At 40.8% G+C, this 144,179-nt stretch overlaps 5 protein-coding genes and 1 long non-coding RNA gene across 20 annotated transcripts in view; 3 read left to right on the forward strand and 3 right to left on the reverse strand.

Annotated features, from left to right (window-relative positions):
- The window catches only part of chdh (choline dehydrogenase), a 22,515-nt gene extending 7,226 nt beyond the window's left edge, over positions 1–15,289 (reverse strand). Inside the window, 5 exon segments of the mRNA XM_034209114.1 lie at positions 4,396–4,547; positions 4,636–4,802; positions 10,791–11,021; positions 12,890–13,325; positions 15,134–15,289. Coding sequence (XP_034065005.1) covers positions 4,396–4,547; positions 4,636–4,802; positions 10,791–11,021; positions 12,890–13,296 — 957 coding nt within the window. The 5' untranslated portion in view covers positions 13,297–13,325; positions 15,134–15,289.
- On the forward strand, positions 15,219–25,132 carry LOC117541857. 2 transcript variants are annotated; one of them, XM_034209115.1, is made up of 9 exons: positions 15,219–15,449; positions 15,555–15,585; positions 15,888–16,001; positions 21,550–21,656; positions 21,778–21,907; positions 22,453–22,497; positions 22,880–22,990; positions 23,646–23,920; positions 24,511–25,132. In XM_034209115.1, the coding sequence occupies exons 1-9, from the start codon at positions 15,384–15,386 to the stop codon at positions 24,940–24,942; spliced, it is 1,311 nt and encodes a 436-aa protein (XP_034065006.1). In that variant the 5' UTR covers positions 15,219–15,383; the 3' UTR covers positions 24,943–25,132. The 2 variants fall into 2 exon arrangements, with proteins under 2 accessions (XP_034065006.1, XP_034065007.1); XM_034209116.1 differs by lacking the exons at positions 21,550–21,656; positions 21,778–21,907.
- A 13,872-nt stretch (positions 25,133–39,004) lies between these two features.
- actr8 (actin related protein 8) lies at positions 39,005–44,665 on the forward strand. The gene is made up of 13 exons (XM_034209589.1): positions 39,005–39,497; positions 40,089–40,259; positions 40,385–40,495; positions 41,115–41,219; positions 41,348–41,521; positions 41,661–41,754; positions 41,898–42,030; positions 42,240–42,393; positions 42,566–42,661; positions 42,820–42,960; positions 43,054–43,366; positions 43,837–44,000; positions 44,161–44,665. Exons 1-13 carry the CDS (start codon positions 39,363–39,365, stop codon positions 44,302–44,304), a joined length of 1,935 nt encoding a protein of 644 aa, XP_034065480.1. The 5' UTR covers positions 39,005–39,362; the 3' UTR covers positions 44,305–44,665.
- Positions 44,666–44,859: 194 nt separating this feature from the next.
- On the reverse strand, positions 44,860–47,322 carry selenok (selenoprotein K). The gene is made up of 5 exons (XM_034209590.1): positions 47,201–47,322; positions 46,608–46,698; positions 45,907–45,981; positions 45,377–45,472; positions 44,860–45,214 (listed from the first exon to the last, which is right to left on the reverse strand). The coding sequence occupies exons 1-4, from the start codon at positions 47,217–47,219 to the stop codon at positions 45,382–45,384; spliced, it is 276 nt and encodes a 91-aa protein (XP_034065481.1). The 5' UTR covers positions 47,220–47,322; the 3' UTR covers positions 44,860–45,214; positions 45,377–45,381.
- A 1,449-nt stretch (positions 47,323–48,771) lies between these two features.
- Positions 48,772–50,187, reverse strand: LOC117542018. The gene is made up of 2 exons (XR_004568364.1): positions 50,122–50,187; positions 48,772–49,708 (listed from the first exon to the last, which is right to left on the reverse strand). It is a non-coding gene; the product is annotated as an uncharacterized LOC117542018 (long non-coding RNA).
- An 18,741-nt stretch (positions 50,188–68,928) lies between these two features.
- On the forward strand, positions 68,929–98,905 carry LOC117541890. Of its 14 annotated transcripts, none has more exons than XM_034209176.1 (23): positions 68,929–69,053; positions 79,114–79,407; positions 79,711–79,806; positions 79,968–80,072; positions 80,237–80,341; positions 80,503–80,607; positions 80,772–80,876; positions 81,042–81,146; positions 81,311–81,415; positions 81,575–81,679; positions 81,843–81,947; positions 82,113–82,226; positions 82,382–82,486; positions 82,646–82,750; positions 82,914–82,997; positions 83,815–83,861; positions 84,063–84,683; positions 84,779–85,456; positions 87,184–89,008; positions 89,320–89,496; positions 89,976–90,149; positions 95,752–95,798; positions 96,086–98,905. In XM_034209176.1, exons 2-23 carry the CDS (start codon positions 79,376–79,378, stop codon positions 98,149–98,151), a joined length of 7,011 nt encoding a protein of 2,336 aa, XP_034065067.1. In that variant the 5' UTR covers positions 68,929–69,053; positions 79,114–79,375; the 3' UTR covers positions 98,152–98,905. The 14 variants fall into 14 exon arrangements, with proteins under 14 accessions (XP_034065067.1, XP_034065073.1, XP_034065074.1 ...); XM_034209182.1 differs by having other exon boundaries at positions 83,818–83,861; XM_034209183.1 differs by having other exon boundaries at positions 82,113–82,217.
- The last annotated feature ends 45,274 nt before the right edge of the window (positions 98,906–144,179 follow it).

The following is a 144,179-nucleotide window of genomic DNA, read 5'->3' on the forward strand; positions in this document are numbered from 1 at the left end:
CAGGGGCGATCTAGACAAATATTCTGGTCTTGGTGGCAAGAGAGTGGCAGGAGATTTTGAGGGGTGGCATCCCCTGGCAGAAGTATGTGCTGATTTAAATCACAGTCATATCAACCAATTAGGGGTGTAACGGTACACGTACCCGTACCGAAATTATTCGGTACGGGCCCATCGGTTCGGTACACGTGATGTACCGAAGTGTACCGAAGTGTACCAAATGAATATAGCGTTAAACGTAAAAAATTGAGAACATGAACAACTTTCTAGAAGTAATCTCAGGTGCTGCGTCGCAGCATTCAGAGTAATTTGCTCAACATTGGGTTTCAACGCGTCATAGAGACGACCAAGTCATTTAATTGGACGAGAGGCATACTATGAGAACTGGTCAGAGGGATGTGTTCAAATGTAGTCAGTAATTTGAGGAACTGTCGAAATGGCGAACGCAGATAAAAGTTGAGCTCGAAAATCCTCCAGCATCATTGAAGTCTCCGGTTTGGGAACATTTTGGTTTCGCAGTTACGTACAAGGATTTTCAGTTTCAGTTTTTTATGATTAGTTGGTTGGGGGCGGGGGAGACCTTAGAGAAGGTTCTGACTGGACTGACTGGTTGCTACGTCTGGTTGCTTGGAGCTGAGTTGGTATAACCCTGAATTAGATTAGAACATTTTTAGAAATATGAGGAATAACCTCTTGGTTTTATAAACCGTTTTGTAATTACTTCTTCATCCATTTTTGGATCTCTGCTGGGTTTCTTTAAAACCCTAAACCCCCCCCTTGGGCTTGGTCCCTCCCCTCTCCCCTCTGCGGATCTAAGGTCCAGTAGAGGGGATGGGGCACAGAGTCGCTTATCCAGGCGGGGGAGTGCATCTGACGAAGAGATAGGTTGTTGTGCTCTCTATCTCTGTTTCTTATCCTACATTTTCACCCTGGACTAGAGGGAAAGCGTTCTTGGAGGCCTTTTCAGCTCTGTTTCTTACTGTATTCTTCCTACCCCGTTTACCTTGAACTATTCTAGGAGAGTGTGTTGACATTGACTCGTTGGGCCTTTCCTCCTGTACTTGTTTGTTCCCCAGTTCTTTCCTTTAACTGAATCTAGGATAGGGCATTTAGGCCTCTCTACTTCCTTCTTTTGATTAGTTTAGTTTTTCACCACCCTTTCCCTTGAACTAATTTACACGGGAGAGTGCATTTACGTAGTCACGTTGTGCCTCTCGGCGTATACTTTGACTTTCTGTCTCTTTGGAGAGTGCTAGTACGTTGGATACGTTGGGCCTTTTCACTGTTGTCCCTCTTCACTAGTATCCCATGTCCCCTCTTAATAATTTGGGTCTTCATAATTTCCACCCTATTCTAAGGGGAAGCACGATGGTGCCTTTTCATTTCAATTTCTGGCTTTGTGTTTCTTCACCTCTTACTCATTTAATATTTAGGAGAGTGCATTTACGTAGTCACGTTCTGCCTCTCTTCCTCTGTTTCTGGCTGTTCTTTTCATACCCTTGTTTCTCTGAGAAGAGAAGAAATACTATTCTAAAAAGGAGCTGACACATGGTGTCTCTTCACTTGTACACTTGAGGGGTCAGAGTTCATATGGTGAGGGATTCCATGAGCGGTATGCGCCGGCCTGTGCCTTACCTTGGACTTCTAATAGAACTGCTCGGGTCTTGATAGATTGAGTGGGGAAGTTCATGAGATCTTTCTAGAGGGTTATCAAGAATAACTTTTATCCAATGACCTTTTCCCTCTCTGTCTGTGTCCGTGTATTCTCTTGTTCCGATTAACCCAGCCAAATCTTTTTTTCTTTTTTTCTTGTTTTGTATCTATATCTACGCCGGGATCCGGAGTCGAGGCTGATCCTCTTGCTGTAGTCCTGTGTCTTGGATCCTCTATCCGAGTTCTGGATTAAGTCGTGGACTTCGGGTCGTGCTGAAACCTGTCTCTGCGGTCCAGCCTTGGGTCTCGTCATGCTGCTTCCCTGATGGCTTCCACAGGATTGTAGCTGACATCCTCGTGGATTCATGTTCTTATTACAGACACATGCATTTCCTAACATTCGGTCTATATGCTATAAATGTATTATCTCTTCGATTTACACACGGCATCTATTGCACATCTGTCCGTCCTGGGAGAGGGATCCCTCCTCTGTTGCTCTCCCTGAGGTTTCTCCCATTTTTCCCCTTTAAACTGTGGGGTTTTTTCTGGAAGTTTTTCCTTGTACGATGTGAGGGTCTAAGGATAGAGGGTGTCGTTTTTTCTCATACTGATATTCTGAACAATCTGTGCTGTTTGTATTTGCTGTAAAGTGTCCTACTGTAGGCTAATTTTATTATATGTACAGCACTTGCACTGGCACTGGCTTGACCAAAAATCGTTTATCAATGTGCTATATAAATAAAACTTGATTTGATTTGATTTGATGGATGACGGACAAAGACAGGTGTGACCAAACCAAAGCTGTTTGTCGGCATTGTTCAACTAAAATGGGTTACGCGGGCTGGCAATATATCAAACTTGTACACTCATTTGAAAAGGCATCACCCAAATGTGAATATCACCGGTACCAAAAGAAAAAAGACTGAAGTGCAAACCCACACTCCCACTAGCATTTAAGCCTCCACCACTCGCAAAAAGTTTAGACCGAGCCAAAGCTATTACAAACGCCAAATATCCTTATGGTTGCCGTGTTAGCAACCTAGCTGTATACCTGGCTGTATCTGCTACCTCTGTCTCTAGAGAGAGGGTGTTTCTCCACAGCAGGAGACATTGTTAGTGCCAGCAGATCTGCCCTTTGGGCAAGCAATGTGGACAAGGTTAATTTTTTCTTTAAAAAAAAAACCATGAAAATACAATGACAAGCAAGTCATAATGTCAAACTGGGTGCTTAGGTACTAGTACAGTACAGTACAGTTAAAATACAGATTATTTCAGTTCATCGAAATGCTGCACCTTAATGTTCATTTTATTATATTTTGTATTTATTTGAGTGAATATTCACAGTTTAATAATAATTAAAAACCCAAAAATAATAGTTTATGTTTTGTGAGTACTAATACAGTAAAGTTCAAATACAGATTATTTCAGTTCATCGAAAATGCTGCACCTTAATGTTTATTTTATTATTTTGTATTTATTTGAATACATTATTCACAGTTTAATAATAATAAAAAAATATATATATATATTTTATGTTTTGTGAAAAAAAATTCTGCTGTACCGAAAACGTACCGAACCGTGACCTAAAAACCGAGGTACGTACAATCACTGTTATGATTCACATATTAATTTATTATTGAATAAACTATATTTTTTGGAGGAGTTAATGATGAATGTTCCTCAAGATGCTTGCTCACCCTCCTTCAAATTTGAAAAACAAGTAATTATATCATTATTGATATACAGTTACAACCTTGACTTTACATCAGAAAGAACAAACATTAAAGAAGTGACTAACTGCATCAGTTAGGGTTAAAAAACGTGTATTCAGCTAAAACATATACATCGCTGCAATAAGTTATTATTCCAGTGGAAAGTTTCTTACCTACTGGCCTAGTTAAATCAAAGTGGTTACTTTTTTTGGCTGGGCAGTGTAGTTTTACCACACCGTCCTTATTTTACTTTCTCAGGACTTAAAACTGTTTTTTGGGGGCAGACCCCCACAAAGAAACATATATATACCACCATACAAGGTCATCATCTAACAGTTTTGTATGCTCATCAGTGAGCAGAGCATCAAGTTGGCATGTCTATTACAGCTGAATGCGGCGATTACTATTTTGTTCAGCAAAACGCCTCACAAACTTATTAAGATCAACAGCTGTAGTGCGTTTTGATTCAATGCTGAGTACAGCCAAACTTGACATTCTATTCTCTGTCATTGTAGACCGCAACTACCTAATTCCTTCCGTCTACTTGAGTCCGAAATGCTTCTCGTTTTGCGCCGTCCCCCCCGTTCAATTGAATTCACCGCCAATCATATTTCCACGCTCGCGCCAGGGCCGGGGGAGGGGTTACAAGACTCGCGTCTTGTGCTGCATTCAGTGCACTCGGACATTAGAGATTTTCTCTCATAAATGTCCGATGAGCCACAAACTTTTCTTTCAAAACAAAGATGCCAACTGGGGGTGGCAGCTGGGGGTGGCAAGGCTATTGTTTAGGGTGGCAGTGGCCACCCCATGCCACCCCGGTAAATCCGCCCCTGTCAAAGAGTCAAAGTGATGAGATTATCTCTCTGGGGAACATGAGGGTTTGAACAATGAATAACTGGATGAGTGAGTGCAAGCTGAAAAGTCAGGAGATAATTGAAGCCATTATGAGGCATCCAATGGGCAACGCAGAAATCTGTGCCAATTGTTCCAAAAATGGTTCTTTATGAATGATTTGTAATTGTATCGATCGTACCCTTTTCTTTTGTCCATCCTGTGTGTACTCCACGCCAACGGCTCGGTTGCCATCAAACAGGATCTTGGTGGTCAGGCAGCAAACCTCTGTCGTCAGGTTGGGCCGACCCAGGGCGGGCCTCAGGTAGGCGCTGGCTGTGCTCCATCTCTTTCCTGGACAGATTTGGGCAGTGAGATGTAGGCAATATTTAAGTGTTGGTTTATTAAAGATGTATAAATACAAGTTCCTTTTCCCTCTAACCTTTATGAACGGTCATGTCCATCCAGCCCAGGCCCTCCTGTTGCTCTCCGTTCAAGTCGTCAGTGAAGGGGTATCCTGCCTGCTGCCCCGCCTCAATAAAGGCTTTATGCAGGGGGTGGTCGGTCTTCCCTCTTGACACGTGAAGAGGTCCACTGCCTCCCCGGTACCTACAGTACAGGGTCACATAAGAAACACAAATGTTATGATGATAAAAGTTACTGTTCAAAATGAAATCCATTGATTTGGTCTGTCAGGTGTTTTATCTTCATTACTTTTAATTAAAATAGATTATATTAGGTGCTTTTCATGCCGTATTCTGTTTGTGAGGTAGAATGCTTTTTAGATATGTAGAAACCAAAATCATTAGTTATGATACAGGTTTTTTTCATTTTAAAAATACAATGAAATAGATGCTTTTGGCCCGTGGAACAACATTAATTTATAGTTGTATCCCTCTTAGAAAAAGGTATGTGCCTCCTGATGTATGGCAATAGTTTTGAGATTTGACACATAAAAGTAGAATAATGTCAAAATGTGCACGACCTGAACTTCCAATTCCTGCATGTGAATAAGAATACGATGCAAGGAAATGTACCAAAAATAAATATCTTTGGACATCAAGGCTTAAGTAATCTAATGCCAGACGAATGATGGAAAAAGTTAAGCCATTACATTTATAGATTTTTTTAATACAATTTAAAGTGTTTTGAATTAGTGGTAATTAAAGTTTAAAAGTCTCAAAAATGCTACAACTACTGTCACAAACTGGATGAATGTGAAGTATTTTGTTAAAGGAGGATGAAGGCGTAATTAAGGAGCACTATTGGAGTGACTTTGATGGTTATTGGACTCAGGATTAATTCATTTGGATTCCCGCTTATTAAAGGACGGCGCGTGTGGGAAAGTGGAAACAATTCACAAAGGGATTAAACTGTTTAAAACACATGCTCAAAGTAAGCCGGATTTTGCCGATGTGTTTATGTGGATTCAAAAGTCGTAAATAATCTACAAAATGGAGGAGACCGATCTGATCGGAGCAACTGTGACAAATAATCCAACTGAAACCGGCATGGACAATATGTTTTAAAAATGCGCTTATCCAGACAAGCCTGGTTTGGACACTTTATGGGCAGAAGAAACATTTATATTAAAGAAAGAATTATACATTTCTGTCTTTTTATGCCTTTAATAGCGACTAACTTGAATTTTATTAAAATTAATTAATCAATTTTTTAAATTTTTTTATTGTAATGTAGAGACAAGGCTTTTAGTGACAATCATATGATATTTGGCCTCAAATCATTTGAGGCCGGGGGCCCTTCTCACTTCGGTTAAATTAATTCCTTGCGTCCCTCACTTGTGTCGTTTCCCTGTGACTAGTCCCTCTCACCAGGGAAGCAAGGAGAGACGCAAGGAAACCACGAGAAGCAGGGAAATGAGTTTTAAGAGCAATGGGACGTCCTTTCCTCCGGAGCGTCACGTGAAGCGATGTCCGTTTGTGATGACGCCACACAGCTGATCGTCTGACAGCAGCTCTGTCCCCGTTATTTCCACACTCACCCCCGCCTCTGTTCGCACACATTTACTGACACAAACATTTGTATCATCTGTTGTAGACCCAAATAAATAAAATAAAATAAGAACTCATTCTCAAAAAAGATAAACGCCATTCTTAAAATGTATAAACGAACATTAGTTGGATTAATATTGATTAGAGTGCACAATAGAAATACAATAATTGAGAGAAGAAAAAGAGATATGTTATCTATCAAAACCCAGTTAGATTAACATTCATTGGATTGCACACTTTGTGTGTTTGTGTGGATATGTAGCACATTAACATTTTAATAGTACTTAATGACTGACTGAATGGAAATGACAATAAATGAAAATGTAAAACGAAAAAAGCGATCATGAAAATGTTTCCAAAAAATGAATAAAATGATTTTTGACCACTTTGTTGATCAGATATATCACATATTTGTAACTAAATGAAACATTAATTGAAACAAAACACGGTATAAACTGAGGAGTGACTCCCGTGAGGTTCATGTATTTTCTTCACTCCGCTGGGAAACTGCTCTCATGTCAAGAAGCATCAGATCAGTGCATGCACTGCATCGTCCAATCAGTGAGCGATACACAGTAAGCGGGCAGGGCGAGTGTCTGAGGATTTCATCGAAGGATGGTCTGGTGGTTCCTCGGTTATAGCTCCTCCATTATCGCTCCTCGCTCCTCCGGCAAAAATAAGGCCATTGGGACGCTACTCAAGATGGCGCAGACAAATCAACTTCCGGTGAGACCGAGACCAAGGAGCGAGGAAATGAAAAATAAAAGAAGTGAGAAGGGCCCCTGGGCCAGGTTGGGATTTATTTTTAAATATTGAAGTTAAAAGCATCAATCTGGTGCACTTTGAGAGCAAAATGAAGAGATCTATGGATACATCTCTGATCACCCATATGAAACAGAACTGTAAGCAGATTTTATTTTTCTTTATGGATATTTTACAACTCACTTTTAAACTGTATTCTTGTTTTACTGTCATATAGTATTTCATAACTGTTTTATTACTATAATGATCATATGAAGGTGTGCCAATAATCTTTTACATAATAATTGCATTCACTGAACACGGGAAATTACAATCCTGCCGTCCTCTAGTGTCATGATGAGGTTCAGGTAAAGCACGGTTAATGTATTATTCAGGGTGATTCAGAAATTATCACATGACTTGAAGTCATATCTGATTTCAGATGTGGGAAGTTACCAAGTACACGTATTCAAGTAGGCTACTGTACTTAAAGGTGGGGTAGGTCATTTTGGAGAAACCGGCTCGAGATACACTTTTTGTTATATTCCATGGAATGCTCTTAACATCCCGATAGCAATGAATATCTTAAGTGCTTTGACAATAAATCCATAAACAAATGTCATCTGTGGAATGTAGTAGTACTGTAAAAAGCACGACCAATCATTTTAGCCGGGCCGGCTAAAATAACTGGATGGCCTACCTGCCTGTCAGCCTTCCATCTGTGCACAAACTTATCTTGTGCCCTCATTGGTCATGTGCGCGTTTGTGTGTGTTGGAGGAGGGGCTCTGTAAGGAAGTGGCAGATTTTTTCCGGCTGTGTATTTTCAAATTCAAACGCACTCGAGCTGGTTTCTCCAAAATTACCTACCCACCTTTAAGTACCATTTTGAGATATTTGTACTTTACTTGACTTTGATCTACTTTGTAAAATTAGCTGCACCTTTACCAGCTCTGATAACACTTTAATGATCAATCATTACAAAACATATCATATATACTATTCTGAAATGGACCAATCTGCACAATGACTACTTTAACTATATTTTGATGATAATACTTTTCTAATTTTACTTGAGTAACATTTTGAATGCTGGACTTTTACTGTAACAGAGTATTCTACGGAGCACCCTAGGGGACATGGAGAAGAAAAAAAAAATGTTTGGAAAAAATGACACCGTGCTGGGCAGAGATGGGGTCGTTACTAAAAAAAAGTAATATATTACATATTACTTTAAAAAAAAGTAATATATTACACTACTTCGTTACTCTCTACATAAAGTAACTCGTTACTTTACTCACAGGGCCGGCCCGCCCCTACCTACAGGCAGATCACACAGACGGCTGCGCACCTACAGTGTGCGCGCGCCACAGTTTTGCCTCTACTAAAAATAAAACTTCAAACATCGCAAAATAAACTGGTCAGACTACTGCTTGACCTTTCATCTAGAACCCACCTCACCTCTGCCCACTTTGACAACCTAGGATGGCTTAGAGTAGACGACAGAGTACAGCTACTTGCAATGGGCCTGGTCTACAAGATCCACTACACCTCTATGGTACCCATGTACATGTCAAAATTCTTCCCAAAGGTCAAGGAATACCATGATCATAACACCAGAGGGAGCTCCACAAATCATGTGAAACCCAGATTTGGCACAAAAAAGGGGGAATACACGTTTCGCAATTATGCCACATCAAGGTGGAACGCTCTTCCCACAACTGTAAAGGAAAGTAAAACTATACTTACCTTCAAAACCTCTCTTAAAGAGCACCTTCGGGGGAGAGCATTGCAAAACTGGCCCCGGTAATGGTACAAATCTCAACCTGTCGTTCAATGGACAGCTTCCCCCCCCCCCCCCCCCCCCCCCCCCCCCCATCTATGTATATACTCGCATTTTATACTCTGTTACTAACTGTATATCTGTAGACTTGGTATGTCTTAAATGTCCGGTTAGGATGTATTAGAACGAAATCTAAAATGAAAATTGTAAATAAGCAATCTGTATGTAAAAAACCACCTGTATGTAAATTGTAAATAAGCCATCTGTATGTCAAATATGTCTTATATGTCTTAAATGACATGATGAATTGGAAATGGGGGACCCTGATGTAAACAAGACGAAAGTCTTTCTCTGGTCTGCATCCCCTTAACAATTGTATGTTTTGAGCTGTACTGTACTGTACCCAATATACAAGCTGTTAATAAACTTTTCAATCAATCAATCAATCAATCTGCGAGACTCCACTTGCACCCCCAATTACTATTGCATTAAGGAAGACATAACACAAGTCTTTCTTTTTATATGCTCTAAAATAGGCTACCAGCCACACAACAAGCTAACAGTCTGTGAAACGTCAAGACACTAATTAATTAAACCAGTTAAAGACGCATTATTCTTATCATTCTTTATGAGCGCATAACGGTAAGGTATCTAATTACTTATTTATTTAGTATTCCATAACTTAGTAACAGAGATGGTCAAACTAAAGTGGTAGAGACATGGCAGAATTCCTACAATGAAGCGGGGCATTGAACTGTTCACCCGTGAGAGGGCGATCAACAAAAGAGAGCGAGCGGCCCCATTGAGGGAGTTTACAGATGAAAAGACTCAGCCATGTTTATGCAGCACTGCACGTGGAGATGTGGTCTCGCAAATCGCGCAGATTACATTGGCCTACATGTATATAAACCTGCGGCGGAAACCCCTCTTGTCTGTCAGTGAGTGTGATTATTTTATAAAAGTAACGAAGTAACGCGTGTCGGGGCAATGTTAGTAACTGTAGTGTGATTATTGAATTATAAAAGTAACGCGTTACACTACTCCGTTGCCGTCACAAGTAATATTGTAACGCGTTACTCCCAACTCTGGTGCTGGGGATGAAACTCTCCAATTGGCTCCGCAAAACTTTTTAGTTTTTTTGTGTCAGTTTTACGTCGTCACTTCTATTCACATATTTCATCATTGTTCCACAATGTTTATCATCATGAAATTAATATCTATATATTTTATACTATACTTGCACTGCTTACCGTTTTCATACTTTATATATCTTAGCATATTCATACACACTGTTCATACTGCTCACAGGCTACTGTGTATATCTAGTGTATTCATACCCCTCACTGTTTATCCATCAATTCATTATATATTTTATTCTGTAGATTGTGTACATTACTTTTCACTTTACTGCTTTTTGCACTCCTGGTTAGAAGCTAAACTGCATTTCGTTGTCTCAGTACCTGTAATATGTGCAATAACAATAAAGTTGAATCTAATCTTGAGCAGGAACAAATGTATTTACTTAGTACATATCTGACATTAACGATTAAACACATTTGTGCATTCTTTATAAATGAAAACCGAGTCAAGCCGATTCCGAGCTGTCCGACTTCAGACGAGCCTTTTGAGACCTCCCCCGGCTGCAATCGGCTATTCTCGTCTACTTTCGAGGCGAGCTGCAGCTCATCTCAAACAAGCCTAGTTACCGTCACACGTAAACCAAACTACAGACAACCTAATTATCTTTTACAATAACACCTGGAAAAATGCATGGCTTTTCTGATATCTACTTCCCTGTTCTATTTGTTTCCAGACCACACAAGTCTTTATTATTCATTTGCATGTGCCAAAGTTAGATCTGACGCATTAAATGTAACCTTTGAAACTCATGCGACCAGGTTCTGCTTGACGAGGGATCTTTGTGCCTCTGCACATTTCCTTTAAATGAGTCTGTGGGACTGAAGCATTAGCACTGCCAGAGTTAGGGCTCCCTACTATCCATGTTTATACATCAAAAAAATAAAATGTGTACGGGCGGAGGGACGGGCGAGGGAGTTTTGTACCTGTTTTCTCCCAGCTCATGACACTGAGCTTTCCTAAAGTAAGGCAGACAGTGTTCGTAGTCCCAGCCCTCGGCCCCCTCCCTCTGCCAGCGGTTGTAGTCTTCAGCGTGTCCGCGGATGTACACCATGGCGTTAAGTGAAGAGGACCCGCCCCAGACGCGGCCCCTCGGCCAGTACAACACCCGGTTGTCCATGTTAGCCTGATGTTCAGTGTGGTAGTACCAGTTATACCTGAGGAGAAACGTGAAGAAATAAAGAATGCCATCAAAATGGAACCAGTTTAATAACATGTTACTATATTGAGAAAGTTATCAAAATGCTGCATTGATCACCAATGTGACACCTAGATGATTTGTTAAAATTACTTGTCCATTTTTTATTTATTCAAGCAATGTTATAAATGCATATTTGCCTTATTGTGCATTTTTTTTTTTTATTCAGTAATAACTTTTTTTCTTCTGGAATGGACCGATTTTCCGCTTTCATATTTACTAAACTGTTAGTTGAGAAAACTGTATAACATAATTTTGCAAAAAAGTATTTTAAAGGACTGATGTTTTGGTTAAAAAGGAAATCATATCAAGTCAAAAAGTGGCATGTTTTCTACCTTTGTGTTGAATTTACTCATGTTTGCACACGCTTAAAAAGAAAAAAAAGAGTGTAGTAATTAGGGATGTAACGATACCAAAAACTCACGGTGCGATAATATCGCAATAACAAGTCCACGGTACGGTATTTATCGCGATATTGAATAATAAAGAAGAAACAAAAAAAAAAATTTTTTCAATACAATTTTTTCATTATTACATAATAAATCTGATTTGTACAGCATTTTAGTAGGATAGCAGTATTTTAAAGTGTCAAAAACAAAGTGACAGTAACAGACTGGAACAAGAAAACCAGTGTTTTTGTACCTATAGTAGGCCTACTACCAAACAAAGTAGGCATTTTCTTTGTGCCACTGCATCTCACAAATAAACAAGGACATTTAATAATCAGACCCTGCAATAAAATAAATCAAGTTTCACTTTAGTTTTTCAAGTAACTCAACTCAAACTCACTAGTCACTCACTCAGCATCACCAGACAGGTTTTTAGGAATATGAGAATGTCCACATTTCCAGGTATTTATAAGCTGGGATGTTTGGGCATTTACATATCCCCTGCTCTGGAAAAAACTCTCTCGCTTGGTACTGATGTTGCTGGGACAGCAGTTAACCGAATATTTTATTTAACAATGACGGAAAAATCTGAAAGCAGTCTGTCATTTTGACAGATTATAACAAACTCGGAACAGCACCAACGTTTCCCCGCAGCGAGGCTCTGGTGTTATGCCGTGTTATGCATGCCCTCCAAAAGGAAATGATATAGTTTCCAAACCGTACTTTGCCGTACAGATCAATACATGTCTGGGAGGTTTTGCTTTACGCTGTGTGTACTCCCGCGAGGTGCATGCACACACGGCATAACACCGCCCCCCCCCCCCCCCCCCCCCCCCGTTGACAGTTCACGAGTGTGCTCTCTCTCTCTGTTCAGACCCGACGGGTAATAAGGGATTATGACGGATATTTTCCGATCCTGTCTGTCAAAATGACGGACAGTGAAAAAGTCTAAAGCCACCTCAGTGGGACGGAGAGATATGCTTTGGCCATGGGTGACAGCAGTGGGTCAAACTGTGCATTGTCTCTCCACCACTTCAAAAACAATACAGTTTTTGCCAAGAAGGTGAGGCTTATTGACAGAGATATAAATATACTGTTGGTACTTGTCAATGTCTCTAGGTATGTACATGTAGTCCTGTAAATACGATGTCCTTTTGTGTTCTGTTGTTTTATGTTCATGTTGTAACCTACTTGCTGCCATGTTGGACAGATCTCTCTTGAAAAAGAGATCGATGATCTCAATGGGACCACCTGGTTAAATAAAGTGTTTAAAATTAAAATTAAATTTTTTTTATTTTAAATCGCGGTAGATTTTGTCAGTCTCACGACGGTATTGGGACGTTTATTTACCACGATATTCGGTATATCGTTACATCCCTAGTAGTAATAATAAATCAGTTTTATAGATTAGTCCATGTGAAATAATTAACTACTGTACTTGTCATCGCAGAGGTTGTAGGTCAGTGCAGCTGGCATGTGGATCTTCCATGAGAGTCTTTTGATGCCAAGCAGCATGTCCTTAGGCCCAGCCTCCAGCTGCAGCACGGACTCATGGGCGTCCTCACTGAGACGGTTGGCGAGGACGCAGCCCGCTGACCCTGCCCCAACAACGATATAACTGTAGGACGGGGTTTTCTGATTGGCTGTTGGTGATGATGAAGCGTTCCAGTGAGCAACTGTGGTATTTAAACATCTGTGATGGTTGGACGAGTACTGGTTACTATTCCTGTAAACAAGTTCTGGCCAACATGTAAACAGGCACCTGCCATCCTTCGTAAATCTCCCTCGGGCCGCAGTCACAACTCGTCGGGCACCAGTTTGGCCTGTCATGGCCAAGAACAACATCCTGGTTGTGGGAGGGATTTCTTCATTCACTGTAAATCAGAAGAACAGACATTAAAGGATTCACTTGAGGGGGAAAGCTGGAACAGGGTGAAATACATCTGGCGTTGAGATGTGGATAAATGTGCTCATTTGTTTACTGGCTTTCTAAGTATGCAAATTGTGGGTTACAGATATGCGTTTGGCTGACATTTCTTCTCCAGCCACACCTTGACCTTTTTTTTAATCTCAACTCAACTAGAAATACTTCACTTGGAGACAGTTACTTTTGATAATTTGCTGTTTTTGAGGAGAGATGTTAAAGTTTCTCTCCTTAATGTACCAAATGCTGGTCTATAATAGAGACACTTTACTGAGTAAAAAATCATAAAAACATAATTAAAACAACACACTTCAAAATATATAAAACAACATTAATTACAGATTAAAAACATACTCTATAGATACAGTATATATTTTTGGTATGTACAACTGTCGGGCTGGGCTAAGCCGATGTTACTAGATCCAAGCAACACCCCTGTCTGGATCTTTAAAACGGTGTAGTGTGTATATGCTTCTTTTGCATTTGTGCTGTTAATAATGTATTTTTATAGAGAGTAGGGCTGTCATTTTTACAGTGATTTAAAGGTCACCTATTATGACAAATCCACTTGTTCCTGTCTTTTACATAAACATGTGTCCCCTCTTTGTAAAGAGATTCTGAACGGTTCAGGAAAAAAGCTTCGCTCCTTTTTTGTCCTGATCCATTTCTATAGAAACCTGTCTGAAAATGAGCTGATCAGATTTTGGACACTTTATGATGTCATAACGATTTTTTTTGGCTTGTGTAACCATTAGCCAATAACCAACCAAGGTAAACCCCCCACCGTATCACCTGAATCTCCTCCTAGAGCAACTTTGTGTTCTTTTTAACCAAATATCTCTCAGAGGGGCGTGGGGAGGGGCTCCTTATTTTCATCTAAAGTAAAAGACAGAGAATCACCACTTTTGAAACAGGGCTAAAACAGAGGGGATTATGGGATGCTATAATGCATGATCTGTTTGGTATTTGGAGCCAAACACTTCAGAGACATGTTTTGTATCTGAGACCTATAATATATTGATGAGGAGACCTTTAAATATGCCACCTTGCTCTGAGTCTGTGCCCCAGATTGGCCACCCCACCAAAACATGTGATCCGCCCCTGTTACAAAGCAAAGGCTGCAATAAACGTTATGTTCTTGCAAATCTTTTATTGGAAGGCTATTCCATAGTGCGTTTAGTTCAAAGAGAGAGTGTTAGGTCTTCTCATTCAGGACAATGCAGATAAGTAGGTCAGGAGGACTGTCAGAGCAATAAACCAGCAACCACTCACTAGCAGTTTTAGTGACTGCAGCAAAGTCAACAACACTTCTAAGTCGATAAACAGCCAAAATAAATATACACTAAAACATTGACAACATGTGGAAAAAACACAATGTCCCCAAGTTTGAGTAACTTGTTTTTGGCTTGTCTGAATCAGCCTAAATGTTTAGGATGAAGGACATTTCGCAACCGTTAGCTTATCAGTTTAACAGTCAAAGGTCTACAGATCTTTTTAGACACATGTGCTTGATATAAAGACGTTTCAAACACTTGAAAATGCATTTGAAGTGTTTTGGAAATCTTCAGAGGCACTTAGTAGATGTTGACAGAAATGTTGAGGCTTTCTGCAGGACTTAAAACCGTTACATTAGGTCGTGTGCAGTTTAACTTTAAGGTGTTGCAGAGAAAACTGAATGTACATTTACAGAATAACGAGTAGGGGAATGTCAACACAGACGCGAATAACTGAATGGAGGAGTAGAAAAGAAAACCTTACCTCGATGAATCAGGAGACTGGAACCGATTTAACTCCAGCCAAAAAAACAAAACTGGCGGTAGGCGGGGCTTGCGGGCTGTATTTATAACCCGCGTGTCACTGACGGGATCACCCAGCAACGCACGGCAGCTTGACAGTCAGATGCTGAGCACTTTACTAGTGTAATATCACCCATTTTTTCCATTTATTTATTTTAATTCAAATCTCCTCCTTTTTTTATTGATTGTTTTTAAGGTCCAACCTGCTGTTGATGATGTGGGGAGCCACAATGATTTGTTTCTTCTTTGTGGCGGCACAGGTGACATCACAAGAAATTGTAAGTTATCGACTTCTAATGGCTAATGCATAAATCGTTCATGAGTTTATCTTTATGTGTAGCTACATGTAATTTAAGTGGTCTATATCTGGAATTTCTTTGCAGAAAGTCGAATGCCGTAAACACGAAAGTCATGGTATGGTTTATACATTTTTTTCATGGATGAGGATTCTGACCTCAAATGTTAATAATATAATGTTGGTTTTCAAGCCACTATAGTGGATGATATCAAAAACAGTGCTAGTTGTATGCCACTGCAGTCTTTGAAGCTTTGACTGTTAATTTAATTTGACTCTCCAAAGCTTACAACTCTTTTGGGACATCATGAGTCAGGATCACACAAAAGGAATGTTAACCCACCAAATTGGGACGTATAAAGACTAATGAATGAATACATTGTAAAAAAAGGAGGGTAATCACAATGGTTTCTTGTTCTAGTGCCACCTCCAGGAAGTAATGTCTCTCCATCATCCCTGAAGGAGCTGAGAGGGGAGTTGGTGACAGATGGAGCAAATTATATGATAAACATAAGCTGGGCAATCAGTGTTGATGGTAGGAGACAATTCTGATTATTTTTTCTAAACGCAAACTTGTAAAATCCCTTGACGTTGTTGACGTTGTAATGTAGACAGTTTCCCCAATGTATCTAACACTAGGAAGTTCTCTGGCTTCCATCTTATAGTTGATTATAAAGTATTTGTTGTACAAAAGTTAGTAGCCAACTGATTTTTACTGGTTTTCTGTGAGAATAATGCAAGGTACTCCCACTTTGGTTTATATATGATATAGATTTATCAGAAACTCATTTAGTCTGCTATCATGCTACAGGCAGATGGTAAAAACGTGTTTACCGAATATTTAAGCTGGTACAGACAGGGAAAATAAAATACAGTAACCCTAATCAATGATTTAAGGCAGTGCACACTAGACATATTTCAATATGGGCTTTAAGTGTCAAATATCCTATGATCAGTTTGAATAAAAAACAGATATATTGTATTTGTTCTCTCATCTTTTCAATTTTTTTAACATAACATTAACCCTTAAGCTTATGAAGTTATTGTTGTTGTATGTGTGTTGTATACAGGGTTGGGTTGTAACGGAATACATGTAACGGCGTTACGTAATCAGAATACAAAAATCAAGTAACTGTATTCAGCTCGCGTTACATTTGAAAAACGAGTAGGCCTAATCTGATTACAGTTACTTTCGTAAACCTGAAGTGAATACATTTTGGATTACTTATTGGAATTATTGGTGGAAAGATTTCCTCACAACATTTAATATTCATTACTAAAGGTATACAGCCGAATCATCACAGCCCACAAAACCTATTACCGCCGCAGATGGACCAAAAAAGCGTTTGAAAAAAAATCGCGGGTCCGCTCAGTGAAACAATAACAACGAAACATGGAGGAACACAAGTCTGCGTTTAAATCGCGTGTGTGTGGTTAAAACACATCAGCCTGCGGTCGCTCTTTCTTTAGCCTTACTAATGATTATTTCTGAAGGTAAACACGGTGAAGGCGGTGCGTGAAAGGCACTGCGTGCTCGTCTTCTCAGAGGCTGAGTTAACCCTCCCGCTGCCTCCTGGTGCTGCAGAGATTTCATGAAGTGAAGGAGGTTTTCCTTCTATAAAACAGCTGCGGGCAGCAGATACTGTGAGAGTCACGGACATTAATTCATAGATCAAGGCAGACTGGTGCACACACTCTCCTGTTTTGCCAATCCGGTGCTTAAACAAATATAGCTCTACACCCCTGGCCGTAATGTCCTTAAAATGAAGTCCGAGTTTGACATTTTAATTCATGTCCTGCTAACACTGGCAGGACAGAAGGCGACACGCTCGTTCTAAGCCGTGTCTCTCACTCCTCACATCCCAAACTGCATCCCCAAAAAGTTAATTATGTTGTTACATCGTTTCAGATGTTGTGTTTCAGTTGTGCTCTTGATAAGCCATTAAAACAGTAAAAACACATTCCTTTTGCTTTTTGTGTCTCCTGTACACCAAAACATACCCATCAGTGATGGAAAAAGAAAGTAATCCAAAAGTAATCTGATTATGTTACTTTTTTAAGACACGTAACTGTAACTGTATTCGGATTACTTTCAGAGCCATGTAATCAGTAATCAGTAACTGATTACATTTACAAAGTAACCCTCCCAACCCTGGTTGTATATACATGCCACTGTTTATGCATTAGTTGTGTAGAGCAGTAGCGTAGGCAGAAATGTACTTTAGGGTGGGCCTGTAAAAAATAGGGTGGGCCAGATTTTTCTTCTGCGCATCAGAAGCTAACAACAATCCCCGCCGGTACCGGTGGCAGATTACTTTTAGAATACTTTCTTTTTCCATAACAGATGGGTATGTTTTGGTGAACAGGAGACACGTATTTTACTGTTTTAATGGCTTATCAAGAGCACAAACACAACATCTTGGTGTCATTCTGAACAGCTCTCTCATCTGCACCACACATAAAAAACATCACCCAGACTGCATTCTTTGTACTGTCTTAAAACCTTTCCTTAGAATATGTTATGAATTGTAAGGTGTCCTTGGGTGCTTTGAAAGGCGCCCCTAAATAGAATGAATTATCATTATTATTATTATTATTATCTGAAACGATGTAATAACTTTTTTAACTGTTTCCAGTCACTTGCCCCATGCATTCAGCAGCAGCAGGCCATTCACTTTGATTTTATCCCGTTATAAATGTCATCATTTCGACAATAAAGAAATGCTACATAAACGTTATCTTGCACATTTTTATCTAACCATCTCCGTTTCTAACTTTCATTATATTTTAAAAGAGATCTCTCTTTCTCATCTGCGTGCGGGGGCGGGGCCTCACAGACACGCTGCATCTCTCTCTCGCTCACAGACATGCTGCAGCGCTGTGCAGTGTGCACACAGTTCTGCCCGGGCCCGGCGCCACAAGGGGGCAAAAGGGGGCATTGCCCCCTCAGTTGTATTCTTTGCCCCCTCACTTTGAGCATCATTCATCCATCGAAAAGTAAAATAAATGTCACAATTATTAAATAACTTTAAATAATGATTTCCCCCAACACACGTTACTATGTTTAGATCAGATATGTGGGCAGGCAGCATGGGCGGTGCCAGGATTTTTTTGCTGCAGTAGCTTAGCAGTTGCTATATGACAGCACGGCGTTGCTAGTTAATTTTCAAAATAAATAAACAAACAATACCAGTGGGCCAAGCACGAGCCTGTTCATATTGTAGCTATTCAAAATCACAGATCACGAGCCTTCAATGTCGAAAATGTTCTCTTTATTTTCTGGTAGGCCTATTGACGGCCACAGCCACACCTTACAGAACCAATCAATAACACTCATTATGACTTTTCCCCACACTCGAACACAACTCCTACCGTCTCATACTCCCTCCACACACACCGGAAAACGCACACACACACCTGGAAGGGGCGGTCTCTCACTAACTCCCACAAACAACATTGCCTAAATAACTTTACAAATGTACTAAACTGTGCACATCTGATAACTGACATAACTATTAACTTGGACACGCTACAATAATATCATTAATATTTACATTAAAACATTCCTTTGACACTTATAACATTACTTTGCAAGGTAAGCACAACCAACATAAGTTGGTAAAAGCAAAATTTGAACACTGTTTCTGTGCTCCTACAATATTCGTGTATAATAGGCGTGTGGTGCAGTGGGTTGAGTGTTGGTGTTCGGATCAAGGGGTCACAGGTTCAAACCCCACTGCAGTCAGCATGTCGTTGTGTCCCTCGGCAAAACACTTCACCCCAAATTGCTCCTGTGGGGATTTCTCACAGTATTGAGTATGTAAGTCGCTTTGGATAAAAGTGTTTAACAAGTGACATGTAATGTAATACCATTACACCCTAAGCTTACAAGTACACAATCGCAATCGTACACTGTTTCAACTGGCATGCTGTGGCATTTAACCACACCGCAAACATACAGACACACCCACACACGGATGTCCGGCTCCGTTGGAGATCGCGGTCGTTTACACTGACTTGTGAGAAATCTTTCCATTTTCGATCTGTGTTCACATACTGAGAATTATAACAACATTAGCCAAGTAACAGTTCACGCTTTAACTTACAACGACCCCTGATAGATCTCGCGAGAATGTGTATAAATATATATAGATGCATTTTCATAACAAAACAATGGGGTTGCTAGCCGTTGCTAGGCCAATTGTTGGAGTTGCTATAGCAATTACATTTCCATTCAACTCTCTGGTTGGTCTGGTGGTGTCTTGCCTTTGAATTCACTGAACACGGGAAATTACAATCCTGCCGTCAGTCCTGCCGTCGTCATGATGAGGTTCAGCTAAAGCACGGTTAATGAATTATATGATTGACTCAATAATATAATACATGACTTTGAGAGTAGGCATATTAACACAATTAATTAAACACACTTATCACGGCGACGGTGTACTGAGATTATTATTATTTTTTCATTTTTTTGCTAGGGGGGCCTTAGTGGCTGCGGGGCCCTAAGCGGCCGCTTATGTCGCTTAATGGGTCGGGCCGGCTCTGACCGTATCGGGACAATGAGCGATATCTAGTGACGGATTTTGGAACATTGATCTGATTTTTCTCATGGCAGTTATAGACAAACCAGGGGACTGTCCATTTGGTGTAGTATTTGATCTAACATTACATTTGGTTTATATATTAGTCACTTTGTTATGAAATGCCAGGTTTTAGGCCTTGATTTGAACATTCAATCCTGGAAATAAAAATTCCCAGATTATTTGTTTTTTAATCCTGATATAGAGTAGATAGTAAATCTGATAAGAAGACGAGTTAAGGGATAGAGGAGAAACGGTTATGGTATAATTACAGAGCCTGTCAATTTATACATTGAGGAAATCAATGTTAGTCTGTTAACCAAAGTGCAGCCATCTGATAATGTACTATCTATCGTTAAAGATCAGAGGAAAATAACAGAATGAGAGGGGTCAATCCAGAACAGCAGTGAGAAGGAAAAACGCTTGGTGTGTCAATTCATTACATTGCTAGGATTTTTCGTTGTTGTGAAAAAAAAATCGCCCCCTCGTATTTTTTATCAGCCCCCTCAGTCATTTCGTCCTGGAGCCGGGCCTGGTTCTGCCGGCAATGAATATTACATTTTCTGAGGAAACTTTTCCACCAATAATTCCAATAAGTATTCCAAAATGTATTCACTTCAGGTTTACGAAAGTGTAATCAGATTACTCATTTTTCAAATGTAACGCCAGCTGAATACACTTGATTTTTGTATTCTGATTACGTAACGCCGTTACATGTATTCCGTTACAACCCAACCCTGTGTATATCTCTCCGGACTGTCCACCAGCAAATGAAAAACACCCACCTCTCCACCTTTTCCAAGGGACGAGGGAACCGTGCAGCAGAGTTTCCGTTAACATTGTTTTTCTTCTGACAGCCCAGCAGCAGGAGAGGTGGGGAGAGGGAGACGTGGGGAGAGGGAGACGTGGGGAGAGGGAGACGTGGGGAGAGGGACGCGGAGCTATTTCATCGTTATCAGAAAATGATCGTATAGATGCTAGATGAGGGCAGTGGGGGCTCTTCTTGGAGTCTGGCTTTTTTTTAAAAACCAAAGTTCATTAGTGAACTTTGAGCCATCATTTATTTTTCAGGCAGCTCTCTGCCTCTCTCACGTTATTATGGCGCGCGCCGGAACCAACAATCAGTTTTTACTGTAAATGAGTTCGGTTCAGAGGATAAAACACATACAACATTAATTAAACTCAATATTTGTTCACTTGAATTTCACTTTGAATTCTTGGATATTCTCAATGGGTGAATACTTTTTTTTATAATAATAATAATTAAATAATTAAAAAAAAAAAAAAAACTTTTTTTTTTTTAAATGACACCGAAGCTTTCTCAGGGTGGGCCAATGAGTAAATAGGCCCACCCTGGCCCTATGGTGGCTACGCCACTGGTGTAGAGTAAGTCTTTGTTATGTTTGATCAATTAAATAATGTTTCATACATGAATAAGAGATTTTTTATAATGACATTTATTTTGGTAATTTAATTCATGGCATTAATGTCTCTTTGCAGCCAGTCTGAAATATCTGACAGGCACTCGAATAATGAATGAGGGTTCACCAACGTACCATTGTCAATACAACCCAATTTTGGCCAAGGCAAACCTCACAGGATCAAAGGTATCATGGATGGAATCTTGACTAATATATTTCTGGGTGTTTAATCAATGATTGTCTGCACTGCATAAGATTAAAATGATACTCCTAGTAAAGATTATTGTTTACATCTCTTCAAATCTAGGTTTGGTTTAATTATTTATTCAACGCAAGTTATGGCCATAACTTAATCCAAGTTGCCAATCTCCCACTGCCACCGCTGAACAGCGGCATCAATTACAAGACGACCTACATCAGAGTACCTCGTTCAAAGCGTACGTTTAATTTTTATGTTCCTCACTTCTTAGATACTTTATCAGAGGTAGCAGTTTTATATTTTTCACTTTTACAAGATATTTGAGACAAGGACTTGTTTTGGTTATCAGGAGTCATTTTAAACTTAAACTTAAAGTCATTTAAAACTTTTTTAAACGTTATTGTTTATACAGGACACACTGAAGATTATTAAAATGTTCAAATGTTATTTTCTGTTTTCTTTAGGTGTTACACCTAATGTATGTGCATATAATTATACTACCTTACAAATGATATACCTTAAGCAATACTTAACACAATTACCTACATTTAAATGAGGAAAGGTTTTTGGGTGTCTTTGTTTGTGCCGACCCAATGCAAGAAACAGTTCCTCTTCTTTGATACCTGTAGCAGTTTTATATTTTTCTCTTTTACAAGATATTTGAGAGAATGACTTGTTTTGGTTATGAGGAGCTAATGATGCTACGTTGTCTTTACAGTCAAGACAAACTGAATATTATTTAAATGTTTAAACCTTGTTTTCTGTGTTCTTCGGATGCTATAGCGCCTACAGATGAGCCAGAATCAGAATCAACGAGTGTATTACCAGGTTGGTTGACACGTACAAGGAATTTGACTTGGTTTCGTGGTGCATACATAAAATCAAAAATAAAATAAAAACACAGATAGCGAACTATATTAAGAACACTATTATAACATTACAAAAACAAATAAGAACAAATATAGTAAAATAGAAAATAAAATAAAGCAGTAATTTACATTGAAATAGAATGTAATCAAATATAAAATATGTGCAGTAAGCAAACCAGATATTGTCAACATTGTGTGCATTAATGTATGTGCATATCATTTATACTACTTTACAATTAATAATTCTACCCAAAAAATACTTTAAAAAAGATTTCTCTTCAATGTAATGACATAAAGTTAAATGAGGAATGGGTTTTATGTGTATGTCTTTGTTTGGGCAGACCCACCAACAAGCACCAACATCCCTGGTATTGTCAACTACACCAGCATAAGGGTGGCCATTATTGGAGGAATGGCTGGTTTGATGATCCTGATTACCTGCTACATAATCTGTAAGTATATCACTTTTGAAATATATATAAGAAACTAGGTACCAAATGTGCAGATAATGATTGGATTTGACTTCAGGTACTAGCTACTGGACCAAATCATTAAAAACTTGAAAAATCCTGACCTGACCCATTTAAAGTGACCTTTCTGTAACATTGTAAATAAGCTCAGCTTAACGTCTTGTTATCTTGCAAAGAAAAAATGCTGACCTTTCTAGATTTGAAGGTTGGATGACGGAAGTACTGAAATGTATCAAACCAGGGCTCACCACAAACAAATCAGAAATCCCCTCTAGGTTATATAAAATTGTAAAACTGCTGCCTGGTGCAGTACATATCGTAGCTCACCTTTACAAATAAATAATAAGAATTGTAAATTAAAAAACATAAAGATATCTAACAAACCCACTTTTTATCCGATTAAAATGTCTACAAAAATATTTGGTTGACTCCTAAACTGTTCAAATGGCGAAAATCCATACCCCATAGGGTGGAAAAGTACATGTGTGAGACTCAGCCTGATCGGAGAGGAATCTGTAAGAAGTCAGGACTAATGTTAAATACCAATTTATCACAGTCAAATGCGTTGATTTATGGAACAACTTCAAGGAGTACACTAATGTTTTCTTTTCCCAATCAATTATTTCTTGCTCTCCAGATAAATACTTTGGAGCCAACTTTGCCAACTCATTGGTTTTCAAAAGGTTGCCCACAGCTCCCATTGTTCCTGTCCCTGTCCTGGTGGTGTACCCTGCTGTGAATTCAGCCTTCCAGCAGGCCGTGGTGGCCCTAGCAGAGTTCCTGCACGGGCACGGCGGCTGCAGCGTGGCTGTCGACATGTGGCAGCAGGGGAAGATCGCAGAGCTGGGGCCCATGCGCTGGCTGGCAGAAAAGGTCATGACTGCAAAGAGAGTGCTCATCGTCTGCCCACAGGTACGGATTTGAAGTTGAATGTAATATTTACAGCATCCTCCTCAAATCAAATCAAATCAAGTTTTATTTATATAGCACATTTATAAACGATTTTTGGTCGAGCCAAAGTGCTGTACATATAATAAAAATAGCCTACAGTAGAGACACTTTACAGCAAATACAACAGCACAGATTGTTTAGAATATCAGTATGGCAATACGACACCCTCTGTCCTTAGACCCTCACATCGTACAAGGAAAAACTTCCAGAGAAAACCCACAGTTTAAAGGGGAACATGGGAGAAACCTCAGGGAGAGCAACAGAGGAGGGATCCCTCTCCCAGGACGGACAGACGTGCAATAGATGCCGTGTGTAAAACCTCATACCTTAATAATAGAACAGGTCTGCCATGACAGTTTCCCTTCACTAACTTTGTTGCTTTTTATAATACTATACCTGACTTACTTGACTACTGTTGTTCATGTGGGTTGTACTTAGCCAATTGCACAGAAAACTAAACGGCTGCTTTTTGGGGTCGTTTCTGCTAGAATAATATCTGTTTTCCTGTCCTTGTCCGAAGACAAATACTAAAATCTATTTTCTTTTCTCAGCCCCATTTACAGACCAGGGCCTCTACACCCAACGTAACTCTTCAGGAACCCTCAATCCCAGCTGCAGCTCAGGACCTCTACCCCCTGATTCTCAACATGGTGGCGAGCCATGCCAAAAGCCCCGGCGACTTGGCTAAGTTCTGGGTGGTGCAGCTGGGAAAGCAGCAGGACAAAAAGCTTGGCAATCTTCCACTCGAACTGAGAACCTGCAAGACTTTTAGTTTGATGAAGGACTTAAACAAGCTGTGCAGGAGGCTGCATACCAAGAGTAAAGATGAGAAGACGATTTCCGATCTGATCTTCAGACCAGGGGTTGCCTACATTGAAAAGTGTACAGGGAAGTTAAGGGAAGCTGTGGAAAAGCTAGGTGGACAGCAGCCAAGCATTTTCAGTGAGGAGAAACCATTGACATCTGAGGATGCTATTGTTTGAACAACTGCAATAAAATGTTGATTTATTTATAGAGAGGATGGGTCGGGATAGGTCATTGGTGAATAGCTGAGTATTTTAATTTGTTGTCATCTTCATCATCATGTAACCTTATGAACACAAGCACAAAGAAAGAAATGCATCGTAGATAACTTCTCTTCTTATTTTGTATAATAAACATAACAAAAAAACATATTTGTATTATGTTTGTTTCATCTGAAATCCTTCAAAATCAATTCAACAGAAACAGTGTGAGCAGTGTGAGCTTGAATAGGATTTACGGGTATAAAAGTTGATGATCAAATGTTCCACTTCAAAAAGTAGTTGATATTTTTTTTCAATAAGGTATTATTAAAATGTAAGATTCACATTCACAAAAAAATATGGAGACCACTTAAGTCCACCAGAGAAGTCAGCTGCTAATGTTAGCACACTACTGAAAGATTACGTTTACAAATGCTGTTGCGTTGAGCCAGTTTGTCAACTGTTTGAGTCTTCTCTGCTTGTATGCATGCATTACATTATTACACTGTCTACTTGTGTGCCTTGCCGCCACAGTGGCTGGTAAGTTTACATGCTTGATTTTATTATTTAGTATCTAAGTTGAGTAAGATTATATGTTGTTCTTCTCCTCACAATATGTACTTAAAATGACATGCAAATTAGCAAGGTTTTTCAAATATGTTTGACACATAGGTTGCGTTCCAATCAGTGACGTGCGGTGAGGTTCATGGCTGGTGAGGCACTGACTCTTTCAGAGTCAGATTTACAAATATTATATTTTGACCTTAATCGAAATATTCGGTTATTTTCAAAAGCTTTTTTAGTCTGATGCTTCAATTCATTTTAAACAGACCGTTCAACAAAAGGATAGGCCTAAACACAATTTAAATATTGGATTGTTCTTTCTTAGTAAGATGCCATTTGCATTACAATTGTGGTCTTACCTTGACTTGAAGATTAAGTCCATGCTATCCTTCTGGACAACAATCTCTATTACTTTTTTGTAAAAGTCCTCCTTATCTTCCTGTAGTTTCAAAAGTCTAGTTTGTTGTTCGCGTCTACCGCTACCGTCCCTGCGTAGAATAACAGTAGCAACAAGAACCTGTGGCCTCACTTGCGCCACCATCAGTGCGGCAGAGGTTATGGCTGCCTCCCCTGGTGCTTTTTTCATTGCCGTTGTATGATGAGACCAGCGAGCCTAAATATCATACGTGAAATAAGTTATTTAGAGACTATCAGGGTCGGCGTCATGGGGGGTCATTCGCGGGCCATGCCCCCCCCAAATGAGTCACTGTGCCCCCCCAACGCAGGGTGGGCAAGCCTTACCACTTTGCCGTTTTTTTTTTTTTTTTAATCATAAGTGAAAACGTTTCCACTAAAGGTTGTTTGTCTGAAATACATCAGAAATAAAGAATACAAATATAAAACACAGCCTGAGGTGTGCTCACTGCTGCTCTCTGATTGGTGTGTTGCTTGACCAATGACCCCCGACTTTTGTTTTGTTATCATTACGTGGCAGTGTGTTTAGATGAAAGCCCAGTGGCGATCTGTTAAACTGATTATACAGTAAAGCCATCGAAAATAATATGATATACAGTACAGTACAAGTAGCCTACTTCTGGGTCTCTGTGTTTCATTCAAGCTCGGCTCTGTGTGTGTGGCACGAGCGCATTTTGTGAGAGCGCGAGCGGTAACGTGGAATGTTGTTGTTCACATCTGGTTATGCTAACGGATATAAAGAGCTGTTTCTACACCAAGGTGGAGGAGAGTCCTCTCCTGTCAGACTGAGAAGATCGTATAACCTCAGCCAGAGGTAAGGACTCTCTCAGTGTTTAGATAGTTCACTTTAGTGTAAGTTATTTCAGTGGGTCTCAAACGGTTTGGTCACCATTTATGTAAACAAGTATTTGCGAGGAACACCTTTATATGATCATTATAGTTATTTAAAAAATAAGAGAATAAGTGAAAAACGGGTATGAAATACTATAGGACAGTAACACAAGAATACAGTTTAAAGGGGAGTGATTAGTAAAATATCCATAAAGAAAAAGCAAATCTGTTTACAGTTCTGTTTCATATGGGTGCTGCTGAGAGATGTAGGCTATCCATAGATCTCTTCATTTTTGCTCTCAAAGTGCACCAGATTGATGCATTTAACTTCAATATTTTAAAAATAATCTTCCCGGGGGAGCATGCCCCCAGACCCTCCTAGAGGAGGTTAGGTCCACCCCCACCTAAAACATGTTCACATGGATAGGATACTAAATACATTTGCACACTTTTTATATGGTGGCCTATGTCCATATGTTTCTGTTTTGGTGGTCGTGCCACAACCGTGCATGTATGCACACGTTGTTAGGGAAATAATTGTCCTAGACTCCTAGATATGACGTGCATGACCAACCCTGACGTCTGTTATCTCCTTTAAGGAGATAGGCTGCTTCAGCCATGATGTTGTTGTTCCCATTCTATGACCGGGCAACCCTAGGTCACAGATGGTGTATTGTTGTGGGTACACTGGGACACTTCCTTCTCTGTGTTTGTGGACTCCAAGGTGTCTTCGAGGCCATAAGTGTCAGACGCAAGTAACTCAGTGTTCCCAACTGTTTAGGCTATCTTCTCAAATATGTTGATTACTCTCTGTGAAACCAGTTAAATGGGCTAACGAGAGAGAGGCGCTCCAGAATTGACGTGGCAACTCTACCATGCAGTCAGATCGTGGCTGCTGTGACTTGTGATGTGAATCCTCCGGCCAAAGCTCCAAATAAACCATCAGTGTTTGACATCAAAGCTCCTGCTCTTCCCGTGTCTCCTTCATGAGTCGGTGACTCCCACTGCATTGCTACACAGAAATTTCCCCCACACAAAATAGCACTACACCCCTGCAATGTGTGTGAAAGACAATAGACTTTACAGCATGTTTTTTTAAATTGAAGTTGCGTTGGTGTTTGTGTGTTGGTTGTTGACGGCAGTGTGTGCCCCCCCTTGGTAAATGATTTCCCCCCCATTCGATTTGTTCTAGAGCCGACCCTGGAGACTATGGATGGCGAGGATACATGTAATAAAGGGATCTACAAATATTACATTGGTGACCTACAGTGAGATGGTAACAGGCATGCGCTTAGGGCCCGCTTTCCAGCCAGTTTCTGTGGGGTAACGCATTCTGAGGTGAGGCAGAGCTCATCTGTGCCTCACCTTACCTCACAGTAACTGGCTTGAGCGCGCTCACAAAATAAGTGCCCGCGCTAAATTAGTGCCCGCGCTCCAGCCAGTTACTGTGGGCTTACGAGAGGCAGAGCTCGTCCCTGCCTCACTCCTCATCGCTACCCGTAGTTGTAGCGGAGCTCGGCAAATTTGCTGATTTTGACTATAAAAAGCGATTGGAATCATACATCAATCACATTTACAAAACAGATCAGTGGAGACATTTTATTATTATTACTATTTAGTTTTTCTTTAGTTGTTTTTCCGTTACATTGGAGTATGACAGGTGAGGCTCTGCCTCCCCTGCCACCCCTGACTGCACGTCGCTGGTTCCAATAGTCCATTTAGTTTAGGAACCTTCCTAACCAAGTGAAATTACCCGGAAGTACATCACTGGCAGCCATGATAAGTGCCGTTCCAATTCTCTACAAATGAAAGGAAAGGAGGTTTCAAACTTCCTTTATAACCCCCTTTAGCTTAGGAACCACTGGACCTCCCTAACCGAAAGGAGAGGAGAAAATGCTGCCCCACAATGCATTGCAGCCGCAGCATTTGCCGTCACTCAACAGTCGGCCGTTCACGGAAACAAACGATTATGACGGAGAAATTATATCATGAAAGTTACGGTGCTTATTAAGCATTTTAAAACGTAGGCCTATGTGGTAAGTTGTCAAAGTGCTTTGTTTTGAACGTTCATCAGTATTGTAATCAAAAAGAGAAATATGAACGTTAGTTTTTACTGAAATTATCAAATAAAGTCAACATTTCACTGAGCTGTGTGGGATTTGTTCAACTTATAAAAGATGTTTGAATGGTGATATACACAGTGATAGGTGTTAAGGACTAACGTTAAGATATTTTCATAGTTCATACCAGGGGCGTCGCCTGGACCTGGAAACATTTGGGGCTTAGCCCACAGTGGCGGCGCTACAGTCTAGAGATGGGCGAGTCATGATTCATCCGGATCATTAACCCGGATCCTAGTAATGAGCCGGTCGTGACGAGTCTCCCTCTCGATTAACCCGAGTCCTTTGAGTCCTACACCTGATGTGACGTAACAATTAAAACCATAAATTGCGTCACTCTTTACTCTCTTTATAACGTGTACAATCACATTACAACGTTGTTGTATCCAGAGATCCAGCAGACTCGTCGCCATGCACGAATCAACAGCAAATTCAGCCCCTCCTCCGGCTCCCGCGAGAGTCCCGTGAGCCGTGAGTGAGCCGTGAGTCGTTGGACTCGCGGGAGCCGTGAGTGAGCCGTGAGCCGTGAGTGAGCCGTGAGTCGTTGGACTCGCGGGAGCCGTGAGTGAGCCGTGAGCCGTGAGTGAGCCGTGAGTCCGCAAATCTCTGAGTCTGCTGCGACTCGTCGAGGGAGCCGTGGGACTCGCGGGAGCCGTGGGACTCGCGGGAGCCGTGCGAGCCGGAGGAGGGGCTGAGTCTGCTGTAGATTCGTGCATGGGGACGAGTCTGCTGGATCTCTGGATCTGCTGCCTGCTATATGTTACGGCTCTGAGTCCTCGTAGGCTACTGGTCTCTCTCGATCATTGACCTGGATTCACGGATCCCGCGATTTTTCCGGCTCTAAATTAAGTTTCAGTGTAGACTTCTAACAAAATGGTCATGTTGTGCAACAGTCTCCTGTAATAATATCTGCATTTCCAATAAGGATCTTACTTGGAAACTCGTTTATTTTGAACATGGCACACAAAAAGAAACAAATGATAGAAAATTGCAAAACAGTTAGAATATATAAAATGTAATTATACAATTATTATTATTATTATTATTATTATTATTATTATTATTATTAAATGAAAACACAATTGTGCAAAATTAGCTTAAGTACAGGAACATATTAAAATAACTATATACATATAATGCAAAACACTTATTTTTTAAAATGCACACACACACACATGTTTTATTAAAGCAAAAGACACTGTGTAGCGGAGGTTAATGTAACGTTAGTTTAATATGCTGGTTAAATGCAACAACTTTTCGGTTTCACCGGTAGGATTTCTACGGTCTTGGTCATGCTGACTCATATGACTCAAATGACTCAAATGACTCGTATGATCCGGATCTCTTCAATGATTGACTCAGAAGACTCCGAGTCCATAAAATGATCCGGATTTGCCATCTCTACTACAGTCGAATGTTCTACTGCAAGACTCCCCACACGCACATACACAATTGCGCCATCTGGTGTCACAAACGTGTGCCTGCATTAGCTTTGTTACGGCAACGGATTGTGGGAGATTCTCATAGCACGTGAGGATCTCTTGAGGGTAAGGTGCTTGTATTATCTCGGTGGACAAAATGTATGTTTTTATTTTATAAGGACAATAACGTACTGTTGTGTTTGTTTAGTTTAATGTTAATTGTTTAATGCTCACAGTCACAGCAGCATGTTATTTGTGTGATTGGCTATTTGTTTTATATGATTTATCAACGTGATCATCAATAATCTGAGCACCAGAACCCAGCTCACATGTCCTTGTATGCTGTCCATTGAAATGCAGGTATGTGAGTTTTGTACACCAGTTTATTTATGTTTAATATTTCACATTGCTCCACATGATGCCTCAACTATGTCTTCCATGTTTCTACGGTTCTTCCTCTGTGTCACAGTTTCGGGAATATCAAGATCATTGCACAGGGCCTTGGTCTTGTCATGTTACATGTTACATTGCATTTAGCTGACGCTTTTATCCAAAGCGACTTACAATAAGTGAGTTCGACCAACAAAATACAAACTTGAAGAAAACAGAATCATATAAGTACATCAGGTCTCATAGAGCTAAAACATTTCAAGTGATACTCAACTGGCTTTAGATAAACCAGTCTTTTATTAGTATATAAGTGCTTTGTTAATAATTATATCGCTAAAAGTGGAGTCGAAAGAGATGAGTTTTCAGTCTGTATCTGCATCTTGTATCTTCTTGTGTGTCCCTTTCTCCTGTTCTCCTTTCTTCATCCTCCACTCTGTTTGGCTCATCTGTGATGACTGTGTAGGTAAACACAAACAAGTGTGTAAGTCAATCAGTTTCCAGCTCTGTCAAATAAATGAATTTCAAGATACACACATTTGTCTTCATTAAAATGAGTGTCACCACACTGTCACAAAATGTAATACTAACCAATTGAAAATAGTTAAATTTACATTGGAAACCTCTTGTAGATATCACTGTTAAGAGTAGTTATCTGCCAATAGGACATAATCATTCCTATACAAATGCAGTTTGAGTAATTCACTTAATATATTCACTTAACACTTTAATATAGTCATTTTCACTTAATATTACATTACATTACATTGCATTTAGCTGACGCTTTTATCCAAAGCGACTTACAATAAGTGTGTTCGACCAACAAAATACAAACTTGAAGAAAACAGAATCATATAAGTACATCAGGTTTCATAGAGCAAAAACATTTCAAGTGCTACTCAACTGGCTTTAGGTAAGCCAGTCCTTTATGAGTATATAAGTGCTTTGTTAATAGTTCTATCGCTCGAAGTGGAGTCGAAAGAGATGAGTATTCAGTCTGCACCGGAAGGTGTGTAAGCTATCTGCTGTCCTGATTTCAATGGGGAGCTCATTCCACCATTTTGGAGCCAGGATAGCAAACCCACGTGTTTTTGCTGATGGGAACTTGGGTCCCCTTCGCAGCGAGGGTGCAGCGAGCCGTTTGGTTGATGCAGAGCGGAGTGCACGTGCTGGGGTATACGGTTTAACCATGTCCTAGATGTAGGAAGGGCCAGATCCATTCGCAGCATGGTACGCAAGTACCATTGTCTTGAAGTGGATTCTAGCAGTTACCGGAAGCCAGTGGAGGGAGCGGAGGAGCGGCGTGGTGTGGGAAAATTTAGGAAGGTTGAAGACCAGGCGAGCAGCTGCATTCTGGATGAGCTGCAGAGGTCGGATGGCACATGCAGGTAGACTAGCCAGGAGGGAGTTGCAGTAGTCTAGGCGTGAGATGACGAGAGCCTGGACCAGAACCTGCGTCGCTTTCTGGGTCAGCTGGGGACGCATCCTCCTGATGTTGTAGAGCGTGTATCTGCAGCAGCGGGTTGTAGCAGCTATGTTTGCAGTGAAGGACAGGTTGTTTTCTAGGATCACACCCAGATTCCTTGCAGTCTGAGTCGGGGAAACAACAGAGGTGCCGATGTTGATTGTTAGGTCAAGAGTGGGACAATATTTTCCCGGAAGGAAAAGCAGTTCAGTCTTGTCAAGGTTGAGCTTGAGGTGATGAGCAGACATCCACTGAGAGATGTCCGCTAGACAAGCAGAGATGCGTGCGACGACCTGGGTCTCTGAGCGGGGAAAAGACAGAATTAATTGGGTGTCGTCAGCGTAGCAGTGGTATGAAAAACCATGCGGGCTAATGACAGATCCGAGCGAGTTTGTGTACAAGGAGAATAGGAGGGGACCAAGAACAGAGCCCTGAGGGACCCCTGTAGTTAATTGACAAGGGTCGGACTCGGACCCTCTCCAAGTAACCCTGTAGGTGCGGTCTTTGAGGTATGAGGTGAGGAGGGAAAGTGCAGAACCTGAAACTCCAAGTTCTTGGAGAGTGCGAAGGAGGATCTGATGATTCACCGTGTCGAATGCAGCAGACAGGTCCAAAAGGATGATGACAGAGGAGAGGGAGGCTGCTTTAGCAGTGTGCAGTTCCTCAGTGACAGCAAGGAGTCATCTTTACAGTCATCTTTCTGCATTCAAAACTAAGGAAAGCTGTACAATTTGACATGATAATGAGGAAAAAAGGCCTCCGACAATGCAGATAATTTTTTTATCATATCAATTTTAAGATGGGGGTCAAGGCTTAATATTTGGGAGCATAGTGTCCCTTGCCCCCTTTCAGGAGCCCCACTGGATTAGCTTTGATCTGAAATATTTGTATAAAAAGCTTGTTAGCTGGCTGACCATCTCATAATGTTCAAATAGAAACTAGCTGTCAATAGGAAATATCAATCAGAAGAATTATAATTTCATGCAAAAATCTGTCACAAAAAGAGGTTGCACATTTAAATTCAGGTGTTGTTATGGCAACATCACTGGTCAAACAGCCACATGTACTGCTGCAAATACGTTCAAACATGCTGTCGACACGTACAACAGTGGCAACTATGCCACCATTTCAGCTGACTTTTTCTCAGAAATGTCAGATAACATCCATATATTTCAGTGCTAGGTTGATGCTTAGCTAAGATAACTATGAAACACTTTAACTGACAGGACTCAGGATCAACTGTGTACTGTAAGGTAGATTGATTGATTGATTGAAAAGTTTATTAACAGCTTGTATATTGGGTACAGTACAGTACAGCTCAAAACATACAATTGTTAAGGGGATGCAGACCAGAGAAAGACTTTCGTCTTGTTTACATCAGGGTCCCCCATTTCCAATTCATCATGTCATTTAAGACATATAAGACATATTTGACATACAGATGGCTTATTTACAATTTACATACAGGTGTTTTTTTACATACAGATTGCTTATTTACAATTTTCATTTTAGATTTCGTTCTAATACATCCTAACCGGACATTTAAGACATACCAAGTCTACAGATATACAGTTAGTAACAGAGTCTAAAATGCGAGTATATACATAGATGGGGGGGGGAGCTGTCCATTGAACGACAGGTTGAGATTTGTACCAATACCGGGGCCAGTTTTGCAATGCTCTCCACCGTAGCTTCTAGCTTCATGTCGAACACTAACAGACAGTAAGTCAACATTTCTCAGAGAGCTTTCTTTGAAATCACCAGGTAACGCTAAAAAACACAACATTTAGATTGTATGACAAAGTGTTTATTTAATATATCTGGCTAGCTATAGCTACTTGCTAACGGTTTAGCTTACCCACGCGATTCAAAAGAGGCTTCTCAATACTCAAATGTCCCCTCCTCGACTCCTCGGTCCTCGGTCCTCCGGTAGTGACCCGGAAATGAATTTCAGCGCGCCATTTTGAAGGATGTCTCATTTCTCTAAATGCACACCGAGGACCGAGCATCGAGCGTCGGGGAGGCTCTCTGGAGGAGCTATAACCGAGGATACACTGATGGTTCCTCCACGGCTCCTCCACGGATGCATTTCCGGGAACGGTGGAGGTGTGACGCACGGCCAGACTTATCTCAGCCAATGACAGCTATGCATGCATCCCCTGGATATTATTTTAGAAACTGCTTTCATCGCGTCGCGATGTTTCCAGAGAGAACAGCTGTGAGGTCCATGCAGAAAGCAGAGCAGTGTGTACAGGGCCGCCCCTCCCTACAGGCCAATCACGCAGGCTGCATGGGGCCCCGCCTTGCGCAGGGGGCCCCGCCCAGAGGGCCTCAGCTGCTGTGCGCAGTTCTCCAGTTCTCCGCGAGAGTGAGAGTGAGAGTGAGAGGTGACAAGAGGAGCACGTCTGTAACCCGACACCGTTGCAATGAATCGACATCTGACCAATCACGGCTTTGATACGGCCAGTGCAGGTGAAGAGATGTCGGTGAAAAGACAGTTTCAGTCCGGCGCAAAAAACAAAACATGAAGAAACTAGAGCATCACTCGAAGGTGGGTTATTGTATGAGTCAAATGTACAACTTGCGAATGTTGTATAAGTCAAATTGCCAATTGCCATCTTAAAACATCAGCTGCAATTCACGACATGAAGAAGGCAGTCTCTGCAGAGCATATGGCTAATGGAGATGCAGTTATTTCCAGCATTCTTTATTTACCATTCATTCATTCATTATGTTATGCCTTTTATCTGCCAATATACAGGAGGAAGAGTGATTGTCTGTCTGTCTAGTTAGCTTACATAACAGTTCAAGTTTACAGCCTAAAAAACATGGAGCATTATTTCCCCTTTTATTCATTTTTATGTCAATTTGCACATTTCATGGTGATGCTCAGCCTCTCCCCTTAACTCCTAACAGTCATCATCATGTCAACCACAACACAGAGAAATACTGATAGAAATGTGTGTGTAGTTGTTGATACATTGCTGACAGAGGGAACTACATTTGAATACAGATTTAAGAAATATCAGTTTTTGAGCATGTCATAAGCATGTTTTGTCTTGACTATATTACAACTGTATTATAATAAAACAATATAGTATTTTTATTATTGAATTGATTATGATTATCATTATTAGTAGAAGTAGTTTATTTGCATTAATTATATTTTTATCTTTTTGAGGCTAGTATTTGGCAGGAAATGCAAAATTCACCTGTAAACCCATACTGAACGACATACATGCACATTTACCATTTACCTCACTGTATAAAAAAGTAAACGTTGATAATAATAATAAACAGGAATTATATTTGCAAAGTAGCCTACTTTGTTTCCACAAAAAAAAGTTCACTCCTGTCGGTTGGGGGGGGGGGGGGGGGGGGCCTCATCTCACAATGTCGCTTGGGGCCCCAAGTTGGCCAGGGGCGGCCCTGAGTGTGTATAATATATATCACTCAGTATAACAGGCCTACTCTCTTTATTTGCTTTAGTTTAGTAGATATCTACAAACAAAGAGTCGATATTTTTCTAAGACCATTGCTTCACATAATAAAATACACAACGGCTTATGCTTTAGGACAGGGGTAGGCAAGTAAGTTTGGCCGTGGGCCAATTTTTTGCTGAGCCGCAAGATGGCGGGCCAGAACATAATCAAAGCCTAATTCAAGGAATTGATTTTGGTAAGAGGGCGCAGCGCCCCTGTTCCCCGGTTCAGAACAAACTCTATCGCTGATAACCCTCCCCATCAACACTCTGATGCGCAGTCAGATCCGCTGATTGGTTCACTGATGATATAGGCGCCCAATCCAGAGCCTCTGGCTAGACCCGCCCAAAGGGAGGCTCGTCCTCTCTAGCCCCATTTCAGTCCCAAAGCCAGGGCTATTATCTGTATTTTAACAGACTTATCTTTTAAATTGAGGTGTATTTATTGTTCTCTTCAAAGTTTATTTTTCTCTGAAATTGTAGGGAGGATGGTCCTCCCTTTCCTCAATGGACGAGCCTCCACTGAGTAAAGTAGAGTTATTAACTAGGTAGCAGTGTTATTTAACATACTTTTATTCTGATAAGTATTGTCAAGTTCTCTGGGTTTTTGGCATTTATTTGAGTGTTTGCCCATTTGAGAGGCTTGAGGGACAACTGGAATCCTTTTTCCTTTTCTTTATTTCAACTTTTCAAGGACACATTAGGATTCTTTCAGGTTGAAAACCTTTAAAAAATACCAAAGGACAACATAAATCAATTACAGCAGTTTTGCTTTGCAATTTCATATATTATAACCTAAATTAATCAGTAACCAAGTATTTTACTCAAACTCAATGTATTTAATAGTTAAAAAACTTATAAGTACTTGAATTGACCTGGTTCCCCCCAACCACACATTTGCCATATGTGACCCGCTCTATCGAAATCAGTCGAAAGTCGCAACGGCTCATTTAAAAAATAAACGTGGATTTGCGTAAAAAAATAGTTTTTCGGGGATCGGGTGTTTTGTTTGATTTTAAATAAACAAAGTCTTGGCTTTCAGAATATGACATTTTTATTTCCAAAATCACACGATAAATACATGTTTGAAGCTTATAAAGGGAAGATGACAGCTATCCCTCGCCACTCTGCTCTTCCACAGCGCCGCTTCCCCTGCTGACATTATGAATGTAAGCGGATATGTCGGGACAGAATTTATTTTACCGGACAAATTTGAAACTTACCGGTCATGTTTCAATAATAATAATAATAATGGTGTAGCAGAGTTTCCGTTAGCAGGTAATCACCGGACTAGGACCGGATGCTGATGTTTGAAACTCAGTCATTTTTATATTGCTTCAGTTTATAATCGTTACAGATCAAAAAATTCAGATTCATTTTTCAATAAATGATTCCACAAACAACAAACAACATAATTATTACATTCAAACAAACTACTTGTAGTAGATGAAGTACATTATTCAAAAGTTTACATTAACTTTGAATAATAACACGGGAGAAACGGATGCTCTCTTTTCCCCTCTCCCTTTTTCTCTCTCCTGACAGCCTGTCAGTTTCTCATGCAGCTCGCTAAACAGTGGGCGGGGCTTCAGGTGATCATGCAGAGCTGCGTGTCTCCATCAGACTCAGCAGCTGATCTGATCTCTCTCTCGGGTCCGGTTACACTTCACTCGCGTTTATGTCCATATCGATCAGATCCAGCTCTTCTGATCGGCCTTTATAGAGAGCACCGATCAAACTATTAAGAGTGAATATCGGCCGATAATGACCGGCGGCCGATCGATCGGCGGCTAACGGAAACCCTGATGTGTCGGTCCAATGTTGTAAAAAAAAAAAAAAAAAAAAAGTTAAACATTTATTTTTAATTCTCAAAATTACGGGCCAAATATTATTGCTGGCGGGCCAACAATGGCCCGCGGGCCGCCTGTTGCCGACCCATGCTTTAGGAGCTGTAGGTGTGTGTGGTACAGTGTGTAGGTGTGTGTTGTACAGTGCGTAAATGCGGTCTCAGTTGGTTTGGTGTCCTCTGCTTCTTTTAATAGGCCTACTTGTAAATACAACTTTTGGCCCGTAATTTCAATTCCCCATTTCAGCGACCAGAGAGAGGGGGGGATATATCCAGTCTCTGATTGTGTTACGTTATTATGAGAGTGCTCTCATACTTTAAATTGTATATATTTATATAAATATATTTGTGTGTGCGTGTCCGCATCTGTAGCCTGTTATTGTCTCACTCTCATTATACCGCACTCTCAATTAATTCAAAGTAAATATGTGGGGGAACAATGTTCAGCTGATCTAACAGAGATACAGCGCTATGACAAAACACTCGACAGCTGATGTAGCTGTTGCCACGTAATAATGAACGGACGTCTCTTTAAAATGACCGCTCAGAGGAGAGGAGTTCTCATTTCTTTAAACGTCTGCTGCTTCCCCTCCTCTCTCCTCGGTTCCCCTCCTCGGTCCTCCGCTCGCATCTCCTGTGGGCGGGTCTAAGTCTCGAGGAGGGGAACCGAGGAGGGGTTCGAGGAGGGGAAATTTGAGTATTGAGAAGCCTCTAAAGTAACGTCAACGTAGCTATAATGTATGCTTTGCTTACATGTTCGCATAACTTGTAAGTTTACTGACATTTACATACCTTGTTCACCTGGCTCAAGTGGTGGCTCTGGGGTTGTTGTGTGAGCCACCACTTGAGAAATGCCGTCTTTTTTATTAAAAAAATGTCTATTGTCCATCTTCAGAAACTCAGCGTCCGCGGCTGACAGTTTAAAGTGTAAACACTGTCACAGAGGAGAGGTACGTACCTGTCAGCCAATAAAACACGTTTATTTCCATGCAACTCTCTGATTGGTCTGGTGGTGTCTTGCCTCTGTTGCATTCACTGAACACGGGAAATTACAATTCTACCGTCCTCTATGTAAAGTACGGTTAATGTATTATATTATTGAGGGAGAATTTGTCCGGGGCTAAAGAAAAAACATCCGGGGCTTTACTACGCCAGGCGACGCCCATGGTTCATACAATCATACGTATTGGGATCATTTGTATTAATGTGGACCGGAGGGAGAGCATACATTTCACATGAAGAATATGTTTCTCTGTTGTCCACGTCCATAAAGCAAAGCAACAGCATCAGAGCACGGTGCAGAGTCTCTAGATGAGTCCGTCGTTCTTATTATACATCCATGTTGTAGTCCGCTCACTCCGCTGTATAGAAACCTGTAGTTTCCATCGTTTCCCCACAGCAGCAGACGCACAAAATGACGTCCGCTGGCGCATCATAAACACGTCGGATAGTGAAAGTGCATTCGGATTCTCTAAAGTACCGCAGTCTCTAAGTCCTTTTGAATTCTCCTATCGACTATCCCTTAACCCCGTGACGTTTCACTCAGAAGTCAAGGAATAGGAGATAGGGTTAGAATTAGGAGCTGATTTTTGGATTATCGGAACGCAACCATAGACAGTATGGTTTGACAGCGGAGCGCTTTGCAGCTGGCACAGACAAGAGGCAGGGTCAAGTAAACACATCTTTCCACAAATAGAAATCGTTAGTTTGTACCACGTGATCAAACACGGAAGTGAAATCTACTGCTGCATCAATTTACTATTCAGAGGAAGATCCACGCTTGGGGTCGCATTGTAAAGCATATCACGAGCACAGGGTGGTTGCTACTCACCATTTCTGACTTTTTAGTCGACTTAACTTATCAGAAACCATGACTCAGGCTGAGAAAGAGCAGGACAACGGGAAGGAGAAAGAAAAAGAACGAGACAAGGAGAAAGAGAAGGAGCAACAACGCGGGGTGAAAAGACCCATCGCTCCTCCGGCCATCCCGGACCCCCTTCAGGAGGTAAGAGGGGGAATCCTGTGTCTTATTAATACTTCTTATTCCTATAAAGTATCCGAATATCCTGCTCTCAATCTCTAAAACTCACTATAGCTTTAACGTGCATATACAGGGGCTTAATATCAGTTAGCCTACTTGAACTCAACAATACAACATACTCAAGACAGAATGTACAATTTAATTATGCACAGTTGAATATTTATATTTTAATATGTGGTCTATAAACATATGCATGTGCTATAAACATGTGTAAGTGATGACACTTACCAGAGCTCAGGAGTGTAACGCTTATATGCAATGTTTCAGATACATTTTTTTACTTGGTTCCTGCCTTTTGGTTTGGAAGAAGTTTTCAGTACTGCACAAATCCCTTACTCAAACCATGCATTTAGGATGAAGTGGACGGCTGACTGTGAGCCAGGCTTCTTTCACCCAACATCAGTGTTGGGCCTACTATATTGCTCTGTGGGCCCATTAGAGGCCCACAGAGCAATAGCTCTGTTATTATATGATAATATCAATGCCGATGCTTTGTGCAAGACATGCATATGTGTTTATACTCCTGATTTTCTCTCCGTCTTTCTTTTTTTACAGCAAATTCAGAGCAATTTCATCATTGTCATTCACCCTGGTTCAAGGACACTCCGCATTGGGCGAGCTACGGACACTCTTCCCATTATACTTCCTCATGTGATCGCTCGCAGACACAAGCAAACTGGACAGCCCAAATATGAAGATGCCTGGCTGTTGAGAGATGGTCTAAATGTTAGTCACTCATGATCACATACACCCACGATTCAGTCTTTTAATCTGTATCTTACTCTGTTGTACTCATATTCAATTTCACATCTGTTAATGTACCATCATCGCTTCTACTTCCTGTGCGACAGAAAACAGAGAGTAATGAGCAGAGGCAGAATGGGCTTAAAATGGTCGAACAGGCCATCTGGTCCAAGAAGATGTCCAATGGAGTGCGGAGGACACCGGTGTCCGCTGAACAGGTGTGTGTTATAAAAGATAGAGAACTGTTACAGATACTGTATATAATAGTGCGATATTCAACAACAACAGGATACAACAACATAGTGCAGGTGTAAGTGATGTTTCTCCTATTTGGAAGAAATGTGAAGCACCTTTGGCTGCATGGCTTGCATGTAGAGTTTGAGAGTAAATAAAGCGGTCGATTTAAGGGAATCATTTTAAATGGGTTTGTAGGAGTTACTTATCCATATCAGTGTACAGTAGATTGAGCACACCCCAGTTTAGAGAAACAGACTGAAGTACCGTCACTAAAGCAATGTACTGCTGTGGACAGGGGAAGCAGCAAAACGTATGTGTCCTACCTAAATTATATCAGTTTAAGTGTACGCTACATTCTATATCTTCACCACTCTTAACTTGCAGTTAGACAACCTTTTCCGAAGCAAAACTGAAGCCGTTTTTACACTCTTGCCAAAGCTACCAGACTCCATTTAAGGAAAAAGTTGTTTTACTTCGCGGATGTTTCTAGCCTTTTTGGAATTTGTAGTCAGAATGAACAATTTTAGGTATAATGAATAATCCTTGCGTAGGTCTAGTGTCTAACGCTGATTAAATAATAATTGTTTTGTGTGTGTTAAGGCCAGGTCTTATAACTGTCAGATCCGTCCAGCAGTACTGGACAGCAGCTACAGGGTGAAGTGGACCAACACCGCCCACCAGCCTCCACATCTGGTGGGAGAGGAGGTGAGTGCATGTGACTGATCGCTCCTTTAAAACAAAACATTTACAACTTTATTTCCCTAAACGTCTTGTCTGTTTATGCCATTTTCTCCTTGTTTTCTCTGGCCATACCCCACCCTTCCATCATGTAGGCTGTTTATGTGAATCCTTCTGACTGTTACAACATCCACTGGCCTATAGTCAGAGGTCAGCTTAACGTTCACGCCGGTCCCGGAGGCTCACTGACCGCCGTCCTGGCTGACCTCGAGACGATCTGGAGTCACGTTATTCAGAAGCAACTGGAGATCCCCCTCAAAGACCTAAAGGTAGAACAAAGCTCCTCCCCACTTCATAATATCACCTGCTTCTGAGGAGCAAAGTTGATAGATGGTAGACAATAATGAAAATGTTAACAGACTATGCTGATAGTGGAATACGTTTATTTCTTACATGACTGGTTTCCAGTATTACAGATGCATCCTGCTGGTCCCCGACATCTACAACAGACCGCACATCAAAGAAGTTGTCAACATGCTGCTGCTTAATATGGGCTTCTCAGGTAATTCAAAGCAGGAAACAACAAAAACAAACATATTCACTGTTATATTCTGCCAAAGTCTATTCAGGGTAGTTCAGGAACTATTCAATATTCTCTCTTGACCTTACATTATCTCTGTCCTTTTATGTGTGTGTGTTCAATAGCGATCATCGTGCACCAGGAGTCTGTGAGTGCTACATTTGGCAGTGGGTGCAGCAGTGCTTGTGTGGTGGATGTTGGGGACCAGAAGACCAGTCTGTGCTGTGTCGAGGACGGAGTGTCCCACCGGAACTCCAGGTGGGACCATGAACCACTTTTATGTTTAATCTGTTAATTAGTTAATTCATCATCATTATATTATAGTTGCATCTCGATGCTCCCTTTTACACATAAGACCAATGAGTCCAAATCAGTTAAAATACACTGCACATTTTGAGAAACTTCCCACTGAGACATTACAGAGACTGTAATATTACCTGATGTGTTCTGTTTTCTTGACGTTGCAGGCTGTGTTTGGCATACGGCGGCTCAGATGTGACCCGTACGTTCTTCTGGCTCCTGCAGAGGGCGGGCTTTCCTTACAGAGACTGTCAGCTGTCCAGCAGACTGGACTGTCAGCTCCTGCAGCATCTCAAGGACACCTTCTGCCATCTGAACCAAGTGTGTGTTTGTCATCTGTGGGGGTTTCCGCGACTTTAAAAAGTTTCAGTTAGTCGTTCACACCTTTGTGTCTATTTTGGATCGCCATAGTCGTGCTCAAGAATGGAGAGAGAAATGCGCAGCTTTTCAGATACGGATAGAAATGTGTTTTTCCTTCTCTTTTTCTTAATAGGACATATCAGGACTTAAAGATCATGAATTCCAGACACGTTTCCCAGAAGCCCCAGCTCTTCTCTATCAGGTTCGACTAGGGGATGAGAAATTACAGGTACGCAGGTTGGATAATATGCGTTTCACATTAGCATTGGATCTTTTTTACTTTATTCTGTCTCTAGCAACTGAAATGTCTTTTTATCTATGGCTCTATTTGTGTGTTCCCTCCCCCCTCTTTGTGTGATTGGCTCATTTTGTGTATGCATGTTTCAGGCCTCCATGGGTCTTTTCTACCCGACCACATTTGGCATTGTAGGTCAGAAGATGACATCGCTTCAGTACCGTTCCCAAGGCGATTCTGAGGATCCTCATGATGAACACTACCTGCTGGCTACACAGAGCAAACAGGACCAGGTAACACACATAATTATTATATAATCATTTCCTGAGTTTGAGTCTCTGTGATTTTTCTTTTGTTATTTATAATTCTACCATTTTGTCCACCAGTCCTCCAAATCTGCTGCAGACCGAAAGGGTATTTCCAGGCCGGGTGGGGGTTTGGACGGGGAGATGAGCGCTCAGGGGGGGATTGGGGAGCCCTCTGACCTGGGCAGGGGCTGTGGGAGTGGCGGCAGCGGTGCAGGAGGGATGAAGGGGGAGACGGAGTTTGGGACTGCGCAGGGGGAGTGCCTGATGGGGGCAGGAGAGCTGGAAGAGCCCCCATCTGCTAACCTCTCGAGGAAGACTGCCATCATGAGCCAGTTTGAGAGCAAGGCCCTGGGACTGGATAAGGCCATCCTGCATAGCATCGACTGCTGTGGTAAGGATGGACAGAGGATTCAATAAAGTAAAAAAAATAAACAAGGGGAAAATAAAAGAAGTGGAAAGAGTGTTATGGTCAGTTATTAAGTGGATAAGCATTGACAAAGGAAGATTTTCTATTTTGCTTTCGAGAATAAAGTTGAAATGTTGCAAATAATGTCGAATCGGCAGTATAAGCGCAAAAAGAACATCTCCAAAGATTGACTTTAATCCCAAAATGTCAAGTTTGTTCTCAACATTTCATCTGAGTTTAAAAAAAATCTGTTTTCTCCAATTTTTCTCAAGCCTTTGACTAATAGTAACACTTTTGCATTTATTTTATTGTATTCTCCAAGTGCAGATTAACATCCCTCTTCTCATTCCCCCCTTATGCTTGGCCCTTGAGACTCTCCCATAAGAACATTGGATGTTTTATGTTGCTCAGGATGTCCCGTTGTGGCTCATCTTGTTTTTACTTTATTTTAAAAGCATCGGACGAAACCAAACGCAAGATGTACAGCTCCATCCTGGTGGTGGGAGGAGGGCTCATGTTTCCTGGCGCTCAGGAGTTTCTTCTTCACCGCATCATCAACAAGATGCCGCCCTCATTCAGAAGGCTGGTAGACAACGTGGAAGTTATAACGCGGCCAAAGGTAACCTGGAAATCTCACAAAGTCAGAATAAAATTATCAATTGCACGGGAGGGGACTTCATTTTTCATTCATCTCCATTTATGTCATACGTTGGGCGATAGTAAGATGTGTGCAGGAAGCAGCTCTTATAATGTACTATTTTGATGTGCACGTGCTCTAGGACATGGACCCTAGGCTGATATCGTGGAAGGGTGGAGCAGTGCTGGCGTGTCTTGACACCACCCAGGAGATGTGGATCCATCAGAGGGAGTGGCAGCGCTTTGGTGTGCGGATGCTTCGCGAGAGAGCTGCCTTTGTCTGGTGAAACCAACAGATTTGACTTGAATCTAACACACGGGAGACGTAGAGTGAGCAGCACACGTTAGCTGAGCAGCAGCCTCAGTGCTCAGTCTACATAGGGTGCTTTCAGGCTCAACCCAACATTGAGACTTGGCAGCTCAGAATAAGACAACAGTGTTGTGGAATTCACAATGACTACACTGCTAACATTATGTTGTTCAACAATCTTTTTTTTAATTGTGTTTTACATCTTTGGTTTCATCCTTCAGAAACACAGATGAGGTCGTTGTAACTTTTGAGTCTTGAATTGTGTTCTGTAAATAATACTGCAATGATTCTCTTTAGAGACGTTTGGAAGTATGTAAATAAACCCATTTCACTTCATTCACAATTGTTGCATGTGATTGGAAAAAACCTAATCCACCTTTCTTGGAGTATTGAACATATTGAATTGAAACGCAAGGTTGTTTGCATTACGTCCAACACTTTTAAAACATGGTAACCTGCTCTGCAACATTTCTTTCTATTCTTATTTTAGTCTTTAGTGTGAAAGTATTAGAACAAGACAAACTCGGTAGTAGCATGTTTAAACATCTGCACATCTTTATTCAGACAGAAGGATACAAAACAAAGACAGACTAATTTATGATACCCAGAAAGGAAGATCATAACAGACAAGTCAGTGACACATCTCTCAGTGTGAGAGGAATGTGAAGGGGGGAAACCAGAGAGGAAATAATGTGGATGGCTGCTGTATCGGCCATTCTGGCCCCTACATGTAGGTATTCCCAGAAAGGCGTCAAGAAACTGCTTTTGGCAGCGGCAGCCGGAGAGTAGGGGCTTCAGCACTGTGACATCACCATCGTCCTTTGAGGTTCTCAGCAAACAGACACTGTGCAAAGCCCCGCGCCTACACTGAATGTGTAGGCGTTTACCTAAAGAGAGAAGACGGGGTTTGGCGATTAAAGGCAACGGAGTAATGTTTCCTTCAACTACGTTTTTTAGGCAATTTGTTTGAATAAATCCTTAATGTCCCTTTTGTGAAACAGGCTCCAAAGATAGAAGGTAATGTTTAATTTTTTTTTAAAAATCCTCACCTTCCTCATCCTCCTCCTCCCATTGGTGGAGAGCTGGGTCCTGCACCGTGGTTTATTCTTCCCATTCGTTTTCTGCCACCAGGGGGACCTGGAGGACTGAAAACACAAGGAACAGAAAAGTGAGAACATTAGGAAATTAGGTAAGAGCAAGGTACTACAAATGTTTTTGTTTTTTTCATTTGCTTGCCTAAAATAGATATGAAACATTTATACAAGGGCAATATACATGCCAACACTCTCTTCTTGAAATACACAAGACTCTATGCTGCAATACATTCAACTGCTGCTGCTGCTGTAGTAATCAACAGTGCAAGAAGGTGTTTGAATCTGCAGCTCTCAGGTCAGGACTTCCTTTAGAGTTTAAAATACATGGGTTTTAAACATGGATCCAAAGACAGAAAAAACCAAAACATGGTTATACCTATACAAACAAATCTGAACTAGTTCCTGAATACTGGCAAGTACATGCTACCACAAAGACTGCACTGCCACCATCAGATTAGGGGGACTTCAATGCTCCAGGGACTTACCCTTTGCCATCACTGAAGCGTGACAAAACACCGCTTCCATCCTTTCTCACGTCAGGGTTTATCATCGACTTAAAACTGGTAGAAAACAAAGAAGATCAGAAAATACAAAAACGTTAGTATTTAAATCAGTTATTTGTTTCATGACAAGATACATGAAATAAACATGGCATAGTTAAGATGATGAATATGGTAAATATTATACCAGCTACACATCAGCATATAAATATTGTTATTGTGAGGATGCTAACAAGCCCCTAGGAGATAGCAGTGTGGCTGTAGACTAAGACTTGTAATTAGTTTACAGTTCAACCACTTTCCCCGTTGTAAAAATAACAACGGTAAGAAAAACTTAAAGAATAGAATAGGATAAAAATGACAAAACATTAGAATTGATTAATTTAAAAAGAGATTCAAAAAGATAATTTAATTTTCATTATTTACCAAATATTTTCAGAGCAATGGGCTCTGTTATGAAAGGCTGTGTCTACCCACATGTTTAATCTAGATCACAGTCTCTCCAAATCAAAACCTACAGGAGGAACTCAGACTTGGGGAACTAGTTTAACTTGCGGAAATAATGTAAGCTAAGCATCAACATGTGAAACCCATATTCCTCCAGCTAGTAGAGATATAGGTGGAGAATGAACAAAGTTGTAGTGAGGTTTGATTACATTTCATATATCATACATAATGGCACTCACAACAGGCCGATAAAATCCACTGCTCCCCAGAAGAAGTCGACCAGTAGGGACAGTCGCCATGGTGACTGTAACCTGCTGTCCAGCACCTGACCTGAGATACATAGAGAGGTGGATCAGACAAATACATTTGTGAGGATATTCACATTCAAAACAAAGAGTGTAATCAAGTTAATGGTTTACCCGGATGTACCCATTATCCTAGCATTCAATACAAACAGGCTACAAGCTAAATCAGAGCGACACCGTTCACAACATGATCCCGGGGCTGTAACATCGCCTTATTCCTACTGTAATACAACCCGAGATGATATGCTGACCAATGGAGGGAAACACTAATATATCGTTTTGTTTAAGACCCGCTTGATACATTGAGCAGTTATTCATGCTGCGCAGATCAAGCTAGGCTAGGCTTGCTAACGAGCTAGCTGTTAGTTAGCTTAATGTAGCCTAAAGCTCTGCTACAATTACACATTGTATATTCAAGTGGTTTGTTTACAGTGGAAATGGTTAACAAAGAAACACTGTAGACAAAAAAGCTAAATATTTACTCTGAAGATGAGAAAAAGGTTGAAGAGACAAGGCAAACCACTCACCGTTAGACACGTACACCATCTTTTAGAAAGTAACAACACAGCTTTATCAGCTGTGTTTACAACTGGCAGATGTACTTCCGGTTGCGTCATTCAGACGTTCACAAAAATAAATGATGTACAACATATTGGGGCTTTAAAATACGTTTTGCTAACATACCTATTCAAATAAAAACGAGGCATGTCCTTAAATGAAAAGAGACGAGACTTCTCAGTCAAAAATAATGCTGAATTGTTTTAACAATTTTCCTATGAGAAAGAAAAAACACAATAATCCATTTTAAAAAGAGGTTTGTACCTACTTCCCCGGAAAAATACAGGTATGCATTGATTTGGAGTCATTAGTTCACATGAAACTATTAAAACAATCCAAGAATTTTCAACAAAAAAAGTGGCTGAATTTTCAACTATTTATGAAAAATAGAAGGTGCACTCAAATTTCATTTTAGGCCACATAACATGGACGCTTTTAAAATATTACTGAAATGATCTTAGTTGAAAACATTTAGTAAAATCAATTCATGATTCATCAGTATTCAAAAAGGTTTTTTTTGCGTGATATTCACTATTAGGGACAAGTTAGCAAAGAGGTAAGTGAAACCATGTGGGTGAAGAGTGAGATTCCTCAGTCTGTGAAACTGAGGAAGAAGACGTAGCTGGATCCGGAGTGAACATCAGGTGAATATCCAGCCTTAAGCTATTCTATTATATAACGCACTAGCACTTGTATTGCTGGCATTCACTTACAGTGGGAGCTGCAAACACTGAAGCAAGAGTGAGAAGAGCTTTAACATCATCAAATGCTTTCTGCCAACTACCAGTTTTATATAATCTCTTTAACAAACAAACAGACATTTTTGATTCAGTGTAATGTTTAAATAAATAGTAAAAACATCACATGCTGTATGTTGTCCCACTATCACCCCTGCAGACAGTACAAGCAAGTGCTATATAGGTGAAATGTATTATTCAAAAGCAAAGGGTTAACAAGACCTTCAGTTATCACTCAATGCCTCAACAGTAAAGAGTAGTGCAGGTGCACAACATCTACATTTCAAAAAGTAGACCAAAGTGCCTGATCTGCACCACCCCGTAGTTTACTAAAGGGAAGTTCTGAAAGTCAGAGTTTGGGTTTGTTTTCAAACCCCTTTAAGATACCTTAGAAGAAACGTTATGGAGATACCATGCAGAACCTGAAATGTTGTAAATGTTTTTCAGAATATCTTACGATAGGTGCTGCTTTGTTTTTTAATCAGGTTTTCCTGATACATATAACCTCAAAAAGGCAAAAGCACCCAGCATAACACTATCAAATATGGTAAAACAGCAGATATCACCTAACATTAGAGTTGGTGTAAAGATCAGGAACCAATGCAAATGTGTTGCTTCATTATAAATAATACATCTAGTGTGCTGCATTGATCGATATAATATACTGTAAAGCATCTAAAGTATGTATATTTTAAACTATTAGGTAAAAGTCTACAGTTATGTTTTCTTGTAAACCAGTAAACATTTTTAATTGAAAGCTTGAGAAAAGCCTGAATATACGTAATTCATGCAGAAATAAATAATACATATAACACGCTTTAATAATCAGAGCCATCGCATGACACAGTTGGCAGATAAAGAGATGAAGGCATTCTGTGGTTTTCCATTAACATGACCAATGTGGATTAGAAATGCTGAAACGCAACAAGTTAGTCCTTTTAACTGTTCAGAGGTTCAAGTCCTGTGCTCTCTTCATCAGGTGTGTGTGTACTCTTCTTCACTGATTTGTGATGCAGGATCTATTCTCTTTTCAGATGTGTCTTTGTTGTAATCTTCGACACTAGCCCGGTGTTCAGATATTAAATTGTCTCCCACAGAGATTTGTGTGCCAAACTCTTTGTCACTTGTTTGTAGATCAGGTGTTGTGTTTTCTCCACCAGGTTTCTGTACGCCAGACTCTTTGTCAGGTTCAGTTTTATCAATGTTTTCATCTGACTCCAGTCCGTCAGTTTCGGTCTCTGTTTTCCGACTGGCTGCTCCTCGAAAAATACCAGCTTTGTGAAGCTCTCGCCGTATAGTTTTCACTGAGACAGTGTGAGATAGATGTCTGTTTAACTCTGAGGTTATCTTTGAGGCTGTATACTCAGGGTGCTCATCGACTATCCTCAGAAGTATCTGTCTATCCTTTTCGGTGAGCTTAGACTTGCGCCCACTGTTCTTCTTTGCGGATGCTGTTCGTCCATGTTTGATGTATACAGTCATGACCCTGGAGACTGTTCCTCTTGCCACATTAAACAGCTGAGCAGTTTTGGTGACAGATGCACCGGACAGGCGTGCAGCAACAATTTGGCATCTTTCAAACTCTGTAAGATCACTCATACTACTTTGAACACTGATATGTGTTGACAGTCTCTGTTGGAGCCTAGGCAGGCTGGCCCTGTAATTCCTACGTATGGCTCCAAAGTCCTCTGTTAAATGGGGTTTCCATTATTCAAGGGAGGAGAACACCCACCATTGTGTCTATAAATGCATGAAAAAGGGACAATTAGAAACGCCAGAAAGCAACATTTAAAAATATATCTGTGACACAACAACATTCATTTGCATAAGGTAGATGTTGAACTGTAACAGGAGAACCACCGTGTGACAGCTAACATTACAGAGACATTTAACTTTACAGAACAATAACCCAGCAGCAGATACACAAAGATAACGTCCACGAGCTCATTAGCCCTAATTAGTTGTTGTTGTTTTTTTTTTACAGTTTATTCGCTGGTTTATTTTCCGATGCTGTCATTTTAAGGCTAACGTTTGTCAGGTAATGCCTGCTCCATTAGCCTCCATCAACAACATACGTTTTCAGAACGCAGTGGTACCATTTGAATACAGAATGAAACAATTGGCATGGGGACAGTTTACGGTGTTTTACTTACAGATACAATTGTACAAAGTATGCAGCCTTCACACACCGCTACTTTATCATGGTTTGTGTCCACCGGGGAAAGAACAAGTACTTCCGGCCGGAGGTTTTCAGAATAATGGCCCATGGCAACAGTTGTTCCCATTATTTTACCATATGGCATACCATTTTTTTAATGAGTAGTTAAAAATATAATCTTTACTTAGTGGCACTAACTGTACTAAACATTTTCTAAATGTTTTGATGGTACAGGGGAAAGGTAGACAAACTATGTTTTTTTACATTATTTAATTTAATATTCTGTTCTTGTACATATCCCATATTCTATTGACATGTATACTTTTTGCACTACTTTTTATGTTGCATTTTTGAAGGAGCTCAGGTCAGAATAATTTCATTGCCATCTCTACACTGTAGCTTTGTGCATATGACAATAAAACCTTTGAATCTTTATGTACATTTTACATATATTTAAATATTATAACATAGGGCATCAACTATTTATTTTATTTATGATTAATACCCAATGGGGTACATATGAATAAAATAAAAAAGGTCAGTCCTCACATGTTTTTGATAGCCATGACCCAGACTAAAGGTTAAAGGTCAACATATCCCGACAGATATGCGAATGCACAACTTGTGGTCAGAACAATGATCCACCAAAGGAAAAAGACAGAAGACGGACCTGGTTGAGTACGCAAATGTATTTTCTCTTAATTAAATCATTACACAGTATAAATGCGGCTTTTCACTGTGTGACTTTGTGACATTGGTATAAAATGAATTCTTAAATAGTAATGTGAATATGGTCATTAATAGGTTTAGTTTTGATTAAATATAATCACATTTATTTGGTTTCATTGTATGTACACTTAGATCGTTGGCACTTCATTTATTTGCAAAAGAGAACAAATCTATCAACATTTAGTGATGTTGTCCAAATACCTTCTCCCCTCAACAATAATAATAATAATAATAATAATACATGGGACTTTTATAGCGCTTTTCATGAAACTCAAAGACGCAAAACAATGCGTTGGACAAAAACATTTGAATGCTGAACCCAAAAACAGACAGATGCCACTGGTTTCACAAAACTGAAGTTATTGATTCTTACAAAACTTAATCAAAAGAAATTGGGAAAACTAATATTTGTTCTATATGAGAGCCAGCAGAGGGCAGCAGAGACTGTATGATGAGGAAAATATGAAATAGTGAATGACTGGGCTGCCTTCTGTTTAACAATCTCACAGCGATAATATACTATTTCTCATTTTGATAAGGACCTTTCTGACCCCACGTCACGATGAGCCCTTTTTGTTCCCAGACGCCCCTTTGGTAAAGACTAATGATTTAAAAAGAAACATCCTAAAAAGTCGGAAGGCTGTGCTTCTTTGAAGCAGCTTGTCCCCTGCTTGGTGTTCCTCTATGCTGCTGCTTCTGATGGCCATGGCCTCAGAGTAAAGGTCAGAGGTCAAAAGTTCAGACTAAACAGGGCTGTGCTTCTGAAGGCTGACCCATGCTGAGAGGTCAAAGTTCACACAAAATAGCATCTAGAACAGTCATCCCAAATTGTGACATGAGCTGGTAAGGAGTCTATTAATTACGCGTATTTATCCTCATTTAAATGTGTATTTTTATGCATTTGTAAGGATTCAACTAGAACACATGGTGAGATGAAGTTGTGGTCTTCAGCTTGATAAATAACTTTAACTTCTCCCACTTCCATAATTGTTTTCTTCCAAGGTCAGCACTTATATGTCTCTCTGCAATCCTCTAACCCGTGAACAGATACATGAAGATGTAATGGATTGGTGCCAGTTGTCAGTTTAATGCAGACTAATGTTAGTAAAGCTCCACAGGGAAAAACTCTGCACTTTTTGTCTCTTTTTCCATTGCTCTCTTTCTATCTTTTGACTTGGGTCAAATATCTTTCATAGGTATCAATGCTTTGTGTCTGTGTGTGCCAAGTGTGCAAGAGTTGTCTACCTCAAGTTAAAGGAAAAATACGCCATACTTTTTACATCATGCAAAGTACAGTATTTATATTCTAAATTTGGATACCTCCTGAAAACCGGATCATTTACATTCACGTTATTAACGCTGACAGTAATTACGGCATCGCTATGGTTGACTCGGTAAATAAAATAAAGCATGTAATGCAGGTTTCATGTATTTCCAGACAAGAAAATCTAAGATACACAGTGTTGCGGTCTGACATACTGATTCTTGTACCATAAGCACACTAACAAGATTACACATTAAAGCCTGGCATACTCTCTAAACAACTGAAATGTGTTGAATCTCACATTAGATGCTCCTACATGTGCAGGGATGTGGCCTATTACTGGATAGACTGTTAAATAAATGTGCTTTGGTATGATGACATTTTCAAACCATTCTCTTGTATTAGTATGATAATCAAGTCAGGAAGTTAGGATGTTCAGAAAGGCTGTCATCAGATTGTTACAAGAATATATTTTTTATTACAGCCTGTTGTTTTCAACCTCTTTTGTGAGTTTTCAGTCATTACCGTGAATAGGAGATTTTACTGTTTGTGGTTTTGGTGTGTGTTTTTCTGATTAGGGTTTAACCTGAGCAAGTTAAGTAGAAAAGCAGAGACAGATTGTGAGAGTTTTACAGAGGTCAGAGAGTTATTATTTTTAAGTGGGTGGGGGGTCTCTATGCTTTAAAGCACAAATGCCCACAATTCAGTTTCTTTCAAACATCTCAATACACAGTCACATCACCAGCAGGAGACTTTCTCGATTTTACAGGACAAACATTAAGAAACATACAGCAGAGCAAACCATTTTTCTAGAGAAATTCGGGCTGAAAGGCTATTTAAACTACCTTTGTATATGAAACACAATTGTGATAAAATGTATATCATTGTTGGTGCTTTTTGAAGTTAGTGAATAGTGCTCTGGGTAGTGCAAGATAGTCATAGTGGTAAAATACATTTCCAGTACAAAGTTACAACTGTGGTTTACAAGTTACTCTGTGGGTGCATTTCGGCAGTTGATCCACTTGTTCTGAAACCGTTGCATTCATTTACATTTCTCAAAATGAGTCACTCAGTTGTGTTAAAGGGCCCATGTCATGGCCATTTCTACTGATCATAATTCCATTGTTGAGGTCTACTAAAATAGATTTATACTGTGCAATTTTCCAAACTCACATTGGTTTCTCATACAGCATCTCTGTAAAGTATATGTATTCACCGCTCTCTGTCCTAAACGGCTTGTTGGAGCTCCTGCCCCCCCTCCCTGTGAGCCCAGTGTCAGTGTGCTCTGATTGGTCGGGAAGTTGCGAGGCTCGTTGCGAGGCTCGTTGCTACGATCTGCTGACGATTTCAAAGAATTTGATAGCACTCTGAAATCGCTGTGTACTCTGAAATGTACACACTCATACATTCACATTTTACATACAGGTGTGCATGCAAACACTATGAATTGCAGGTCACACACACACACACACACACACACACACACACACACACACACACACACACACACACACACACACACACACACACACACACACACACACACACACACACACACACACACACACACACACACACACACACACACACACACACACACACACACACACACACACACACACACACACACACACACACACACACACACACAGTCCCCATTTGCTATTGTTCCTCCACTTAGACTGTGTTTTCACAAGGCTTTAATGGGTGAGTCCATTAGTGTTGAATACTTTTCACACCCCTTGGCCTAAAGTTGGAAGGTCCTCTCAAAATAAGGAGATCTCTCAACACGGTCACCCCTTTACATGATGGAATATATGGAAACAAGTTCAAACATTTGGAGTCCCATCCGAAACAAGACAAGCAACTTCGCTTCAAAGTTTTAAGAAAAGCTAAAACTGAATTTAACCTTTTTTAAAACGAAAGTATTATATTCTAGTATTTCATATATATTTGCTATATCTCATACTATTTACATATATGTAATTGTTCTTTTATTTGTATACAATACCTATGTTAATGATTCTGCCTCATGGTGGCCATGGTGCTTTACAAACAAATATTTGAAATTAATTGGTTTTAATTTTGATTTATTATAATTTAGACTTTTAATATAATCCTATCTAATCTTATTTTACTTTTACAGCTTCTCTCTCCTGGTCTGCGTTTTACATCATATTTTTTTAAACAGGCAAATACAAGTCACGTTTAAGAGTATGGGATGTTAAAATATACTTCTTTATAGGAGAATAAGGGAAAATGGGTTGTTGACAGTGTATGAGTCTGTGCACACACGGACATTAACACATTAGCTACTAATAAGATAATCATGTGTCCTCACATAGGAAACACACACCAACACATAAAGTATATGTGTGTGGGCATGGCTAGGTTTTGGCTTTAAAGTGAGATTATTTGTCTAGTCTAATAGAGAAGGGAATGGAAAAATAAGCAACAAGGAGAACATGATGAGGAGCAGAGAGGAATGTTAGCAGACTGTTGGGTTTTCTTTCTTTCTTTCATTAAACTCTTTCCCCTCCCTAGTTCATTAGTCAGTTTATTGAACATGTCAGAAACAAAAACATACAACAATAATATATATATTCTCTTTTTTCCCCTTTTTTTTCTCACTCTAATTAATAATTATAACAAAGTACAAATAATTAAAAAAAAACAATAATAATAATTCTCAAATAGTCTGTTCAACAGGGGCAAGAAGAAGCTTAAACAAACTTTTCTGGTCCTACCCCCTCTAGCATATATTTGTCTTATAAATAAAACATTAGGTCATCGTCATCAGCGACATGTTTGTCTTGTTAATTTGTTTGCTTTTTTACAAAACAATCAGAAATAAATTACCTTTACAATTACAAGAAATAACAACAAATGGGATTTTACAGGTCCTGTTCATAACCATTAATGATTTGGCTCCTAAATAATTCAGGGTCAATATCCTTTTCAATGTCTTGTGATTTATGTTCCGTGTATTTGAAACATTTCAAGTCCAGTTTTTCATATTCAGCAGGTGAGTGGTTTTTGTCCAAGCTTATCATGGGTGTTCTTAGTGTGTTCATTTCAGTGTGTAGCTATTCAGTTAGGCCTACCTTATGTTGATTTTGATGTTCCATTCCTCAAACTGATCTAGCTCGGTGATTTCCCGGATAATGAGAATTTTCGCCATCTCTGCTGTTGATCCATTTAGTTTGATACATTTTTTACAATTTGTCGACCATGTTGCTTGAATCTTGTTTTGTTTCCTTAGTATACGTGCTCTCCTTGCGATGTCCGCGTTCTTCTTCGTAAGGTGTTCGTTAATGTAAACATTGGTCCCTTTTAGTTTCCTTCCTTGTCTGAGGAGTGCATATTATTATTACCGCAGCTAAGTGGACTTCAGCTGTTAATGGTTTTTGGAGATTAGATATGAGACGTCACTTGGCTGCTCTGTGTTTCTCGACTTAATATTTGGCTGCAACTGATAAGAGGAAAGAAAGGAAACTGCCTGAAGGGATTGGGACTGGGCTCTGTGTATATACAAGGCTGGATAATGATGGCCTATAGGAAACAGTGGACAACTGATTAAACAAATTAAGAAGGGGAGAATCAACAGTTAGAAACAGAAGGAGTAAATGTTGTGCTTCTTGTCTTTTCTATGTGAATGTATGTACCTAGGGCTGGGATTGTTGGTGTTAATCTTATCAAATAACTGTGTATTGCTGCCTAGGGCCTGTGCTTTGTCTTTTTTTCAACAAACCCAATTAATTCAAAGAACAAATCCCAAATATAAAGTTTTCGTTTGAAGTTAAACGTAAGTGAAAAAAATGGCTCCCACTTAAAATTCCACATAGTAAAAGTACAAACATATTATCAACAAAATGTGTAAAATCTCAAAAGATGGAAAACTACTAGCACACAGTATTTGTGTAGTTTGCAATTTTTAATTGTTGTTGCTGTCTTTAGTACTTCATTTAATTCTTGATTTTCTTTTTAACGTTTTACTTTGTATTTTATTGTTCTGTGTAATGTAGCTAACTGGGCAAATGGAAGGATTGAGTTAAAAAAAAAAGGTGAAAGTAAATGTGCAGCATTCTGAGGAGAGGCAGTGTATGGTATTACACCATGAATTTTCTTTTAGAGACAAATCAGTATGTGGTGGGTGACTGACAAGATAAGTTAATTTGAGTCAGAAGTGTAATTAAATATCTCTACTCACATCACTCAGTCTCTCAATCTCATCTTCTCTGTCATGCCATTCATGTATCCTTCTGTTTTTTTCACGCTCTTGATTGTTAATAATCTCGTTCTTGTCTCTCCATCATCATCACCGGTTAGCAACCCCCCCCAACGCTCCAGCAGTGACACATGACCTGAAAGCCATCGGAATGATCAGGCCTGCCGTTATCTTCTCATATAGGTTACTACCTTGTGTGTGTGTGTGTATGTGCGTGTGTGGTTGTGCGTGTGCGTGTGTTTGTGCGTGTGTGTGTGTTTGCTGGCAGACTGATGGAGGTGATATGAATATTCAGGAACAAAGAAAGCCTTCTCTGTGGGATTAGAGAATCAGACGACACATCAGCCTGACATTCCACAGAGTCTCATGGACTCTGCGTTCAAACATCTATCTGTAGCTTAGACACAGCTGTGAGTGAAATATCTCCTTGAGGAAATTCACTCACATATACAGTACAGTGCCTTTGTCAATATTAATGTTGTTCTAGGAAACATTTCAACCTGTGAAAATAACAAACACATAAGGAGAGCGAGATAAATGGGGGAGGTGGAAGTGAAGAAGACGGAAGTGAAAGTGAGAGAGTTGAGGGAGGTGAGACCTGCCCCAGTTAACTCGGTCGATAGGCGTTAGAGACACTTCACTCCTCACCCGTCAGATGCTGTAAGAGGAGAGAGTGTTATTTTTAACTGCTACTGATCTGGAAACAAACACAACCTTGAAGCATCAGAATAGCATTAAAAAAACGTCAATTTATATTAAAATGTTTATGTCTATATGAAGTACTTTGTTGCACTTTTTTTAATAGGTTTTTATTTCTGTTTCCAGATCAACAATTCTCGCTTTTTTATTACCCTGAGCACATTTTTGAGGAATAATACCTACTAATGAAAGCTTTAGCGCAAGTTCAATAAGGAAGACCTAACACGAGTCACTTACACGTCACTCTATGGCTCCCTTCCCCCCTCATTAAATACGAGGGCGTCACCCCTCAGCAGCCAATCGCTGCACATGCTAAATTCCTTAAATGCCTGCTCTTCCTCCCTGTCAGTTGTCATTGCAGATGATCACACGCAATGGTAGTTGCAATACAATACTCCTTCTCGTGAGAAAAACCGTAAGAAACAACTAGCTCAAGATGTCCAACTCGGACAATTCGGAACACGAACCTTCTCTGGAAGTCTCCGATCCCGGTTCGGCTCCCCACAGCGGCTTATCAACAGAGGCAGACTTCCTCATCGCCCGGCTCCTGCAGCAGGGCTTTCCCACAGCCCCAGGCCTCACTCTCTCTCAGCTGCGAGAGCTCTCGGACCAGGTCTCCAGCGTAGCTCCCCAGTCCGGGGCAGCAGCTCCAGTCAGCTCCCCAGAGAGCAGGACGAGGCCGCAGCCGCGGAGGTAAAAAAGGGCAGGAAGTCGAGCCCTCCAGAATCCCGTCCCCCTCCAAAAAATCCACCCCTTCTCAGGCTCGCCAGTCCGGGAGCGTCACTAACACACCCCTTATGGAGAGTAGCGCGGCCGGCTCCCTGCAATCCCTGGCTAGCTCCATGTAATGATAGCTATCGATGCTCGCCTCCAGGCTCTGGAAGACTCCGCCACAGGAGCTTCAACTTCCGTTGCACTCAGGTACTAGTTTTAACGAAAATGTTTGCACTCACCCTTACACAGGGTTGGGTTGTAACGGAATACATGTAACGGTGTTACGTAATCAGAAAAAGAAAAAAAAAATCAGTATATTCAGCTGGTGTTACATTTGAAAACGAGTAATCTGAGTGCAGTTACTTTCGTAAACCTGAAGTGAATACTTATTGGAATTATTGGTGGAAAGTTTCCTCACAATATGTAATATTCATTACCGGCAGAACCGTGTGCACAGCGCTGCAGCGTATCTGCGAGCGAGAGATGCAGCGTGTCCGTGAGGCCCCGCCCCGCACGCAGATGAGAGAGAGAGAGAGTTCTCTTTCAAAACATATTGGAAGGTAGAAACGGAGATGTTTAGATAAAACGTGGAAGATAACGTTTATGTAGCATTTATTTATTGTCGAAATGATGACATTTATAACGGGATCAAATCTAACTGAATGGCCTGCTGCTGCCGAATGCATGGGGCAAGTAACTGGGAAAAGTTTTAAAAGTTATTACATCGTTTCAGATAATAAATAATAATGATAATGCATTCTATTTAGGGGCGCCTTTCAAAGCACCCAAGGACACCTTACAATGCATAAACTTTTCCAAGGAAAGGTTTTAAGACTGTACAAAGAATGCAGTCTGGGTGAGTTTTTCTTTTTATGTGCGGTGCAGATGAGAGAGCTGTCCAGAATGACACTAAAATATTGTGTTTGTGCTCTTCATAAGCCATTAAAACAGTAAAATACGTGTCTCCCGTTCACCAAAACATACCCATCTGTTATGGAAAAGAAAGTATTCTAAAGAGAAAGAAGAAAGAAAAGATAAAAAGAAGAGGAAAAAGAAAAGATAAGAAGAAGAGGAAAGAGAAGAAAGGAAGTATTCTAAAAGTAATCTGCCACCGGTACCGGCGGGATTGTGGTTAGTTTCTGATGCGCAGAAGAAAAATCTGGCCCACCCTATATTTTTACAGGCCCACCCTAAAGTACATTTCTGCCTACGCTACTGGTCCGCACAGCAGCAACAACCAATCACATGAATCTCTTGCCCCCGACACACAAAGCAATAGCAATGTTAAAACTAAGTAAACTGGAAGAAAAAATAAAAAAATAAAATCCCCAACAGGCGAAAACCTACCAGTTTCACCCACTGTCTCTGCCTCCTCCCTCCATGCCTCGCTCCTCTGGTTTGTATCCCGGTAGATGAACAGAGACTGATCATACAGCACCGGGTGATTCACTACCGCCATAATGAATTTTCCCTCAAATTTTTGGAATATGAGGAAATGACCTGCGTAGTCTCTCCCAGCATACACGCGGTCTGATTGGCTAGCGCTTGTACTGGCAGATTTGCATAAACGGGATTTCATTGGCTGACGCTTCTGCCGAGGTGCCAAAAGTTGAACATTGCTCAACTTTTTGAAGCGAGCAACGCCAGCAAACGCTCTACGTCGCTTCCCAAAATACAGTTCTGCTAAAAGTGACGTCACCCCATTCAAAGTGAATGGGCAGAAGCGTTTGGAAGCTGTAACGCACGCCACCGTGTGGACGGGCCGTCACAGTGGCTCTGCGCCAGAAACATCAAAAAATAAATAAATAACTAAAAACATTCTGGAATATCACCTCTCCACTCCCATTAACATCCCTCAGCTAGCAGCTGCGCTATCTACAGATTCCGTGTTTGTTGTCTATCTCCTGTCAGGGCTCTCCCAAGGCTTCAGGGTAGGGGTCCTCCCATCTCCCACAGTGACTTTCGTAGCAAGAAACTTACAGTCAGCCGCTAAAGAACCCAACATAGTTTCCCAGCTCATCGACAAAGAACTTCTCAAAGGATATATAATCGGTCCTTTTAGCTCCTCCCCCTTCTCAGTGTTCCGTTCAAATCCCATCGGAATAGCCACACGTAAATAAAAGGCTGATTTTCGATCTGTCCGCTCCCTGCTCCGGCCCATTCTGCAGCGTCAATAGCATCATCCCTCCAGATCAGTTCTCCCTTCACTATGCCTCAGTGGATAATGCAATAAAGATGATCAAGTTCACAGGGCACGGAGCTCGGCTCTCCAAAGCGGACATTACCGATGCCTTCAAATCATCCCCATTCATCCGTCTCAGTGGAACTTGTTCGGTATTAAGTGGGAGTCCAAACTCTATCTTCGCCGTTCGCCTGACCTTCGGGTGCAGAAGCAGCCCCTGCATCTTCAATTCCTTCTCGGAAGCGCTCTATTGGATCCTGCTGAACATCGTCAGAATCCCCTCCGTCCTTCACCTACCGGACGACTTCCTCCCCATAAACCCGCCACAGGACAGCTCAGGGATCTCACTGGCCAAGCTTAAACACTGCTTCAGGAGTGAGGTGTCCCTCTCTCCAAAGAGAAAACGTTAGGTCCCGACACACGCTTAGAGTTCTTAGGCATCATCCTCGACTCCATAGACATGAAGGCGTCTCTCCCCTCCGACAAATTGCAGCGCATCCGGGACATCACCAAGTCATACTGCGAGCAACAAGTTATCACAAAACAACAGTTGCTCTCCCTTCTCGGACACCTCAACTTCGCCATGCACGTCATCCCCCAGGGGCGCTCGTTCATCTCCCGCCTCCTGGACGCAGCATCAGCGGTCGACAACCTCCATGACTGCGTTTTCTTAGACGAAGGCTGCCGCTCAGACCTTCGGTTCTGGTCCCTCCTGCTCGCCCACTGGAACGGAGTTACTTTCTTTTACGATGGCCTCGTGCGTTCCTCTGACTCAATGAGGTTCTTCACGGATGCCGCCCATCCGTGGGTTTTGGGGGTTTCTTCCAGGGAGAGTGGTTCGCAGGGTCATGGCCCCGTCAATTTTTACCTCAAGCAAGTTCTCACTAAATCCAGCCTAAAATGTATATCCTGCAAAGTCAGGTACGGACTCGGGCCACCGCACACTTCGGTGTCAGTTACAAAACAAAGAAAATAAAGAAAGAGGAAAAAGTAAAGAAGAAAAAGATATGTCCTGCGAAGTCAGGCGTGGACTCGGGCCACCGTACACTTCGGTGTCGTGGCTTCGGGCCACCGTACACTTCGGTGTCAGTTACAAAACAAAGGAAATAAAGAAAGAGGAAAAGAGTAAAGAAGGAAAAGATAAAGATATATCCTGCGAAGTCAGGCGTGGCTGAAGGCCACCGTACACTTCGGTGTCAGTTACAAAACAAAGAAAAAGAAAAATAAAGAAAGAGAAAAAGAGTAATGAAGAAAAAAAAAATATATATATCCTGCGAAGTCAGGCATGGCGGAAGGCCACCGTACACTTCGGTGTCGTAGCTTCGGGCTACCATACACTTCGGTGTCGTGGACGTTGGGCCACCGTACACTTCGGTGTCAGTTACAAAACAAAACCGTTCGACCTTCGGGCGGCGTAGTCAAGCCCTGCTAGCCAGGCAGGCGACCCGCAGGTCGTTTTCAGATAAGACCGGCACTGATTTCGGCAGTCAGAGTCTCAGCATGACCCGTAAGCTCCGGCAGTGATTCCGGCCCAATGCCGCTTACATATGTTAATCTATTATCTTTCATTCCCAGATCACCAGTCACCCCACAAGGTAAGCAACTCAGTTCATCTCAGTATTTCATACTTCACTGGTTTTGGGGATTTCATCGGAGCGGTTCTTTCCCTCCTGAATGATTATCCTGCAAACCGGGGCCTAATCGCCAAACACCATTACATTCTCCTGTTGTATTATCATGGCAATCATTTCATTCATATGACGTGTAAACAATAAATATGTAATTCTTACATCACGTCTCTCCGGTTTGAAATGAAAGCTTTAGCGCAAGTTCAATAAGGAAGACCTAACACGAGTTACTTACACGTCACTCTATGGCTCCCTTCCCCCCTCATTAAATACGAGGGCGTCACCCCTCAGCAGCCAATCGCTGCACATGCTAAATTCCTTAAATGCCTGCTCTTCCTCCCTGTCAGTTGTCATTGCAGATGATCACACGCAACCCGCCTCCACCCCTCTCGCCTCCTGTCTCCTTCAGGACAAAGCTAAACCTTCCTCCTTCAGACCGGTCTCACCTACTCATCACCACCACCAGTGTCTAGACCCCGGGGATTTCATCGGAGCGGTTCTTTCCCTCCTGAATGATTATCCTGCAAACCGGGGCCTAATCGCCAAAAACCATTACATTCTCCTGTTGTATTATCATGGCAATCATTTCATTCATATGACGTGTAAACAATAAATATGTAATTCTTACATCACGTCTCTCCGGTTTGAACTAGATTTGTGTGTGTAAAAGGATGGACACTTGTTGAAGCATTATTGGATTTTTTTGCAATCCAGGACGTATTTCTTTCTTGTTTCTTGCGTAGGGTGGGCTCCCAGGTGTCTGAAAACGTTTTGAGTATCTAAATGTTTCCAGTAGAAGAATTTAACCTCTGAGCTCTAAAGGAGAGTGCTTTTCATTAATCAGTAAGAAACTGGGCCTGCACTCGTGTCACGAGCAAACACACTAATAAACGCATATGGGAATACTACACACATACACTTAGTTATAAGCTGCCATGATGATTCATGAGGACACGGTGCGGGATCATTCCCCTAAAGGCCGGACTCTGACCTCTTGACCCCTCCAGTGGCAGTTTACTTCTCCCTCAGCAAGGTCACTTCCGTACAGTTGTCTGTCCTCTTCTTCCTTCACCTCAGGTTGTCCCATCCATCGCTCCTCACCTTCTCCTCACCTCTACTCTTTGCCCTCTGCAAATTGCATCATGAAGTTTCCTTCCCAGCTGCTACTCCTATACTCAGAGAGGATGCATAACAAATAGAATTGATACAAATGATGACCTCCTGGAGTGTTCTTTGAAATTCTATGCAAGAATACACAGTTACTCATTAATTTAACATGTAACTTCATGCACCTGCTTCTTTCATTATGTTGACTGACTTGATAGACGAACTGAACATGTCATTACATTTTGGACATTTGCATTTCAAGATTTTAGATTCAAAGGCTTTATTGCCATATGCACAGAAGCTACGGTGTAGAAATGGCAATGAAAATCTTGAGTCCCAAGCTCCTCCAACTTTGCAACATTGGTGTAGCGGCCAAAATCCTATAGAACTAAAACAGCCGCCGAGGCACTAGTTAGCGGATCTTACGCAGGGCAATGATCATCCAAGTCCAGACAAGAACCTCCATTTGTGCATTTTATTCCAATAATAAAGAACAATGAACAGGTTTCCTAGATCTCTTTCCTTAAGCCTTTCCTATGGCTTTCCTTTGTGTGGCTTGAAACACCCTGGTAAAAAACCGTTTGCCTACTAGTGCTCTGGCTCCCACCACCCACCTGTCTCCAATATATACAATTACACCAGGTGCTCTAATCACCCAGTGCCCAAAACATGCCTTCAAAATAAAAGCATAGAAACTACTTTAATTTATGACGCTAACTAAGAATACATATAAATAAATGATAATAATAAACACTATAAACAGCAAGAAAATAAATGTTAAACTATTAAATAATATAAAGAGATATATATATATATATATAGCTCCAACAATTGGTATAGGACACAAAACAATTAAACACTTTTTTTTAAAAATAATGACAGCGCAAGAAGAAACAGTAGAATAGAATAGCGCAGATGATGTTGCAAGGCCAATGTGCAAGTAATGCAGAAGAAAACTAAATACATGTCAGTGAAACAAATAAATGCAAGAAGCTAAATAATGCAGACCATGTGTAAGTGACACTTTTTAACATAAGAGCATCATCTATTTCCTGTTTTCATCTAGGCTACTTAAAGGTAGAGTAGATAAGAATGGAGAAACCAGCTCGAGTGCGCTAGAATTTGAAAGTACGCAGCCGAAAAAAATCTGCCCCTTCCTTCAGACTTCCTTACAGAGCCCCTCCTCCAACACACACGAACGCGCACATGACCAATGAGAGCACGAGATATGTTTGTGCACGAGATGGAAGGCTGACAGGCAGGTAGGCCATCCAGTTATTTTAGCCGGGCCGGCTCAGATGATTGGTCGTGCTTTTTACAGCGCCACGGCTTCCACAGATGAAATAGTTTAATGTATTTATTGTCAAAGCATTTAATGTATTTATTGCTATCAGGATGTTAAGAGCATTCCATGGAATATAACAAAAAGTGTTTCTGAAGAGAATTACCTACCCCACCAAGGGCTTTGATAACTTACTGTTTTGAGCACTTTTGCTTTGGAATATTTCCATTTAACTCCACATTCTACTTCTACTCTGCATAATTTCAGCGGGAAATATGTACTTTTGACCCCACTACATTAATTCAGTCATTTAGAGTTTTAATAATCGTTTCTTTACAGATTTTATTTTTTATTTAAAGAAATAATGATATAATGAAAAAAAAAAATATTTTACCTGATCGATTTACGTATATTTTATTTCCAGGTATTTAAAGGGATGGATGAAAGTACAATTCTTCTTCTCTGGTGAGTGTAGGCTGCACCTCATCATCCTAGACTGAACAGTTCAAACATGATAGGAACAAATGTGTCTAAAGTTAAATCTTCCCCTCTTAAATCCGTGGTCATTCATCACTTTAATCCTTTAAAACCCTTCCTCACCTCGGAGTCAGGGCATGAGCAGGAAGATACATATTTCACAACAAAACACGGGGTCCAGCCTCTGATGAGCTTAGTGCTGTCAGCATGTTGGCTGTGAAACTGTCCAGTTCCTTTGTTCTGCAGACGGACCGCTCCGACAGATACGCGGGACGTAGTCTTGTTAGTGATAAACATAAAGACGGAGGGGAAAAGGAGAGAAAGGGACAGAATAAAATAAACTAGATTAAGGGGATTATAGAAACATGTGGTTTTCCACATGGTGATCTTAATGAAATCTAAGAAATATGTATATAGATATAACGTCAATAAGTAATTCTTTTTTGTATCCAATCAGATTAAATCTGCCAATAACAAAATCTCACTTGTTATGTTGTTGCTATGTTGTTTATCACAATCTCAAATCTTTTAAAAATGTAGCAACTGAGCATAATACAATTTGTCATTTAAAAGAGTCAAACAAAATGACCTTCCTGCTGATGCAATTGTTTCATTTACCATATTTCTGCAATTGTGTGACAGCTAATTCATATGACACCGCAGTGATAAAACAATAAAATAATTCAGATGTGGCTCAATAACATTTAAAACGTGTCGTATCACAAGACTAAATGCCCCAGCCACAGGTAAAGTGCACATTTAATAACACACACACACACACACACACACACACACACACACACACACACACACACACACACACACACACACACACACACACCACACACACACACACACACACACACACACACACACACACACACACACACACACACACACACACACACACACACACACACACACACACACACACCACACACACACACACCACACACACACACACACACACACACACACACACACACACAGCAGATCTCTTGTGGTGAAATGTAGTGCTCCAGCTTCGTCTTTATTCTTGATATGTAGTAATAATAATAATTCCACCAATATTTTACATCACAATTTGTCACAATTTTTTTTTGCAGTGCTCAGCCCGAAAAGCTGTGTCTTTTCCAATAAAATCTAAATTGCATCATGGGATGTGTAGGCATTTTGAAACTTGGCCCAAAAAAAGGAACAAAAAGTCAACATATCCAAGACGTCTTTATGGAAGTGCAATAGAAAAAATACTCTTTTATGGGGAGTAGGCCGAATGTTAGCAGATGTAAAGAGATGAAGAGTGAGGTATGAGGGGGAAGGGGTGAGTCAGGGTGGAAGGGTAATAAGGGTTCAATGAGAGGCATGGGTAATAAAAAGCCATGGAGGGGAGCGGTGAACAGGTGCTGGCCATGTGTGATACAGAATTAAAGCAGTGAAATCACACACTCACATTCTGAATCTCTGCTTCTCCCACACACACAAGCTGTTGGACCAAACACAGCACAGGTCTGCAGGGTCATGTGTGTGTGGGTCCTTTTGTATGTTTGCATTGTGTGTGTATGTGGACTTCGTGAGAGACGATGCATGAGGAGTGAGATTGAAAGGTTCCAAATTCCTGCATTGCTATGGGGAGTCTTCTCAATTATTTACCCTTATTTACCCATGCTTTTATTCTGAAACACACACAGACTCTAAGATTCCCTGACACAACAAACACTCTTCAACCTGTTTGTCTGTAGTGGAAACAGCAACCCTTGGCCTAAAGCAAACATAAATGTGATATTAATCTTAAACTAAAAGCAATTCTTAACCATTCCTTTGAGCTGATCTTTGAGGGAGGAAGAATTTTTTTATCTCTTAAACATTACTTATTTTATTTTACATTGCTCCAGAAAAGAAAGCAGGTGTTGTTTGAAGTCATGACACAAGAGTGGATTGTACAAATAGGTTTATTGTGTTACCTTACTGTCAATCACTAACCACTTTATGGCCTGGCTCGGTTTACGGTAAAACAAAAAGAGCTGCAACTGCTTTACTGAAACACATTTAACATTTTCACTTTTTCCGTTTGCATTTTCACTTTAATACTTAAATAAGTGTGTGGCCCATAGCAGTTCAACCATTACAGGGCTGTCATTGGATATTGATGAAGGTGCAGAGACTTTCGTCCCAAAAATACATGTCTGTGCACTAGTGTGTGTCCTTTTCTGTGCAAAAATTGCTTTTATTCATGTGTCTGTGTATCTGTGCAGCCAATAAGCTACTACAGCAAAATTGGTCAGGCCATATTAGATTATTAATGCACAGAGTCAGTATCAGAGAGCTTTTCAAAGACACTGTTTTGGTTAAAAACAAACTGCCTTGTGTCATTGTGTTTGTGAGGGCTGAATTTACACTTAGAAAATGCACCCAAGCATACAAAAAAAAAAACACACACACACACATTCATTTTGACTGACTGCATGAAGAGGATCGCAGGAAATGACGACAGAACAGCTAAAAAAGACATCTCACACCGTGTCAGATTTTGGTTATTTTGGGGAGGTCGAGATAAATCATATTGTTTGGTGGATGCAGTTTGAACCAGAGTAACAGCATGGTGTCAGCCAATAAGACAGATGTTTATTTCCATTCAACTCTCTGGTTGGTCTGGTGTCTTGCCTCTGTTGCATTCACTGAACACGGGAAATTACATTTCTGCCGTCCTCTCATGATGTGGTTCAGGTAAAGCATGGTTAATGTATTATGTTATTGAGGAAGAATTGTCCGGGGCTACAGAAAAAACATTCGGGGCTTTGGTCCTGTATAATAACGTCATATTAAATGCAGTCATTTGGTCTTTAGCAACAGCTTGTGAGAGCAGTGCATTCATCTGTGTTCGTTTTAATGCCAGTTTGTTGACGGCCTGTGTGTTGATGGGACTTCTCATGCTCCCTAAATGTTTCCCCTGCCTTTCGCCAGTTCTTAAATCCTCCTTTCACAAAACTCCCATCCCTGATCTTGTCTGCACTGGCTTCTTTTTCTATAGAAGAGCAACAGAAGAAGAACACCGCATTATCACTTTCTCTTATATAGTGAAACTTTTTATAGACTGCTTACACTAAAATGCTAACTCAAAAATAGTAACTCAAAATAAAACGTTTGTATTGATTTGTTTAGTGAACTTTTTGGCATTGCAGTTACAACTCTCCGCCAACAGATGGGGGTGCTGCAACCCCCTCAGCACCCCCCCTTCCCGCGTCCCTGCCCACAATGCCCCTTTCACACCAACGCGGTTCCAGGGCCGGTTCAGAGCTGGAGCTTGAAAAGCACAAATTTTCCTGTTCACACCGCAGCGGAGCCGCCTCTAAGCTCTGGAATCTGGTTCGTTTCAAGCACCAAAATGTTGTCGGTCTAGAAATCAAGCACCGCATACGTCACGCTTACGTCGGAGTCGGGGGCAGGGGCATCAGTTTTAATGTTATACCATAATTAATGCTGCAAAGCTGGGTATTTTGAGCTTGGCGCATGCAGAGGCTAACAACAGCTAGCTCTAACGCCATCGAATAGGACGTATGTTTATCTTCTTTCTCCTACGGAATCGTCGTTGAAGTTGATGATGATGATTGTAAAGAACTTTTGAATGTAGCATGTAACGACTGTAGAGTTGGTAGTAAAGTCACCCCATTTCTTCCACTTCGTTTCGACAGAGCAAAACCAAAACGAGTAGCGCTTCAATAGGTCATTGTTGTTGTTGTTGATGTGAGGGGTTTCCACGCGGTTTGGCTTTATGAAGCAGGCACGCAAACGGTTACGTCATGACGCAAATGATGGCACAATGACGCAGCACCAGTCGGGCTCTGAGCGGTGTGAACAGAGCGGGAGCTGAACCGAAGAACCGGTTCGGAACCAGAAAAGCTCTAGCACGGAGCAAGAACGGGAAAAGCCTTGGTGTGAAAGGGGCATACGTGTTGTGGTGCTATTCCTTTGGTCTGGATCTGTGAGCTAACCACGCCCCATTCATTTGAATATAAAAAATGGAATGTGGCATTATGAAATAAAAGTCTCTTGAAATAAATAAATGTGGGATTATGAAATTAAAGTCCCATGAAATAAATAAATGTATATTTAAATATACATTTATTGCCTTATTTATTTATTTCAGAATGTATTTCATAACCTTATTTATTTATTTCATAGGCATATTTATATATATATATGAATTAATTTATTAATTTATTTAATTTTGGCGTAAACGGCATTCCATAGACCGGAGCCTTCAGTCATTTGCATTTTGCAGTTGGTGTTTTGAAATCTATTGTTGTTTAAATAACTAAGACATTTCTTCCAATCTTTATTTACTGAACGCATTTGCGTAAAATAAGAAAATATACATTTCATGTTCAATTTTTTATACATTTGTATTGAATGGATGCGTGCTCTTTTCCATTGCATCCATAACACTTTTACAATACAGAGGACTCTCGGGGGGAGGGCAATGCTGGTGGGGCGATTACAAATGAAAGTGAAACTGTAGCTCTCGCAGTTCTGCCAGTAGGGAGGAATAACGAAGCACTTAGAAGAGGAAAGTCTGCATTAGAAAATAACGGTTAAAGGATTTATTCCTCACATGCACTGGTAAGAAGGATGCCTTTTGTTTATTTCTTAAACGGCCTACTTGTAGCCTATGTGTAGGCTATCTGTTTTTTTAATAACTTGCTTTCATGTATGTTTTGCCGCATTTCTATAGATATGACAAGCTGTGCATGGTCTATGTAATAGTCCTTTATGCTGTATAATTGACCACATGTCATGGAGTGTAGTAAGGTATTGCGGTCAAGCCAGCCTCCACTCCGGAAATTACAGTCAAGCCAGCCCGCACATTGTATTGCGGTGCGCGAATATCCTATGCATTACGGTAGGGGCCTGGAAAAACTGCCTTCAGAATAAAAGCGCTTACTTGGTCAATAACAAATATACCTAAAAAACATACCAAACATATTCATATACTGGAGCTTAAATTAAGAAATATGTACTATATAATGTGATCAATAATTATTTAAAACAAACTACGTATAACTACCACTTTATAACTGAGTGAATGTAAGGAGTTTCAAAATAAAATACTTTTGAAATCTCATATATGGGCTATCGTCCATCTGTTTTTAGATAAGAATAAATAAAAAACTGTCAATTATAAAAGACGTATTTCACTCCAGGGTGATAGCAGCACACCCCAAATAGTCACTTAGAGAATATCAGGATAATCTGATGTAGAGTTTCAAAATAAAAGACCTTTGAAGTCTCATACATGAGCCATCATCCCTCTGTTTTTAGATAAGAATAAAACAAACACTCTCCAGTATCAAAGACGTATTTCACTTCAGGGTGATAGCAGGACACCCCATCTAGTCACTCAGAGAGAATCGGGACAATCTGATGTAGAGTTTCAAAAATAAAATACCTTTGAAGTCTCATATATGAGTTATCATCCCTCTGTTTTTAGACAAGAATAAAACAAAAACTCTCCAGTATCAAATACTTACTTCACTTCAGGGTGATAGCATCACTCAGAGAATATCAGGATAATCTGATGTAGTTTTTAAATAAAAGACCTTTGAAGTCTCACATATATTTATAAAAACCTATGATAAAAACAGAGGGATGATAGCTCATATATGAGACTTCAAAGGTCTTTTATTTTGAAACTTTACATCAGATTGTCCTGATATTCTCTGAGTGACTAGATGGGGTGTCCTACTATCACCCTGAGGTGAAATACGTATTTGATACTGGAGAGTTTTTGTTTTATTCTTGTCTAAAAACAGAGGGATGATAACTCATATATGAGACTTCAAAGGTCTTTTATTTTGAAACTCCTTAAGTTTTACATTCACTCAGTTATAATGTAGTAGTTATACGTAGTTTGTTTTAAATCATTATTGATCACATTATATAGTACATATTTATTCATTTAAAGGTGGGGTAGGTCATTTTGGAGAAACCAGCTCGAGTGCGCTAGAATTTGAAAATACACAGCCGGAAAAAATCTGCCACTTCGTTACAGAGCCCCTCCTCCAACACACACGAACGCGCACATGACCAATGAGGGCACGAGATAAGTTTGTGCACGAGATGGAAGGCTGACAGGCAGGTAGGCCATCCAATTATTTTAGCCGGGCCGGCTAAAATGATTGGTCGTGCTTTTTACAATACTACAGCTTCCACAGATGACATTTTTTTATGGATTTTTTGTCAAAGCACTTAAGATATTCATTGCTATCGGGATGTTAAGAGCATTCCATGGAATATAACAAAAAGTGTATCTCGAGCAGGTTTCTCAAACTTACCTACCCCACCTTTAAGCTCCAGTATATGAATATGTTTGGTATGTTTTTTTAGGTATATTTGTTATTGACCGAGTAAGCGCTTTTATTTTGAAGGCAGCTTTTCCAGGTCTCTACCGTAATGCATACTATTCGCGCACCGCAATACAATGTGCGGGGTGACTTGACTGTTTCTTCCGAAGTGGAGGCTGGCTTGACCGCAGTAATAAGGTATCCGTAGACCTTTCTATGAGGCAACTTTATTTACCTAACAGGTCTTCAGCCAGGCAGGCCTACTTTTAGATGCAGGCTTACATATACACTAGGCCTACTACTACTCACTATCACTCCGCGCCACATCAGTAACATCCTGACATGTGCGCGGCACTATATACTAGTCTATCTATATACGCCACATGCTTGCATACAAGTTGCACTTCTCTATACTCGAACGTATTGCTGATCGCCTGATGGTGTCTGAAAATTTGCTCACAATGCCTTTGTCTTTACCTTTTGAGATAATTTGCTGTGAACCTTATCTTTTATAATGTAAACCATGGGGTGTCAAACTCAATGCCTGCGGGCCGGATGTGGCACGCAAGAGCTTGCAAAGAATATAATTCTAATGGAGCCTCGCAGCCGCGAAACTAGCGCAAGATGATCGATGAGATATGATGAGGATAACTTAATCTCACAAATTCATGGGATTTATGTAACAGTAAAACAGATAAATGTAAGTGTGCATCCACATACAGTATTTTGTGTCTACCATATATCAATGCACAACCATGTGTTTATGTTACCAAACTCATTTTTTAAATAAATTGTGCTGTTGGTGTAATTGTTGAATATTTGCTTGCAATTATTTGCCCTAGACCTCTGCTTTCAGATGTAGTTATTACCAAAACCAATAATATCCAATACAGACGCAATAATGTAATATAATACATTATTTTATATTTATTATATATATTTAGATATGTTTATTTATATAGTCTTAAAGTTACAACCGGCCCTTTGTATGCAACCATAATGCTGATGCGGCCTGCGATGATATTGTAGCGTTTGACAAAGGGAGTCGGAAACAGGCTTCAAGTTATTGGGGTTTTAATAACTCCTTTGTTCACACACGTTCACAGGTTACATGTTACATGTTACAGGTTGCATGTTCATCCTCACACTGAACTCTACACCCCAACTCACACACATATATGGCAGGGTCAACATCACCACTTCCTCGCCCTCCCCCCTCTGCTCCCCCAACCACAGGCCCACACCCCGACCAGCATCACTGTGCAGCTCCGTGATTGGCAGAGAGACGGGGGATGCTTGAGTGACACACTCAGCACCCTATACAGCAGGGGTGCCCAACCAGTCGATCGCGATCGACCGGTCGATCGTGGGGAGATTCCCAGTCGATCGCGAGATGTGTCTAAAAATAGAACAACAATATTCTGTTTTATCGTTAATGTCCTGTACCATAATCTTCCTGTGCCAGAATAATGCACTTGAAGGCATCAAAGCTTTGTGATTGGCCGGCGTGACCCCATGTGTCTGGGCGTGGCTGGTGAGCAGTGGGCAGTGCACTAGTTCGCTAACGTTGTCCGTGTCAACAGGAGTGACAGTCCGCACACACAAAAGACCGCAATTATGGCAGAAGCAAAACATATATAATTTTCACTCCGAGTGGGAGGATGATTATTTTTGTATCTATTCCAATTCAAAGTCCATCTGTCTCATCTGCAATGCGAGCGTGGCTTTATCGAAGAAGGGTAATTTAGGAGCGGCATTTCAAAACAGTGCACAAACGCTACGAGACGGAATTCCCTCCTAATTCTGCCCTACGCTCCCAAAAGGGGAGGGGCCTGAAAGGACAGCTAAATGCACAGCAGTCCATTTCCACCAGGCCCAACAACAAGAGCAAGGCTGCTACCAGAGCATCTTATCGTGTCAGTCACGTTCTTGCGAAACACACGAAGTCTTTCAAAGACGGCGAAGTTGTGAAAGAAGCATTCCTGGAGGCTGCCGATGCGTAATACAAATAACAGTAGCATTTCAACAGGTTTTTGATATGATAAAAACTCCAGTTAGATACCGTTATTAATCATCTGTACATTTGAGTTTGTTTGAACTTATTCATTATAATTATTGTACAAAATGGTATAAGAATGCAAACATTAAGATCTGTTCTGTTTAAATTGATTATAGTCTATTATCAATTCAGGTTAAGAAACTAGTGTTGCTTGCATCCTATTTTAAAGGCATTTATTTTTATACTCGACTAAAATGCAACAAAAAAAGGGTTTGATTCTATTAATTTTGTCTTTTTTATTGTACTGTTGCAGCAGATTCCTGAGTAGCTTCAGATCAGAGTTGTCTTATTAGTAAGCCTCATTTATACTTTTGTAGCAACACTATTTTTATATAATGGCAAAGAAAGGGTTCAGAGTCTTTTCTTTTTGTCCTGTGTCATATGTGGCAGCACTGTTCAATGTTTCTTGAAAACATTACCCACTGTAGTGTGACATGTGAATAAACTCCAACTCTGTATCAACAACACTGTTGTGTAACTTCAGTTAAATACTTGTATGTGTGTAGATTAGAAAGAGGTAAGATAAAGGATCTGCAGTATTTTATGAAGTATTAATCGTACAAAGGTCAGTTTTATACAAGTAGAAGTGTGTATTTACCTGGTCGTAGGCTGTCAGTAATGGCTACGCCTCTCTATTTGGACTGGTAGATCTCGGCAGACTGGCAACTTTAAAAGTAGCTCTCGGTTCAAAAAAGGTTGGGCACCCCTGCTATACAGGGTCGCTACACTACCCCCCTACTACAAAGTTCCTCGCCCACGAGGAACACATAAAACCTGGCACAAAAATCTATAACTAAACACTGTTAGTTGAACAAGGAAGGTCTGGGTGGACTACCATCCCTTCCAGTGAGACCAGGGCGCATTCTTGCCCTCTACAGGAACCGAGGGGTCTCACTATAAACTTTAACCAAACAAAGTCTCTGAACCGACTCGGGGGTCGTGTCTGCCTTCTCGGCAGGGGGGCTGGGGTAACGGGGACAGGGGGTGCCGGTTCTGGTCCAGGCGGGGAAAAAGGGAAGAAGGTGGGGGGAACTCAGTCACTGACGGGGGGCTGCTGCTCTGCTCGCAAGTGGGACCTGAGTGGGGGTGTCGAGGGGGAGGCTGTGGGCCCCGGTGTCCCTTGGGCATGTGGAGAAGCGACTCCTCTGTACGGAGCCAACCTGTCTCTGTGGAGCACAACTTTTCTCCCCTTGGGAGGCAGCTGCACCCTGTAGATAATGGGAAACTGTTGCAGCGGAGCCCCTTACGAGCCATACAAGGGTCACAGCGGCGACAGAAGTCTACGACATCCCTCCGGCACTGCCCCCAGTAGCAGCCCTGGCGAAGGCGGCGGACACTCTCACGGCCCGTCCACACAGCAGCGTTAAAAAAATCTTCCAACGCTTCTGCCCATTCACTTTGAATGGGGTGACGTCACTTTGCCTCACTTTTCGCCGAACTGCATTGGGGGAAGCAAAGCGGAGATTTCCAGGCATCTCACGGCCCCTACACACGGCGGCGTGCGTTGCCGCTTCAACGCTTCTGCCCATTCACTTTGAATGGGGTGACGTCACGATTCGCCGAACTGCATTGTGGGAGCAAAGCGTAGCTTTTCTCGCGGTGCTCGCTGCAAAAGTAGAGCAATGTTCTACTTTTGCCGCCTCGACGGAGGCGTCAGCCAATCAAATCCCGCGTATGCAAATCTGACATTACAAGCGCTAGCCAATCAAACCGCGTGTATGTTGGGAGAGCCAGACCGCAGTTATTTCCCATATGACAAAAAATGGAGGAGAAATTATCGTGGCGGTACTATATGACCAGTCCCTCTTTACATACAGGGATACAAACCGGAGGAGCCAGGCATGGGGGGAGGTGGCAGAGACAGTGGGTGAAACTGGTAGGTTTTCGCCTGTTTGGGGAGTTTATATCCAGTTTACTTCGTTTGAATGGACAGCTAGCAAGCATAGACAGTATATTTAGCCAGCATGGATGTAGCATGAATGCTTTGCTTTGTATGTCCGGGGCGGGACATTCATGTGATTGGTTGTTGGTCGCGTTGCTCGCGTTGACTCCCCAAGCTCAAGACACGCCCACCGCCAAGCGCTAACGCACGCCGCCGTGTGTAGGCTCCGTTACGGCCCGTCCACACAGCGGCGTGCGTTGACGCTTGCCGGCGGGCGTGTCTGACACTCGACCGAAAACCAATCACATGAATCTCCCGCCCCTGACACACAAGCAGCGGTTTGATTGGCTAGAGCTTGTACTGGCATATGATTCGATTGGCTGACGCTTCTGCCGAGGCGTCAAAAGTTGAACATTGCTCAACTTTTGCAGCGAGCTACGCCAGCAACGCTCCGCATCGCTTCCCACGATGCAGTTCGGCTAAAAGTGACGTCACCCCATTCAAAGTGAATGGGCAGAAGCGTTGGAAGCTTCAACGCACGCCGCTGTGTGGACGGGCCGTCAGGCTTCAAAAGTTGAGCAATGTTCAACTTTTGAAGCTGAGGTGGAAGCATCAGCCAATCAAATCCCGTTTATGCAAATCTGACAGTACAAGCGCTAGCCAATCAAACCGTGTGTAAGCTGGGAGTGACATAATAGTTAATTTTCTATATTCCTAACAAAATGGAGGAGAAATTAGTTATTACGGTAGAAAATCACCCGGTTCTTTATGACCAGTCCCTATTAACTTACCGGGATACAAACCGGAGGAACCAGGCATGGAGGGAGGTGGCAGAGACAGTGGGTGAAACTCGTAGGTTTTCGCCTGTTTGGGAATTTTATATCCAGTTTACTTCGTTTTAACATTGCTAGCAAGCATAGACAGTATATTTAGCCAGCATGGAATGTAACATAAAATAGCACCATAGACATTAATCTCATAAATGTTCATCATAGCCCTTCCCGCTGACACTTTACCTGTGCCACATCATAGACTATATGCATCACATTATGTGGAGAAGAACCGGGGTTTTTTGCTCTGTCTTTCGGGGGCGGTAGATTCATGTGATTGGTTGTTGGTCGCGTTGCTCGCAAAAAATCCCCAAGCTTCAGATACGCCCACCTCCAAGATATTTGTAACGCTGCTGTGTGGACGTACCGTCAGTGATGCCAAAGTGCCCAGTGCCTGCCATTCCATGCATGGCCATGAGTACAGCCTCTTGCAGACCACCACCTGCCATCTCTTCTCCCCCGTTGCTGGCTCCTTCCACGCACGCTGTAGTACACCCTGACACAGACGCAGAGCCTCACACTGAGACCACAGCCCCTTGGTTGCTTTGGAGAACACTGCCACTTCCTCCAGTAGGGGGGTAAAAGTCAGGGAGAGGTCTGAACAGCGTGATGCATGTTAGCCGCTAGCATGCGGCTACCAAGCCTGCTGGGGTGGATTCCATCAGTGCCGAAGAGGGCGGGTCGGTCCCAAAATAGATTGAAATTGTCAATAAAACCAACATTGGCAGCTCTGCAGGCAGATTGGAGCCAGGTGTGGAGGCTGAGGATCCTAGTGAAACGCCCTGCTCCACGGCCCAGCGTTGGGATCGGACCTGAGATAAAAACCGACTTTTCACAGCTCTGTAAAAGAATAAAAAAATTCTTTAAATCCTTTTTTGTCAGCTCCGACTGCTGGCGGGCTGTATCGTTAGACCCTTGGAAGGGCTAACTATTGTGGTATATGAATCTCAAGCCTTTCTTGCTAGCTTGTAAGGTTAACATACTAATTTATACACATTTTTGTATAGTTTGAATCTTTATCACACCATATGTGTACCAAGCGATTAGTGATATGGTTATTCATTAACCCTCTGGAGTCTAAGGGTATTTTCTCGATTTTTAGATGTTTCCTTAAATCACCTTTAAAATGTATTTGTTATAACATGGCACCCCATGTTACATATCAAAATGTTCAGGACAGTCTCTGATCTTGCTAGAAATGCAAGTCACTCACCTTAGAGCACTGTTTGATGAGATAATTAGCTTTAAAGCTGAACATTTGACATCCGTTCTTTGGACATTTTGAAAACTCTTGTGAAAACACAGATTCACTCATGTCATCCAATTTTTTTGGCGTTTAGATTTGGTTTAGCAAAGTTCTAGGTTCACAAACGTAGTGAAATATATGAATTACACTGTATATAAATGTGTAATTCATGTCTAAAATGAAAATAATTAAATTTGAATTTTGAGTAAAATAGGTGTTTATCACTCTTCTTTCACCACAGCATCCACTGAGATACATTATGACTGAATAATTACTTCATATTACATACCAAGGCTCATGTGATGTGTACAAATACAAATTGAGCATTAGAACTTTTTTTTTCAACCAACAATTTATTATAGATATGTTTTTTTTCAACCAACTATTTATATAAATATAAGAAACTGGAAAATCTCACTATTTACAATATTGAACATCAGAACTTTCAACCAACTATTCATTATACATGTAAAGACAGTGTCAAAGTCTTTGTCCGTCTTCCAAGACAGTGGGTCTGGCTGCTGTAGGTGGGGGGTCACGTGTGCTACGAGAACTCCACGAGACCTCCACACTGGCTGGGTTGATGGTGATGGCTGTGGTGGATGCTTTGTGCTTAGGTGTATCTTGACCTGGTGGCAGCCACAGATGGAGGTGGAGGCAGCTGTAGTGATGCTGGTCCTCCGGTCCTTGGTGGTGATGGCTCTGGTGAAGGCCCTTGAGCCACGGTAGATCTTGACCTGGGGGCAGGCACAGATGGAGGTTCTGGCTGCTGGATAAACGCCGCCTGTGGGCCACTATGCCCAGGCAGATGTGAATCCTCTCTGTAAAACTAATTCAAATGTAGGACAATAATTACTACTCATTTCATTACAATAAAGTTCTAGTAAAATGTTGCTCAAGCACAGATAACAATGCACACATAAAAAGAAAGTTTGGCAGGTGGGACAGGAATCTTTCTCTCTCTCTCTCTCTCTCTCTCTCACACGCAGGTATTTCCAGTTACTTTACATTCAGTATAAAATCACAGACATGCATATACATACATACATCTGATAATAAACTCTCATCTGTACAGGACAGTATGGTAAAAATCACAGGCACACATATATATATACACATATAGATCTATGACAAAGTCTAACCTGTACAGAACAGTATGATAAAATAATCGATGGCAAAAACATGTCTATAGCCACTGTAAATGTCTCCGTTGTAGGACGAATAAAGGATTATTTGAATCATCTACACATATAATCTCACTTTTACACACCAAAATAACGTTTACACATAAAACACATTAACACAGAGTAAACGTTGCTAATGGAGAGTCTATTTTGTCCCAAGAAAAAGTTAATGACTATCGATAAAAAAAAGATCAATAAACCCACTGTTCATTTTCGTGGTATTCAGTTCACTATTACTGATATATTTACACTTACCCATGTCCAAATGGATCCTTGTTGTCCCTGTATATTACTTCTTCAGAAGAGTTGAAGCCTTCAGGTTCCGAGGCTCCATCTTCACTGCTGCTAGCAACAAAAATCTCTAGCGAAGTGGTTTATGTTTTTTTTTCTTGGTGGGCAGGTCCTTAGTGATTTCTCGAGTGTCCATTGGTCATTTCAGACAAACATGGCTGCCGGCCGAGATTTCCTTGACGGACACACCAATCCACCAATCCCACACAGTGTAACGCAGAGTCAAGCTGCTTTGAGCAGCCCTATTGGCTGCTGTGAGTCGAGTAACGTCTCACAGGAGGTACCGCTGGAAAGCTACACTTCCAGCGATTCCGCGGATATCTGAATCATATTTCTAATCCTTATATGATTAAATACGTCAAATATGCGCACCTCGAAGAACCGGCTCGTCCACCGACTACAGAGGGTTAACCACTGACTTAGAGTCACAAGATGTTAGATGTTAGTATAGACATAATTCCTTATTTGTCATTTATACATACATCAGGAGAACTGAATTAATGTTCCATTATTGTTTCAGGGAAATTCTATCCTTGTTTATGACTTGTTCACTGGATTTAAAGGCTTGAAGTATTTGTATGTGTTTGTGTCATATGAAACAAAATATATTTAAATGTCTCTGCATCTGAAGGAACTTAAGCTAGATAATAGTAGCAAAACACGTTTGTCTACCTGATGTGTCGTTATTACTGTTTTAATGTTCAAATGTAGCCGATCATTGTAATTAAGCATTTTTCATTGCATTTTTTATTTGTGTAAATTCTCGAGCCCATTAACGATTTCAAAAATGTAAATAGCTTTGTAAATGACCAAATATCTTTATCTATTTAATTTGATAATTTTGCAGTATAGGTCCATTGAATGGGGCTATGAGGCCCTCCACTGGGCCCTGGAGAAAAGCTGCTATATAGATGGACAGCCTTCGTTTCAAAGACAAGTCCATGTACAAAACAGGATGGAACCATAATAAGGAGACTTTGCTGCAACTATTGCCTGGAGAAAAGGCAAGGAGCTGGAACATTATGTAAATCAGTAGGCGCAAGGATCACCATACAACCGCTTTGTCCATCAAAGAGTACAACACAGACCATATTGCCTCAAAAATCAACATGTCTCAGGCCGAGGACACATCAACTGACCAGTAAGTAAAACTTTTTTTTCTATCGACTTAATCTCACCTAACACAGGATGTGAAAGTCAAACCATATAAATACATAGTGCATGCAGTTGCATGCTAAATGTACTATTGTTGAAAAGTGAGCATAATCCTAGTAACATGAGAAATGCATTTCACATCCAAGCTCTCGAGTGATATTCATCTTTTAACTTTTTACCTGTGTTATTGATGTGAGAATAAACTAGTCACATTGACATAGGGAGACACATACTGTTAACTATTTTGGGACTCTGTCTTTGTTTGTTATCTGTGTTCCGGCATACTTAGGCAAGAAAGACCAGTGTCTCCTGCACCCAGTGATCTTTCCATGAAGAGTGACTGGTCCAAGGAGGACCCTTTACACTTCAGAAAACGAGAACCAGGGTAAGGTTGGTTAAGTTGAAAGTTTGAAACAGTAAGAAGAGACAGAGAAAAAGTCTCAATAGAATTACTTTAACATAATGAGATACATCTCGTAAATTCTGCTTTGGGACTCCAAAATAACATTAAAAAGGTTCACACCGTAAATGTTTTCTGTTTTAAAGCCTGCTTGAGCCAGAAAGACCAGTGTCTCCTGCACCCAGCGATCTTTCCATGAAGAGTGACTGGTCCAAGGAGGACCCTTTAAACTTTAGAGAAAGAGAACCGGGGTAAAATATGTTGGTTAAGTTGAATGTTTGAAATAGACATAGAGACAGTGGATACATCATTAAACTGATAAGAATCACTTTGACATATTGAGATAAATACTGTCAATACCACTTTTTGGCTCAACAATATTAAAAAAATGTAAAAACTGTTTTCTGTGTTAAAGCCTGCTTGGGCAAGAAAGACCAGTGTCTCCTGCACCCAGCGATCTTTCCATGAAGAGTGACTGGTCCAAGGAGGACCCTTTAAACTTCAGAAAACGAGAACCAGGGTAAGGTTGGTTAAGTTGAAAGTTTGAAACAGTAAGAAGAGACAGAGAAAAAGTCTCAATAGAATTACTTTAACATAATGAGATACATCTCGTAAATTCTGCTTTGGGACTCCAAAATAACATTAAAAAGGTTCACACCGTAAATGTTTTCTGTTTTAAAGCCTGCTTGAGCCAGAAAGACCAGTGTCTCCTGCACCCAGCGATCTTTCCATGAAGAGTGACTGGTCCAAGGAGGACCCTTTAAACTTCAGAGAAAGAGAACCAGGGTAAAATATGTTGGTTAAGTTGAACGTTTGAAATAGACATAGAGACAGTGGATACATCATTAAACTGATAAGAATCACTTTGACATATTGAGATAAATACTGTCAATACCACTTTTTGGCTCAACAATATTAAAAAAATGTAAAAACTGTTTTCTGTGTTAAAGCCTGCTTGGGCAAGAAAGACCAGTGTCTCCTGCACCCAGCGATCTTTCCATGAAGAGTGACTGGTCCAAGGAGGACCCTATAAACTTCAGAAAAAGAGAACCAGGGTAAGATATGTTGGTTAAATTGAACGTTTGAAACAGTAAGAAGAGACAGAGAAAAAGTCTCAATAGAATTACTTTAACATAATGAGATAAATCTCGTAAATTCTGCTTTGGGACTCCAAAATAACATTAAAAAGGTTCACACCGTAAATGTTTTCTGTTTTAAAGCCTGCTTGAGCCAGAAAGACCAGTGTCTCCTGCACCCAGCGATCTTTCCATGAAGAGTGACTGGTCCAAGGAGGACCCTTTAAACTTCAGAGAAAGAGAACCAGAGTCAAATATGTTGGTTAAGTTGAACGTTTGAAATAGACATAGAGACAGTGGATACATAATTAAACTGATAAGAATCACTTTAACATATTGAGATAAATACTGTCAATACCACTTTTTGGCTCAACAATATTAAAAAAATGTAAAAACTGTTTTCTGTGTTAAAGCCTGCTTGAGCCAGAAAGACCAGTGTCTCCTGCACCCAGCGATCTTTCCATGAAGAGTGACTGGTCCAAGGAGGACCCTTTAAACTTCAGAAAAAGAGAACCAGGGTAAGGTTGGTTAAGTTGAAAGTTTGAAACAGTAAGAAGAGACATAAAAATTCTCAATAGAATTACTTTAACATAATGAGATACGTCTCGTAAATTCTGCTTTGGGACTCCAAAATAACATTAAAAAGGTTCACACCGTAAATGTTTTCTGTTTTAAAGCCTGCTTGAGCCAGAAAGACCAGTGTCTCCTGCACCCAGCGATCTTTCCATGAAGAGTGACTGGTCCAAGGAGGACCCTTTAAACTTCAGAGAAAGAGAACCAGGGTAAAATATGTTGGTTAAGTTGAACGTTTGAAATAGACATAGAGACAGTGGATACATCATTAAACTGATAAGAATCACTTTAACATATTGAGATAAATACTGTCAATACCACTTTTTGGCTCAACAATATTAAAAAATGTAAAAACTGTTTTCTGTGTTAAAGCCTGCTTGGGCAAGAAAGACCAGTGTCTCCTGCACCCAGCGATCTTTCCATGAAGAGTGACTGGTCCAAGGAGGACCCTATAAACTTCAGAAAAAGAGAACCAGGGTAAGATATGTTGGTTAAGTTGAACGTTTGAAACAGTAAGAAGAGACAGAGAAAAAGTCTCAATAGAATTACTTTAACATAATGAGATAAATCTCGTAAATTCTGCTTTGGGACTCCAAAATAACATTAAAAAGGTTCACACCGTAAATGTTTTCTGTTTTAAAGCCTGCTTGAGCCAGAAAGACCAGTGTCTCCTGCACCCAGCGATCTTTCCATGAAGAGTGACTGGTCCAAGGAGGACCCTTTAAACTTCAGAGAAAGAGAACCAGAGTCAAATATGTTGGTTAAGTTGAACGTTTGAAATAGACATAGAGACAGTGGATACATAATTAAACTGATAAGAATCACTTTAACATATTGAGATAAATACTGTCAATACCACTTTTTGGCTCAACAATATTAAAAAAATGTAAAAACTGTTTTCTGTGTTAAAGCCTGCTTGGGCAAGAAAGACCAGTGTCTCCTGCACCCAGCGATCTTTCCATGAAGAGTGACTGGTCCAAGGAGGACCCTTTAAACTTCAGAAAAAGAGAACCAGGGTAAGGTTGGTTAAGTTGAAAGTTTGAAACAGTAAGAAGAGACATACAAATTCTCAATAGAATTACTTTAACATAATGAGATACGTCTCGTAAATTCTGCTTTGGGACTCCAAAATAACATTAAAAAGGTTCACACCGTAAATGTTTTCTGTTTTAAAGCCTGCTTGAGCCAGAAAGACCAGTGTCTCCTGCACCCAGCGATCTTTCCATGAAGAGTGACTGGTCCAAGGAGGACCCTTTAAACTTCAGAGAAAGAGAACCAGGGTAAAATATGTTGGTTAAGTTGAACGTTTGAAATAGACATAGAGACAGTGGATACATCATTAAACTGATAAGAATCACTTTAACATATTGAGATAAATACTGTCAATACCACTTTTTGGCTCAACAATATTAAAAAATGTAAAAACTGTTTTCTGTGTTAAAGCCTGCTTGGGCAAGAAAGACCAGTGTCTCCTGCATCCACCAACATTGTAGGAGATGATCCTCTTGACCTCATGCCTAAACAAAGGTAGGGAAAAATTGGTATTGATACTGCTTTAACTTAAAATACAGGAAAAATGGGAAAAAATTGCAAATTAAAGCTTTGAAGCCTAAAGCATACATTTGACCTAAAACATAAAAAGTATATATTCATATTTGTCTCAGTAACGGGCCGTCCACACTACAGCTTCGACAGCTTCAAAAACGGTTTCCAACGCGTCTGCCCATTCACTTTGAATGGGGTGACGTCACGTTGCCTCGCTTTTCACCGAACTGAATTGTGGGTAGCATAGCGGTCCGTCTCCGCCGTCTCCGGCGTCAGAAGTTGAACACTTCTGACGCCGGAGACGCCGGAGTAGCCAGCGCCAGCCAATCAAATCCCGTTTCTGAAAATCTGACAGCTCAAGCCCTAGCCAATCAAACCGCGTCTAAGCTGGGAGAGTTATCCCGCCGTTCATTTCTATATTTCAAAAAAAGATGGAGAAACTAATTATCGCCGTAGCAAATCACCCGGTTTTGTATGACCAGACCCTCTTCACCTACCGGGATACAAACCGGAAGAACCAGTCATGGAGGGAGGTGGCAGAGGCAGTGGGTGAAACTGGTAGGTTTTCGCCTGTTTGGGGAGTTTATATATATATATATTGCTCGCATAAAATTCCCGGGGTTTTTACTTTGTATGTCGGGGGCAGGAGATTCATGTGATTGGTTGTTGGTCGCGTTGCTCGAATAAAATCCCCAAGCTTCAGACACGCCCAGCTCCAAGCTTTTTTTGAAGCTGTAGTGTGGACGCTCCGTAAATGTATCTTTCCGTATTGACACAAACATGTATCGCCTGTGCCCAGCAGCGCTTCCAATACAACAAGCAAGGATGAACAAGACCGCAGAAAAGGTACTCAAACAAGGAGCTACACACTCAAAGAATCAAAACATTGCAAAAACAAACATATTTTGATTCACATGTCATTTGCCTCTTGGTTTAACTGCAAGTTAACAGAATACATAATTTGATAGAGTTTTATTAAAATTGTGTAAAACCTTTTTGTAATTGATGCATCCTGTGTTCTCTGTATTTTCTTTATAATTTAATTAGTCAAGGATAAACAACACAAACTAAAAGAAGACCTAAAAAAGAGGATCGGCAAGCTGCATGAAAAGGAACTGAAAGTAACTGACACTGAACTCTACGAGATACCAGCTGAGAAAGACAAGGACCCTAAAGCACAAACCTTTGATACATTATTTCAAAAATCAAAGAAAGAGAAAGTGCGAACAGTGCTAATGACGGGAGTAGCTGGAATTGGTAAAACATTTCAAAAAAACGTATTCATGGTAGACTGGGCAAAAGAAAGATCTAACAAAAATATAGACTTTATAGTGTCGTTAAACTTCAGTAAGCTGAATTCAATGAGCGCTCAAAGCCTGAAACAACTGATTGGTAATTCCCTCAAGGTTGAAAAACATGGAGATTACAAGTTTGACGAATGTAAACTTGTTTTTGTCCTTGATGGCCTGGAAAAATGTGAACTTCCTCTGGATTTTGCAAAGAACATGGACCTGAAGGATATTGAAGAGCAAGCCTCGATGGATTTGCTGCTAACAAACCTCATCAAGGGGAATTTGCTTCCCTCTGCTCATCTTTGGATCCTCTCTCAACCTTCAGGAGTTGATAAGATTCCTCCTGAATACATCCAGCGAGTGACAGAATGTCAAGGTATAAAACGATATCAGTTTTAATAGTTCATACTCCATATTGTGTGATCTGCTGTTTTATCCTTTATCAATAACATTGTTTTGTTTATTATTCAGAAAACTTGAAGCGACGGCAGAAGCTGGCCTCAGCTCTAAGAGGAAGATTGCTTGAGGAAGCATCTCCATATGAACATGTTAATCCTCCTAACCAGAAAAACACTGAACACATCATAAGAGAGGTCAATGGAGAATCTGTGAAACGGGTAAAGGCCGTATCTGACATCTTTAAAGAAGAAGATGGAAAAACGATCCGTACTGTGCTGACTACTGGAGAAAGTGAAATTGGAAAATCCTTATGTGTGCAGAAATTCATCAGAGAGTGGGCTAAAAATGACAACGGCTATTTTACTTGGTTTAAGGCTTTATGGGCCAAAGCCCAAGCTAAAGAAGTAGACGTTATATTTCCACTTAACATCTTAAAGCTTCAAACGATAAGAAATAATGAAACCAGTTTGATGGAACTTCTTTATGATTTCGTCAAGGAAACAAAGGAAAATGTCATCTCTAACATTGAGCAGTTTAAAGTTTTATTTGTCTTGGATGGATTTGATGCCTACCAACCTCCTCTTGACTTTGACAACAATGACAAAGTAACTGATGTCAGAGAGCGCGCTTCAGTGGATGTTCTACTGACAAACCTCATCAAAGGAAACTTGTTTCCCTCTGCCCGGCTTTGGATAACCTCCCGACTCAAGTTGCCTGATGCATGTGTCCACAGGACGACAGAAATACGATGTAAGCTAAAGGGTGTGGAGGAATTCTATCAAAGGAAACTGTATAAAACATGGTTAAAGTACATAGTGGCAGTGGTCCTAAGTGACACAAATGGGTACCACTTTACAATAAGACTACCCTTATAAAGGATTAATAAAGGGTCTATAATTAGGTTATGAATTAGGTTGTAAACACTTTATTAATCATTAAGAACCATTTATAAACCAGTTCTAACTATAGTCTATAGTTTTCATACATCAACACAGGCTCACTATTTGGCAAGAGAACTAAGCCTTATATTGGCTACTTAGCGAGAATCAACTCAGTGAGCAACAGATTCCAAGGATGCTGGCTGATGAAGAAGATGAAGTAAGCTACGTAGCCAATATACGGCTTAGTCATCTTGCCAAATAGTGAGCCCACATTTATCTGTACTGCTAAGTCTTATATTGGCTACCTAGCTTACTTCGTCTTCTTCATCAGCCAGCATCCTTGGTATCTGTTGTTCACTGAGTTGATTCTCCCCCCTTCCATCTTGATGTTTTTTGGCATCTCTTATGACCATTTATTTACGAGTTACTACCATTTATAATAAGAGCTCACTATTTGGCAAGCAACCGGTCACAGTTGCCCTGTTTATCTCATGTCTTATAAAAGCTTATTAATGATTTATAAAGTGTATAACTATGCGTAAACCTTTTATAAGGGTAGTCTTATTGTAAAGTGGTACCGTTATATGTTTAGCACGTATTCGGTACGAATTTCCATTACAAGTAAGCACCAAAAGATTTAGATGATAAAAAAGAGACAGGATAGTATTTTATACAGAAAATAAGTAAAGTTAAGAAAAATGAATAAATAAGATTTACAAGAATACAATTTATGTAATCTAAGGATAGTTATCAATCTTTTTTACACTTTCAAAAGAAGCAGAGGAACACAATGCCGTCTCTGTGCTTCAATGTGGAAGCCTTCACCTGCTAAATTAGTTTTGGAGGAATGTTATCAAAGGAAACAGTCTAAAACATGGTTAAAGTACATAGTGACAGTGGTCCTTAATGACACAAATGCTTAAAACCACCATGAAATGAAAATATCAGAGTGTTTAGTAATCAGCATCTAGCGAGTCAGATACTTATTTACAGAAATGTTGCTATAGAAATGTTAGCTGAAACACTTTTCTAGTTGAGGTCCAAGTACAAAGATACAAAGTATTTCAGCTTAAATCACTGAGAGAATGCTGCACCTGAAGTTGATGTAACACCATCCACTAGAGAGAAAACTAATCGCATAATTCATAACGACTACCATTAGTTAGGAAATTCTGCCGCCATTTGTTATTTGAGTCAAAGAGATGGCCTGCTCTAACAACATATGAAAAGCTGCTATCTGAATGCTACTCTTTGCTAATAGAAAGAGAGGGACAAGTTTAGCCAATATGTGTATTTTTCTGACCTCGCTGTCAGAACTCAGAGATACTTTCACCAGTGAGCCCCTTATAATGTTTTACTTGCTTACGCAGCAAAAATGATGGCACTGTAGGGTACCCTAAAGGAGATTGGCATCCAACAGTAGAGTAAAGTATAGAAAGGATATACCAATTTCTGCTTTATTATAGCCAATAACAATCCAATAAAATGCTTTCAATCAGCCTCGATTCTGATCCTGAGGATCAGCCTGGAATTGTATGTATGGTATAAACTGTCTAATTTCTGTCCTCACTAACTTAAAACAATACTTTCCTGCAGGTAAGCCTGATGCTGCAAGTCACCAGACACTCAAAACCCAGCTGAAGGAACAATTTACCCATGTGAGCGAGGGGATTGATAAGCAGAAAACCTCTGCTCTTCTTAATGCCATCTACACAGATCTCTACATCATCGAGGGAGAGAGGGGAGAGATACATTCTCAGCATGAGGTCAAACAAGTTCAAGACGCAAAGTTCAAACCAGTGACACAAGAAACATCGATTAAATATCATGACATTCTAAAATCTGCAGCTGGTGAAAATAGACCCATTAGAACTGTGCTGACGCTAGGATTGGCAGGCATTGGAAAGACGTTTGCTACAAAGAAGTACATGTTGGACTGGGCTGAGGGTAAGGCCAACGGGGAAATATTTTTTATATTTCCACTTTCTTTCCGGGAGCTGAATTTGAGAAAAAAGGAAGAACACACCTTGGAGGAACTCATTTTTCAGTTTTGTCCAGGAATGAAGACATCAGAAATAAAAGACTATGACAAGTACAGCATTCTGATTGTACTGGATGGTCTTGATGAATGTCGCCTTGAACTTGACTTCAAGAATGCTGTATTTTGCACAGAGGTGAGTAAGCGAACCTCAGTGAGTGTCCTACTAACAAACCTCATCCAAGGAAATCTGCTGTCCAAAGCTCAAATCTGGATCACCTCCCGACCTGCAGCCGCCAATCATATCCCTGCTGATAAAGTTGACCGGGTAACAGAGGTGCGAGGATTTAATGATGAGCAAAAGGAGGAGTACTTCAGAAAAAGATTCAGTGATAAAGATTTGGCAGAAAAAATCTTGTTGCACGTCAAGAAATCAAGGAGCCTTTACATCATGTGTCACATTCCTGTCTTCTGTTGGATCACAGCAAGCGTTCTGGAAGACGTTGTGAGAGAAACTGAAAAAGAAGGAGAGAGAGCAAAGACAAACGAAGACAGGATGCCCAAGACTTTAACTGATATGTACATATACTTCCTCCTGTTACAATGCAAACAGGCTAATGTCAAGTACGCTTCAGATGAAGCAGGTGACAATTCTAAAACAGATTCATGCTGGAATGCAAGGAACAAGGAAACAATCATTTCTCTGGGTAAAGTAGCTTTTGAGGGTCTAAGGGAAAGGAACCTTCTCTTCGATGAACAAAAGTTGAAAGAGGATGAGGTTAACATCCAAGAAACTGCAGTCTTCTCTGGACTTTTTACTCAAATCTTTAAAGAAGGATGTGGGCTGTACCCACAGAAAATGTTCTGCTTTGTTCATCTGAGCATTCAAGAGTTCCTGGCTGCTTTGTATGTCTTTCAGATATTCAACAACACAGGTGAAAATCTGCTTTCCCTGCCCAATCCAACAGATAAAGACATGCCTGAAGGATTCTACACGACAGCGATTGACAAGGCTTTAGATAGCGAAAATGGGGACTGGGATCTGTTTCTCCGCTTCCTCTTGGGCCTCTCTCTGGAAACGAATCAGAGTCTAGTGCAAGAACTTCTGAGGAAGACAGAATACAACGTACAGACTAACAAGGAAACAATTGGGTACATCAAAGAAAAGATTAAAGATGAGAAGACTCATGCAGATAAAAAATGCAATCTTTTCTACTGTCTGAATGAGCTGAATGACCACTCTCTGGTTGAAGAAGTGAAAAAGTACCTCTGCTCAGAAAGTGTCACATTTGAAGATTTCACCACCTCCCAGTGGTCAGCTCTGACTTTTGTGCTGCTAACATCAGATGAGAGGCTTGATGTGTTTGATCTGAAGAAGTACCTCAAATCAGAGACTGTTCTTCTTGGAATGTTACCGGTTGTCAAAGTGTCCCAAACTGCTTTGTGAGTACTTTAAATGCTCTTACAAATATTTTGTTATCTTGCTTTAAAGTATATTTATTAAGTTTATTGCTGATGCCTTTTACTATGTCTTTGATGGTCGCATTTGGTCTAACAGTGGTCTAAAACAAGTCCGAATTGGGCAGTTCAGAAAAACTCAAGCAGGTAGACACTAATTGGAATGACAGTCTCACATTTGACCTGCAATTATAGTGAGGTTGAGTGATTCTTTAAGACTTTTAGTTTTTCAGAAATAATCTGCATTTCCATACAAAAAAACAGCAAGATTTATTAATGGACCCATGTTTTCACAGGCTGAGCTGGTGTACTCTCTCTGAGGACTCCTGCAGAGGTCTGTCATCTTTAGTCCTCAGCTCCCCATCCAATAATCTTACAGAGCTCAACCTGAGTCATAACGACTTGCATGATTCAGGTGTGGAAATGCTTGCTGAGGGCCTAAAGAGTATGCACTGTAAACTGGAGATTCTCAAGTAAGTGGACAATGCATTTACTGTACGGGTGGTTGCTTTGTGTATGTTTAGTAACATTATTCCAAAATAATGTCCATTGAGCAATGCAGCACATCTTTATTTAAAAAGGTACGTTTGTGTCTTCAGAGACCAGAATAAATCTACTTGTAAATATGCCAAATAATGATCTTTTTTTTTTTTAAACCTTGCTTCTGCGTAAGGCAGAATACACATAGTTAATCAAAGTATTCAAATGTAAAATCAGACAGTTTTTTCAATGATTTATACATTGGCCTTGGAAATTTAATTTGGTTGGCTGCAGATGTCTATTGTAAAAAATAAAACATTATCTCATAAACATAATAGACACACTTTTGCTTCCCCATCAATGTTTCATAACATTTCAAATCCAAAAAGAGAAAAATTATAAACACACAGAGAAACTTTAAAAAGCATTTCTTAAATGTGTGTGTGTCTGTTTGTTTGTGTGTGGCCTGCAGGCTGTCAGGTTGTCAGGTGACGGAGAAAGGCTGCTCATTCCTGGCGTCAGCTATCCAGTCCAAAAAACCCTCCCTGAAACACCTGGACCTGAGTTACAATCACCCAGGAGACAATGGGAGGAGGCTGCTCTCTGAAATATATGAAGATCCAGATTCGAAGCTGAAGACACTCTGGTACGTAAAGTAGTCATGTACAATTTAAGAAAGTAAACTTGTGATGTCATCAAGTAGGGCTGTGCGATTATGGCAAAAATCATAATCACGATTATTTGGGTCAATAATTGATATCACGATTATTTTGACGATTATTCATTGACCATTTATTGAACTTTAAAACAAATAATATTTTACCAATAAACAAGATCAACAAATATGTTGGAGCACACTTCCAAAACCATACTAAACATATATTATTAATATGATAAATAAAAATAAATTAGACCAAAATAAATTAAATCAAACATGTTGCAGTGCACTGTCACAACCTACTGAAAACTCCTTAACATATAGCCAACATTTTGGTAAAACATATTCATTATTCCACTCAGTTAAACGTTGAAGGCTGGCCAACCGTCATGGTCCAGAAGTAACAGGAAATAAATGTTGAACTACAATTTAAGACCAAATAAAAATGTTTAGGCCACCATGGCAAATGCTGGTAGGGCTGCTCGTGTTATCTCTTAAAGATTTTTTGCAAGAAACAACAGCCTGTTTACATGGTCTGGTTTCAGAGATGAGCGCAGGCAGGTGACGATATTGCCACCTGTACTGAAGACCCTCAGCCACGCCCTGACACATGGGGTGACGCCGGCCAATCACAAAGCTTTGATGCGTTCATGTGCATTATTCTGGCACAGGAAGATTATGTTACAGGACATTAACGATAAAACAGAATATTGTTGTTCTATTTTTAGACACATCTTGCAATCGACTGGTTGGGCATCCCTGGGCTAGACCATAGGTCCGTTGTGGTCGCAAAGTAGTCAGCTGAAGCCACATCTCTCTCAACTTCCCGACGGCATTTGTCACATAGCGCAGGCAGCGCAGACCTGCTGAAATAATACCGAGACGGCATCGCGTAACGCTTGTCCAACGTGTTGACAAGTTGCTTAAAGCCCTGGTTGCTAACAGTGCTAACTGGGCACATATCTTTAGCGATGTGGAATGTAATGGCAAAGTACTTGCAAATAGTGGAAATAGTTTTACCCTTCTTTTTAACGAGTTGCTGCTCTTGTTCTGACATCTTCGCTCGCGCTGAACACTCACAACACATGTCACTCCCACGTGGCCGAACGGGCTTTTAGGGAGGGGCGAAAGCGCACCCAGCAAAAATAATCGTATTTTGTCAATTATGCTGTTTTCATAATCGTCGCAAGCCATAATCGTAATCGCGATTAAAATACGATTAATTGCACAGCCCTATCATCAAGTATAAAGTCTATTGGTGCTCCATGGACAATGAATGTAAGTGAGTGATTTTGTGGACCGAAATGTGGGGATTATGGGACAAGCCTTTTTTGCTGTTTCATTAATTATGTCCATATGCATTTTCCTACGTCTTTTGATATTGAGCAATGTACACAAACACAACATCAATATATTGAATAAAAGGCTATATTGTCTTGTGATCCCTTGCTACAGGGGGCTAAAACATGTGCAATAAACAAGAAGGCTTTTCAAAGTATTGAATTGAATTTCTGTATCAACCCTGTCTGTCACGATGTGTGAAGCAGGTAGGACCCAAATGCACGTATCACTAGGCCACCAGGGTGGGTGGAGGGGGTCAGGAGGACGGGACTGAGCTGACCGCCCAGAGGCACAGCAGAGGACCAGGAAGGGATCTCGGGCGGACGGCCCGGGGGCAAGGCAGAGTTCAAAAAGGGGGATTCGGGCGGACGGCCCGGGGGCAAGGCAGAGTCTAAGGTGGGGGACTCGGGCGGCCGAGCATGAGGGTGAAGGCAGCGGCAGGAAGAGTCAGGGGGCCGGGCTCGAGGACGAGGGCAGCGGCAGGAAGAGTCAGGGGGCCGGGATCGCGGGCGAAGACCACGGCTCACAGAGGGCCGGGATCGAGGGCGAAGACCGCGGCTCTCAGGGGGCCGGGCTCGAGGGCGAAGACCGCGGCTCTCAGGGGGCCGGGCTCGAGGGCGAAGACCACGGCTCTCAGGGGGCCGGGCTCGATGGCGAAGACCGCGGCTCTCAGGGGGCCGGGATCGAGGGCGAAGACCAGAGAGCTCCGGAGGCCGGGCAGGAAGGCGCTGACGGGCCAGCGCCGGAGGCCGGGCAGGACCCGGTGTCGGCCGGACAGGAACCGGAGCTGGTGGGACAGGCCTCGGCAGGATCCCCCACGGAAGAGGACCAGGACACGGGATTGGCAGGACCCCCGGCGAGACAGAGGATAACGGGGCCTCCAACGGAACAGGACAAGGGGTTGGTAGGACCCCCGGCAGGAGAGTAGTCGGCGGGGCCTCCAATGGCACAGGACAAAGGGTTGGCAGGACCCCCGGCAGGAGAGTAGTCGGCGGGGCCTCCAACGGCACAGGACAAAGGGTTGGCAGGACCCCCGGCAGGAGAGTAGACGGCGGGACCTCCAACGAGACAGGACAAAGGGTTGGCAGGACCCCCGGCAGGAGAGTAGACGGCGGGACCTCCAACGGGACAGGACAAAGGGTTGGCAGGACCCCCGGCAGGAGAGTAGTCGGCGGGGCCTCCAACGGCACAGGACAAAGGGTTGGCAGGACCCCCGGCAGGAGAGTAGTCGGCGGGACCTCCAACGAGACAGGACAAGGAGCTGGCAGGACCCCCGGCAGGAGAGTAGACGGCGGGACTTCCAATGGGACAGACATACGATTGGTAGGACCCCCGGCAGAGGAGTAGTCGACGGGGCCTCCAACGGACCAGGACATTGGGTAGGGACTTGAGACGTGACTCGAGAGGGGACTCGAGAGGAGACTCGAGAGGGGACTCGAGAGGAGACTCGAGAGGTTAACCAAGGGGGAACTCGAGAGGGGACTCGAGAGGGGAACCAAGGGGGAACTCGAGAGGGGACTCGAGAGGAGAACTAGAGAGGGGACTAGAGGAGAGACTCGAGAAGGGACTAGAGGAGGGACTAGAGAAGGGAACTCGAGAGGGGACTCGCGAGGGGAACTAGAAGAGGGACTAGAGAGGGGACTAAAGGAGGGACTAGAGAGGGGACTAAAGGAGGGACTAGAGGAGGGACTAAAGGAGGGAACTCGAGAGGGAACTCGAGAGGGAACTCGAGAGGGGACTCGAGAGGGAACTCGAGAGGGGACTCGAGAGGGGACTCGGGTAGGAAATTGAGAGGTGACTCGAGAGGGAACTTGTGTCGGTCGGTACGCCGACAGGACACGGGGAGCTGGCGTCGTCTGGGGAGCCAGCAGGAGACGAGGTGCTGGAGTCGGCCGGTACACCGACAAGACTCGGGGAGCTGGTGTTGGATGGAGAGCCAACAGGAGACGAGGTGCTGGAGTCGGCCGATACGCCGACAAGACTCGGGAAGCTGGCGTCGGCTGGGGAGCCAGCAGGAGACGAGGTGCTGGAGTCGGGACCATGACTGCTGGAGCCGGTACTTGAGCCGGAACCATGGCTGTATGGGCCAGCTCTGGTTTAGGGAACACGGTTGTAAGATCCAGTTCTGGAGCCGGAAACATGGCTGTAAGGTCCGGAGCTGAAGCCTGGATCATGGCTGTGTGGGCCGGTTTTGGAGCCAGAAACATGGCTGCTGGGGCCGGCACTGGAACCGGAACCATGGCTGCTGGGCAAGGAACCGGAACACGGATCCATGGCTGTGTGGGGTGGTACTGGAGCACGGTACCATGGCTATGTGGGATGGTACTGGAGCACGGAACCATGGCTGCTGGGTCCGGCACTGGAGCCAGAACCATGGCTGTTGGGGCCTGTACTGGAGCCGGAACCATGGCTGCTGGGGCTCGGGCTGCTAGCCTGGCCTTGCGACGACTCCTCTTAGCAGCCTCCTGAATACTCCGTGGACCTCCATAAGCCTGACGAGTTCCGGAATACGACTCCTGGACAGGAGCAGGAACTGGGGCAGAAGCACGGGTTGACTTCAGGCGGAACCCACCAAGGCGTATGGTGCCAGGTTGGGAATTGGGAGACAGGGAGCTAGCATGCCTGGAATCACATGCTTGAAGGAAGTCCAAAATCCAGTCAGGTAAAAACTCAACAAAACATGGTTTCTCTGCTGCCAACCGGAGCGCCTCTACCAGAGCGGCCCTCTTCTGCCGAACACTGGACGCTCCCTTCCACCAATCGAAGCAGCAAGCCAGATAGAAGGTTAAATGCTGTAATTCAACCTCCCATGGATCATCTGCTGGGTCCATTTTGTGGTCGGTTCGTTCTGTCACGATGTGTGAAGTAGTGATGGCAGTTTGACACTGAAGCTTCGAACGGAGCTTCAACCCTGGACTTCCTATTTCATGGAAGCAATGCTTCGAAGCTTGCTTCAAATCACGTGACATATGACGTCCGAACCAGCAACTGCTTCAAATCACGTGACATGTGACGTCCGAAGCAGCAACTGCTTCATTTCCTGAATGAATCACTTGACTGGTTCACGGTCCATTCACGCGATTCAATGCACTGCCTCGTCTCGATTCTGACAGGTGACAGGTTGAAACTGTTTCAAATTTGAGCGCTTCAACACTTTATGACCGCTCTAAACAATGCGCAATGTGTGGGTTGTTGTCGTAGTTTGCGTTGTTGCTGTTGAGTTGTTGTTGGTATTGCATTTGATATCATTATAGAGCAAGCCAGGAAGAAAGATAGGTCGTTCTGGCTCGGGAAACACTTCGAAATGTGGAGAAGTTGTGAACAAAAAGACAATTATAAGTAATATAAAAACAGTTAAATAATTTAAGGAATAGATAGCCCAGTGGGTAGAGCCGGCGGCCCGAATGCGGCGATGTCCTCCTGTTAAATAATTTAAGGAATAGATAGCCCAGTGGGTAGAGCCGGCGGCCCGAATGCGGCGATGTCCATTCCGGTTCAAAGCCCGGAATGGATGTATTTTAATCATTGCTTTTCAACTTTAATAACTGATAAAAGGCCCTCTCCTCCCAAAAAAATGTCCAGCACTCTCTAGTCTCTTCTCAATAACCCAATACACACAATTATCAATCTTTAATTGGAAATAGAACATGATATTCAATTCAGTCTTAGTGTGTGTGTGCATCGAATATTTTTCAAGGCAAAGATACGTTAAACCCACTGCAGCCTTGCACTTCGCCAGGAGAGGTCGCTGTAACTGAAGCTTCGAGAAATGAACCTATTTCCGACACAATTGTCCAAGTGGTTCGACGCTTCATTCAAAGCTTCATTTTGCCATCACTAGTGTGAAGCAGGTAGGACCCAAATGCAGTTTAAAGTGAAAATTCCTTTATTTCAAGGCTAGGTGAACAAAGACAAAACAGAACACTCACCGAAGAACTAGTCATGACACAAGACGAACCGACAAAGACAGACAGAAAAACCAGAACTTAAATACACACAAGACTAATCACAGAAACAAGACACAGGTGAGGATGGAGGAGAAAACACAGGGACACCAGGTGAACACAATCGGGTAAATTAGACACACCAGGGAAACTAACGACAGGGAACCACAGACAGATTTAAACAAGACACAACGCAGACAGAAACAGGCAAGACAGGAAGTGAAGACCTTTCAACATAAAACATGAAACAAGACAAGACAAAACACCATAAAGACAGATCGTGACACTGTCTTTGTTTTTTGCAGTTTGGATCACTGTGGAGCGCATCGCATGAAGACAGGGCTGAAGAAGTGTAAGTGTTTATTATTGTTGTATTCCTTATTATTATTATGTAAGATGTTATCACTTCAGTATAGTGTTAGACAAGGATTAAGTGGAAGTAAATTCCTGATACGTTTAAAATTAATCTCTGATAATATGCCTTTGTCACCTAATTTAACAGGTAATATAGGTTTTGATAATGTACACACTTCTTTTTAGATATGACATCCGTTATATGCTACATTGATTTTTATTTGATCCAAACAACATAAGATACAGCTCTTATAAAACTAAATTATGAGTCTGTTTCTATTTCAGATGGTGCTGATCTAAAGCTTGATGAAAACACAGCAAGCAAGAGGCTTATATTGTCTGAGGAGAACAGAAAAGTAAAAACTGTGCGGATGGTGAAGGAAAAGGTGGAGCGACCTGAACACAAGGACAGGTTTATGAGGAGCCAGGTGATTTGTGGGGAGGGCATGCAAGGCCTCTGCTACTGGGAGGTGGAGTGGGAAGGGAGGGTTGGCATCGCAGTGACATATGAAGCAGTGGGTAGAGGATGGGATAGAAGTGGTGGCCTAGGATGCAACGAGATGTCCTGGAGTCTGCTCTGCTCGAGGACTCAGTACCATTCCATACATGGAAAAACATGGAAACTTATTGAGCCCAACAATGAGAAGACATCCAAAGATATTACGTCCAAAGACGGGAAGACTTCCAAAGATAGGAAAACGTCCAAAGATGGAAATACATCCAAATATGGGAAGACGTCCACAGACTTTAAGTTCAAAGATGGAAAGACAACTAAGGATGGGAATATTTCCAAAGACGGGAATACATTCAAAAATATTATGTCCAAAAATGGAAAGACATCCTCAGATGGGAAGATGTCCAAAGACATTGCGTCAAAAGATGAGAAGACATCAAGAGATACTGAGTCCAAAGATGAGAAGACATCAAGAGATACTGAGTTCAAAGATGAGAAGACATCAAAAGATACTGAGTCCAAAGATGAGAAGACATCAAGAGATACTGAGTCCAAAGATGAAAAGACATCAAAAGATACTGAGTCCAAAGATGAGAAGACATCAAAAGATACTGAGTCCAAAGATGAGAAGACATCAAAAGATACTGAGTCCAAAGATGGGAAGACATCAAGAGATAGGAAAACGACAAAAGATGGAAATACATCCAAATATGGGAAAAACTCCAAAGACTTTAAGTTCAAAGATGGAAAGACGACTGAGGATGGGAAAACTTCCAAGGATGGGAATACATTCAAAAATGGGAAGACATCCTCAGATGGGAAGACGTCCAAAGCTGAGAAGACATCCAAAGACCCTGAGTCAAAAGATGAGAAGACATCCAGAGATCCTGAGTTCAAAGATGGGAAAACGTCCAAAGACTTGAAGTTCAAAGGTGGAAAGACGACTAAGGATGGGAAAACTTCCAAGGATGGAAATACATCCAAATATGGGAAGACATCCACAGACTTTAAGTTCAAAGATGGAAAGACAACTAAGGATGGGAATATTTCCAAAGACGGGAATACATTCAAAAATATTAAGTCCAATCATGGAAAGACATCCTCAGATGGGAAGATGTCCAAAGACATTGCGTCAAAAGATGAGAAGACATCAAGAGATACTGAGTTCAAAGATGAGAAGACATCAAGAGATACTGAGTCCAAAGATGAGAAGACATCAAAAGATACTGAGTCCAAAGATGAGAAGACATCAAAAGATACTGAGGCAAAAGATGGGAAGACATCAAAAGATACTGAGTCCAAAGATGGGAAGACATCAAGAGATAGGAAAACGACAAAAGATGGAAATACATCCAAATATGGGAAAAACTCCAAAGACTTTAAGTTCAAAGATGGAAAGACGACTGAGGATGGGAAAACTTCCAAGGATGGGAATACATTCAAAAATGGGAAGACATCCTCAGATGGGAAGACGTCCAAAGCTGAGAAGACATCCAAAGACCCTGAGTCAAAAGATGAGAAGACATCCAGAGATCCTGAGTTCAAAGATGGGAAAACGTCCAAAGACTTGAAGTTCAAAGGTGGAAAGACGACTAAGGATGGGAAAACTTCCAAGGATGGGAAGACATTCAAAAATGGGAAGACATCCAAAGACCTTGAGTCAAAAGATGGGAAGACATCAAAAGATACTGAGCCCAAAGATGGGACAATGTCCAAATTGCCTCTTTATAAAAGAATAGCAGTATTTTTAGATTGGGAAGCTGGCACTCTGACCTATTACGGTGTCACACAAGAAAAGCTGAGCCTTATACACACCTTCCATGCCAGATTCACAGAGCCCCTCTTCCCATGCTTCTGGTTTCAGAAGGGCTCTGTGACCTTGTGTAAAATAGACTGAACTCCCTGAGATAGGGGAAGTCTTCAATTGATGCTCCATTTGACTTCAATGGAATAGCAAAACCTTGCCTGCATCGTATCAATACCATGATGTAAAAGACTGAAAGACACTATATTAACATAGTTCCTCTTGCCGGAAGATGTTTGTTCAATTCATGTTTACTTAAATACTTTTCTTACCTATAGCCTGAATTTATGAAAGTATGTTGCAGTTCCTTAAACTAGTAAGAGTATGCGAACAGATGATCCATATGAGTAAGCAGCATTGTGTCAACTTTCAAATTAAATTACAAGGAAATATTCAGTTTTTACAATTCAAAGAATTTCATGTAAGTAAATGTGAGATGTATTGTAATAAAAATGAAAAGTGTTATAGAAGAACTGTATGCTAACTATTGCAGCCGCTTATACAGAACAACTGATTTCCCGCCATTATTTTAATAAATGTTGTTTTAAATTAATGTAATGTCATTGATGTTGTAGGGCATTCGCAAAAATAAAAAAAAATATTTTGTTTTATTAAACCAAAGTGTGTCTTTATATAAAACATATATGTATGCATACACACAATTGTACATCTTCGTTTGTAAATATAATTGTATAATACTTGTATTTGTTTTATATTCTACCTTCTTCTATTTTTTTGTCCATTTAAAATGTCAAATTTCCTTCAGTGTCCTTCAGATGGCAATCTGTGTGTGAAGAGCAAACAACATTGTGCAGAATGTATTTTATAATAAAAAGATAAATAGAGAGACAGTTAGATAGATTTTTGTATTCATCTCAAATTGGGAAATTCTTTAGTTACAGCAGCAATGTTATAAGGCATTAACATGTTTAAAAGGTAAAATAAAGTATATACATAATAACTTAAAGATAAACAGCATATAACAATATATACATATCCACAGTAGAAAATACATATATCACAAAGAATACACAGTATGAATTTGAATGTTTTATAAAAGACAAATACACTATATCATCAGAAATAGATATGTACTACTGTACAGTAGCAAAACATATAGACATGTATAGGTAGTATGTACTGGAAATTATAGTTGTGCAAAGGAGCTTTTGTGCAAATTGTTCATGGTGTTGGAGAGGGACAAATATGAACTTCATACCAGAAGGTCTTAAAGCGTAGATTCAAATGTGTTTATCCTTCCTAAAACAATATTCACATATCCATATGTACACTGTAACAATGTTCAATTCCTCCTCTTTACTCTGGTCATAAGAAGAGTCCTTACTAACAAGCTTCAACGTAAGCTGAGGCAAAATCCACAGTCCTTACATAGTGTAAATGTATGTTCTTCAATTCATCAGACAATTAGGTATTTTCCACATGTAGATTTTGTAACCTTCAGAAACACTTTGAGGTATATTGCACAGATCTAGGATTTTGAGACCCCATGTCTTCATTTTGAAGGACGGGTTCTCCTGATGGCTGGTATGAATGGGAGGAATCACAGTGGCGAAACTGTTTTAACGTACATTTTGATAACTGGAATTGTTTAAAGACAGATAGGAATAAAATAGAATCTGTGGAGTTATGCTTGGAGGGAGCAATAGTGTATAAGGCGTCTGTCCTAAAGTTTGTAGCTGTTTTGAAGTTTAGCCATCACACAGATGCAACACAGAATGAGTCCTACCTTTATGTTTTATATTTTAAATAAATATGTTAATGATTTCCTAGATTTTTGGACAGACTTTCTGGAAGACATTCATAGTGTTACACTTTCTGCACATATGGCCAATAGCTGCGTCTTTCTGCCACATATCAATTGTTCCCCCTTAGTGTCAAGTTGTCTTCTCCAGGTTATCCTTCCCTCCAAACCGGGTAGGCTCTCACTCTGTTATTTGGTCACCTGATCTCTCTTCCTTATATAAAACACTTTACTTCATCTGGATCAAAATTAAGAAGTGACGTGTGTTTTGTGGAAAGTGTTACCTAGGAGAGAAGGAACCCTTGTCAACGGAGAGAAATAAATGGCTGCAGCGTTCATCATGCAGGATGTGATGTTAAAACAATGGCACATTGAGACAGACAAATATGACTATAAGCATTGTGATTGAGCCTGGTGGGATAAATGATTCCCATTTATGTTCTTTAAAATGTTGTTTTTCACTATCTTATTTATTTGTTAGTTTATTATACATTTGTACGTGACAAGTACAGAGAAACATTGCCAGTTACAGCAGCAGTGTCAGTGTGCTGGACACGTGTTTATTGTGAAAGCTGCCTTCTACTTAATTATTCTACCTTCATTTGTGGTACTCTAAAAGCAGGGAAAAAATACATTTGATTCCAATGTCCACTGTATGTGCAGCCTGGCATGTTTGAGCAAGTCTGTGTACATGTGTAATTGTGGGCGGTAATGAAATACACTTGTAAAGGACAGGCCAAAATGAAGCCGGAGGATGTGACAAACTGAGAACTGAAAAGGATGGGACATTGTAGCAACCAGCGCACTAAAGGCCTCTTTGCACAAGCTGCCTCTCTGTTTTTTATGAATCCAATTCATGACCAAATCTTTGAAGAGGCAGCACAACTCACAATTCAACATTTTGTTCCGGGTCCACATCGTAAACCTGTTTAATTCATTCAGGATCTTTCCTGTTTCAGCATATTTCACTTTGTAACCATTGAGCTGCTGCCGCTAATTGATAACACATTCAGAACGCCTCTTGCTCTGCCTCTGCCTCTGAAGATTTGTTTTGATTCCAGAGCTGCCTGTGAAAGCTGGATGAATGAGTGTTTGTGTGGATTTACAGAGTGGAGACAAAGCACTGTGTGTGTGTGTGTGTGTGTGTGTGTGTGTGTGTGTGTGTGTGTGTGTGTGTGTGTGTGTGTGGGTGTGTGTGTGTGTGTGTCACAGTGTCAGTCCTTTATAAATAAATAAAAAGGTTTCCCCATCTGCTTATTAGTTAGTTCCTGGTTTTATTTTAAATGTAAACCACACTGTTTTCTAAAAGAGCCTTTAATTGTTATTAATGTTCTAATTTGAATTGCCCAAGCAGGCATGCACTCACAGATCTCCAGGGTTTCTTACTTTTGCTTGGAATGACTAACGGTTAATGGTTTTCATAAGTCTGAGATTCTGCCCTCAAAGTGCTCAATGGTGTTCTTACCCCAATACAAGTAGATTGTTTTCATTATATTAAATACAAAATTATAGATGTGGGGGCAACAGGACTTGATCCCAAACAGACTGTAAAGAAATGGGACTGAAATGGAAGCCGGTCCAGATGTAGCCTTATTTTTCCGTATCCAGCTCTGAAACAGGAAAACCTTATGAAAAACCCATTGCCTCTTATTAACTTATTTCATGTCTCATATAACTGCACATTTTTTTCTTTGTTGACATGGAAAATAAAAGGCCTCCTATTTCCTAAAAGCAAGTCGAATCGTTAATGAAATTACACAAATTACATGTGCTCCTCTCTTCTCTTTGATAATATTAGACATACTGCAGGACACATTGTGAATTGGATTGTTGAGCAACAGGACTACCTTACAGACATAAGTATAAGAAATACATTCTGGAAAAAAACAATCTATAAAACGCTTTGCACCAATACCAATTTTCCAGGTTCTGTCAGAAGTATTCAGACCCTTAATTTGAATAAATATAGAAGGACGTCAATTTAAAATAAACCCCCATCAGTTACAGTAAAGTCCTGCAGAGTAGCATAAGATTGAAGAAGTTTGCATTTTTTTTTTACATACTTCTTTGCATTCAGCATCATATTTAGAAATCTCCCCACATGATTGTTATGAAAAATATAGGGCATGTGTTTTTTTAATACAGAAATCCGGCATTTTGTAAAAAAAGATTCCTGAAAGATCTGCAATGACTAAATTGGTTGTATTTTTACACCGCCTCAACAAACTATAAGGGCACGCTTTAAGATGCACTGTCGTCCAAAAGTAGCATTTTAAAGAAAGTTCAAGTTCATGGGATCTTTAACCATCTAGGACTGTGTGCTAATCTTTACCCTAACCTCAAAATAAAACCATCATCTCTAAAACTAAGAGGAACCTTTGTGCTAAAAAACAAGTATCATCCCTCAAAAAGCCATTTATAAAAGGAAATACGGCCCAGAATGTTTCTCACGTTTCCCATGTCTTCACTCTTGGCCCTCAAAGAAAGAAGTGCAAGGGCACTACACACATAGAGAGACACACAAAACCAACTCAAAGCTGACCATAGAGCGGTGATTTACTGTCCTCTGCATCTGACTTTCTCTACTTTACACAAAAACAAATATTTAAACTTGAAAGTCTCTCTAAATATGAACAAGAACAGTCATTCAGAGCAGTGATTTGTGGCTCTACTGTCTCTTTGTACCAGGCTGTTTGGTTCCCCGACGTAAACCCCATTCACAGGCAGGGTCAACTATGTGAGGTGCGTTTGATTTACATCGCCAGGAACATACTCTAACAGTTCAAGCTGTGATGGTGCTGTGATTTAGTAAACCGCAGTTAAGCAATTGCAACTCAAGCATTACAAAAATTTCAACTCTGACATTGGGGGGAATGAATGAAAATGAGGGCTTTCAGCACCCTTCACTCCCACCACATCATGAGTGTGCCCGGCAGCCTGGACAGACAAAGTGAATTAGAATCTGATCGCTCTGGTATCACATATTTGTGAAACAACGTGTGTGTAGCTCTAGGGTCCAAAGTGTTATGACATTCAATACTTTGGCCAACAGAAGGTAACGTATTGTGTCTGTGTGAGGTGTACTGACACAGTTTGTAGTTGTGTTACTGTGTGTGTGTATGAGCTGTCATTTGATCCATCCTCAGGTCGCTCAGCTCCCACCCTGCACGTCCACTCTGCTTCTCACAGACCAATCACATTGAACATTCCTTCACCTTCCCAGGATCCCCGGGACCCAGGGTGCACGACTGCAGGGCGTAACCATGGCGTTGAGGTGATGAGGTCACCCCCCCTTTGGTACTTTAGTGATTAGATGAGAGCTGATGCTATGAGATAGGAAGGGATAGAGTGAGAGACAGAAAGACAGAGAGAGAAAAAGCAATAAAACACATCACATTAAGACAAGTTCTGATACACACAAACACGTTTATACATCTTTAATTATTGGAGCCCTTAATAACAAAACATTTACTGAAATAATGACTCACTGTTGTGTCTCGTCAGATCTGTTAGTATTATTTCTCTATGAGTCTATATTGCTAAGTCCGTGTCTGCCATTTCCTGTTTTTACTTTGTCATTTCCCTTCTCATTTCAGGTAGTTTGATTCCTACCTTGCCACTGACCTAATTACCTGCCCCGCCCTTATTGTTTACATCTGTGGAGTCCCTTGCTTTTGTATATATTCTGTGTGTTCCCTGTGCCAAGTGCCAGATCGTTTTGAACCCTGTGAATGGATTACCTTGTTTCATCATTACAGTAAAACCTTTTTTGAATCATCTTTTGTCTAGAGTCGTGCATTTGGGTCCTATCAGTTTTTGTGTGCTCCAGTCGTAACACTCACCCTCTTAAAGCCTAACCTTCTTCTTAACTTAAATAAAATCCAAACCCCTCAAAACACCCTTTTTGTGGAAGTGACAGTGGTCCAAAAAGCACCTCACCATGAAGCCTAAAACTCAAATCTGCCCTACCAAAGATAGATGTAAAAGAGCACACACACATAAACCTTATCACCCTCCGACCATCGCCCTGATTGTTGATGCTCAATCCGTATGCACTTGACACGCTTTACATTAGTGAGTGTTTAAATTGATCACCTGTCAAGCATCATGTAAACAAGCACACTCTTACCACCATCCATTCTCAGCTAGTAAAACAGAAATGTGAGCGTGCGGACGACAGACCCTTAAGACGGTCATGGTTAAGATCATCGATGTGTCTTGAGGGCAGCACTATGTTCTTTAAGGCTCACTAAAGAAGATCTATTTCACTGCCCTGCCATCATTTCAGTGTCCTGTTGAAACTGTAGCAGAACAGAGGTCAGGGTTAAGGCTTCAAGACTTACTGCAGCTAAAAGCTAAAGCGTATATTTCAACCCAGTCTCACGGCATTTCGTGTTCACCAACACGATTTCTTAATCTATTGATTCGTGTTCACCAACACGATTTGCCCCTTTTTTTCGTGTTGCACAGCACGATTTTAAAAGCAATGTATTTCTACTGCCTGTAGCACGTCTTTTTCTCCGGTCGGGTCGAGGAAGACCGGAAGCTGTGTGGTTCATAAAAACATGTTCTTACTCAATATCAAGCCACAGTTATTGCTTTTATTTGAAATCGTATAATTTTGGACTTTTGTTGCCGTCTGTGAGGAAAATAAATGGGGCTCAGAGCCTCAGAATACGGAAATCTGTATTTTTAAATATTTTGTTCCTTCTAATTCGATATTCTTTTCAAAATAACACACTGTTATTTACTCACCAATAACACACAATTATCCTTGCTTTTATTTATTGGTTTAATTCCATAATCTCGGGCTTTTTGGCGTCCGTCAGGAACTGAATTTCAAAATAAAAATAACCGGAAACAGACGTAGGCCTATAAGGGACATTTCGAGCATCATTGCGATTGTCAACATTTCTGAGTTTAGGATGGCCGAAGACACTACACTACCCATAATCCTCAGCTATCGTTTAGGACTACAGTCCCCGTAAGGTTACGCAGAGCGTCAAACAGCTGTGTGAAATGGAACGAAACCACGCCAGACTATCCAAAACTGGAATCGAACGCCCCCCCAGAACTACACATGCTGGCTATTGTGTTTCGCAAAATGTTCTATGGGACGTCTCTACTGAACGTTTTCGTTTTCCCACAATTAGAAGTTGCCAGTATTAAACACATTGGTGTTATCAAATGTAAAACATATAATTAATAAATGGGTAAAAATCGCTTGTGTCCATAATGCGCAGCATTAATACCCACATGACAGCTCATTGTTACTTTGTAATTCTACTCCACTACAATTCAGAGGTTAACCTGGTATCTTTACTCCACTGCATTTATTTGAGTTACTTTGCAGATTCCTTGCTATATAAATAAACATTGATTGATTGATTGATTCTGATTAATTATGTGAAATATAAACAACCCTTAAATCAGACTTTAGTTACACCTGATTAAAATTCAGGTAAGGTGATTGTCAAGTGCCAACAATCAGGAGAGATATTTGATAGTTGGTGCTTGAGAAGACTAAACATGTATCTGCAATTGACATGAATGGAAACGAGTAATAAAGTATATTCATTACTCGTTATTCTCTACTAATAGTTAATTAAAGACTGTATATTATGGCTATTTTACACATCCCTTTCAAGATTTTCAAAGGTGTATTGACATATCATATACACAACTACGGTGTAGTTATGCAATGAATGAAACACTTGGGTCACAGGTTCCTCAACAGTGCATTACAAGACATCTATCAATATGTGTGTACCTCCACCATTAAACTGTCATATTCTGCACATTTCTTATACTATCTACATACATAAGAGTATAATTCATATGTATAATATCAGTTAAAATAAGTGCTTCAACATAGTTAACATTGCAGGAAAGCAATATATTAGACGTTAAGTACTTTGTCAGGCTTAATATTTATCTGTAGATAGATACCCCCAAAGTTTTTTTCTTATTTAAAAGAAGACCTTAATCTGTTATTTAATGTTTAAATAAAGGTTAATTCGTTTTTCTGTTTTGCACCTCCTCCTATTAATATCTTTGTACATTCTGCACTAAACTGTTTTATTGTAGAGATCACTTATAGTATCTTCTTGATTTTTTATATTCTATATTTATACTTTCCCCCTATGAAAGTATGTACTCTTAATATTTTTTTAATCAAATAAAACACAATAATTCAATAACGTGCTTTAACCACTAGGCGGTGCACACAAGGTACACACAGCCATAATAACTTTGTATTATTAGTGTAGGACACTTTTGTTTTCGTACAACATCTGAAGATGTGTAGTTTTATGCATGCTTTCACATAATTTTACAGCATATTGCTATACTATTTCAGACTCAGTATTTACATTCTTACATTCAAAGAAAATCAGTAATATCTTTAAAAACTACAGTCATTTTATATCAGCTGTGCACCGTTATGGTGTAAATATAACCTATCTGTGAATTAGATCAAATGTAAAAGTCAGCCGAATTAGTGTTGATACTGCAAGGAGACGTATTGTGTGAAGAGAAATTGAAGATGTTGTTTAATTGTTGAATATATTTATGATCCACGTCAAGTATTCAGTTTCGGCGGCATTTTCTCAGTTTTTCCAAAGGTCTTCTCATCAGGGCTCTATAAATAAAGAACTACGGCAGATCTGTAATATACAATGCAGCCGAACCATGTATTACAATGCCGTTATGTGATGACTTTCAAAGAGAAAAGCAAGAGCGCTCGGAATTAAGTATTATTTTATTCTTTTAAAATGTTTTCCGGATTTCATATCATATAAACACCAAATCCCAGCATGCATTGCGGCTAAAACATCCAATAAGCGATCTTAAAACCATAGCTGAGGATCTTGGGTAATCGCTCGAAATGCCTACGTCTGTTTCCGGTTATTTTTATTTTGAAATTCAGTTCCTGACGGACGCCAAAAAAGCCCGAGATTATGGAATTAAACCAATAAATAAAAGCAAGGATAATTGTGTGTTATTGGTGAGTAAATAACAGTGTGTTATTTTGAAAAGAATAACAAATTAGAAGGAAAAAAAGATTTAAAAAATACAGATTTCCGTATTCTGAGGCTCTGAGCCCCATTTATTTTCCTCACAGACGGCAACAAAAGTCCGAAATTATACGATTTCAAATAAAAGCAATAACTGTGGCTTGATATTGAGTAAGAACATGTTTTTATGAACCACACAGCTTCCGGTCTTCCTCGACCCGACCGGAGAAAAAGACGTGCTGCAGGCAGTAGAAATACATTGCTTTTAAAATCGTGCTGTGCAACACGAAAAAAAGGGGCAAATCGTGTTGGTGAACACGAATCAATAGATTAAAAATCGTGTTGGTGAACACGAAATGCCGTGAGACTGGGTTGTATATTTGGGCCCTAGTAATACAATTACCGAGGAAATCCCCTTCCCTCGACCCCAAGCTAAAATCCTTAATTGAACCAAGTAAAACACCTTTTTAAAATCTAAATCTCTTTTTCAAGCTCCTTCTTAACGCAATGAAGCATCAATTTTTCTCCAATCTTCCTCCACATGTCCACGCCCTTAAACAACGCACCAACATCGGATAAAATCCTTCAGACAAGACTACAGTATCTGTAACGCCAGTAAATCTTTATAGGGAGATAAAAGGATGAATAGCGGTTTCACATTTGGGTTTAAGCCAAGGCAGCACTTAAACACAGTTGACAGGACAGTAAATCATTTCTGCATCTCCTCTATGTATTTTACTGTGCTGAAAGCTTCCGATCTAATATGTCTCCTTATTATTCCAGTCAGACACTCATTTCTTGCATTTAGTTTTTATAAGCTCAATACATATTTATTGTCTGGAAAGATCTAAAGTATGACTGATGAGATAGTTGCATCTACCCCTCTTTTTCTTCCATGTCCTGTTTTCGCCGTAAATTGATGACGGAGGTTATCGCAGAGCCAACATGTGTTTCCATGTAGCAGCTCCCCCTTTCATGTGAGGCACATGCTAAGAACATACAGCCGTGACCTTTTATTTATGATCCACCATCAGCCTGTTTTTTCTCACTTTTCTCACACACACACACACACACACACACACACACACACACACACACACACACACACACACACACACACACACACACACACACACACACACACACACACACACACACACACACCACACACACACACACACACACCTACTTGTTGAGAGACTGAGTGCAGAGAGTCAGGATGGAGAAGAGTGTTAAAGGATATATGACCAGTCCTGTCACATAAAAATACGCACACAAACGTATCATACACACACACAAACACATACACACTTAACTCTGGGAAATCTTAAACATGTTGTTGACATGTGTATAAGCCCCACACAGCAAAACATTTAATGCTTTCTATCCACGGGAATATTGAAAATCCATTCTTCCCCCTAAAACGTATTCATGAATCTTTATGAAAATATGATATTTGTGGAAGTATTCAACAGTGTATTTCAACATCAATGTGACTATAGAGTCAGTCTATTGAAAAGTCATTTGTGTTTAAATTAAACGACTGTATCCCTCAAAGTCTTTTGGGAAATCAATTGAAAGCGTAAAGAGGTACAAATGACTGATGTTTTCTCAACGTCATCATAATGTTATTTCCAATTATATGTGATCAATAATCTCATTTAGGGACAAATACACCTGAAACCTTAGTGTAGAACGTGTTGGGTTGATGTGTTAGGCAGAAAAGGGTCAAGGCTCAGTAAATGGTCAAAGACAGATAGGTGTAGAATCTGACACCTTTACTGACAGCGGGTTAAAACACATACAATACCAAATAGGCCATGGGAAACAGGCGTAGGGGTCAGGGGGAAGTCATTTTTAAGATAAACAGCCATGATGAGATGAATGGATACATAAAGATAATGAAAACAATGATGACTCCGAGGGAGGTTGTATTTGGAGAGCGAGGATATTATGAAGCATCATATGAACGCAGCAGTGCCATGTTTATGCGCATATGTTGTGCTTATCTCTTCTGATTGTCTATGTTGTGACTGGGTTCATTTCATCCAGATATGCCTCACACGTGGCCGAGACATATCGCTGACAAACTCACACAAATGATGTCTCCTGGGGACAAGTGCGGCATACAGTCTCGCCAAGGACAGGAAACTCTGGAAAGAGCTCATTGTTTAGTTATGTCTGTGTCACTGAGGAGAGAAGATTTGAAGAAAGACATATGGTGCATGGTTTTCCTAAACAACACCAGACAAAGCTGTAATCAGCCATGGACCAGGTTTAGCCCCTTATCTAATGCAGCATTTCCACTGCATGTTACGGCATGGCAATACTCAACTCCATCAGAGTTCCATTAGCTACAGTCAACAGTGCAACATGGGACATTCTGCTTAAAATGGCAATTATTTTATTGCTAAGCTACCATCAATAACGATCACCATTGTTTGAGTGTATTAAAAGAAACATATTAAAATGACTATAAAACATAGTCACATAGTGTCACGTTAAAGATGATGTCATGACAGCCTTACAAGGCATAGCTATGGCGTTCATCTGAGATTCCCGCCAAAACTGAAAGGGTTCTATCTGCCCTGGAAACTGAATCTAGAAAAGTACCAAAATCAGTTGAGTCAAGTCAAGGCTAGCCGACCATGCAGTGAACATTACGTAAAATACACATTTGGTAAAAAGGAGCATCAGTTTGTCTGTGTTTGAGTTAACTGGAGAGACGGGTCAAGGAAATACACAATTAAACTAATATTTGGTATGATACTCATTATGTAATTCGAAAACCTTTCGCTGCGTAGTTTTGTTATAACATTTTAATTGTAGCTCCAAAGGTTTTTATTACATACATGCAGTATAGTCCATTTTAATCCACATGCTTTTTTGCATGAATCACCCATTGTTGATTTCAAATAAGCCAATCTTTTTGTTTCAGATTCAAGCTCCAGCCAAAGCGTTCCAAGGCCAAGTTAAAACAGAATCAAGGGCAAACTTGAGTCAGCGATAACAGCAAAACCAAAATAGTGGACGGATAGTTCAACATGCTTTTAAACCAGATATAACAACAGCTTTTAATAGACTGAGCATGTTTTGATTCTGATACAATTCTTTGAGCTTATTTTGTTAGCCTTTGCCTGAAATATGAGTCAAGCACATAGTTGATATCAGATACCTAACCAAAATAAAATCAAAGGAAAATCCACTTCATCTATGTGGTCTGCTGTCGGAGTCTCATATCCCCCGTGGTCAGATGTTACATCAACTTATTTACATTAGCATGGCCATGTATCATAGACTCGGGTATGTCTTCCCATGGTGCACACACACACACACACACACACACACACACACACACGCACGCACGCACGCACGCACGCACGCACGCACGCACGCACGCACGCACGCACGCACGCACGCACGCACGCACGCACGCACGCACGCACACACACACACACACACACTGCAGCCTGCAGGTAAAGAGTAATTGGTTCCAGATAACTCATTTTGTGTATTTCTCTTCTTATTGTGCAGGCTAGTCAGCATCTGAGCGTATGTTTAACCTTTTAAAACAACATGTATCTTCTTTATTCTCTTCCTTCCTTTCTTTAGTCTTCATCCACTTCATTGTAAACACCCGCCACGTTGTAACACTCATTTTGCTAAATAAGGCGCAACGTTTATTTATCCTAACTCTCATGCCATGCGTTACCCATAGAGCTCTTCTGAACCATTTATTTAAATTCCCAACCTGTCACTTAGGGAATCATATTTGACTTGACCCAGACTTTAGACTGACCTTCGTTCCTCCTGTTACTCTGTGACCTTCGGGCCTGTGGAGACACACGTGTCAAAACAACATTTATCACCTCTGCAATGGCTGCTGTTCCCCGAGCGATGTCCTCCTTCTTCTCCTCTCTCCCTCCTGCTTCATGTCTTCCCTCGTGGATTATTTTCCCTTTTTCGTCCATTTTTCTTATCTTCATTATTTTTGCCCTCCTCTTGTGTTGTATTTCAACACTTTCCTCCAACTACTTATCACTTTAAGTACACAAACATCTGTTGTGCTATTCTCTATAACACATACTTGATTTCTATTGTTACAGGTTACAATCACATACCATATCTCTTCATCTTCTTCTAACAATCTCTCCTCTCTCTGCCCAACAAACTTTTTTTCTTCTTTTAATATTCTCCATCCTTTTCTGATTTGTTTCACTATCCCTCCCTTCTTCTGCTCCTCTACCGTGGAAAGATAGATGTTGTGGTGATAAATCAGAAGAAGTGAAGCGGTGTGGAAGACCAGTGTTGAGGGTCAGCGCCTTGGGAACCCTCATTTCTATTACTCCCCATCGGGACCTCCAGATTCATCGTACCGTTGACGGTCCTCGGTCTTAGTCTCTTCGTCTGTCTCATCCCCCCCATCTCTGTGAATCTTTTGCTACTGCTCTCCTATTCCTTCTCTTCAGCTGGGTTAGCATGTTTTTCTAACAGGAATTATGATTATCTGTTTAATAAGGCTTTTTGTTCAGACTTGGTTTATTCCAGCAAATAGTTCAAAAAAGGCTAATATCATCACTCATGTCAAGCACTACATTTTAGGAGCAGAACATGTCGGCAAAAAAGTTCCTATTTCCACCTCAGAATCAGAATCAAGTTTATTGCCAGGCACGTTTACACATACAAGGAATTTGCTTTGGTGTCTGGTGGTGCAAACATAAATGATCTAAGGAAATAAGTTGCAATAGTAGATACAAAATATAAAGATAATAATAATAATAAGTATTTTTAAGAAACAATTTAGCATTTAAAAAGAATAAAAACCAGTATTTACAACAAATTTAAATATACGTAGAAAGCTAAAGATAAAAACACATTGATATATGAATACAATAGATGATGAGTTCAAGGTCAACGTTCCAAAGAGGCATTCACATATTGTCAAAAAGTTTAATGAAACTGGTTATTTAACAGTGACTTGGTGTATTTTGTATTAATTAATGAGATGAATAAAAGAAGTACAGCATTACATTACAACTAAACGCCATGGCAAAGTAACTAAAGACATGCCGAACTTCAGCATAAGAGCACTACAGAAGGTTGCAGTATGCATCAACCTCCTATCTTAAAAAACATTGTTTCTCTTTGCAGCATAGCAACATCATTTCTATAAAGTTTGGACAATCAGCTTCTTAAATCCAGCAAGTCAAGGTGCATCCACGATAAGCTGCAGTATGGACGGGGTATTTGTAAATACATATCTTTCCTTGTGAAGTTTTATGATTATAGACTGTACAGTGAATAGAACAGCTTGATATTTTAAAAAGAGTGAAATTAGATATGTATTGGTTACCCTTATGTCTTTAAGCGGGTCAACTGCTCAAAATCAATTACGTTTTCATAGAAGAAGAAATTATACAATAAACAAATGAACATATTTAAATAAAAATGGCAACTAATAGTTTTTTCAAGCTGGAAAGACCTTCAAAGCAATGCAGAGTCAGAGGGGAATATAATGACATTGCCTGAAATTAGTTGAAGGTGCTTGAAAGAAGTGGTCAACGAAAAATGAATTTACTGAAAGATAAATTAAGACTTGTCATGCTTTTCCGGTTATTACCCGTCCCCTTGTGTGTTATGAAGGTTTTTATGCATGTAAACGGTCTGCAGAGTCACAAACCCTCAAAGTACACCCTGTAGCGAGTAAAACTCTAATACAGAAAATACCTGTCTATGCTGCCCCAGAACGCCTCGTTGGAGATTTCTCTTTTTCTTCCTGGGTACAGTGACGTGCCCATACCCAAATGGACCAATCCGTGGAGCCGCTACGTTACGTCCGCGGAGCCGTTACGTTAAGTCCGTGGATTGGTCCAAATGAATCAATCCGCGGACTTCCTCACACACACTCAATCTTTTCTCAGCTGTAGCTCCGCCGATTTCTCCTCCCTGAGACGGCGGGACGCGGCGAGGAGTCGTGTGAGCACACACACAAACTCCCAGCCAGGCTGCAGGTGTGTGTGTTCGGGCTGGGTTTCACTGTGTCTCGCTGTCTCGCAGACGGCCACTGGGCTCTTAGGGAGGGGGGGGGCAGGAGCTCCAACAAGCCGTTTAGGACAGAGAGTGAATACACATACTTTACAGAGATGCTGTATGAGAAACCAATGTGATTTTTGGAAAATTGCACAATATAAATCTATTCTAGTAGACCTCAACAATGGAATTATGATCAGTAGAAATGGCCATGACATGGGACCTTTAAACTGTATATCATTAAGCCATTAAGTTATGTCCACATAACAGTCATTAATGTCATAAATCACCCTACAGAAAACAATGTGAAAAAGTTCAGGATAGACGCAGTGATTTAAATCAGATATGACCGATGCGAAACCCCTGGAAACAAAATAAATATGGAGCAGCAGCAGCAGCAGCAGGTTCATATGTCCAACATTAGTTCCCTATACCTCTTGGGGCGTAAATCAGCTAAACCTATCATTGATTAGCTTTGTGGGACTAAATTCCCACAAAGCGTTTTCCTAACCTTTTTACAAATTCCCCCGCAGGACACACAGACATACCCAGGGAAGGATTATCATGTTTTTTGAGAGTGTGATTAATGTTCAAACTTAGAGCAAATCACTCCCATTCACTGCCGACATACCTGGAGGCTTAGTGCAGCAGTGTGTGCTGTAGATGGTTTGCTTATAACTGTGAAAGTGTGTGTCTGGAGTGCACAGTACAGTATATGCCTGCAGGTGCAGTAGCAAATCAGGTATTTTCATTTATGTCTAAAGGGAGAGAAAACATACATAGTCCTCTGTGCTGGGCAGATTACAGTGAATAGTTGTTCTGGTTTTGTGTAAAATCAGAACCCCAATAGACCAAGCTTAAGTGAGCTATAAGACTATGCTGCTCCTCTCGTACACAAATAAACTATCAGGGAGGTTTCTGCCCTTCTGCAATGTTCTGTATATATAAATACTGGTTGAGTTGTAAGGCACATACCAGCTTTGAAAATGTGTTATTTCTGCGTCTTTGGAACAGAGAGTTTAGCCTTTGGGAACATGAACAACTCTTTTCCAAAGCCACAAGGAGGAGAGGAGCGGGAAAATGTAATGTCATTAAGATGTATAACCCGGAGCTGATGCGAAATGGGAGACTGACTGTGTGGGAAATGCTTGTCGAAACTTTACATTCAGTGGGGCTTCTGACCACAGCTGTACTTTTAGTTTGGAGAGTGATCGTCAGATAATCCTCCTGCCATCTGTCAGAGTCGCCTGCTTCTTAATTAATGTGTTCGGTAGCTGAAATTACACATATTTCATTACATAAACACAAGAGTGAGCTAGTCAATAAACAGTGGTATCATGGTATTTTATGGAAAATCACAGATAAAGACAACCCCAACTATCTTATTTACATATTGAGTGCATGAAAGATGCCGATAGAAACAAATAATTATGAATAAGAGGCTACAAATTAATTATTCCGACATTAGGGAATCTATTCTAGTAGACCTCAACAATGGAATTATGATCAGTAGAAATGGCCAAGACATGGGACCTTTATCGACATTAGGGCGGTGGTGGCGAAGTCCATAGGGACTTGGCTTGGCAACTGGAAGGTCACCAGTTCAAGTCCCGGAAAGACCAAGTGTTACCGAGGTGTCCCTGAGCAAGGCACCGTTCCCTACACGGCTCCCCGGGCGCCGTACATAATGGCAGCCCACTGCTCCTAACACTAGGATGGGTCAAATGCAGAGAAACCGTTTCGTTACATAGTACCTGTACTACGTAATGACAATAAGTTTCATCTTCTTCATTCATAAATCAATGACTTTCAGTGACATAATTTCATTTAATGTTAAGTGTTTGTTGGCTTGCTGTTCTTACTCTCGTTATGTTAATCATGTTTTCTGTCCTGTTTGTTTGTCTGTTTTTTCCCACACTTTAACTACATGTGCCAAGGAAAATTTGTTTTTTGGGCACCAGGAATGTTTTTAATCGATTTTTAAAGCATTTCATTAAAAAAAGGTTTTGCTTTTGATCATCAATAACCAAAGTCATACATTTTCATGGTGTTAATAGACTGCTATGGCTACAGAACCCTACATTAATAATGGTGTTGGTATATATTATGTGGAGTTGATGGTGGGTCTATCCTACATAAACTAATGACATAATGCAGTAGGTCTAACTAATAACTTTAAAAAGTAGACATTCCTGTTCTTCAGAAGGCAAACACCAATTGAATAGCAAGTACACCATACATTAGCACATATCTGAGGAATTTCAGCTAACAGTCAAATTCAGAGATCATTGTATGTTTGAGAAGTATGTAAAATATATATTCCTTTATTCCTCTATCAGCATAACATTTGAATCTAGTCTAATCAATGCAGATTAGATATACCGAAATAAATCAACCGTAAATTCCCCAAACATTACTCATAGCTTGGGAGTTTTGGTCCATAAATTGGACCAAGCATATCCCTGTCAATGCCAGGCAGTGTGTGAGGCTCAGTGTTCATGGATGAGCAAAATAATGTGGAAGATTTTTTTAGCTGGATTTCTCCTTTGGAGTCGAGCCATGGGAAACCGTACTGTGACAACAGACTCCCCGCAGAGCGCACCAAATCACACAGCTCTGTTCCAACCATAGCATGTGTGTGTGTTAGCATGTGCAGGAGCGTGTGTATATGTCTCCCCATTAGTGTGTGTGTGTGTGTGTGTGTGTGTGTGTGTGTGTGTGTGTGTGTGTGTGTGTGTGTGTACAGTTTACACACACATATACATCAGTCTGGTCTGGATCATTTTAAACACGCATTCCTGCTGGGATCTGTGTATCGGCTGCAGGTTTGTACGAGTATTTGGGATTGATAATCAGTTTGGATCATCTGAGGCTACTGTGATATTCAATCTTCATAACACGCACTGTGTGTGTCATGTGTGTGTGTGTGTCTAGCCTGACGGATTGCCTCTTTGGCAGAGAGATTTGTCACTCAGCAGGGGAGTGCATGGTAGAAACACACACACACTGAACACAGTTGGGTTCAGTTCTGGAGGTGATGAGAGAGAGGGGGATGAAGAGTGTGTGCTGCAGGTTTCAATGGGACCCTCTCTCAGGATGTGCAAATGTGTTTTAAACATCACTTAAAAGTTGAGTGTCTGCAAATGTACTTTCTAAAAGTGTGAATCTGTGAGGTTGCAAATGAGAAAACTGTCTGTGTGTGTGTGTGTGTGTGTGTGTGTGTGTGTGTGTGTGTGTGTGTGTGTGTGTGTGTGGTGTGTGTGTGTGTGTGTGTGTGTGTGTGTGTATGTGTGTGTGTGTGTGTGTGTGTGTGTGTGTGTGTGTGTCTGTAGCTTGTAATGTGTAGTGACAGTAATTCATGGCAGAGTGATGGGGGTGTAATGCTTACTGTCACACTGCTGGGCATGTCAGGAATCCTCTTCCTTGGCAGAGTTGCTGATGGACACAGAAATAGAGAAAGGTCTTACACTCGCAAGAATGTGTGTATGTGGGTCCATGCCAATGCAGCGGTAAAACTACACTTCTACTTATTGTTTTCTTCTAAAACTCTGGTCACCAGTTAATCACATTGTCTTTGGAGAGTTTGAGGTTGATCACGATGCGCTTTAGCTGAAAGGTAATTTGTTAGTTTTCAGAAACCTCTCTTAGCTCCTATAGAAGGACTTATTTAACATGACTGCAAAGGTAATTTGTATGGAGGCCTTCATTTTGAAGGACCTACAGTAAAACCCTTGTGTTTGTCACCATTGCTCACGATATTGGTGTGCTTTACTGCTATTGCTATAACTCTTTTAGCGAATCAGATTTGAATATGGATCTACAGTACACAGAGCAAATAGTGGTGATGTCATGTCAAAGGCTAATGACCGCTGTTCAAAAATAATAATAAAAACATATTTAAAATATAAAAATACTTTTTATATACTAGATCCTTATATATTTAAGTCCTTTGTGCATCGATCTCTGAAGTTTGGATTTAATATAGATCAATATCAGAAGACTTTAATGGCATCCACAATTCAACGTAGAATAGACACAGTTTAAATACCAAGAATATGTGATAGATGTGAAGGAGTGTAAATCACCCAAACGGGTAATACATATAACTTTTTTTACCCAGTGTTTGTGGACATATGTGTCTATCTGGAGTGCCTAAGAGCCTGCAAACTCCTTGTCCCTAACTTATATTTACCCCAGTGACTTAAGACCTATTTTTCCAAAGCTTCGCCATATTTTTTGGAGAAAGACGTTTTGAGAAAAAATATTGTGTTTTTTTTGCATTTAAGCACGTAAATAATACACATATGAACCTGGAAAGGATCATTATATGTCACCTTTCAAACCGCTCAGTGTGGAAAAAGGGATAATGTTCACCAACACTGCAGAAATCCCCTAACAATAAACACGTGTGTAAATCTGTGTGTGTCTGTGTGGGATTGCACTTGTAGTGATGGGTCTGATTATCCTTGCTCTAAAGGTGGGGATTACCCCCGCTGACCCCAAAGTGAAGACACATCCATAATGGACGACACACACACACATTGGTAGGGTCCGGGGATGTTTCCAGAAGGTTTACGTAGAGTTAACCTGTGGTTTGACTCTGAAGTCAATCCAATGGTATACACATGCTTAAATCATCACATGATCTCATCAGCACCCACAGAGAGAGGGAGAGAGAGCTTGGTCTTATCATCACCTTAGCAGCCCAAAGGAATTTTATAACAGAGGGATCTGGGAGAGAAGGAAGTCAGGGAGCTGAGGAGGTTTAGAAAAGAGGGGTCCGAGGAGAGGAGAGAGGGTTAAGGCAACATATGTGTTGAGAGGAGCGGAGGAAATGAAGCTTGGGGGATCGCAGACAGAGGGGAACTGGTTTGGGCTGTTATAAACATCCAGATTGAAAAACAGGGACAAAGGGCTTTTCTCAGCTTCATCTATTTACCTTTGTATGACCTGAATTCATTCTGATTCACACTCAAGTCATGTGAACCAGTGTACCAGTTACCAGTAAGTAACAATTAAACTGCGGAAATTAGCGTATAACCCCTTCATGAGAGCAATTAAGAAAGTTCTTCCTCAATACTTTAGTGAATGTTCTAAAGAGATTTATGTTTTATTCTCATAACAGTTAAAGCATTTCTTATAAAACTTGGCAGCCACTATCAGCAGAACAGATAACACTACTCTACCTGCCATAAAGCTAGAAGGTCAGTGGATTTTGGACTAACGTATAAGAGAGCGCCATAAAGACAAGAGGTGTATGAGGTCATACAACTTTGACAAGCTTCCTATTTATTGCTACACGTTTGTTTTGAAGTATCCGTGCCCCCTAGTGGTCAGAATAATTTAGCAGCAAGTTATATCAAAAAAGGTTAATCCTATGTATTTGTCTCTTCACTTTCTTCTTCTTCCTACTTCTCCTATGCATCTATTAATAGAACTGGATGCAGCGTTGGCAGCGGGACCCGGTTTATTTCTGTGACTACCCGATTTGCATCTCTGCCTGATTTGCATTGCTCAAGCGCGAGATGGTCCGCCATATTGGACAGCTACAGACGGCAACCCAAATAGGACATTTGACGTCTTGACGGGTGCCCAATTTGCATTGCACATGCGCGAGTCATAAACGTCTCAAATATCTGTACATCTGACAAAATGAAGACTTTTGTGTTTTACAACAATTTGAGAGAATACATCTCTAAAGGGGAATTGTATTGTCATATAAGAAAAATACTGCTCTAATAACAGACATTTGTTCTTGAATCAACTTTTTTCATTCACAGTTAATGTAGTTAGATATAAATGATTAATGCCATTTTGCATACATTCACAGTAAATATTTCTTCAGTATGATAGCTGTCCAACAGAAGTTAAATCCATTTCTCAGTTATTCTAAGAATGTACTTAACCCACTAAAAGGAGTTGTGAAATAATAGTGAAGTCACGTTGTAATAACAATAACTCATCTCTCTCGTTCAGATTAATGTGTTCGGGTTTTTTGAGTTTTTATTTTCTGCTTTGTGAAACGCCACTGTTTCAAGTGTCCTATGTGGGTTGCCCTATATAGCTGTCCAATATTGCGGACCATCTCGCGCTTGCGCAATGCAAATCGGGCAGAGATGCAAATCGGGTAGTCACAATTTCTGCAAAATTGAGAGTGCACGCATGAGTTTTCCCTTAAGCCCCGCCTTTGTTCGGCCGCTCTTACTCATATTCATATATTTATAGTTGATAGGGCTTAATATAGCCCAATAAAATGAGTAGAATTGAAATTCAGCAGAGGTTGCAGTTGATGTTTAAACTAAGGTGAGCTGGAGCTGAATTATTTCACACACAGTGACGTCACGAGCTACCCACAATGCAACACGCGCCATATATATATATATAAATACGCCATTTTCATGGAGGTGCAAATATCCTGGAAGTGCAAATATAAACAGCTAGCTTAAGTAGCCAGGCAGAGCGCACTAGGTTTTTTTTCTGAATTAACGACCGAAGAAATCGCTGCATGTCTTCGGATTACATCTCTGGACTTGAGGGGTGTGCTCTAGGTCGTTACCAGCGTAAACTAGAGCTGTGTGGGTTGTCGGATTGCCTTTACAGACTGCGTCGATTTTGGCTGCATCTACATCTAATTTCTGGAAACACCAGGTGAATACCCCACTGGTCACAATAATATTATCATGCCATTGCATATATGTGGTATTTTAGAGTTGACTATATTGATTAAGGCAATAGACTATGATATTCAGTACAGGAAGCTTAGCAACACCTAGACGGTGTACGGCTAAACCCTTGGCCTGCTTGCACCTCGCGTAAAACGGCGGATACCGGAAGTACGGTGTCGCCCTCGGCCCAATACCCGTATATGTGTGTGAAATAATTCTGTGGTTGATGGTCGCTGTTGGTTTCGCAGTTGTAAGTTGTATAGATGTGCTTGGAGCAAATACATTTAAGATCAGTAGAACATTCTCATACAGTTTTGCTGCATATATTTCTAGAAAATTAACAACGTCACATATGGAACAAATAAAAGGTAATTAATAATACAGAGTAGAGAAAACAGCCTTTACATTTCTCCAGAGAGGAACATCAGAAAGCTGACTGATTTGTATTCATGGCATGCCAAACAATGGAGAGTCAAATGGCAGACACGTCAGTAATCACTGTTCAATAATTAATGACTGTCTAGGATCTTCTCCGCGAGGAATACCCAAACAATTATTTTCTCTTCTTATGTAAATCAAGGCAAGATGAATTCATACATGTGTGTCGCTGGTTGAGAGAAAGGCAGGACAGATTTGAGAAGAGAAAAGGGAGTTGGATAAGAGGGGTGAGGTTGAAAACAAGTGGGAGAGGCGGGGTGCAGAGAGAGAAAAGTGGGACGCTCTCCTGGAGGCCCCATGTCATGAGATTCTCATTATTTACCTCCTTGGATACCAAGAGCCCTCCCAGTGTCTTTATATTATCCTTTCTCATCCTTCTTTTCTCCTCTTCCATTATTCACTTTTTCTGCCTCCCCAGTCAGATCCCAAACCTCCCATTTACACTCTCACTGTTCTTTAATCTCCTCCTTTTTTCTTTTCTCTTTTGTAACTTATATTGACCCTCTTCCTTCTATTTTGTATTTTCCTCTCCTTTTTTCTTTCAATGTCTTCAGATGGGCTACTGTGAATAAGAGGAGACTCCAGGATCAGATTTCTCCAGGATGGTTGTCCATCATAATGGGGATGCCTTTTTAAATAGTATTGTTATTTTGCTAACGCTAACCCAGGGTTTTTGTACAACATAAACACACAAAAAATGGTTTCAACAGTTTGTTCATTAAATAAATACAAAATGTTAGATGCTGGATGGAACATGATCTAAAATGAAGACAAAAAGTAGTGCACAAAAAGCTTTAATGTGATATATGTTTTCAGCACATTGCTCCTCAGATTGATTATGCTAAACTAGCCAAAGGTCTCAAGACTGGTCTAACAGTCAGCATTGGATCAACTGAAACTCTTAATGCCTCATTGAATACCTTTTATTACAGAAATAGTTGGACATTTAAAAAAAAAATACGTTTTCTCTTTCTTGCTCAAAGGAGGTGCTTTCACATACAGCAGGTATGATCACAAGGCTTTGCAAGCGGTTCCACTCATACTACACTTGATGGTCCGCTTATTTTTTGTCTTGGCAGGTGATGGAAATATTATGATTTCTTGCTATTAACAATGTCATCTTCGGCTCAAAAGATTTTTTGTAAATTCCTCACTTCAGACTGAAACATGATGTCATCTAGATGTTAAACTGTCTGGCAATGAAATAAGATGGTAGAGTGTTTTCGAAGTGGATTTTTTGTGTTTAGAGTGTTGCAATGGAAGATTCCTGAACATTTTGGTCAGGATGAATTTTTTTACAAAAGGTATTCACATGACATGAATAATTCTGAAAGGTCTTCTGTATTTGTAAAGGGGGCTTACACTTTTTAAAAAAAAAGTTATTTTTTTTATCAGCTATTTTTCTTGGCAGGTTCATGAAGCAATTAATATATAAATCATTATCGTGTTGGGCTCAGGTTTTAAAACAGACCACCAACAGGCCACCAAAGAGGTGTAATTCAATGATAATCCGGAGGCAGAATACGTAGATTCTTGTTAGTAAACCCTAAACCACAGGGCAGAATCTTTTCTCCTTCTTGAGCATTGTCCATATGTGAAGGCACTGAGGTAATCCTTAGAAATTGGAAGGGTATCCCTTTCTTTCTTTGGGGGTTAAAACCAGTAATCCTTTAAAAGTGGACCGACTCTTGTTCTCTCTCTCTTCATCTTGCCGTTTTAAGAAGGAAGTGTAATCTGCTTTTAGTTTGGTGCTGGATTTTTCCCTCAATAGGCATCTGGGGATGTGAGAGCAGGTCGAGATGATGGATTGAGTGCATAAGTGGACAAGTTGAAAAGCCTATTGTTAGGAAAAAGAAAGTGACAGAGAAAAGGAGAGAACAGAAAAGAAACAGAAAACATGTAAGTGCTTTGGAAGGTTTTAATGAAACATATATCAAAAAGGATAGACAAGAATATTGTGAGACCGATTGAAAGTAATAAGAGACGAGTTAAGTAAAAGAAAATCTCTGAACCAACATACCGAACCACACAGGATATTAAGTTGGTGGTCAGGCGTAGAAGAGTGATTGTTAGGTTGTGTTGAAGTGACTAAACACACACACATACACGCACGCACGCACGCACGCACGCACACACACACACATGCACGCACGCACACACACACACACACACACACACACACACACACACACACACACACACACGCACACACACACACACACACACACACACACACACACACACACACACACACACACACACACACACACACACACACACACACACACACACACACCTTAAGTAACTGAATCTCCCAGTAGGAGCCAGTGTAGTTTTAACCCTTGACCTCTTGACCTCGTCTTAGTTACTGCGCAGTTAGCTTAGCCACTGTGAAACCATCAGATACTTGTGGTAAAGTTGCAGCCAGGGAGTGATGGGTTGATAAACCACATACCTGAACAAAGCTGTTGAATCGCTCTGTAGTTGATTTTACACAATGCATTACGTACTTGATACTCTGATTCTGCAAGCAGTCATCCATTTCGTTGGTGAATCTGTTCAAACTTTTTTGCACATAAAATAAATGTCATCCTTCTCTTTGACTAGGAGGCAAATTGGCTTGATTTATGTGTTGCGTGAGGGGAGAATTACCAACCCTGTCTCCTGCAAAATTACGTTCCCATACAAATAAAATGCAACCTCAATTATGTTTAGAGGGAAACATATTTTCTCCTGGAATATGGTTTCAGTTTTAAACAGGGGCTTAATGTTGTAAATGGAAAGAAAACCAAAAACTCAGCAGTTGTGTTTACAAAAGAACATGGTTTGGCTTGAAATAAGCAAGTTTGTTAAGGACGTAAATAAAGAAGGTGAGCCAACAGTGACTTTTGGTTTCACCCGGGACACAAATATGAGTCTAGGGCAGTGGCGGTTCTAGAACATTTTACATGGGGGGGCAAAGGGGAGGCAAGAGGTCATGCCAGGGTGGCATAGGAGGGCGGACAGTACGTGGTATGTTATACTGTATATAACCTATTTATTGTTAATTCATGCCCTAACACAAGTGTTCTTAATGCACAAGAGAAACAAGGTGTTCAGACAAACAATCGGGTGCCCTTTGAGTCCCCCAAGCTTACCTCAACCATTTTAAATGAAAGGAAACTACTAAATGTATTTTAAAGCAATGAATTAATGGAATAGGTTGTTTTGCATTACAATGTCAAATTAAATATATATTTTGTTTTAAAAAAAATTGGTTGTCTTAGACAGACATATTTGCATGTCCTCACTAAGCATTATTACATATTAATTTAATATTAAACAAATCAAAATGGCCAATTATCCCAAAATGTTGCCGCTAATATAATCATATGCTTGTCAACTTTAACTGATCAAAAATCAATTCTGAAAAAATACTTGAAGTATCTATGAAATTGCAATATTGTCCCTCAGTTTGTTTCAACCCCGTCACGCCATACCATTTACCCTCCTATTAAAATAATGGATGAGTCCATGTGTGATCTGCATTGAGGGAATTACATCACAAAAGTGTCAGTTTCTTCTCTTACCTATATTTCAGATTAAGATTGACAAGCTCAACATTTCAACTATGTTGTATGAATTAATAATAGTAAATAATTGTTTATTACAAAAATAAACAATAGTTTTGCAAAATTTTACAATTGTGTAATGTCCTTGACCTCCATGTGGTGCCATATCTTAGCTAAACAAGGTCTCATGCCTACTTTTTGTCAAAAACTTCAACCATGTTACATTTTTTCAAGGAAATTCCTAGTAATTATTTATATTTTGTGCCTGAGGTGGGAAAATGTAAGTAGTCCACTACCAGATGTTATGACCAAACATTTTGGTTTCATTTTTCAAAGATATAAAGACCAATCGGCACCCGATTCAGAGAATACCCAGAATTCTGCATACTGTAAGTACTTAATTATAATTAAGTACACAAATGACATCACCCATCTCTTCAGAGAGCTACAGGTGACCTGTGCAGCAACACATTTCAATCAATATTAGTCAATACTAAGAGCTGCTAGATTGTGCTGCTGTAATGGAATATGTAAGGAGAATAAGAACATACCATGTGGTCCAGCTGGAGTTTCATCTGCCTCCTGATCCCTGCCTCTGGCCCTCTTTCTGATACTTCATCTTTATTCCTCACATATATTTCTTCTTCTTCACTAATGTCTTCATCTCCTCCTCTTCCTCCTGCTCTGAGCCTCCTGGTCTCTTCATCTCCTCCTCTTCCTCCTGCTCTGACGCTCCTGGTCTCTTCAGCTCTCTTTTCCTTTCCCTCTTTCTGTTTGTCCTGATCACTTCTCAGATATGTCTTTTTGTTGTTGTTGAATCACTCCTATACTCTGGCCTGCAAGAGTCTACTTGTGAAAAGCACTGGTACAAATGCTTGTATAACTTTACACGTTAGGGCCATGTAGCCTAGCTAATATGTAGCATATCATAAATATAACATCAGAAAGTATTGATCAAGCGCACACAGGCAGCTGTGTTTGGATCCAGTTTTTATGGTAAAGGATGTATCCTGGTTTCATTGATCTGGCCTCATGGCTGTGATGTGTAGTTTACGTGGATTTAATAGTAGGCTACCGCGTAGTTTAGCAAAGTGATCGATCTCCCAGCTAACGCTGTCTGCGTAGTATTTTGTAACGTAACGCCCCAAACAGCGCCCGTCTGTTAAATGCTATCGATTCAAACGGCAGCGTTTTATTAATATTTAGTTTCAAGCTCTCGTCCTTAGTAAAAACAAAACTAGTGGAAAGGGAAATGCTCCCAGGGGAAGCTGATCCTTAGGTGCTGGGACAGCTCGCTCCCTCTCTGCAGCGGTGTGAGCCGCGGTCTGTGTGAACGCCGCTCCGCAGTTTAATGCAGGGCCGTAGCTGCGTTTTTAACGGGCCTAAAATGATATTTAAAATGATTCAATTTTAAATAATGTAATGCTTGTTTTGTTGCTTGAGAAGCTTGTGGAAATAGTGTAGGTTTGTTTTAGTACAGTTTTAGGGAAACAAAAGTTAGGGGACCAGCTGGGGGGGAAAGGCTCTACAGTGGGGGGGCAGCTGCCCCCCTTGCCCCCCCGTAGATCCGCCCCTGGTCTAGGGTCAAACAGAGTCCGGCAGTGGCTCAGTCGGGGCTTGGACTGGGAGCTGTAGGTTTGCCGGTTCAAGTCCCCGACCAGACCTAAAAAAGATGGAGTATGGACTGCTACTTGGAGAGGTCCCAGTTCACCTCCTGCCCTGCTGTGGTGCCCTTGAGCAAGGCACCGGACACCCCCCTTCCCCCCTCACTCCCATTGTTCCCGGGTGCTGTACACTAGTACTAGACTCCTGGTACTAGGATGGGTTAAATGCAGAGGCCAAATGTCACTGTGTGCTCTGCATGTGTGACCATTAAAAGAGCATTTCATCCCTCCCAATTCTATATATTATATTAAACCCATCCACCCCAAACCTCCTCCATACACAGATGTATTGAAGAAGACATATTATGCTCATTCTCGGGTTTCTTAAAAGTCACCTATTATGCAAAATCCACTTTTTCATGTCTTTTATACATAAACATGTGTCCCCTCTGTGTAAAGAGATTCTGAGAGTTTCGGGAAAAAAGATTTGCTCACTTTCTGTCCTGATCCATTTATATAAAAACCTGTCTGAAAATGAGCTGATCAGATGTTTTGTCTTGTGCAACCATTAGCCAATCACCAACCAAGGTAACACCCCCCACCTTATCACCTGAATCTCCTCCTAGAGCACCATTGTGTTCTTTTTAACCAACTATCTTGCGGAGGGGCGTGGGGAGTGGCTTCTTAATTTCATCTAAAGTAAAAGACAGAGAATCAGCACTTTTGAAACAAGGCTGAAACAGAGGGGTTTATGGGATGCTGCTGTTTCGAGCCAAACACTTCAGAGACATGTTTTGTATATATCTGAAACCTATAATATGTTGATGAAAAATAGTATAATAGGGGACCTTTAATTGTATTTTGTGCCTGTGACATGTTTACATGTTTTAGCCAGAGCCCAGTCTGCTCTGCATGGTTAGCTGGTAGGCTCTGTTGTGATTGGTTAACATGTGCAATGTTCCATATCTCTAGCCAATAAAAGAGTGCTCCTTAGTGTTGTCAATATGTGCCGGAGGTAAAAATGGAGGCTATTTCTGGACAGGGGCGGGAGAATTCTAGTCTTTGCAGACCATTTCAATGCCCAAAAACCTATATAACACACTAACTATGGACTGACTCAGCATGTGACGGACCCCACGCACAATAAGGGGCACACTCTGGACTTAATAATCTCAAAGGGTCTGATTATCTCTAAGGTTGTGGTTATGATGTTGCACTCTCTAATCATTCCTGAGTTTTCTTTGAGAGCTCTATTTCTGTTCACAAAAATGTTCAAAAATAGGTAACCACAAAGCGATATTTTACTGAAAATAATAAGGAAATGTTTGTTCAGAATTTTTTTTCCACACTTGCCCCTGCTAACATCTCAGTAAATTAGCTAGTAGATCATTTTAATTCAAAAATAAAATGTCGTATAGATGCCATTGCTCCAACTAAGGTAAAGGAAGTGTCTGGCAAGAAAATATATCCATGGAGAAAGGCCATGACCGTGAAAACAGAAAAAAGAGTGTGTCGAAAAGCTGAACGCAGGAGGCGAAAAACAAATCTCCAGGTTAATTTTGAAATCTTTAAAGAGAGACTTGGCTTTTATAATTTGGAATTGAAAAATGCACGACAGTCTTTCTTCTCTGACATCATTACCAAAAACAAAAACAATAATAATAATAATTAAAACTGCGGTCGCACTTGTGCGCGCAGTGATGAGCGGGCCCTCGCGTCCGTGCGCCTGTCGGGGAGGGCGGCAGGTCGTCCCGGCGTCAAGCAGACGTGCGCGAGTCCTGGGAAATGAGCCGTTTGTCATTTCTCTAATTTTCGCGTCCCAGACTCCCAGGTGCTCCGGCAGCGACCCGGAAACGGATGTCGAAGGAAAACAAATTTCTCTAAAGGGTCGTCGAGGATCGATTATCGAGTCAGGCTGTCTGGAGGAGCCGTAACCGAGGATACACTGATTTAGAGGAGAGAGGAGTGTCTCTGGAGGAGCTATAACCGAGGGTACACTGAAGTATTCTCCTGAGACGATTTCAGCCAACAGTGATGTTTAAAAGAGGCGTGACGCATGACTGGACTTCTGTCAAATGAAGCACAGCTCTGCAAACTGTTCCCGTTGTGATTATAAGTTATTTGAGATGATCAAATGTGCATCAGACTTTGTGCCCTTTACCGTTTGTTTACTCACTAATCAAATGTCCCCTGGATGTTAGGTGATGTTACAGTGAGAACAGCTGCTGAGGTCAGTGCAGAAAGCAGAACAGTGTGTATAATATATATCGCTCAATAACAAATGTAACAGGCCTACATGTCACACTGTATTTGTAGGCTTTAGGAGATATCTACAAATAAACATTAGGGTTAGGGTTAGGGTTAGCGAGTGTCTTTTGTAATGAATATGCCGCCAGCAAAGGGCGTTGTTGGACTAACAGTAGGTGTGTGTGTTTGTGTTTGTGTGTGTGTGTGTGTGTGTGTGTGAGAGTTGATGTGCCAGGCAAACAGGCAGGCCTCAGTAGCTTATCTGACATATAATTGGTCAAAAATGGTACATTCTCCGTTAGCCTACGAGCTCCCCGTTTGAGCGAAGGACTATTACTTCTCAATGTAGCATGACATTGGATATGCGCTGAAGTTGTCCTGGATTGGAATTGTGCCGATCATTCCCCTATGAGGAGTTTGCAGAAATGTCCTTAAAATGCATGAAAAACGGCCATTTTTCAAAATGGCCGACTTTCTGGTGGGCGGGGCTAATGGAAGGCAATTTGAAATATGTGTGCAATCATAATAGCAATATGTATACAGCGTTTCGTGAATATTGGAAAAAGTATACGCGAGTAGTTTGGAGTAATTTGGAGTAATTTGTGACATGTGAATCGTCAAAAATGGTGTATTCGCTGTTAGCCTACGACCTCCACGAGTAATTTTTCAAAAATGTGCTCCTGAATTAAGTATCCTATTGGATAGGGGCTAAACCTGTCCTGCATTGGAATTGTTCTGATCATTCCCCTAGGAGGAGTTTGCAAGAACGTGCGTAAAATGGCTGAAAAACGCACATTTTTCAAAATGGCCGACTTTATGGGGGGCGGGGCTAATGGAAGGCAATTTGAAATATATGTGCAATCATAATAGCAATATGTATACAGCGTTTCGTGAATATCGGAACAACTGTATCCGAGTAGTTTGGAGTAATTTGCAACATGTAAATCGTCAAAAATGGTATATTCGCTATTAGCCTACGACCTCCACGAGTAATTTTTCAAAAATGTGCTCCTGAATTAAGTATCCTATTGGATAGGGGCTAAACCTGTCCTGCATTGGAATTTTTCTGATCATTCCCCTAGGAGGAGTTTGCAAGAACGTGCGTAAAATGGCTGAAAAACGCACATTTTTCAAAATGGCCGACTTTATGGGGGGCGGGGCTAATGGAAGGCAATTTGAAATATGTGTGCAATCATAATAGCAATATGTATACAGCGTTTCGTGAATATGGGAAAAACTATATGCGACCAGTTTGGAGCAATTTGCGCCATGTGAATAGTAAAAAATGGTGTATTCGCTGTTAGCCTACGACCTCCACGAGTAATTTTTCAAAAATGTGCTCCTGAATTAAGTATCCTATTGGATAGGGGCTAAACGTGTCCTGCATTGGAATTTTTCTGATCATTCCCCTAGGAGGAGTTTGCAAGAACGTGCGTAAAATGGCTGAAAAACGCACATTTTTCAAAATGGCCCACTTTCTGGGGGGCGGGGCTAATGGAAGGCAATGTGAAATATGTGTGCAATCATAATAGCAATATGTATACAGCGTTTCGTGAATATCGGAATAACTATATCCGAGAAGTTTGGAGTAATTTGCGACATGTAAATCGTCAAAAATGGTGTATTCGCTGTTAGCTTACGACCTCCACGAGTAATTATTCAAAAATGTGCTTCTCAATTAAGTTTCATATTGGATAGGGGCTGAACGTGTCCTGGATTGGAATTTTTCCGATCATTCCCCTAGGAGAAGTGTGCAAGAATGTGCTTAAAATGGCTGAAAAACGCACATATTTCAAAATGGCCGACTTGTTGGGGGGCGGGGCTAATGGAATGCAATTAGAAATATGTGTGCAATCATAATAGCAATATGTATACAGCGTTTCGTGAATATTGGAAAAGTATACGCGAGTAGTTTGGAGTAATTTGGAGTAATTTGTGACATGTGAATCGTCAAAAATTGTGTATTCGCTGTTAGCCTACGACCTCCACGAGTAATTTTTCAAAAATGTGCTCCTGAATTAAGTATCCTATTGGATAGGGGCTAAACCTGTCCTGCATTGGAATTGTTCTGATCATTCCCCTAGGAGGAGTTTGCAAGAACGTGCGTAAAATGGCTGAAAAACGCACATTTTTCAAAATGGCCCGACTTTATGGGGGGCGGGGCTAATGGAAGGCAATTTGAAATATATGTGCAATCATAATAGCAATATGTATACAGCGTTTCGTGAATATCGGAACAACTGTATCCGAGTAGTTTGGAGTAATTTGCAACATGTAAATCGTCAAAAATGGTATATTCGCTATTAGCCTACGACCTCCACGAGTAATTTTTCAAAAATGTGCTCCTGAATTAAGTATCCTATTGGATAGGGGCTAAACCTGTCCTGCATTGGAATTTTTCTGATCATTCCCCTAGGAGGAGTTTGCAAGAACGTGCGTAAAATGGCTGAAAAACGCACATTTTTCAAAATGGCCGACTTTATGGGGGGCGGGGCTAATGGAAGGCAATTTGAAATATGTGTGCAATCATAATAGCAATATGTATACAGCGTTTCGTGAATATGGGAAAAACTATATGCGACCAGTTTGGAGCAATTTGCGCCATGTGAATAGTAAAAAATGGTGTATTCGCTGTTAGCCTACGACCTCCACGAGTAATTTTTCAAAAATGTGCTCCTGAATTAAGTATCCTATTGGATAGGGGCTAAACGTGTCCTGCATTGGAATTTTTCTGATCATTCCCCTAGGAGGAGTTTGCAAGAACGTGCGTAAAATGGCTGAAAAACGCACATTTTTCAAAATGGCCCACTTTCTGGGGGGCGGGGCTAATGGAAGGCAATGTGAAATATGTGTGCAATCATAATAGCAATATGTATACAGCGTTTCGTGAATATCGGAATAACTATATCCGAGAAGTTTGGAGTAATTTGCGACATGTAAATCGTCAAAAATGGTGTATTCGCTGTTAGCTTACGACCTCCACGAGTAATTTTTCAAAAATGTGCTTCTCAATTAAGTTTCATATTGGATAGGGGCTGAACGTGTCCTGGATTGGAATTTTTCCGATCATTCCCCTAGGAGAAGTGTGCAAGAATGTGCTTAAAATGGCTGAAAAACGCACATATTTCAAAATGGCCGACTTGTTGGGGGGCGGGGCTAATGGAATGTATGTACAAATATGTATTCAATTCCATGAGGAATGTCTGTGCCAAAATTCGTGAAGTTCTGAGAAACTATGAGACTACCACACAATAGGGGGCGCTAGTGAGCAGTATTTTAGAAAAATTACGTTTTTTTTTTACATTCTTGAAAAGGTCGTGGGCTGTGACGTGTGTACCAAGTTTTGCGTACCGAAACACATTTTAGCACATCGTCATAAAAAAAAAAGTACAGGCCACGCCCACATTTGTCATTCGTTGTGACAATTTAAATATAAGTCCATACTCATCCCCAGAGTATGTCTAAAAAAAAATATATATATTTCGTCCATCAGTTCATGAGTTATACATTTGTCATGTTTTTGGCGCCCCCTATAGTCCAAAATGGAAATTACTTGTTGTGCCTATTCCCCAATACAGATTGAACATTACCACCAAAATGTGTGTTTTTTTTTGTACATTGTTGATGAGTTATGAGCATTTCTATCTAAGCCCCGCCTTTTTGCGAACACGTTTAGAGTAATGAGGGCCACATTTATCGACTGAACATGCTCATTTCCTACGATAATGTGTCTGACCCTCCGGCGATACTGTATACTGAGTTTGGTATTGAAAAACCAAAATTTGAAATTTAAGTGAATATTTAACTGTTTTTCAAATTATGCTAATTTAAAATAAAATAAAGTAGGCGGAGCTTACGGGTACTTGGACATTATATGTAGAGCAGGTCCACCCGAGTAAGTGTGAAAAATTTCAGGTCATTTGGAGTTACGGTGCGACTTTGTACATCTTTCCAAAAACGGAAATGGCCATAGGTGGCGCTAGAGAGCATGTTGGACAATTTGAACACATTGAGTCCAGAATATTGTAGTTTTCACCGATTCTGGAATCTGTGCAAAATTATACAACTTTTTCAGCGTCCTAAAGGCCTCAAAAACAGGAAACGCCAGCAGAAAAATAAGAATTAAAACTGCGGTCGCACTTGTGCGCGCAGTGATGAGCGGGCCCTCGCGTCCGTGCGCCTGTCGGGGAGGGCGGCAGGTCGTCCCGGCGTCAAGCAGACGCGCGCGAGTCCTGGGAAATGAGCCGTTTGTCATTTCTCTAATTTTCGCGTCCCAGACTCCCAGGTGCTCCGGCAGCGACCCGGAAACGGATGTCGAAGGAAAACAAATTTCTCTAAAGGGTCGTCGAGGATCGATTATCGAGTCAGGCTGTCTGGAGGAGCCGTAACCGAGGATACACTGATTTAGAGGAGAGAGGAGTGTCTCTGGAGGAGCTATAACCGAGGGTACACTGAAGTATTCTCCTGAGACGATTTCAGCCAACAGTGATGTTTAAAAGAGGCGTGACGCATGGCTGGACTTCTGTCAAATGAAGCACAGCTCTGCAAACTGTTCCTGTTGTGATTATAAGTTATTTGAGATGATCAAATGTGCATCAGACTTTCTGCCCTTTACCGTTTGTTTACTCACTAATCACATGTCCCCTGGATGTTAGGTGATGTTACAGTGAGAACAGCTGCTGAGGTCAGTGCAGAAAGCAGAACAGTGTGTATAATATATATCGCTCAATAACAAAAGTAACAGGCCTACATGTCACACTTTTTTTGTAGGCTTTAGGAGATATCTACAAATAAACATTAGGGTTAGGGTTAGGGTTAGCGAGTGTATAGGTGTCAGTTGTAATGAATATGCCGCCAGCAAAGGGTGTTGTTGGACTAACAGTAGGTGTGTGTGTGTGTGTGTGTGTGTGTGTGTGTGTGTGTGTGTGTGTGTGTGTGTGTGTGTGTGTGTGTGTGTGTGTGTGTGTGTGTGTGTGTGTGTGTGTGTGTGTGTGCGTGTGCGTGTGTGTGTGTGTGTGTGTGTGAGAGTTGATGTGCCAGGCAAACAGGCAGGCCTCAGTAGCTTATCTGACATATAATTGGTGAAAAATGGTACATTCTCCGTTAGCCTACGAGCTCCCCGTTTGAGCGAAGGACTATTCCTTCTCAATGTAGCATGACATTGGATATGCGCTGAAGTTGTCCTGGAATGGAATTGTTCCGATCATTCCCCTATGAGGAGTTTACAGAAATGTCCTTAAAATGCATGAAAAACGGCCAATTTTCAAAATGGCCAACTTTCTGGTGGGCGGGGCTAATGGAAGGCAATTTGAAATATGTGTGCAATCATAATAGCAATATGTATACAGCGTTTCGTGAATATCGGAAAAACTATATGCGACCAGTTTGGAGCAATTTGCGCCATGTGAATAGTCAAAAATGGTGTATTCGCTGTTAGCCTACGACCTCCACGAGTAATTGTTCAAAAATGTGCTCCTGAATTAAGTATCCTATTGGATAGGGGCTAAACCTGTCCTGCATTGGAATTTTTCTGATCATTCCCCTAGGAGGAGTTTGCAAGAACGTGCGTAAAATGGCTGAAAAACGCACATTTTTCAAAATGGCCGACTTTCTGGGGGGCGGGGCTAATGGAAGGCAATTTGAAATATGTGTGCAATCATAATAGTAATATGTATACAGCGTTTCCTGAATATTGGAAAAAGTATACGCGAGTATTTGGAGTAATTTGTGACATGTAAATCGTCAAAAATGGAAAGTTCTCCGTTCGCTTACGAAGTCGTCGTTTGAGCGATCAACTATTCCTTCGCAATTTAGCATCACATTGGAAATGGGCTGAACTTGTCCTGGATTGGATTTTTTCCGATCATTCCCCTAGGAGGAGTTCGCAAGAACGTGCGTAAAATGGCTGAAAACCGCACATTTTAAAAGATGGCCGACTTTCTGGGGGGCGGGGCTAATGGAAGGCAATTTGAAATATGTGTGCAATCATAATAGCAATATGTATACAGCGTTTCGTGAATATCGGATTAACTATATCCGAGTAATTTGGAGTAATTTGCGACATGTAAATCGTCAACAATGGTGTATTCGCTGTTAGCTTACGACCTCCACGATTGAGCTATCAAAAATATTCTTTTCCATTAAGTATCATATTGGATAGGGGCTGAACGTGTCCTGGATTGGAATTTTTCCGATCATTCCCCTAGGAGGAATCCGCACGAATGTGCTTAAAATGCATAAAAAACGCACATATTTCAAAATGGGCGACTTTTTGGGGGGCGGGGCTAATGGAATGTATGTACAAATATGTCCGCAATTCCATGAGGAATATCTGTGCCAACATTCGTGAAGTTCTGAGAAACTATATGCGACTACCACACAATAGGGGGCGCTAGTGAGCAGTTTTTTTGAAAATGTAGGTTTTTTTTTTACATTATGGAAAAGGTCGTGGGCTGTGACTCGTGTACCAATTTTTGCGTAACGAAAACCATTTTAGCTCATCGTCATAAAAAAAAAAGTACAGGCCACGCCCACATTTGTCATTCGTTGTGACACTTTAAATATAAGTCCATACTCATCCCCAGAGTATGTCTACAAAAAAAGAAAAATATTTCGTCCATCAGTTCATGAGTTAGACATTTGTCATGTTTTTGGCGCCCCCTATAGTCCAAAATGGAAATTACTTTTTGTGCTTCTTCCCCAATACAGACTGAACCTTACCACCAAAATGTGTGTTTTTTTGGTACATTGTTGATGAGTTATGAGCATTTATATCTAAGCCCCGCCTTTTTGCGAAGACATTTAGAGTAATGACGACCACATTTATCAACTGAACATGCTCATTTCCTACGATAATGTGTCTGACCCTCCGGCGATACTGTATACTGAGTTTGGTGTTGAAAAACCAAAATTTGAAATTTAAGTGAATATTTAACTGTTTTTCAAATTATGCTAATTTAAAAAAAAATAAAGTAGGCGGAGCTTACGGGTACTTGGACCTTATATGTAGAGCAGGTCCACCCGAGTAAGTGTGAAAAATTTCAGGTCATTTGGAGTTACGGTGCGACTTTGTACATCTTTCCAAAAACGGAAATGGCCATAGGTGGCGCTAGAGAGCATTTTGGACAATTTGAACACATTGACTCCAGAATATCAAATTTTTCACCGATTCTGGAATCTGTGCAAAATTATACAACTTTCTCAGCATCCTAAAGGCCTGAAAATAAGCATTGAAATATGGAATAATAATAATAATACCACGAATAACAATAGGTATCCTTGCACTTCGTGCTAGGACGCCGTTGGGGTCCTAGCACTCTCGTGCTCGGGCCCTAATAATTCCACGAATAACAATAGGTATCCTTGCACTTCGTGCTAGGACGCCGTTGGGTCCTAGCACTCTCGTGCTCGGGCCCTAATAATGATGCAATGAATTTGCCTCCTTCTTCACTGATACCATTTAGAAAATCCGACATGCAGTCAGTGCCTCTGCATCAGGTACAGCAAATGTGTTGTCCCTATCTCTACCTAATATCAATTCAAACACCATGACACAATTCCATCAGATTAATGATAAAGACCTAGAGGACATTATACAACATCTGAAATCCTCCTCCTGTAGCCTCGATTCCAACAGGATTTTTCAAAAATGTTTTTCATTGCATGGCCTCAGATCTACTTCATATAGTAAACAAGTCTCTTCACTCAGGTGTTTTTCCACAGACCCTGAAAACAGCAGTCATTAAACCGCTCTTAAAAAAGAATAATCTAGATGCTTCAGCAATGAACAATTACAGGCCAATATCAAACCTCCCATTTCTAGGTAAAATTATTGAAAAAGTAGTTTTTCAACAGTTGAGTAATTTATTGCATTTAAATAACTGTTTCGATGTGTTCCAGTCAGGCTTTCGACCAAACCACAGCACTGAGACTGCTCCAGGGCCGGACTGGGACAATAAGTCAGGCCGGGAATTATACACCCAGCCAGGCCACTACCAGTTTTCTTTTGTGCCATTTCTCTGGATTTATTTGTCAATATTTACAGCGTTGCTGCCCATAGTGATAGCCCTAAACTTTAAATCTACTACCCCAGAATAAACATATCGTAAATCTGCAAATCTATTTAGGAACCTATCCATGTGAACATATTTTTAAGTGGATATTTTAAATCCTCTAGGGGGGTTTTAAATGTTGGAGTTAAATGCATCAATCTGGTGCACTTTGAGGGGGAAATAAAGAGACCACCCCCATATGAAACAGAACTGTATACATTTAAATAATCATAAAATCATAAGAACATGGCCATAACCAATAACATACCATATCCAATATGAAAAAATATTGAAACTTGTTTATTTATTTGTTTTTGGTTCATTTATAGTTGTGAGTGTGTCTGGGCTCCTGAACCAGACTCACCCGTCTCCCCCCTCTCCCCCCTGCTCCTCTTTGAGGCAGCAGCAAAGACTAGTTTTAGCTCTCAACACGTTTTTGCACGCGCTTTCTCTCTCGCTCGCTCGCGCCACACATACACACCCTCCCGAGCTTGAATGACACACAGAGACCAATCAAGGGCATTAGTGTATGATCTGTATGAAAGTGGCCATGTCAGCAGGCCACATCATGTAGACAGCCAGTCACCCTCTGTGAGGCAGAGTCAAACCCACATTTACGCAGCGTTGCGTTCACAATACATACATACAACAAAAATTCCTCAGGCCACTTAACAGACCAGGCCATCGGGAAACCTCCCGGTCCTCCTGATGGCCAGTCCGAGCCTGGACTGCTCTTGTAAAGGTCTTCAATGACATCCACTTAAACACAGACAGTGGCAGAACTTCAGTGTTAGTATTATTAGATCTCAGTGCTGTGTTTGACACTGTTGACCACAGCATATTACTAGACCGACTAGAAAACTGGGTGGGATTTTCGGCAACAGTTCTAAATTAGTTTGAATCCTACTTAAAGGACAGAAACAACTTTGTTTCTATAGGTAAATACACATCTGAGTTGACAAATATGACATGTGGGGTTCCCCAAGGCTCCATCTTTGGGCCTCTTCTCTTTAACATCTACATGCTACCACTGGCTCAGATAATGAAAAACAACAAAATAATTTACCATAGCTATGCGGATGACACACACATTTACGTAACAATTTCACCAGGAGACTATGCTCCAATTCAAACACTGAGTAAGTGCATTGAACACATCAATGACTGGATGTGTCAGAACTTTCTCCAATTAAACAAAGATAAAACTGAGGTAATGGTTTTTGGAGCCAAGTCAGAACGTATAAAAGTTAGCGCTGAGCTTCAGTGTGCAATGTTCAAAACAACAGATAAAGCCAGAAATCTAGGTCATGGACTCTGACCTGAGTTTCAACAGTCACATTAAAACAGTTACTAAATCAGCCTACTATCACTATCACAAGAATATATCTAGGATTAAAAGACTAATGTCACAGCAGGATTTGTAAAAACTTGTCCATGCTTTTATCTTCAGTAGACTCGACTACTGCAATGGTGTCTTCACAGGTCTCACTAAAAAATATATTAGAAAGCTGCAGCTGATTCAGAACGCCGCTGCTCGAGTCCTCACTAACACTAAGAAAGTGGACCACATCACTCCTGTTCTGAAGTCTTTACACTGGCTTCCTGTGTGTCAAAGAATAGATTTCAAAATACTGCTGCTGGTTTATAAAGCACTGAATGGTTTAGGCCCAGAATACATTTCTAACCTCCTGCTAAATTATGAACCATCCAGATCTCTCAGGTCTTCAGGGACTGGTCAGCGTTCTGTCCCCAGAGTCAGAACTAAACATGGTAAAGCAGCGTTCAGTTATTATGCTCCAAATATCTGGAACAAACTCCCAGAAACCTGCAGGTCCGCTGCAACTCTGACTACTTTTAAATCCAGGCTGAAGACTTATCTTTTTGCCGCTGCTTTTAATTGAACTATTTATATGTTACACGGCACTGTAACTTTTATTCATGTATTTTTTCTTTTAATGTTTATTTTATTATCTTTGCTTTTTAATGACTGTTTTTAAAATGCCATTTTCTTAATGTCTTTCATGTTTGTAAAGCACTTTGAATTGCCTTGTGTTGAAAGGTGCTATATAAATAAACTTAAAGCATAGTAGTACAGTAGGACCCCATTACATTTGAAACGTATTTGTGAGATATTTCCCTGAAAAGGTGATTGACTATGCAGTTTCATTGCACATCACAAATAGGACCATGCTGGAAATAAAGATAATCAGGTGGAGACTAAGAAATGTCATGTGTCATTTTTTCAACATACCTGTGCACTTGCTTAACAACGTTGAAACTAGACAGCATATCATTCCAATGACACAAAAAGTTTGTCTTTCTCTTTCATGCATTCCTGCAGAGGACATTTGAATATGGATGATTGATTCTGCCGATGCGTCAGAGCCTAACAAAACTCACTGAGCATTTAAAGGTTTTCTTCTCTTCATCACATGGGGTCCTTTAGATGGCAGACGGGACAGAAAGGTTAAAGGTAGAGCAGAGTGGTTTCAGTAAACCCTCTGGAGACAAACCCTCTCACCTCTCTCATCCCTCATTTTGAGTATGTGTGTGTGTGTGTGTGTGTGTGTGTGTGTGTGTGTGTGTGTGTGTGTGTGTGTGTGTGTGTGTGTGTGTGTGTGTGTGTGTGTGTGTGTGTGTGTGCATATGTGTGTGTATAGGACCGCTCTAAAGTAGATCCCCCTCACCTTTCAGTGACTTTTTTGAATGAGACTGCATGTGGCCAGCACAGGGCAGAGGTACTGACTGAGGCTGGTGTGTGTGTGTGTGTGTGTGTGTGTGTGTGTGTGTGTGTGTGTGTGTGTGTGTGTGTGTGTGTGTGTGTGTGTGTGTGTGTGTGTGTGGTGTGTGTGGTGTGTGTGTGTGTGTGTGTGTGTGTGTGTGTGTGTGTGTGTGTGTGTGTGTGTGTGTGTGTGTGTGTGTGTGTGTGTGTGTGTGTGTAGGTACGTGAGGGGATTAGTGGCTTTGGCCAAGGCTAATCTGCAGGTCCCCAGGGAGTCTGCAGAGCCCACCACTGGACTGAGTTTGCGGAATGAATTGTGTGTGTCTGTGTCTGTGTTCAACCTACTACTGTGCGCACCAAGCTGCCTTCCAAACTGTGACTGCTCCATTGAGTTGTGATTCAGATTTAGCACACCAGGAAGGGAAATAAGAACTCTACGTGTGTGGTGTGTGTTTGCGTGTGTACAGTAGATGTGTGCGTGTGTTTCTGTCTGTTTCTGTATTTCTATTTTGCGGTCATCAGCAGGTTAGCTACTGACATATGGCTCTTTGATGTTTTGGACCAAATTAAATGGGTGGAACTTTTTCTGTTGAATGTGCAGAGAGATTTTTCTTCTTACTGTAAGAGAGTGGCAGAGAGGGAAACCGGGGGTTTATAAATCTAAAATCAAATATTGTGTATGCATCATTCTGTGTTTGTACGTGCCCACATTTATCCTTTCTATCTTCCTCCAGAAACTCAAAAAGCCTTAATCCCAGGATAGTTGTTCAATAAACATTAATAGAAAATAATATACATTTAAATATTGCACAGTTTAAAAAAGTATGTGATCATTAATCAAGAACGTTCACAACAAAGTCTGAAATGATATATACCTGAATGACCTCACAACCCGAGCACATCTGCATCTGTGAGCGGAGGTCGAACATGCCTTCAGGGTTTTCCTCAGGGTAGCTGCTGGGAAGGCTGCAGTCTTTGTGTGTGTGTTTGTGTGTGTAAGAGTGTGTTTGTGTGTGTATGGTTTAGCTTCGGGAGTCATTTCAGCAGAGTCAAACCAAGGATTAGGACAAGGCGCCGCATGGAAATAAGAAATTAGCCTGAGGGCTGAAGAGGGTTTGTGTGTGTGTGTGTGTGTGTGTGTGTGTGTGTGTGTGTGTGTGTGTGCGTGGGCGTGCGTGCGCGTGCATTTACAGAAATGTATGTGTGGGATGACATTTTGTGTGGGAGTGCAAAAAATGTGTTGTATGAATATCTTTTATAAAATGAGAAATCATAACACAAACACATTTTCTTGCCATTACTATGCTACACTTAAAGCAAGTGTATGTAAATCACCTTTCAAAGGTTTTACGCGGGGCCGCAGACCTCTGACATTGCTGATGTTGGTTTAGTGTCCAGGGTACTGTTCGTTCTGCATCCAAAGCAGACCTGGAGCCAGGTTTACAGCTGCAGTGTTGTGCATCTAAATCTATCTTCAGTGAACATTGGCATGTTTTCAGCTGAACGCGAACAGTGTGGAGATCCAACTCCACACTTAATGTTTAGTCATGCAACTAAAAGATGCATATGGAAGCTGTGATCCTGTTATGGCTAAGTGTAGATATTTTGCATTATCAACCCACCTAAATACTGCTAAAACTTTAAAGGGTAGCATCTAGCTGAGCTTAAAGCAAAGCCAGTGTTTATATAATACTTGTATCAAATGGGGCAATGAAAACTGTCTCTGGTAGAGGTTAATCCAGATAAATTATCACCCAAATCTGCAGCTCCTCTCAGCTTTACAGAGCTTTATCTGAGTTTCTGCTCTTTGTTTAACTTGCCTGCCACAAATGTACTGTTTTGGTTGAGTCTCGCAGTTACATTTTCAGTTTAGTGACTAGACAAAATATTTCCATTGTGAGTTGGTAGACACCAAAACAGAGCTAAAAGACATTTTCAATCAAAAATGTTTCAGTCACATCAATAACGCTTACAATGCATTTGAAAATGTTCATAAAAAATGTAAATCACAACATACAGAATTTTAATTTTAAAAGCTAAAAGTACAAAGAAACTCAGTTGGTTCCACATGAACATCAACCCACTTACAGTATATCATAATTAATAACGCACAACAGCATATAAACGTGCTTTGTATCTGGCATTGTTGGCTATGGTTTTTTGCAAAGTGGTCTGAGTCTGCATGTATGTTTGATGTATGTTTGTGTAAGTGCATCACGTGACCCTCTAACAGGGATCACATAGGCCTCATTTATAGGAGAAAACATAAAGCGTCCTGGCTGAGAGTTATGTTTACTATAAAAACCAGATTTAAAGGGGAGGTAGGGGGGGTGTGAGGGATTAAATGGGCGGTCTGTGCTTCATCAGGAGTGGCAGGATCTGAAGAAGTGTCAGAACCGCAGAAAAAACAAACCCATATTTTCTCAGTTAAAACACGCTGTTAAAATCACATTTATGTTTATGCGGCTAATGCTGGTCATTAAGTCACACACTTGTGTTTAGATGGTTTAAACCATCATCATTAAACACTACAGTGCAGCATATTTATTATACACCAGTCATCTGTGTTTATGAGTTTTAAAACCACCAATTATGGATTAAAGCCGTTCGTTATCAGAGCTTGCCATTAAAAGAGGTGTAACTGTTTTTTTTATTTCAGGTTTTTCTGCACATAATCCGTAGTATACTGTCACAGTTACACTTAAGAAATAAGCCAATTGTATATTTATTCCTCCAAAAAAATGTAATTGTAAGGAATCTATTGTAAAAAATCTGGACTTTATTATTAGCACGTCTCTTGAATCTAAAGCTCCGCCATGGTTCAATAGATTATCCCCTTTACTTTAATTTTGTTCTGTGGAAGGGGTGCAACAATAAATTAACCAAAGGTGTAATTTTTGGGGGGAAAGGTTTCCAAATACAAAATAATTATATTGTTTTATTTGATTTAGAAACCCAGATCTGATTGTTACATTCCATTCCCTTAAGAGAATGAACAGACACAGAATGAAGATAAAGTGGTTTAAAGTGTTTTCGGTCGTTCAGCTTGTCTTGATTAATGTCGCTACAAATGTTGTTGCTGTCAAACTCTGACAGCAGGAATCCTCAGGGATACAGAAAGTTAACTTTGGAAAACTCTTTGGCAGCTGCAGAAAGGTGCATGTGGGGAAAATCTACTCTGCAGTGCCCTTAAGCAAGACTCCACTCCCCAAATCTGGGAGCTGGAGCATGAAATGATGACTAAAAATACACCAACAAGTTCAGTATTCAGCGTGTAGAGAACTGGAAGATTGAAACAATGTAAAGAGTTCAATTTTGTTACTTCCCACCTAAATGTTATTTTTATATGTTCAACCAAATGCAGAGTCTTTAGAAAAGAGTGCAAAGAGAAAGTGCAGTCAATTGAAATTCAACTGCAGTGCAACCAACAGTATTTTTGGAAAGCCGATATCAAATCACACTATTCTGCTGGTTATCATCATGGATGTTTATATACAACCAATTTTCATTCGTCACAGTATTATCCTTGCCATTATCTCTCTTTCAACATTTCCTTCCTTCCTTTACTCATTGTCCTGAGTTCCTTACCTTGGTTGTCTTTTCTTTGAACACTTTTTGATTTTGACGCATACTCTATGTTTCTTTTCTCGTCTCTAAATACATCCTCAGTTTTTACCTCCATTCACCTTTTTCTGTGTCCCTTTGCTCTGGCATTCCACTGGCCACCCCTCTTTACCTCAAGCCATAAACCTTGTGACTATAGGTGTGTGTGTGTGTGTGTGTGTGTGTGTGTGTGTGTGTGTGTGTGTGTGTGTGTGTGTGTGTGTGTGTGTGTGTGTTGTGTGTGTGTGTGTGTGTGTGTGTGTGTGTGTGTGTGTGTGTGTGTGTGTGTGTGATTGAGAGAAGGAGAGAGTGAGTGAAGTGAGGATTTAAAAGAGTTAATTGGACTGGACACCTATTATAAATCACTGGGTTAAGTTCTCTTCTAACCATCTCACTTTCTGAGTCTGTATGTGTGAAACATAACCACACACACACACACACACAAACACACACACACACACACACACACACACACACACACACACACACACACACACACACACACACACACACACACACACACACACACACACACACACGCTGTGTAAGGTATCTGGATGGTTAAATCGATTGGTACCATGTGGCGCAAACAATCCTGTTCTGGCTGCCTTACACTGGCTCCCTATAGAACACAGGATATCATTTAAAATTCTTCTTCTCGCCTACAAAGCCCTTAATGGGCAGGCGCCATCAGAACTCATTATACCCTACTGTCCTACTAGGGCATTGCGTTCCAAGAATGCAGGGTTGTTGGTTGTTCCTAGAGTCTCTAAAAGTACAATGGGAGCCAGAGCCTTTTTTTTATCAAGCTCCACATTTGTGGAATCAGCTTCCAGTTTGTGTTCGGGCGGCAGACACCCTATCCGTTTTTAAGAGTGCGCTTAAGACCTTCCTTTTTGATAAAGCTTATAGTTAGGGCTGATTAGATTCAGCTCCTAGTTTTGCTGATATAGGCTTAGTTTGTTGGGGGACATCTTACTTCTTCCTTCTCTCTGTCTATACCTGTGTACTCTCATGTTCCGATTAACCCAGCTTCCCCAAATGTCTTTTTGGTGCCTATATACGTCATGGCTGATCCTGTTGCTGTGGTCCTGTGTCCTGGATCGCGAGTCGTGGTTGTGCCTGTTGCTGTGGTTCTGGATCATAGGTCCTGGATGGATATCCTCGTGGATTAATCTTCTTATTATACACACATGCATTTCCAAACATTTGGACTACCTATGTTGCAAATGTATTATCTTTTCAATTTACACACGGCATCTATTGCACGTCTGTCCGTCCTGGGAGAGGGATCCCTCCTCTGTTGCTCTCCCTGAGGTTTCTCCCATTTTTCCCTTTAAACTGTGGGTTTTCTCCGGAAGTTTCTCCTTGTACGATGTGAGGGTCTAAGGACAGAGGGTGTCGTATTGCCATACTGATATTCTGTACACACTGTGAAGACCACTGAGACAAATGTAACATTTGTGATATTGGGATATATAAATAAATATTGATTGATTGATGCAGGTGGACAGGCGAGACAGAAGGTGGGACACGAGAGACACATCAAAGGGAGAGAGAAACTAGAAGTTACAAACATGTCAACAGAAACAGAAAACATTTTTTGTAAAAGGACTCAACTATCGGTGTGTTTTCAATTTTTGACAATAAAGCTATTAGATGTATAGTGTTTTATAAGAAAATAAGAGTTTTGCTTTGATACAGGAAATACATTGACAATCAAATAATGAATATAAAATGCACTCAATGCAGTTTTAAACTTTCCCAACATGCACTTTATATTTATGATGCTAGAAAGTAATCGACAAACATCCACAAACTTCTGTGTTTATACGTGTGTGTGTGTGTGTGTGTGTGTGCGTTTCTTTGTTTGTGTGTATCCAGAGCAGACAGGAAAAGAGGAAAATATTAAGACAGGCTAATAGGAACAGATACAAGGAAAGTGGGGAGCTAAAAGAACATGTGGAGGACAAGGGGGAACAGACTGAGGAAGGAAGGAAACACTGAAGACATCAGTGACAGAGGACTCGCTGGTGATGAAAGGAAAAGGGGAGAGCGAGAGATGAATGGGGTCATGGAGAGGCTGGCAGTGCTGAAGAAAGAGAAAGAACAAATTAAAAGGAGACAACAGGAGATAAAGAAGATAACATTTTGGCCCCAAATGAGCAAATTATAGAAAGACTGACAGGGTGAGTGAGCCAGATTGGATAAAAGAGCTTCAAGTGCAACATGAAAGATTTGTAGAAGCCAATCCATGAAACCAACATGAAACAATGTTACAAGCTGTTAGCATATGCGTCACACCAGTGGCAACGTCGTTGTTGTTTTTCAAAATGTAGAACACATTTTTATAAACCATTAATGTTTCCTTGTTTGCATGCACTTGAGCTGGTAAGTTTATCAGGTGCTGTTATCGAGGTGATGGTTGTTGG

The sequence above is a fragment of the Gymnodraco acuticeps genome, unplaced genomic scaffold (assembly GCF_902827175.1).
Source record: "Gymnodraco acuticeps unplaced genomic scaffold, fGymAcu1.1, whole genome shotgun sequence".
Lineage (NCBI taxonomy): Eukaryota > Metazoa > Chordata > Actinopteri > Perciformes > Bathydraconidae > Gymnodraco > Gymnodraco acuticeps.

Bases quoted from the DNA above. Each gene is read 5' to 3' on its own strand.
- LOC117541857 (XM_034209115.1), top strand. From the start codon at position 15,384: ATGATGTGGGGAGCCACAATGATTTGTTTCTTCTTTGTGGCGGCACAG. The intron at 16,002-21,549 runs GTAGGAGACAAT...GTCTCTTTGCAG, and splicing joins CTGGGCAATCAGTGTTGATG to CCAGTCTGAAATATCTGACA. The intron at 21,657-21,777 runs GTATCATGGATG...CTTCAAATCTAG, and splicing joins CAAACCTCACAGGATCAAAG to GTTTGGTTTAATTATTTATT.
- actr8 (XM_034209589.1), top strand. From the start codon at position 39,363: ATGACTCAGGCTGAGAAAGAGCAGGACAACGGGAAGGAGAAAGAAAAA. The intron at 41,755-41,897 runs GTAATTCAAAGC...TGTGTTCAATAG, and splicing joins GCTTAATATGGGCTTCTCAG to CGATCATCGTGCACCAGGAG. The intron at 42,394-42,565 runs GTGTGTGTTTGT...TTTTCTTAATAG, and splicing joins CCTTCTGCCATCTGAACCAA to GACATATCAGGACTTAAAGA.
- selenok (XM_034209590.1), bottom strand. The intron at 45,982-46,607 runs GTGAGTGCCATT...GTTTTCTACCAG, and splicing joins GTGGATTTTATCGGCCTGTT to TTTTAAGTCGATGATAAACC. The intron at 45,473-45,906 runs GTAAGTCCCTGG...TTGTGTTTTCAG, and splicing joins CGCTTCAGTGATGGCAAAGG to TCCTCCAGGTCCCCCTGGTG.
- LOC117541890 (XM_034209176.1), top strand. From the start codon at position 79,376: ATGTCTCAGGCCGAGGACACATCAACTGACCA. The intron at 80,073-80,236 runs GTAAAATATGTT...TCTGTGTTAAAG, and splicing joins TTTAGAGAAAGAGAACCGGG to CCTGCTTGGGCAAGAAAGAC. The intron at 80,877-81,041 runs GTAAGATATGTT...TCTGTTTTAAAG, and splicing joins TTCAGAAAAAGAGAACCAGG to CCTGCTTGAGCCAGAAAGAC.